Source organism: Chanodichthys erythropterus, chromosome 11, assembly GCF_024489055.1.
Source record: "Chanodichthys erythropterus isolate Z2021 chromosome 11, ASM2448905v1, whole genome shotgun sequence".
NCBI classification, from domain to species: domain Eukaryota; kingdom Metazoa; phylum Chordata; class Actinopteri; order Cypriniformes; family Xenocyprididae; genus Chanodichthys; species Chanodichthys erythropterus.
In genome coordinates, this window is record NC_090231.1 from 14,226,201 (window position 1) to 14,345,317 (window position 119,117).

At 37.4% G+C, this 119,117-nt stretch overlaps 4 protein-coding genes across 8 annotated transcripts in view; 3 read left to right on the forward strand and 1 right to left on the reverse strand.

Moving 5' to 3' along the window:
* fgf11a (fibroblast growth factor 11a) overlaps positions 1-38,021 on the forward strand; it is a 97,332-nt gene extending 59,311 nt beyond the window's left edge. For both annotated transcript variants that reach the window (XM_067401796.1, XM_067401797.1), the window contains 3 exons: positions 8,146-8,249; positions 26,102-26,300; positions 27,907-38,021. In XM_067401796.1, coding sequence (XP_067257897.1) covers positions 8,146-8,249; positions 26,102-26,300; positions 27,907-28,043 — 440 coding nt within the window. In that variant the 3' untranslated portion in view covers positions 28,044-38,021. The remainder of the gene's footprint in view (positions 1-8,145; positions 8,250-26,101; positions 26,301-27,906) is intronic.
* A 1,259-nt stretch (positions 38,022-39,280) lies between these two features.
* LOC137031130 (acetylcholine receptor subunit beta-like) lies at positions 39,281-91,436 on the forward strand. Of its 4 annotated transcripts, none has more exons than XM_067401798.1 (11): positions 39,281-39,457; positions 41,332-41,495; positions 45,862-45,906; positions 46,309-46,418; positions 48,686-48,794; positions 49,477-49,621; positions 50,300-50,485; positions 51,727-51,950; positions 55,389-55,564; positions 61,850-61,997; positions 62,180-65,113. In XM_067401798.1, the coding sequence occupies exons 1-11, from the start codon at positions 39,397-39,399 to the stop codon at positions 62,318-62,320; spliced, it is 1,509 nt and encodes a 502-aa protein (XP_067257899.1). In that variant the 5' UTR covers positions 39,281-39,396; the 3' UTR covers positions 62,321-65,113. The 4 variants fall into 4 exon arrangements, with proteins under 4 accessions (XP_067257899.1, XP_067257900.1, XP_067257902.1 ...); XM_067401799.1 differs by having other exon boundaries at positions 41,332-41,465; positions 62,180-65,112; XM_067401801.1 differs by lacking the exons at positions 39,281-39,457; positions 41,332-41,495; positions 45,862-45,906; ... (5 more) ...; positions 55,389-55,564; positions 62,180-65,113 and adding exons at positions 69,349-69,482; positions 69,896-69,940; positions 72,411-72,520; ... (5 more) ...; positions 89,016-89,157; positions 89,391-91,436 and having other exon boundaries at positions 61,866-61,997.
* Positions 91,437-97,001: 5,565 nt separating this feature from the next.
* Positions 97,002-102,896, forward strand: cldn7a (claudin 7a). The gene is made up of 4 exons (XM_067401803.1): positions 97,002-97,513; positions 100,319-100,483; positions 100,682-100,766; positions 101,988-102,896. The coding sequence occupies exons 1-4, from the start codon at positions 97,291-97,293 to the stop codon at positions 102,151-102,153; spliced, it is 639 nt and encodes a 212-aa protein (XP_067257904.1). The 5' UTR covers positions 97,002-97,290; the 3' UTR covers positions 102,154-102,896.
* Positions 102,897-103,051: 155 nt separating this feature from the next.
* si:dkey-112a7.4 (calcium/calmodulin-dependent protein kinase II inhibitor 2) lies at positions 103,052-106,244 on the reverse strand. The gene is made up of 3 exons (XM_067401804.1): positions 106,050-106,244; positions 105,487-105,795; positions 103,052-103,952 (listed from the first exon to the last, which is right to left on the reverse strand). The coding sequence occupies exons 2-3, from the start codon at positions 105,692-105,694 to the stop codon at positions 103,867-103,869; spliced, it is 294 nt and encodes a 97-aa protein (XP_067257905.1). The 5' UTR covers positions 105,695-105,795; positions 106,050-106,244; the 3' UTR covers positions 103,052-103,866.
* Positions 106,245-119,117: the final 12,873 nt, after the last annotated feature.

Sequence of the window (119,117 nt, forward strand, 5' to 3'; positions counted from 1 at the left end):
AATAAATAAATAAAACATATAATATGAGAATTACCAGTATGAATTCCATTGACTTCCATGGATTTAATTAAATTCCTTTGAATTTATAAATCATGACTGAATTTATGAAAACTACACATTTTATTTTTCTAACATATGAACTTTTGATCTACAAACAGACATTAATTTAGTTTGTCATATATTTTAATTTCAGAATTTGTGTGTGTGTGTGTGTGTGTGTGTGTGTGTGTGTGTGTGTGTGTGTGTGTGTGTGTGTGTGTGTGTGTGTGTGTGTGTGTGAATGCGCAGGCATGTTTATTGACAAAATATAATACCAGTGGGAAGGAAAAAATTAAATTTGAGACAAATCTAACTAATAGATGTAAAACAAACAAACAAACAAACATAATTTAAAGGAGCAATGTGTAAATTTTAGCGGCATTTAGTGGTGAGGTTGCGAACTGCGTACACCCCTTGCACCCCTCCCTTTCGGAGAAGCTACGGTAGCCGTCTGGCTGACACAAGACAAAGATGTCATCATCTGAGACAGCATAGTAGCCTGTGTGAAGCAATGAGGTTTCTTCTTACTTCTAACAAAGAACGGTCTCTGCTTCTAATAAACCAGACAACTACTACTACTACTACTACTTTGTATGTATTCAATGTAGTGAGTGACGATGCAAGCTGCCTCTGAAAACACAAACGATTTAATAGAACAACAACAACATAGTGATGAAACACGCACTGTAGAGTGTATTTCCGTTTAGGGCCGATGTAGAAACATGCCGGCGCATAATGTCGATTTGACATTGAGGGGGGACCTGCTGTGTATGTGATAGAAATGGCTCATTCTAAGGTAATAAAAACATAACAATATATAAGGTCTTTATGCACCACTGAAAACATAGTTATGTATATTATATCGCATTTCTGTCAATAGATCCTCCTAAATGTTACACGTTGCACCTTTAATGTGTAAAGCCACATGAGTGTAAAGTTTTTTTGTTGGGTCAAAATGGACCCAAATGCTTAGAGTGAAGGACATTTTAATCATCTAAAGAACCTTTTGTGCCATGGAAAGTTTCCATGGATGTTAACTCTTCTTTATGGAACAACAGATGCCCATAATGAACTTACTTTTAAGACTGAATATTTAATTGTGCATGCTCATTTCCTTATTTTGGTGTGGGTGTTCACATTTGCTGTGTTTCAGGGTCAAGAAAAAGCTGAGAACATTGACAGGCTCAGCTGACAGATCTCTGCTACACACATGCTACAAGCTCTCCTTCTCTCTCTCTCTCTGTTGGTCTCTTTGAGTGAGGTCAGATGTTAGAGGTGTGCCCTCTCATTAGCAGTGAGGGGGTCTCGGTAAAGCTGCTCTTTATGCACCACTCTGCGGTGTATGCTAATTAGTCCCAAAAACTGCCAAATCAGCTCAGAGAGAGAATAAATAATTAACATGCTCTGATTCATATCTGGAAGCCCTCTGTTGTAATGATATACAATTCCATTATTAAATAGACAAACAATTGACTTTTATGCTCGGGTAGGCTGTGGAAACTTCCATGGTTACAATGGCCAGGTTCCATTGGGAACCTTTATTTTTAAAGTGTAAATGAAGCATTTTATTAAATGGACATCCACTCAAATCAAAAATGATATAACAAACATGACAAATGTAACAATAAAAAAAAAAAAAAAACATGTTTTGTTATAGCTTTTGTAGCAAGGACGCTGCCATCTTGCAGTACTACAACCTGAGATGTCACGGGGTTGGTTGCCTGACTCTGAGTTCAGTACAACGGTGGAGAGACAAGAAGACAGACAGTAGAGGACAGATAGTGAAAGATAAAGACAGAGACAGTGAAAGATGGAAACTGGCATCAGAAGACAAAAGGGAGGTCACTATTGCATTGCTGCTGGATGTAAAAATGAGTTTTACAGTGTTAAAGCAAAGGACAAAAGAGTCCATTTTCATAAATTGCTGCTGAAATGGAGAACAGTACAGCTTTGCATCCCAATTCACATTAAGGCACAATTAAGTCCCACTGCCTCAAGATTTCCATAGTTATACTTGGCTATACAGCATTTGCCAAAATGACCATCAGAAATTAAAATGAACCAAAACCATTATAAACACTGTTTGTCATTCCATAACACAGAGAGATCAAAGTTGATGAAATAAATGTTTAATCTCTTACTGTGATTCCATGTTTACCTATCAGGACTCCATACATTGGATAATCTCCAAACGTTATACCTGATCCCATCATCGTCCTTTGCCGTCATCTTTTTTTTATCCTTTTGCATTGCATGACTTTTCCTTCACTGCTGGACTCGTGACTTATTTTTGTTAGCCTATTTTTCATCAGCCCGGAATTGCCTTGCAAATTGCACTCTATTGGTCAGCTACTTGGTGACAGATATTAGGAGTTTATCTATTGTTAGTAACGATTACAGCACCTAAGCAGAAAAATCAGAGGCCAGAATCGAAACTACAATAATTTTCCTTAATCCAACGGAGCCAGCCAACCCTGTGACGTCACATGATGTAGTACTACAAGATGGCGGCACCCTCGCTACAAAAGCTATAACAAAAGCTTTTTTTTTTTTACATGTATCATATTTGTTATATAATTTTTAATTAGAGTGGAAATCCATTTACTAAATAATGTTATCTTGATTCACTGCATCATTTCCACTTGTGCATAGCCTTCCTATCAGGTACCTCTCTGATCTGATATATTCACCTTAGAGCCAGACCTGACCTGGAAGCTTTTATAAAAACTCAGTTTGCACATACGCTCTTGCAAACTTTATTGCAACCCCTTGCAGGTCGCAAGGTGAGCAGCAAAGAATAAGATAAACAAGGTTAGTAAACTCTGTGATAGAATTATCCTTTCTCTCTTTGGGATGGTGGTAAACTACTAGTTAGAGTTCACGTTCTGCAATTCATCTACTTTAAGGTATAGCCTAAATAACGTTTGTTATTTAACCCTTGTTATTAGCGACACCGGTGGCCGATAAGTGAACTGCAGCAAGGTCTCGTTGTTTAAGTACTGTTACAAGCTGTTCACACATTGGCAATAAAAAGCAATTAATATGTAAAAAAGCAATTAATACAAATTTTAATACATAAAAATTCGTACATATAGCCCCTTTAAATTTACTCCAGCAAACTTTGGAGTTTTACACAGATTAGTACCAGGTCCCCAGGTGGCACAGTGCTTGTCCCGGCAGTTCCCACCAAAGCCAAAAGAACAGCTGGTATGGCAGTGATAGGTGTTCCATCACAGAGCGTGTGCCCCCTTGGAGTGAAGGGTATGCAGCCTGGTGGACTGGCAGTCCTCCTTTCATTTTAATCTTCACTTGAACTAAGTTGATTATGTAATGATTATGTAAAGAGTCTTGCTCTGTGTGTGTGTGTGTGTGTGTGTGTGTGTGTGTGTGTGTGTGTGTGTGTGTGTGTGTGTGTGTGTGTGTGTGTGTGTGTGTGTGTGTGTGTGTGCTCATTCAGCCAATGAACATCTTGAGCTGATCATGCATTTCACCCCTGCTCAAGTACTTACACTTGAAAAGATAAGAGAGAGAGAGTCAGGTGGAGTCGGTTTCTTTGCAACTAAATCTTTCCTTATTACAGCATTTTTCTACTTTCTACTCCTCCAATACTGAATATATATATATATATATATATATACACACACATATACATATATATATTTAAAAGTCTTCACATAGACACTGCAAAGTTTTGGGAGGCATAACAGCATTTAAATTCCTCAACATTATTGTTCTTCATGTGGATGGAATTCTGTTTCCATCTCAGTATGAAGAAAAATTAAAAGGGTAATTGTCACACTATATCTATTTTATATCTCACAATGTGACTTTACATCTTACAATAGTGTCTTGATTTCTCATAATTGCAACTTTATTTCTTGTAATTGTGACTTTATATCTCAGTACTGTGACCCAACTAGCATCTGCGTTCTCCAACTTTGATTCTTACAGTTTGTTTGGTGACTCAGACTATCCCCAGTGCGTGTGGGGCCATATAGACACACGTCTTCTTCCAGGTAGATTGTCATCATCTCCAGTTGACTTAAACTTCTCAAATATTGGCCAGACAGTGGAAATGAGTATTCAGCAATTAAACTATTATCTTATAGCCATTTCATGATTTGTGGAGCTCATCAACCTTTTGTCACACATCATTACTGTATTCTCAGGTCTTTCCCATAGTGATGGATGACTATAGGAAATTGGTTTGTGTGCCACTTCATATTTAGCTCATTTAAAGAGGAAGTTATGACTTATCACTTAAGTGTTCCTGATCAAAGATGGGCATAAATACATGAAAATGTTTTTAAAGGGTTAGTTCACCCTTCATACATTACTCACCCTCATTTCACTACAAACCCGTAAGACCTTCGTTCACCTTCGGAACACAAATTAATATATTTTTGATGAAATCTGTGAGCTTTTTGGCCTTCTATAGACTGCAATGTTATTACCACTTTCAACTCCCAGAAATGTAGTAAAGACATCGATAAAATAGTCAACATGACTACAGTGGTTCAACCTTAATGTTATAAATTGACAAGAATACTTTTTCTGCACAAAAAAAAAAAACATTCAACTACTTCTTCTCTTCCATGTCAGTCTCCTACGCTATTCACATAGTAAACACTGCAACCAATACTGAGCCGGCTTTCTGACGTAGAACCACTGCTACTACCTTTCTAGGCCTTGAAAGTGGCAATAACATTGCAGTCTATCAGAGACCAAAAAGCTCATGGATTTCATTAAAAATATCTTAATTTGTGTTCCGAAGATGAATGAAGGTCTACCTCTGGTCTGACCTACCTCTATCATCAAATTGTTTAAGGCGTCATCTGTATGCCACTTTTATACTTGCTCCTGACCAGGTTACACTGCAACGTACTTGTGGTGAAAACTACTAAGGCACTGTGCCAAATGGACCCCTTGCAATCCACACTTTCGTGATGTAATTGCGCTTTGGCCCTGTCCCAAATGGCACACTTCATGCGCACTTGTGGTCTTGTCGCCGCGAGCGCATGACCGTGAAGTCTATGAGACTGTAGGGTGTCATTTGTTATTTCAGGAGGGTGTTCGTTAGCGCCCCCTTCATAGTCGACATGCACCCTTAATGCACACTTTTGCCGAGCTCGGCAGCAGACCTCTTCTCGACAATCAAAGCAGCATTATGTCACGAAAGTGTGGACTCAGAGGAAGATCGCTAGTAGAAGAATATACAGTACATACATACATACATACATACATACAAATACCCATGCTACTGTACAAATATTTTGGTAATATATTTATACTAATACTACAGTATATCTTTAAGAAGAGAAGTGACAACTGTATTTATCTGCAGTGTGTTTATGGCCAGAGGGAGATAAAGAGAGGGATACTAAAAGAGCAAGATTCTGGCATCTTTTTTTTTTGGCACACAGAAAAGGTTAACCAAAGAGAACAAGACAGAAGTGAGAAAGGAAAGATGGTGTGAGGCCAGCGTCTAGACATAAAAAATAATCAAAAGAAAGGTTAAAAAAGGGAAAAGACAAACCCGAGGTAATGCAACTATGGAATTAGTTTACTTTTATCCTAATGTCCATCTGGTGACAGACATTTCATTTTGAAGCATCTGGCAAATATGGTCAACTAGAGATGAAACATACAGCAGATATAATTTCCTCAGCATTGCCCCCTTAAGAACACTTAAACACTCACAAAGTTTTACTAATGTCATTCCAACATTTAATGATTCCCTTCAACCCATCCAGGAGGAAGGGAGAAGAAAGAAGTAGAAGTAAAAAAAAAGAAAAGTGAGAGGCTTTCAAGGTCTTTAACAGACAGCAAGCCGTCAGAGCTGTTGACAGTGTACTAACACAATGTGCTGAGGCATATTGAAAAAAGAAAGAAAGGATTCTCTATAATAGAGAGAGAGAGAGAGAGGATGAAAGACGGGCAAGTTTTGTGCCCTGACCCATATCCCATAATGCCGAGCATCTTTGACAGAGGAAGACCTAAGGTTGTCATCCATTTCTTTGTGTCTTCAAAAGTCACAAAAGCAATAAATAAAGACTGACAGTCAGTCTTTGTAGTGATGCTTTGGGTGACAAGACACCACATGTAAACACAGAAACTCACTGAGACCAGTGTATAACTTGGTCAAATGTTTCTTCTAGCGGCAAATACAGCTGTATTAGTTTATGTGCATCCACTCTCATTTTCTCTATTCTTAGGTTATAAAATAGGTTATACTGTAGTATACACAAACCAGAAATTGTAACGCGTGCGCACGACATACTTTTCTCATGCACACGTGAAAGTTTCTCGTGAGCATGCGAAACTCTGTCATTTTTTTATTTTTGCAAAGGTCCCTAGGGGCTCTGTAGTTAATTGTCTAATGTCTTAGTGTGTTTAATTATCTTTGTATGATCATTCATTGATTCGTTGATTGTTAAAGTTAGTGCTGCTGTCATCATTACATTTGATGCTGATTTTAAGATCTTATGTAATCAGAACTTTTAGGAGATATATACATGTATAATTATAATTAAAAAGATTTCCCTCCTTTAGCTGTCTTCTTTCTTGTTAGCAGCATGCAGTGAATTTCAAAATAGCTTTCCCAACACAACTCTTAGAGTGATTATGGATCCTTCGTTTTAGAAGACTAGGAAAGTGTGTCCATATCCTATCTGTTTCTCAGTGTTGTCATCTCAGATATAATAAGTCTATTTTATTTCATTTCATTTATTTTATTTTATTTTATTTTTATATTTTTATTAATTTTTGTTTTGTATTTTATTTTATTTTGTTAAAAAATATAACTACTCCATTGTCTGCTTTGTTGGCACCTACAACACCTACTGAAGCTCCACAAAAGTCTTTTATTTTATTTTTATTTTATTTTATTTATTTTTTATTTTTTATCCACTGTCTTATCTGTTTTGCTTATCTGCTTATCTGCTTTTCCCTGTTCCTCAAAAGTATTTTATTATTTTATTTTATTTTATATTTTTATTATTTTTTGTTTTGTATTTTATTTTGTTAAAAAAATATAACTACTCCATTGTCTTGGCACCCACAACACCTACTGAAGCTCCACAAAAGTCTTTTATTTTATTTTGTTTTTATTTGATTTGATTTGATTTATTTTTTATAATTTTATTTATTTTGTATTATTTTATTTTATTTTATCCGCTGTCTTATCTGCTTTGCTTATCTGCTTTTCCCTGTTCCTCAAAAGTATTTTATTTTATTTTATTATTTTTTCTTTTTTATTTTATCCACTGTCTTATCTGCTTTGCTAGCACCCACAACACCTATTCCCTGTTCCTCAAAAGTATTATTTTATTTTATTTTATTTTATTTTATTTTATTTTATTTTATTTTTACCCAGTGTTCTGAGTTTGTCAATTATGATAGGTTTGATCTTTAGCTACTTATGCAGACATTCATCCACTCTCCAGTATTTTTTATTCCATAGATGCTTTCTTAAAGTCTGTAAGGTTTCAGTAAGGGTTCATATGAGGTCTGCATTGTCATGCCCACTGTTGTCACGACACTAGGAGGGGGCTCCTCAAATCTGCATCGCTCCATGGAGACACATTGCCATGGGCCATTTGTCAATACTGCTAAAGTCAACATGTCGCTCAAGACGTTTCTCACCAACGGTCCCGTCGGTCAACACTCGACACCAAAATAGACACGCTCTCATCCGCAGTGCAAAAGGCTCGTGCAACCGCCCCGGTGTCATACAGAATGCCTACGCCTCAAGCTAACATCCCAGTTTAGAAAACACTGGAAATCCTTTTGGCTACGGCTGGCAGTGTGATTGCAGAACAAAGGGCAAGGTGTAAGGAGATTTCTCCGTTTCTCTTTAATGTGCCTTACCAAATCTGAAAGCTCATTTCACTGGGGTCTGTAATTTCAGGAGTTTTTTTTGCTGAAACTCTCAGTTTTGAGGCTATGTGTCACCTCAGGTGCACTGAAGAGAAATTATCATCCTTCATAATGTGCTGAAAAAAGAGATATTGAAAATCGTTCATCATTTATTTCATATACAGCGAAATTTCAAACTGTCCACGCTGATGATTAAAATCTTTCTCTCTCTCTCTCTCTGAATTGCAGTGCTATTCAACTTGATTCCTGTGGGTCTGAGGATAGTTGCCATCCAGAGCACCAAGACAGGACTCTACATAGGCATGAACAGTGAGGGCTACCTCTACACATCAGTAAGCACATATCATATTCATCAGTAGGTTACAAACCTTTCTAGACCTGTCCTAACACATCTCATGATGTTAGAAATATCAGCGACATAAAGTGGAAGCCAAATGTCTGAGACCACAAATGAAAAAGCTTTTACTTTTCTAAATCAATACAGTTGCAAATTGTCAGCATAATAATTCCAGTGAAAAGTTGAATTGAAAAAATTAACATGAATTAGCATTTGGTTTGTCCCCCTTTTGTTTTAGTGACAACAGCATTGAATGTATTTTATGTGTTGTGAACTTATTGTATATATAGAAAATAAATATAAGGGGTTTTGTTTTGGTAATTTTAAATATCAACAGCGTTTCTCACAAATCGCTTACTGCATCTTTAAATATATAGTTAATAAAGCATAGTCGGCACTGCATGATCTTTTATTTTCAGTCTCTCTGAAAACCCTGCTATTTTGGACTATTTTGGGTTTTGAAACGTAGAGGATATTTTTATAGTACAATGACCTCTTGTATGTCAAAAGATCAAGGAAATTTTGATTTCTCAATTCATGACCCCTTTCAATATTTCTTATTCCTTTTATTTCATAAAGTCCCTTTGTATGGAAGTTTTCAAAATCCTAAAACTTAAGATTTTGAATCTCAGATTAAAGGGTTAGTTCACCCAAAAATGAAATTTCTGTAATTAATTACTCACCCTCATGCCGTTCCACCCCGTAAGACCTTCGTTCATCTTCAGAACACAAATTCAAATATTTTTGATGAAATCTGAGGGTATCTGATCTACACATAGGCAGCAACGTCATTGCACCTTTCGACGTCCAGAAAAGTTGTTGAAAACATGGTTAAAATAGTCAACGTGACTACAGTGGTTCAACCTTAATGTTATAAAGTGACGAGAATACTTTTGTGCTTAGCAAAAAAACTAAAATAACGACTTTATTTAACAGTTTGAACCATTGTCATAAGTAGTGAACTCCTTCCTTGTTTATGTCCAAATGCCAGCTCATTATTAAGGCTGATTTATACTTCTGCATCGCACCTATGCCATAGGTTCTGTGCTGTAGGCAATGCGTCTGTTTTCATTTATACTTCTACATCTTTGTCGACGTGCATGCAGAACACTAGTAGGCAGTGTCCACGGTCATGTTGAGTATCTAGGCAAAAGCCGTAGAAGAAGTAGTTTGTCATGTACGTTGTCAGAGAAGCTTACAGATAGAAGTGGCAAATAGGTATTGACTTTTGAGCATAAGTTGAAAACACTTGCTTTTCTCCAATTGCTCCGCGCCAGTTTTTTGACCTGTAAGAGGGGTTCTAGCAGACCAATCACAGCGTTTGCGGTCCGCGTAGAATTGACACGTTGTTACATTTTTGAAGAGGTGCATGTCAGGCTACGTCGTAGGCTACACGTGGTACACACAGCGTACACCATAGCTACGGCGTACACTCGACGCAGAAGTATAAATCAGCCTTTAGCCAGATCCTGTGTCAGCATCACATGCATGCGTTGTGCTGCTCACGTGTTCAGCTTCAGCCAATACTGAGTTGGCATTCGGACATAAACAAGCAAGCACCGAGTTCACTACGTATGACAATGGTTCAAATTGTTGAATAAATCGTTATTTTTGTTTGTTTGGTTTTTTTTTTTTGCACATAAAAAGTATTCACGTTGCTTCATACATATACTTAATGACAGAAATTTCATTGTTGGGTGAACAAACCCTTTAAAGACACTGTATTTTATATTCAAAGAAACTTTGTACATTTTTGATGCTCTTTGATTATGTATCAGGTGCTACTAATGAAGTTAACTGCTGTGCGTTTGTCTGTGTGACTGTGAGTGTGAATACTGTTGGCCTCAGTTCTCTGAGACACACTCCATTAGTCTGGCCTATTTCTCTCTACCAGATAAACTAGGGAACTGTGAGCAAGACATGCTTCTGCTAAGAGATGCATTGCTTTGCAGTATAGAGCAGCAATTCTTCTTTCTTCTCTCCCTATCCTTTATCCACTCACTCTCATATAGAGAAGAATAGAATATTATTTTCATCTTTGATGTAGATCATAAAACTCTTTAAAGTAAGGTGAGGAGTCTAAGAGATGCATAGGTCTATAATGTACTGTGGCTCCATAAAGTGCACTTAAAAGGGCTGTATGTAAGAATTTTTATGTATAAATCGCATTTGTATTGCCAATGTGTGACCAGCTTGTAATGAAACCTAAAAACTAGACCTTCCCTAACTATCTAGGTTGTCTATGAAAGCTTGTAACACTTGAATAATTAGTGATGCATTTTATGACTATATTCAGAGCAAAAAAGATATATGAATATGTCTCAGACACGCGATAATGTTGTGATTGGTAAAGTTGATGAGGCTAATCTCATTCAGTAATTATTGATTACCTAATAATGAACTATCTTAGTCTTAATCTTGTTTCTATATTAGTTAATAGTAGTAGCTGAAGTGTTTATGTAGTACAACACCAGTCCTGCATTACTTCCTGCATTGTTACTTATTAAATGATGGACTATTGTTCTAAAGTGTTACCTCTGATTGAGATAAACCATTTCAAAATGATTTATATCAATCATTACACAAATTACAACTGTTCTCTCAGTCGTGAACTCAGTAAATGATATCATTTCTTATACTTCCCTCACATGTATCCTTCTCTCACACACAGGAGCACAAATGCACTTTCTATCGCTTTTTCTCTATTCTTGCAAGGAGAACATCTGTAGAGAATGTCTTCCTCATGGGAAGAAACACGACCCATTTTCCACAGAGGGAAATGACCATAGCTGGAAAAAAGAGAGAAAATCCCTATCCTAGAAAACCTCATGCAAGGCGACCTCTTTTTCTTTCTCTCATCTCTGCCTTAGTCTGAAGCACTCAGATCGCTCTACCTGTGTCCTAACTTTTATCCTTTTTCGAGCATGATATTTTAAACCAAAGAGACTAGTGTGAAGCCAGTGAAGCATGCCACAAAAAGCAATGCAAACATGAAAGCAGGAGACAGCTTTCTCCTGAGCTTCAAAATATTCTAAAACTATAGAACCAAAACATATTGTTGACTCTTGAAATGTTATGTGAGGAATGACTAATTTTCTGCTGTATAGTGTGCCATGAGAAGAATACACAAAGCTAAACAAGTTATTTTTCCTAGATTGATTTAAGGTGCAGCCAAAATTGCATACTGTCTGAGTAGGCACTACATTTGATTCGAACTTCACAACCGTTAAAACAAGTGTGTTCTATATTGTATGAATGTGTGTATTATGAATGAAATCCATACTATATCCACCATGTTGGCTTTGTCATGTGACCTTTAACGTCCGTTGCGTCGTTTCACTGCTATTCACAACTCCTCTCCTGTGGCTTCATGGGATAGTATAGTATCCATGTCATGCACACTTCGAAATCCGGGTACTGTTTTATGAATACAACGAATTTGGAAATAGTTCTTATTTCAAATATATTTCACACACCTACTATATAGGGAAGTAAGTATATTCAGATGCAGGTTCATCTTTTTAATGGCAAATCTCAAACATTTTAACTTTAAGGGCCCTGTCATACAACCAACGCAAGTGTTTTTTGCTAGTTTCAGCTTGACACAGTTATCATTTTTATCTCCAGCGCCCACGTTGTTTAAATAGCAGATGCACTCGCTGCCATCTGTTCACCCATGGGCGTGCTAGTCTGAAAATGAGGTGTGTTCAGGTGCATTGTTGGCGTGTTGCTATTTTGAGGCAACTGAAAACAACTGCGCCATTGACCAATGAACCATTGAATGACTATTGATGAATGAAATTTGACAAATCGTGGCAATACACACATGTATTTAAATATATTCCCCCATGTAAATAGCAATCTGCCATGGTGCAAGCACAGCTGGCTTTTACATGGAATGGTAGTTGAGACTCTGATTGGTTTAATGCACATTATGCCCAAAACACACCCATGACTCATTATGAGATTCGGTGCAAGCCTTTTGGACCATCTACCTGGTGTGCCGACCATTTTTTTCCATTGTTAACTAGCAAAAATGGATTCAGACCTGTGCCATGCGCTTCAGGCCATGCATTTAGATTGTGAAAATAGGGCCCTTAGACTGCATTAACCAGATTTCTATGCAAAAATGTACCGCAGTACCAAATGTTGCACAAGTAATATTATATACCATTTATGTGGTTAAATCCTGCTGGCTGTTCATTTAAGAACCCTAGTCTTCGAAAGCAAAATATCAGCTCTGGTCTAAATGATGTCATTATTTTCTCCTGTTGTAACAAATCTGTATGACTTTCTGAAAAAGGCTGAGTTAATAGTAACAATTTTCTTTCGGGTGAACTAATGTTTTGAAAGTGAGAAGTTTTGGCATGCCCTGAAATTTGTGCTTTTTTCAGTTGTTCATAAACATGTTAATGGAAAAGGTGCCATTACACTGTATTCAGCACGAACTAGGCTACCATAATATGTGAGTAACATGTATGTACATGTTTGTATTTTTGAAGGAATAACATTTATGCATGGTTATTGAAAAAACAAAAAACTTAAGTCACTGAAATAAGGCCAAAAAACAAATATTAAATATGTATAAACAAGACTTCTGGATATTGGAGGTTGTAGACTAGAATTTTTGCTTCAAAATGTAAAAATGATCCTGCCTACTTATTCATATAAAACACACAGTATGCATGGAGGTGTGAATCTTCATGAATAATGCTGTGATTCACACCTGAGAAGACAAAGACCTGCATGATGACCTGCATAATGAACCCTTTCAGTCAGGTAGACTATGTGAAAAAAAACCTCTGATAACAGGATCATATCAGCTGTATTAACGTTAATATAATGTCCACTCTTGACAGAAAACATGATTTTTGTGATCTCATGCATGCACGTATTATTGCACATCCTGTTAAGAAAATTTTGTAAAGGCCTATTATAGTTTAAATTTCAGTACCAGTCAAAAGATTGGACGCATTACTATTATAATGTTTTTAAAAGAAGTCTCATGTTCATCATGCTGTATATCAAAAATACAGAAAAATAGTGATACTGTGAAATATTACAATTTAAAATAACGGTTTTCTATTTTAATATACTTTAAAATATAATGTATTTCTGTGATGCAAAGCGTCTGAACATTCATGTTACCTCTATGGCATTTCATATAGGCTTTTTGCTTAAAAGCATGCACATTTAGAGAAATATTGATGGATTCTCATATGTTTATGTCAATTTTCTATACAGAGGAGTAATATGTATTCAATATTTCTTGTCATCACTATAAACGCTGGATATGGTGTTTTCAATTCATACTTGCAGCCGGAGGGCGCTCTGTGCACATTTAGTCCACAAATGACACGTAATGAAGAACAGGCATACCATGTGACATTCCAGGAACTAACAGAGGCATCCATAGATCACTATAACCATGGCTATAACATGCAGATAGACACTTTTAAACATAATAAATACACGATTGAGACAATGTATACATGTATTGCCTCAGAATTTGCGTCTGAATAGTGCTTGCTCCATGGACGTGGCCGAATTAGTGGATAATGAGCTGATTCGTGGATGTCTGGCATGTCTCTCTTTTCATACAGATTACAAAAACAGAGAAATTTTGTTTTCGATTTGACTTACACGATTTAAAACCTTACATTTCAACGTTTCTTTAGACATAAGTCTCATTTTTGTGTCATTAGTATTCACTAAGTTACAGTTCATTTTCTGAGAACCATCAGATTGGACTTCGTTCAGAGGGAGATGACAGATCACGCATCATGTTAGTTTTCTTTATTTTGCAAAAAGCACAACATTTTGTTTTTACTCTGAGTGTATACAAATAAAAAAAGACATTCTATAGTTTCAATTGATATATTACTTCTGTCTCTATGACAAAAAATGTTGGAGTATTTTAAGTCTGTTTTGCTGCAATGTGAAAAAAATCCCGCAAAATGCGCCAACACGTTTCCAGACTCCAGAGGGTTAATGTCAGACTGTACAGCAGTCAAGACACGTTAAAAAGGGATGCACTCAAGAAGACTCTTCTGGAGTTTTACATCATCAATCCATGACACCTTCAGTGAAGTGAGCTGCATTTACATGTGGGATAGAAATGGTGGCTAGCAAACAAAAACTATTTCTAGTGTTAATTTTGATCATGGAAAAAAAACGAATGTGTGTGGACTAAGTGGTCGTTTGTTGTTGTCTCACTAATTGCATCATCAGATTAGGCTCTCCTATTGGTTTTTGATTTGAGGGTTGTCGTAGGAGAAGCCACATTACAGGATGGTGCGTTAAATCTTCTGACACTGCCAGAATTTCGTTGGAGGTAACATTTGATCGCAGTGGTCATTAATCGGTTGTCGGCGAACATGTCAAACTAACAATCAAAGACTTCAGATTTTGGCTTAGGAGAATCTTTTAGGATTTGGTCTTCGGTCAAATCGTGGCCAAAATCTTACAGTGTGAACCTAGAGCATTAGAGCTTTCCGAGCTGGAATAGAAGGAACAAGTTTGTGTGTGTTGCATAACAGGATTGGTTCACGCGCTGTCACAAACGCATGTCTGTGTGCGTGTGTTGTAGGATCAGATGGCCCTGAACACATGGCCTCTCTCTGTCACACATACCTGCCCTAAACTCTGAGCTTATCAATAATTCATGTTTTCCAGTGGCTGACACACTCAGACGCGGCACTCCTCAGGGACTAAATCACTCTCGCACACCTACAGCCTCTTCTCTCTCTCTTCTTCATGCTCGTTCAAGTTCTACTACCTGGAGTTCTCTCGTTCTCTTTTTACCACCCTTATTTACTGCCACACAACCAGGGTCAGCTGAATTTGTTTCCATAACATTACCATAGAATCATTTTTAGGGAAATTATTTTGTTCATGTTCAAGTGATGCCTGCTGTGAAAAGTCACCACCACAATGCTAGTTTTTGGATTTTGCATTTGTTGGATTGCACATGATACTATTAGCACAAGTGGCTCATGGCTCTTTTATTCCCCTAATAAAGACTGAGAATGAAATCTCCAACTTCACCTGTTTAAATGCGTCTAACTAATGTGCCCCTCAGAAGTCTTTCCCATGATCCTCTGCTCAGCTGTCTCATGAACGTGCTTTTCTGGCGAAGCATGATGATATACTGTAGTAATCTGGCTGTCATCCCTCTCATCTGACAGAACGGTGATGTTTGAGAGGAATATAGAGAAGTTGGTTCACGAGGAATAGAGGGATAGGGATAGAGGAGTACAGGCCAGCGGGGTGTCTCACAGCAGGAACAAAGGGCTCCATCATCCATATGAAGGAATAGAAAGAGAGATGGATTGACAAGGGAAGGCATGCAGAGCGCAGCCCATGGGGTTGCATTCATCACTTGACTTTATTATTTCTTTGTTATCATCTCTCTTGATCATTTATTCAATTCAATCCAATTTTCATTCTCTATTTTCTATTCTGTCATTGTCCAGTGTTTTGATTCATTGTTTACCTTCCTCTCATGCTGTCATCTTTCATTTCTCTCTGAGGTTAGATCAGCTGAGAGTTGTATGTAAAGGTTAAGGTGTTTGGAAAACTCAGTGTCATTGCTGTGTGCTGTGTTACCTGTAGGCGACCACTGGAAATTGCTTTCCGATAAAAATAGTGCTTTGTCTCTATAACCTGACCCATTTTTTAAACTCAACACACAGTGGAAGCCCTCCTGGGCCAGGAACACAAAAAGAGAGGGAGAAAGAAGGTGGGAATAAAACAACACACACACACACACACACACAAACACACACACACACACACACACACACACACACACAGAGATGCATATTTGCACTGATAGAGGTGACCTGACAGAATTGGGGCAGATTTTGTTGAACTGACCAGCTTTTTCATGACAAAGTTTTAAAAGTAACCTGAAATGAAGGTTTAAACCATTTAATATGGTGACTGTAATACATCACACACTCTGGAGTTAAAGCATACTTTCCTTTCCATTTCCCTCTCCCCTTCCTACCTCATTATATTCCTCTTTCCTTTCTTATTCTCCTTTCCCTTGCATTTGCCTACCTTTTTTGTTCCTTCCCTCTTCCCATTTCCATCATCCTTTTTTTCCTGCTCCTTTTCTTTTCGTATTGTTCTTTTCCATTTGTTTCCTTTCCTTTTTCTTCCCATAGCACTACAATCAAGACAGGGTCCAAGGTCACTTTGAGTCATATGAGAAGACCAGACAAGGGATGGTGAGAGGGGAGACAAAATCTAGAAAGATGGTGTAAGCTTTTCAAGTGCAGACAAAGTATTCTTCATCCAGCCCAGATAAAACATACACAGTAAAATCCCCAGAGTTAAATCAACTCTGATCAGAGTACATATGGTCCCTCTCTAAATAGTGTTAAACTAACACAGAAGCAGAAGTAAAGTTAATGAGATAATAAAGCAATTAATAAGGCTGTGACTGAAGTCAGTTGTAGTTCTTTTGTTTCCCTTTTCTTCAGTGATTCTGCTTGTTAACAGCAGGTGTTCATCACTAATGCACAATCATCACTTAATTGATTGCTTAATTATTTCATTAACTTTAACTCTGCTTTAGTGTTATTTTAACACTATTTAGAGAGGGACCATATGTAACTGAGTTGATTTAACTAGATTTTGCTGTGTGCTCTGGACTTTCTCAGTTATCCGATCTTTCCACCTTCTGTATGCCATACTAATGTTTATGCTCTTTTTTGTGTGTGTGTGTGTGTGTGTGTGTGTTGGTCTTTCTGTCTTCAGACCTTTTCTGCTTCTTCTGATGTATAGGCAGATTTTCCCGTTGTCTCCACTGGTAAAGGCCAATTCACACTGCACCGACAAACTGCAACAGACACTTCTTCAGGTTTTGTCAGATCAGTGTGTTACCTGTCCGTGTCTGTTGGCGTCTGTCAGAGCTTGTTTTCATCTATTTAACATGCTGAATCAGCGCTTGACGGTCATGGAATGTCTGAGAAGTGACATTCTGTAATTCGGCGATTGTCCGCGTTGGTCAGCATCTATTGGTGCAGTGTGAATTGGCCTTTAACATGATAATAAGTGTGTTCCATTGTCTATGTCCATTGTATTCCATTGTCAAGGCCAATTCTCACCTCACAGTGTCTGTGTGGTGTGAATTAGCCTTAATATTCATTCTTTGCATCATCAAACTACACTACGCTATGCTACTAACGTATCTACAGATGTGACAGTCAGTGAGTGTGAGGATCCTCTCCGATGTTTAGTGAAACTACATCACTACTAGAAGAAAGAAATGTCATTTCAACATTCAAATATATTCAAAGGGTGACCATTAACATGTGTCTTCATCTCATTTGAATGTACAAAAACAATTTTATAAAGGGATAGTTCACACAAAAAGTTAAATTCTGTTATCATTTACCTTGTCATTTCAAATCTGTATGACATTCTTCTGTGGAACACAAAATAAGTAATTCTAAACAATATTGGTAATCAAACGTTTCGGGTTACGTCTGTAACCCTGGTTCCCTGAATAGGGAACGAGACGCTGCGTCGAACGCATTGGGATCACCTCTGTGTGATTACGTCTTGAAGCACTTGTGAAATCGAACCAGTAGGGTGACGGGACGTCAGAGTGGGTGACGTCATGGACCAGGAAAGCACTCTGCTTTATACTTTATAGTTGCTTTGGCTGAAGCAAGACGCTCACAGGCGTGCAGGGAGTATGGCTAAGCGACGCAACGTCTCGTTCCCTATTCAGGGAACCAGGGTTACAGATGTAACCCGAGACATTCCCTTTCATGGGAACATTGACGCTGCAACGAACGCATTGGGAACTTTATCCCAACTGTGCCATAGTACCAAGTGCCTGTCTGTTATCTTCGAGACGAGAGCACCGAGGACCCCGGAGTAATCAAACCATTGATTTTTATTGTATGGACAAAAATATTTCTCAAAATATCTTCTTATATGTTCCACAGGGGGGAAAGAAGTCATACAGTTTTGGAACGACATGGGCAGAATTTTTATTTTTTGTTGAACTATCCCTTGTGTAAAACATTTTAAATCACCACCAAACTAGTGAATGCATCTTTAAATTTCTCAGGAATATCAGTGAAATTTGCTGAATGTCTGATGAGTTTCAAAGTCGTCAACTGATTAGTTGGATTCTGCAGGATTTCCAGGAGACGTGTGTTGTTCTTTAACTGTCTGCCTGTAAACAAAGCTGCTGTGATGCCAAACCCCCTCATGGAAAAAGAAAGCTGTCGTGTTTACAACTGTGACAATGAGCATATCAGAATCAACTAAACACTGGATTTTCAAAAGTATGTGAAGTTCACGGCTCCATTGTTGCAGTAAACTTGCACAACGTTCTTGAATGAATTGAATGCCGGTCTGTTATTGTGGGGACATTGACTTTATATTTTCATGCCTATAAACATGACGCTAAACAAAACAAACTATGATTGGTTGCTTAACAGTCAGACGGCCTCTGGGTGGTCCTTGGCCAATAACCCTCTACCGCATAGTGTTGCCATATGGCAACATACTCTTTATGTTCATTTCCTTGCCACCGTCTCTTTAAGAGAACATTCTAGTTTTTTTTTATTGGTAAGAGAAGACCTTAATTTAGCCAATGATGTGCTTTGGTTAAGTCACATGACATGCATTTATTTTCTGTGACGCGATATCTGACAGACTGCCATCTCTTGTCGGTAGTTGCTGAAAGCAAACTAAAACGTCAGTAACAAACAAGGACCTGCCCATGTCACATTCACAAAAAAAAAATGTTAACATCATCTCAGGTAAGGTATGATGACATATTCACCACTCAAAAATGCCATATGGCAACACTGCGCAATAATGGAATGACATTATTATAATAGGTTAGATAGCTAGCAAAGATCAGCTGCAGTATGTTAAGCTATACCAATAAAAACATTAATGCTAGTGATATAATGTTGATTATTCGTAAGTTAAGGACTGCCATGGCATTTGTATTATGGATGAAATCAACATCAGAGATCTGCCATCACGGCCATGTATACTGGCCCAGACCAACCACTGTCCTACCATGGTGTCTCAAAAAGGCAGGTGCAAGTGGCTGTAAGTGTATTGTAAGTGTGAAGAGCACCAAATGTGATGTCTACATGTGTCTCACCTTTGGAAAAAAAAAATGCTTTTTGAAGTTTCATACAGAAAAATGTTGAAATTTAAAGAATATAAAGCATTATTCAGCAAAAGAGAATGGAAAAACACAAGATGTTGGAAAATAAGTATAAGGTATTGTTTATAATTACTGCTAAAACTTATAATAGCACTAATTGATTCAATACAAACAACATTTCTGAGGAAAAATATGAACTATATACACTTAAACTTATTTTAAGATTTTCCACTATTGTACGTTGTTGCCATATGGCAACATATCATAAAGTACCTTAAAATAATATTTTTTTCCAAATTTTTTTTTACAGCACTTTAAGTTAAGCCATTCTAAGAAAAGAAAAAGAGTCAAATATTTTTTTTTATAGATTTATCATAATCGTGCGGTAGAGGGATAAAGGTGCTATAGAGTCCAGGCCTTCTGCCGTCAGTCTGAAGGCTACACGAGACTATGTACACGCTGATGTGACTGTATATTTTTAATAGTGATATCTCATAAAATTGTGTGGATCTTTGATGCATTGTCTGCTGTGTCACTTGCAGGTTTTGTTAAGCATGACTGGACACCAATAATAAGCCAAAGACTTGGAGTGGATGAGCCGCAAACTCAAGGGAACATTTGTTAGAATGTGTGTGTGTGTGTGTGTGAGTGTAATGTGTGTTTTGCTATGCCCTGTGGTTCTGGCAGGATTATTACTCATTTCAAGTAGAGGGTGTTTCTGCTCATGGCCCTCAGCACCCTGGCGCTGACACTCATACACCTGGATCCGAGCCTCAGGTCCCCACACACCCACACTGATGAAATAATTAGTCTAACTGCTGATCCCGAATGATTCTAGCTGACCTTAGACCACCTAGCCCACAAGAACATGTACACACACACTTCCTTTTTCTTTTTCCTTCTTGTACACACCTGCACTCTTTCCATCTCCTCACACACACGCACACTTGTGACCTTGCCTGCCCTGTTTAAAATGGACTTGATTGGTCCTCATTGAGTCAGCAGTCTATTCTCTTTTCTTCAAGTTAAAGAACTTAACGTCTGTGTGTGAGTGAGTGCGTGAGCGAGTGTGTAAGCAACCAACAATGATGTGCTGAAGGTAAAAAGATTGAGAGAGTCAGTCTTGAAACGACTTGTTTTGTTATTTTGTCTTGGAAATTCCCCAATTGCTCAGCTGGGTCTAGCCAAGGAGAGAAACCAAGGACAAGTGCGCCGCTACAGCTGTTGTGAGGTCAGCAGTGCAGGAACGAGCAGGTGTTCTGCCAAGGAAACCCACCTCTCGTGCTGACCTGGGGTCAGTCTGTTGTCAGTCTTGTAATAGCCTCCGTGAGAACAGCAGTGCGCGAGGCTGTTCTCAGACCTGTGTTTGAGGAAGTTTTGTAAAGTGTCTTAAGTCTGGTTAAAGGAAGAAAACACGGCTGCCTGTTTTATTTTTAGTGCTGTCAAATACAAGGTGTTTGTTGCTGGCCTCTGCAATTACAATCTCATTAGATCTCATTACAAAACAACAGCATGTTTTTCCTCTTTGAAAGGAATTGCAATTAATTTGACTAATCATTATTCAGTGAAATACTGCACATTTATTTACCCTCCATTTATTTGTTACTGAGTCATTCATTAAATTTTCTCCCAACTTGAAGTTCATCTGACGTCTTCCTCATGCCCCCATCATTCTGCAAACTGGTCATTGCTCACTGGCGTGTTAAACCCCTTCTTAGTAAGCAGGTTTTAGATCGCCTCATACCTGTGCACACATCTATCCAGCTAAATCTATAAAAGTCTTATATCTGCTTTTTTAGAGGAAATTTTGCTGCGGTCTTACATGAAATAAATTCACCCCTAGTTACAGATTTTACAGCCATAGCAGTAAAAAGTTAATGTGTGTGTGTGTGTGTGTGTGTGTGGTTCAGGTATATCTTACATCATGTGGACAAAATGTCCCCACAAAAATGGCAAATATCTGAAATCCTTGTCTTTGTGGGGCCATGTTTTTGGTCCCCATGAGAAAATCAGTTTATAAATCCTACTAAGTAATGTTTTTTGCAAATGTAAAAATGCAGAAAGTTTTCTTCCATGAGTACGTTTAGGGTTAGGGGATAAGATACAGTATACAGTTACAGTATAAAAATCATTATATCTATGGAAAATCCTCATAAAACATGGAAACCCAACGTGTGTGTGTGTGTGTGTGTGTGTGTGTGTGTGTGTGTGTGTGTGTGTGTGTGTGTGTGTGTGTGTGTGTGTGTGTGTGTGTGTGTGTGTGTGTGTGTGTGTGTGTGTGTGTGTGTGTGTGTGTGTGTGTGTGTGTGCTTTTGTTTATATTACATTGTGGGGACCAAATGTCCCCATGATGTAATATAAACCTGAGTTCACCTACATCGTGGGGACCAGCCAGCGGTCCCCACAATGTAAATGGGTTTATAAATCATATAGAATGAGTTTTTGTGAAAAAGTAAAAGTTTGCACAGTTTCCTGTGAGGGTTAGGTTTAGGGGTAGGGGCAGGGTAGGGGGATAGAATGTACAGTTTGTTCAGTGTAAAATGCATTGAAGTCTATGGAAAGTCCCCACAATTCACAAAAACAAACATGTGTGTGTGTGTGTGTGTGTGTGTGTGTGTGTCAGTTTTCCCTAATCTTTCTTCTCTTCTTACCTCTCTACTCTTTCTTTTCTCATCCATCTCTTAACTTTTTTTTAACAATCTTTCTTTACACTCAGGTTCCATGATTAACACTTGCTTAATGGCAAATGTGATTTAATATTGGCTTTAGAAAATAAATAAATCAGCTATCACCACTTATTAGAATATGTAACATACTGTAATACATGGTTTATTTTGTTTCAATTTAATTGTGAGAATAATAGTCTGATATAAGCTAAATAATAAGAACAAAAATACAGTTTTTGATTGAAATAAGGCAAAATACTGTAAGGGGTTATTTATAAATAACCCATTTGTTGTTTCAAACCCCTGCTATTATTATATATATGGAGACCTTTTTTATTTAACTATAGTTCATATCGTTCTTATCTGTCAAGCTTCAAAAGGTACAAAAAGAGTCGTTCATACAGTATGTGACTAATTCCTCCTTCCACCGAAAAGCAAAAGTGTGCAGGTTTAGAGTGATAAAGTAAATAAAGTAATTTCAGGGTGAACTATCCCTTTAAATGTTAGTGGAAATGTTGTGTCTGTCTAAGAGGCTGATGAGGCAGCTCTCCGGTCAAAATGCCAGTCCTCACTCCTGACTCCTGATAGGCGATTTTTGTGGATTCAGAGGATTCAGCAGATTCTCAAGCATCCAGCATCTTCATTAACTTTATGCAATATAACATGTCAAAACTCCTTTTGTAATAATCAGTTTTCTCTAAATCTCACAATCCTATATTAAAGGGGTAGAGGAGAGAGGGAAAAAAGAAGTGCGAGAGAGACCATGTTAGGATGTGTAAAACTTTAGTTTGTTTGTTTTTTAAGCCAGTGAAAGTGGCTGAGCAAAATGAAGACACCAATTTATAGTAATGCTAGATCAGTACACTCCCACTGAGCCTCATGTGCTGCTCTGACACCTGCTGGTGATTGAGAGCACTACAGGCTAGAAGAGAAAAACAGCAGAGGTAGAATAGATTGCTAGAGGTCAACCTAATCCCTTATCTGCTTTATGGAGAGCAGGGATCCCTTAAAGCTAGTGTAGGTAATGTTTTTCATAAACACTTTTTGTTATACTGGCTTAAACTCTCTTCACAGTCTGATGGCAATCAATAATAGAACTGGTCTAAATGTATATAAATGTGCATATATGTGTTCTATGGAAGTCCAGGACTAAAAAAAGATATTCGTCAGTCGGCGCCAATAGCCCAGTGGTTAGTGCGCTGACATGTGGCGCAAATGCGTTCACGGCGACCTGAGTTTGATTCCCGTCCCGCGGTCCTTTGCCGATCCTGCCCCCCTCTCTTTGCCCAATGCTTTCCTGTCTGTTCTCTACTGTCCTCTCCAAATAAAGGCACAAAAAGCCCATAAATATAACTTTAAAAAAAAAAATGTTCATCCAATCAATTCAAATGCAATGGTAGGATGCCCTACCTGCCTGTTATCATTTGTATTTTTCATACCTCCATGCACCCTGCTCACGCAGACATAACACGTCATCAGCACGTTTCGTAAGGCTGTAAAAAGTTGTAGACAGACGGCCACAGAGCGCCGCAAAAACAAACAGTGGCTGCCTCTTACAGTTCTTCCTAAACCAAAACAACAAGCTTATGCTGCATTCATGCCATAACTACGGTAATTAAGATATAACCTGTGACGCTCAGGTGATACATGTCAGTGCTCTTTTAAGTTGAGACATGAGGTAATTTAACGCCATCTCTCGTGACGCTTTGCAGACTCAGCTCTGGCTGTGCGCATTAATCTGTTTTGGAGGAGGCGTGGCTTGAGAAGGTGGGAACTTATGCTTTCAAAGCTAGCTTGCTATTGCTAGCCTTTCCGAAATTGCCTTACCTTTAGTGTTAAATAAGAATGAGCTATTTTTAAGGTTTAATGCCAAATGATTAGGCTATTCTGTATATGGCTTTAGTTTGACCCAAAATGGGCAAACTAAGGAAAACATTCCCAGTTGTCACATGCTGATGATGGCCCTGCCTATGCAAATGCTCCTAATTACTGTCAAATTGAGATTCCTTGCATCTAATTTTATCGCAGAGACACACAATCACACTCCATCATCTTCAGCAGGAAGTTCCAGTTCAGTTAAATTTGCTGATTAATTAATTAAAGTTGGCATAGACTTTTAGTCTGAATGGTGTTTAATGTGTAGTTCAAGCCTTGATGAATGTTAAAAAATACAAATATAAAATAGTTCCTGTCCTTTTAATTATATTAATACAGTAATAATAATGATAATAATTGTTATTATTATGTATTATATGCTTTTCTTTAATAGCACACTTTAAGACTGGAACAAGACTATCAAAAGCATCAGGAAAATCAAAAGCCAGAATGGCCACAATTTACAGATATACAATTAAGCCTGGTAAATTTTGTTTTATGCAGAAGGCTTCATTTTAATTTTAGCTCTTTATTATTATTATTATTTATGACATGCTTTTCTTTAATAGCACATTTTAAAATAGGAGCCAGATTATCAAAATCATCAGGAAGATCAAAAGCCTGAATGGCCATGATTTAATTGCAGATATGCAATTAAACCAGGTAAATTATGAATATGTTTTATGAAGAATGCTTGATTTTACTTTGGTGACAGAGGGGAGTGTTTCAAAACAAAAACATTAGAGCAAGAGAGAAAAAGAATAGTAAACCCCTTATTCAGCTGCTCTGCTCACCAGTCACACCAAGGATCCCAATCAATCCTGGAAATTGGTTTGTTCCCTGACAAGGTTACGAAATGACAGGGTGGTAGAGAGAGAGAGAGAGAGAGAGACAGATGGGATGGGAGGAGAGAGAGAGAGAATAAAAGAGAGATGGTCTTTGCTTACTGACAGGCTGCAATCTCCAGCAGGGATGAAGAGAGTCGAGGAATTTGGGATTATGGCAAATAATTACTCTGCAACACTTAATGTATGTTCACCTGAACAGAACGCATGTGGTTGATAAATATGTAATAAGAAAGTGTTTAGGGGGTTTCGCTTTCCTCATTTACTGTTTCTCAGTACAATAACGCTTTCACAATCCTGGCCCATTTTACTCCGGTCCCAGCTGAACTCAGTATATATAATCAGTCCCTCCAGAAAAACGCGGAATTTTTTTGTGATTGTTGCGGGCTAAAATGCTTGATTTTGCGGCACGTTTTCTTAAAAAAAAAAATAAATAAAAAAATTTATATATATATATAATATATTTAAGTTCTCATTTCTGTTTTATCAGACCTTAATTAACACATTGCTCAAACTTACAAAACATTGAGTCAAACAAGTTCTGTAGCTTTACAAAAGGAATATGAGTTTGTAGAAAGGCGCTATATAAAATAAACGTATTATTATTAATATCCAAGAACTTCTATGAAAATGAATAAATAAAATATTTTTAAAAAATGTGTTCTTCTTCCTGCCTGCTTCCGCTGCTGCTTTAACCATCCTTGGCGGTGGCAAAGTGAAAGTGGTTTTTCCAGCGTCAACACGCAGTTGCACGGAGTGCAAAATATTTTGCCCTCACTGTAACACACCGGGAAACTGCTTCGCGCGGTCTTTTGCGCTTATTTTTATTGGCAAATAAGAATGATTTGTGTGCTTCATCATGGTTTCAAACTGTCATGGCTTGCAGAATGCAGATGACGTTCACGTCGCGTAATTACGTCACTTCACAAGGTTCCTATGGCAATAGGGGGAAAATAATGGAGCTTTACTAGTGTCAAGTAAACGCAACATTTTTCAACTTTCTGCTAAGATATATGTGACCTTTTTGCAACGAAAATGCAGGGGTTATGGATGCTAGCCCCGCATATATTTTGCTTGCTGAAATCGGCAATTTAGGCAGCGAAAGTGCGGTGTATTTGAAAAAAATGCGACCCCCGCAAAATATGCGGACTTTGGCTGATTATGCATGAAATCAGGCGATCGCATAATCGCGTTTTTCTGGAAGGACTGTATAATATACAATATAAACATAAAAAAAAAAATAGTCAGAAGTTACAGTCTGTTATTCTGGTTAACTCACTATCTGTGTATGTGTGTATCTCTGTTACAGGAACATTTCACACCCGAGTGTAAGTTTAAGGAGTGTGTATTTGAGAACTATTATGTGACATACTCCTCGATCTTGTACCGCCAAACGCAGTCGGGTCGGGCCTGGTACATTGGCATTAACCGGGACGGACAGGTCATGAAAGGAAATCGTGTCAAAAAGACCAAAGGAGCAGCCCACTTCCTGCCCAAGCTCATAGAGGGTATGTCTTTGTTTCACTAAGATCATTTTATTTTCAACAAAGCTGCATTTATTTAATGAAAAATACATTCATATTGTAAAATACAGTAATACAATAATATTACAGTAATACAGTTATATTGTGCAAGAACCAATGAGATTCATTCTCGTGTGTTACGCAGCATGTTTGAGCTTCTGCAAGAACCAATGAGATTGATTCTTGTGTTACACAGCACATTTGAGCTTCCACAAGAAACAATGAGATTCATTCTCGTGTTACGCAGCATGTTTGAGCTTCAGCAAGAACCAATGAGATTCATTCTCGTGTGGTACGCAGCATGTTTGAGCTTTAGCAAGAACCAATGAGATTGATTCTTGTGTTACGCAGCACATTTGAGCTTCCACAAGAAACAATGAGGTTCATACTTGTGTTACACAGCATGTTTGAGCTTCAGCAAGAACCAATGAGATTCATTCTCGTGTGTTACGCAGCATGTTTGAGCTTTAGCAAGAACCAGTGAGATTCATTATCATGTGTTACGCAGAATGTTTGAGCTTCTGCAAGAACCAATGAGATTGATTCTTGTGTTACGCAGCACATTTGAGTTTCCGCAAGAACCAATGAGATTCATTCTTGTGTGTTACACAGCATGTTTGAGCTTCAGCAAGAACCAATGAGGTTCATTCTCGTGTTACGCAGCATGTTTGAGCTTCAGCAAGAACCAATGAGATTCATTCTCGTGTTACGCAGCATGTTTGAGCTTCTGCAAGAACCAATGAGATTCATTCTCGTGTTACGCAGCATGTTTGAGCTTCTGCAAGAACCAATGAGATTGATTCTTGTGTTACGCAGCACGTTTGAGCTTCTGCAAGAACCAATGAGGTTCATTCTCGTGTTACGCAGCATGTTTGAGCTTCTGCGAGAACCAATGAGGTTCATTCTCGTGTTACGCAGCATGTTTGAGCTTCTGCAAGAACCAATGAGATTCATTCTCATGTTACGCAGCACGTTTGAGCTTCTGCAAGAACCAATGAGGTTCATTCTCATGTTACGCAGCATGTTTGAGCTTCTGCAAGAACCAATGAGATTGATTCTTGTGTTACGCAGCACATTTGAGCTTCCACAAGAAACAATGAGGTTCATTCTCATGTTATGCAGCATGTTTGAGCTTCAGCAAGAACCAATGAGATTCATTCTCGTGTGTTATGCAGCATGTTTGAGCTTCCAAAAGAACCAATGAGATTGATTCTTGTTTTACGTGGCATGCTTGAGCTTCGGCAAGAACCAAAGAGATTCATTCTCGTGTGTTACGCAGCACGTTTGAGCTTCTGCAAGAACCAGTGAGGTTCATTCTCTTTTGTTCTTACGGATCAAGCATGTATAGTTGAGCTTCTGCTTGTGTGCACTGATCAATGTTTATATGTGAGTAAAAGCCTAAATTCAATCTGCTCATCATATAAAGTGATCAGAAGATTTGGACTTTGATAACCATTCATATGGATTAGTTTTATTATCTCTTTATGAACATTTTTGAAGCGTCAAAGTGGTAGTTATGTGAACTGTCAATGGAGGGCCATGAATCTTTAAGAAACCTTTAAGAGTCTCTCTTTTTCTCCTGTCTCTCCAGTTGCCATGTACAGAGAGCCATCGCTACATGATGTTGCTGAGCAAAGCCCGCCTAGGAAAACAGCCAAAACCTCAGACTCGCCCGTCCATAAAAACGGCAAGAAAGAACAACTGCTTACTGTCCCCACAGCATCCTAGCGGCAGGAGAAGAAACGCTTCATTTGCACGGACACGTCATGAACGCCAACAGTGGCACAGGAGGTTTGGTACAAAATGTTTTGTAGTCCCTTCAACGATCCTCAGAACTTTGACATTTCCAACAATTCATCAGGGCTCAAAAGACCCTTGCCGACAGGTCTAATGCCCACCGCACTTCCTTTTTGGTCTCTCCCACTTCCTTAATCAAGGGAATACTGAGCAATAATAACCATAATGGTCTGGGGTCAGAATGTGGCGGTGCCACTTTTGTGAGAACAGCAACACCTGAAAGAAAGGATCTTCGTCTTCCTCTCCTTTTTTAGTATTTCACGAAGAAACACTTCTTCTTTGTGAAGCGATTAGTGCTTGACATTTAAACCCTTCCTTTTCCTTTGTTCAAGCATTCATAGATCCCCCAAATGTTTTTTTTTTTTACAGAGATCCCCCGCCATTTCTAAGCCTTGTTTGTAATCTCCTCTCCCTTTTCTACCTCTTCTGCACTTTGATTAGCTTGAGACACAGAGGCCATTTTCCACTTCACAACACAGGAAAAGCCCCGCACACTCTCCCGGGGACCATTAAGGATGCCGCAACATTCACACACACACACACACTTACACAAACCAAATAACTAAATAAATAAAACTTCCCCTCCTCTTAGGATGATGATGTTTAGAGTCATCCGACCTTAGGCAGTGCAAACCTCTTTCTCTGTTCATCGGCTCCTGCGCTGATGGGTCTGTGGAGGGTGGACGTGTGAGTGTGTGTGTCTGTGCGCTGAACAGTAATACAATATCATTTGTAAGATGACTCATAACAGAGGGAGCAGGGTGGCATTATTGTTTCTTTTTGTTATGATAAGTCGTTGTTTTCCTCATTGCAATATGCCCAGAGAGCAATATTGGTACAGCTGCATTCATTCTCCTCCCTTTTTAGCGTGTGTGTTGCATTAGAACAGGCTTTTTAAAAGTAGATATGCTGACTACTGAGGCTGCAAGTTTCCCAAAGTTCATGTCCCTACATTCAGTTTTATTCTATTAAATTTGCCTGAGAGCAAAGGCACTTCACCCAGCCAAATGAAGCAACACAAGTGCTGAAAAGGTCCAATTCTGCTTCATTTTCTTCTGATAAAACTGGGGAATTGGACCTGGAGGAGCTCACAGGGAATCATTTTGGTAATCCTTGCACAGAGAATCCAAACAGAGCTTTAACGTCCGACCATTGGTAGGTAATAATATCAGTATGTAAATAAAAATGTGTTTTAAGCACTATAACCCTGGTGACACATTATGCTTCTGCCTTGGCAATAATATTCCTGATAATATTTCCATGCATATCACCTACATTATGGAAATATGATTTAATAATACACTACAGTTCAAGCTTTGGGGTTTGAGTTTGAGTCTCTTCTGCTCACCAAGGCTGCATTTATGTGATTAAAAATACAATAAAAGCAGTTATATTGTGAAAGGTTATGACAATTTAAAATAACTGTTTTCTATTTTAATATATATTAAAATGTAAATCATTCTGTGATCAAAGCTGAATTTTCAGCATCATTACTCCAGTTTTCAGTGTCACATGATCCTTCAGAAATCATTCTAATATGCTGATTTGCTGCTCAAGAAACATTTCTGATTATCAATTTTGGCCAACAGTTGTGCTGCTTCATATTTTTGAGGAAAATGTGATTTTCAGGATTCTTTGATGAATAGACAGTTCAAAAGAATAGTACTTATTTGAAATATATTATTTTATATTACTGAATAAAAGTATTAATTATTTTATTAAAAAAAAAAAATCTTACTGACCCCAAACCTTATAAACTGTAGTGTACATAATATATATAATATAATTTTGGAGGTAGAAAATGTTCCTCATTTAAATACATAATTATTATGGTCCATTATAGAGATAATTTGAGTATTTTAGCTGGCTTTTGTTTTTTTAGTCAAATGTTTTTTGGTTCTAGTATTAGTTACATTAGAACACATTCATTTGCTGGTTATATCATCACTGTGGTAATAACTGCAGAGCTTAAACAAAACTTTTCTTCTGCTGAGCTGAATAATTCCTCAAAGCGTGCACCTGGTGTTGAGGAAATTATGTCTGTGATAATTATAGGCTCATTCCCCTGCAGCAATGCATTATTGGGAGAAACAAAGTTATTAAGAGAAAAGTAGAAAAACTATAGAAACGTTTGACATTTGGAATGTTTGCAAAATTCTTCAACATTTAGATCAGGTTGTCAATATTTCCCAGATTACAGTTTCCTTACTGCAAATCATAGCACCCCCAGGTAATTCACAATCCCCCGTTATAAAAGTTGTGTTTGCGTTTAACGTCCCAAGCAGATTGTTTTTCAGAGGGACTGAATCACAATGCTCTGCATCTCATTGCTTCTAGGTACACATTAATAATTTATTTTGTTGTTTTGCAAGCAACAGTGCTCATCTCAGACTCTAGCTTTTCTTAAAGGGGAACCTTCAATAAAAAGGTTTTTTTTTTTAAGTAAATCTGTGCTACCTGACTACAGAAAACAGAGAAAATAGGCGTTTGCCAAATAGTTAGGAAAACTTCAACACCCATAATGCACTGGACATGTTGCCATCCAAAGCCACCACCACTGCTTACCAGAGTCAAATACCACCTTGCTTTAGTAGGAAATACTCCTTAGCAAACTTTTGCTGCGTTCAAGTCCTCCTGGGAAGTTCGTATTTACGAGTTGGGAAGTCGTGTTTATAACAACAGGTCAGAGCAAGATGGAGGTGTACCTACTCTTAATTAACTACACAGAAATCTACTTCTAGAAATGAAGGTGTGTTCAGGTGTGTTTTGCTTTTTTTATGTTTTTAATTAATTTAGGAAGCAACTTCATCGTATTGTTATATTACAATGCTATCATATTTTGTGCAGGCAATTATCTTATTTTGTTGTGAATAAAAAAGCCTGACAATGTCACTGCTAAATACCTATAATTACTGAGGTATTCTGCCATTTTTTTTGCTGAAACGCCCCCAACCAGTACAGATCGGGGCTCAAAGAAAATCCAGAGCTTCCCACTGGTATTTATGACTTTGTGGTGGCGTTCATATGTGTTCAACTCATAAATACGATCTTTCCGACATGACTTGAACGCACCATTTTAGGTGTTGACTTGTATTGTTCCTGGGTGCAAGAATTCAAATAGTAAACGTTTAGCAGTGAAGGATCAAGCATGTTGCTAAAGGCTGCAAAGAATTGTAAATATAGTAGCGCAACGGAAAATCTGAAAAACCTCAGTGTTTGTAGTCAGCATTTCAAATTGGATAAAGTGTTTTCACGAAAGCCCTGGATCTGTCAAAAAACTTGACAAATAAACACGAAATTTCACGGCCCTGGTAATATGGAGAATGGGTAAACATTGTTCATTTACATATCCTACCGACAGTCTACCTATTGTAACAATAGGCTACAAAGCGGGTTGAAAATTGGCGAAGTGACACCTCAGTCTTGCAATGTCCACAGCTCATTCAGTTGCCACAGTTTAGGGGTCTGTAATATCTGAAGGGCTATTTACGTAAGGTTTTGCAGGTCCATGTGGTGCTGTAATCACAGTCAATGAAAAGTTGACCGAGGCGCAGAATTAATTAACAACTGGATGCCACACTGAAACAAAATCCAGCAGGCCAGACTGCAAAGGTTGAATAAATGATAAAGACGATGTCGTATGAAGGCACAACTGTGCTTTGATTAGCATCCCATAGTTTATTCATTCAGTTTAATCACAATTAGAACATGAAATTGTTAGTTACTTTGAAATGTCTTTCTTCTCCAAGACCCACTCTCTTTCAAACTTTGAAATGTCATTGAGCTAATAACCTGACTGAATAATAATAATAATAATAATAAAGGCTCTTGTATTTGTAAGGGCTGTCTGATCCAATACTTGAGCACAAAAGAACATGAATGGAGATATGTCAAATATGTGTAAATGAAGTAATTTCCACTTAAATTACCATTATAATATCATAAGGGTTTGCTTTGGGTCACTTTGAGCTGACTGTGAATACAACATAATGTTATAGAAAAGAAAATTTATTTATTTATTTATTTATTTTTGCTTTGATATATTTTGCACATAAGGGCCAGATCGGGTGGTTTAACAATTATTTTAATGAAACCACTCTATGTGCACAACTAAGTGCTTCTCTCTCAATTTCACTGCTATTTTTCAGCCATAAACACAGAGGCCAGAAGATGAAAGCTAAGGGCTAATGCTTTTCAGAAGAGCCAAGCCATTAAAACACTGTACGTGTATACATAGATAGAGATGACCATGTAAACTTCAAATTTATAAATTTACTAAACTGACATTTTTGCAAAACATATTTCTGTCTTTTTATGTTTCTTTTTTCTTTGAATGTCTTGGTCATGTTGTCTGTGTGTGTGTGTGTTGGCCATCAGTGTTGTGTATATGTTTGAATTCAGTGCAATAGGTAAATTTAAAGGGGTGGTTCATTGCGATTTCACTTTTTTTTTTACTTAGTGTGTAATGTTGCTGCTTGAGTTACAGCACTGAAAGTTTAATGCAAACGGAGATATTTTCTTTTAAAGTTATGGCAGTTTAATGCCTACAAAAATGACCGGTTTGAACTATGAGCTTCTTCCCGGGTTTGTGACATCATAAACCCTGCAATTAACATAAACCCTGCCCACGGGAACACGCAACAAAGTGGGTGAGGCCATGTCGCGTGGCATTATGAAAGAGGAAGAGTTGTCTACACACCGGACAATCAATGCTGGATTTGCACAAAGGCTGTTACTGAATCAGTTCCCACTTTAAATGCAGAAGCTGCTGTTTATTGGCCCGAACCTGTAAGTAGGTTTTATTGTTTGTACAAGTCTTTTAAATGTATAGTTCTGTTGCTATTTTTTGGTTGCATCAAGGACGTAAACAAAGACCAATGCGTTTTTGCTTCACTAGCCAGTTAGCTAAATTCTATTGCATACTTCTCCAACAAACGCCAACAAACACCAACAAACTTCTATGTTCATAGACAAATAGTTCATGCTATAAATTAAACGATACCTTTACAAAAATGCTACAACTCAGTCATATATTCAGCTACAGTAAAGCTTTAATCAGGATAAAACCGTATAGTGAAAGCTATAAACAGCAGTAACATTTAGTGACAGCATATCTAAATACTTTGACACAAGTACAAAATGAAATACCATTCATAAACGTCCTTTAAAAACCGTGCTTGCAGAGGTTCTGCTTAACCCTCTTCATTACTGCTATCTAGGTCTGATTATTTACATTTCCACTGAAGCACATGTAACAAATAATGGTAAGGGGCATGGCGTTTCTGGACGCTTCAGCGAATCACAATACACTGAGCCAGCTAACCAATCTGAGCCCATTGCATATTTCGGAGGGAGTGGTATCATAGAATCAGGAAGTCAAACCAGCCATTCAAATGACAGTGAAGACAGCGGTGTAGACTAAAGGTAAAATATATGAAAAATACAGCATTTTTTTTGAAAAAAAAAAACTAAGCATTAAGACATGTTAAACTCAATCAAGCCTAGAAAAAAAACAGTAAAACCCCCTTTAAGGTAAATCTATCTGTTCATTGTAATTTGCATATGTGCCAGTCTTTCTAGAAAGATACAGGCACTTCAGCTGATGAGCATTTGGGCACAGGGTCATAAAGATATGAAATTATGTTGGGTTATTGGTTAGGGTTAGTCTGTATAATTATAATTAGCTTTCAACAGACAATTAACACACTGATCTTGTGATCACACCAACTCTACACTGATATATTGCCTAGCAACTTACAACGTTTATGTTACACTTATTACACATTAAATTTATTACCAAGCAATAATATTAACAATCTGCAATTACAAAGCTTTCTGCAAATGATTACATATTAAGTATGCATTGTTCATCAGTATTACTTAGTGCTTAGTTAAATAATTTATTGTAACATGAACACTGTGATCCCCCACACACAATTAAAAAAATCTATCTTCCTTTTCACTGATTGCCTTTTTCTCTGCTGCAGGATGATCCATGTTCCATGTTCACTCCCTTTTTATTGACTCATTGTCGATGCTTTAAAAACAGATGTTTTCTCTCCAGCTTATTTCAAATAGCTTAAGCAACACAGACCTGTTGGCAGCACAAATCTGTCTAATTTCTTCTTTCTTTCTTTTTTCCCTTTTTTCTTGCAAAATAGCATAAACCTAAACAAACCTAAAAACCAAACCACATCCATGTGGTTTGAAGTCAAACAGTTTTTTAATATTTTTGAGACATCTCTGGCTGAACAGTCAGGTCTGATTTCAAGTCTTTTTTTTATTTATTATTATTGTCAATCGGATTCAGTATGTGTGTAACGTCATACAAAAAGCTCAATATTATCTGGCACTGTGTATAGACTTATATAGCAAACAGTGTGACATTCACTATGTAGTGAGCAGTGTTGGGAGTAATGCTTTACAAGTAATGCGAGTTATGTAATCAGATTACAGTAACTAGTAAAGTAACAAATTATTTTACATTCACAACAAAATATCTAAGTTATTTTTCAAACAAGTAATGCTAGTTACTTTTTTCCCCATTTATTGACTGATATTTTTCCTGTCTCTATGTTGAGAGAAATCATCAGTAAATGCAGAGCTGATGTGCAAACATGAGGCTTATTGTAATTCTAGACTAAATGTGAACATTAACTCATGTCACTTGCACAAACAAATTCAGTTTTCCTGAAAATGTATAAAAACACTGAAATGCAAACTTTTTTTAACCAATGTCTTTGCTACTGACCTTTGATCCAATTCAACCATACTGATAAGCTAAAATGACTTTAGATAAACATCACATTTGTGCTTCATTTTTTTGTTTTTTATTGCTGAAGTAAGAGAGTTGAACTTTCTTCTTCTGCAATCCAGAATGGCAGCACAGCTGAAAGGTTTGTTTGAGATGCGCCCTCTACTGTACCGGTGGGAATATATTCATTTCACTTTTGGTGTGAAAAGGCCTTTACATTCAGCAAAAATAGAAATTTTGTTATTAAAAACAAACAAGCAAGCCCAGCCTAGGTGAGTAAAACAAGTAAACGATCATTTACTTTTTAGGGAGTAGCGCAATATTGTAAAACGTTACTTTTAAAAGTAACTTTCCCCAACACTGGTAGGGAATATAGAACGAGTCAGAATTTTTGACACACTATATGCATAAAATGCCATATCTCTCATGTGCCTTGTGAGCCGTAATGTCATGATAAACATGAGCTGAAGCTAAATTCCCCGTTTCCATCCTCCTTCCACAATGACAGCAACTCTGTTGTTGTGAAGTCTCTTGGCATCGTGCTGACACGAACATCATCACTATAGCAACCAATGTAAAAACACCAGATATTCACTACACTGTCTGAACAAACGGATCAGATTGCAGTGTGAACAAAACCACTATCATTTTTATGTAAGCTGCTAATATGTAGGACTATAATTTTTATATGTGTGTCTGTGTCCATTTGTAGATAGAATCTAGAAAACATCCAGGTTTGCATTGTTTGCTGTTAGTGGTGTGTTTTAAAATTCGGATTTTCCTCAGATAATGTGGGATTTTTTGGATTTTTTCCACATATTGTTTGCAAGGATCCTTTGTATTTTAAAATGCAGTACATTTTACTCTTTTTTTTTTTTGCTTTGTTTTTTCAGAGTGATGTGGTTTGCTGTGGTTTTTGTCATATATACACATTTTATGTTGTTTTATTGCAGTCTGGGCTCTTAATAGACAATCAGACATTAGTTTAACAGCATTACCACCAGCAGTGCAAGTAAACAACATCATTTTTCCAAACATGAGTAGTGCACACATATCTGTTTGGTGTGATTTTCTTCATGCATTAGGTGGGTTCTGAAGGGTCAATTAATGTAAATTGAGAGCAGACATATTTTCAAAATCAGTGGTGTGATAGATTATTTTACATTAGAGAATTGTTAAGCTTCAGAGACCCTGTATTTACTGATCGTCAGTGTCTGTAATTGCTTTCTGTGTGTGTGTGTTCATGTGTGCGTGACTTTGAGGAGTATCCCCAACCCAGTATCTGCAATGCAGCAGAAAAGACAAAAACTCAACCCTCCTCCCATGTTTCGACCAAAGTCTCGTCCCCCAGGATACATCTCTTAGCCTTCACAACAGCACTGTGCAAATGTACCACGCTTCCCCTCAGCTGAATGTCATTGCCTCTGTATGTGTGTGTGACCACGAGAGAGAGAAACTCTGCTGCATTTTAAACGCACAGACTGGCACCACATCTGCATTGCATACACAGCAGTGGGGTATTAGTCTCTCAGCAGATGTGTGTTGCGAGGGTGACCTTTAAAAATCTTTTAGAGTTCTTTAGCTTCATCCCAGCTTTAGGATAATCACAATGTTCTCACACGGTCCCTAGGAGGTAACCTTTAGTTTAGGGTTTAACTGCTATTTATGTGGCTGTATGGAGATGTTTGTTTGTGCAGGACGTGTCACCCCTGGGTCAATTTTATGTGAAATTATCTGAAATGCAGTCACAATGGGTTTTGTTTTGTTGTTTTTTATTTTTATTCATTTTTTTTTTTAAATAAAATTAGTATTACCACCTATTATTTTGAATGGAATATTAAATATTTTAATAAAATTATAATTAAAAAAATGTAATTATTATTATTATCAGTTGTTCTTTTGAATGGAAAGCTCCATCTCTTCAGATGTTTGTTGACACTGTTAAAATATGAAACCAATGTCACAGTTTTTACTGTCTAATCTATAAAACTCAGCAGAATCACGGAAACTTTGGTTTCACAATCTCACAGGATGAAAAGCCTAAATATAAAAATATTTTATTTTTTAATAAAATATGTATTATTACTTATTATTTTTAATTGAATATGAAATATTTTAATATATTTTAATATAATAATATTTTAATTGGTATTATTATTATTATCAGTTATTCTTTTTAATGGCCAGAGTTTCAATAGAACTGACTCCAGTCCCTCCTTGTTACATGTTTGTGGTCCTAATCATGTGACACTTTTAAACATATCACATCATGAACCAATATGTCACTGTTTTTACTGTCTGTTTGTTCCTTCAGTTGTGTCCCTGAAAACAAAAGGTCATTTTCTTGTCGTTGTCAGTTTTATTTGTGTTTACTTGGTATAAATCAGTGAAACTCTGTGGATATGAGTTGCCATTCGACCTTGTGATGCAAACAGTCGCATTTCAGCTCACTTTGGGAAGATCAAAAAGACAATTGGTGACCAATGGCGATGGGCCAGAACTCTTGGTCTGTGTGGTAAATATTGATCCCTGCTCTACAAGATGACAGAGGTCATGATCTTATACCCTCAATGGACACTGATTGGGATCTTCTGAAGCAAAACTGACTGCTGTTTTTTGACGTCACCATAAAACACAAAATGCACAAGTGTGTGCATACTAAAATGCCCAACTCAGTTCAAATGGGAGATGTGCTTATGGACAATGAGAGTCTGCTTTATATCGAAGGAATTCCTTAAGTTTTGTATGTTCTGCATGGATTATCCAAGTTATTGTAATGATGTCTTCCAAATGAAAGGAAAACAAACCATATTAGGTTTCTCTTGTCTTCCAAACCAAGACACAGCAAAGGTCTTCCAGTCAAAGCCACGATGACACTCTTTTTAATTTTTATAGCTTCAGAAACCAATAACCACCAGGACAGACTCAACGGAATCGCTCAAACTTTGGTTTCGTACAACTTGGACGGAAATGGCACATCTGTGGTATTTTGCAAAATTGGAAGGAATAACCCAATACAGTCTTGCATGAACCAATATTTACTGGACACATTAAAAATTAAAATTAAAAAAAAAAAAAATGATGAGGAGGATGATTCCTGTTTAGTATTTATTAACTCACTGTTACTCTTAATACTCTATTCTGCATACACTCTCAGCCCCGTATTTGCAATAGAATCTATATCTATTTCTATAAGTGGGAGACATATTATTAAACATTATTGAATAAAACTAATATATTTGTATGATTGTAAAACCAAAGTGTCATTTGTTTTATTTTCTGCTTGTGAGTCTGTAAATGCTCTGTGAGAACAGCCATTCAGATGTATCGTTCAGTGTCCTCAATTAAAGTAAAGCATTTTAATTGGCGCTCAGGTAAGTGCCAGCGTTCGCCATCTCAATAGAATTTTACAGGTGAGTCAGCATTAGTAATGGGTTGTTAAGCTGACTTCTATAATGATTAAATTGGCAGAGGATCAAACAGTGAATGTGGTGGGATGGCGGCATTACTTAAGTACAGCACGGCTCGACGGGAGTGCTCAAGTGAGGATGAACAGGAGACAGGTGGCATGTGTTCCAAGTGTCTTTCTCTTTGTTCCCACGCAAAAGCAAGCTTCGCTAAAGAGCCATTTTCATCTTTTATCCTGCTACTGTGGAGAAAAAACTTCAGCAATCCCTTGACCTCTGATTTTAAAAGGCCCATCAAAGTGTCAACACTCTAGAGCAGCAGAATAAATCTCATCCTTTAATCTAATTGGTGGGATAAAGCTGCATAATTCTCAGCTCTGATGAATTACATAAAAGTATAGCACATTAATGCTACTCCTCTTGAGCCAAAAGCACCCCAGAACTGTATAAATATGCTGGCGTGGATCAAAACGCACCAAAACACTTATTTAAAAAGCACATTTGGGGGAAGACTCTCAGTGACGACCTCAATGCTGGGCGACATTAGTGCTCTGCCTCTTTTGTATGCAGGAAATAGTTTGAAATGTTCATGATTTTTAATGTGTCCCTGTATGCTTACAGAAATTCAAATGTGCTCGTAGTCTGTGAATAAGGATTTGTATTTGAAAAACAGTCCCCTTTGTGAATTCAGACCATTTGTTATCTTATGTCATCTTTACATTGCACAGACACCACAGTAGATGCATTTTAAGTGACTAATATTACATAAAAAGGTAGACAGATTCTACATAATGATGAGGCAAAACTTTTACCGAAATTTCGATTGCATAAGTAATTCTATTAAGCTTAAGTTTCACATAAGAAAATAGAAATGTGAAATTTTTATTAAAAATATTAAGTTACAAAAAGAAGGTCTCTGAAATAGTTTACTATTTTGTTAGTTTGGTGTGGTGTGGGCGCGTGAACTCGTGTTCCCTGAGTGCGCGTGCACGTCCTGTAACCCGAGAGCAGTGACAGCGGTCTGACTTCACACCAACTGCGAGTGCTGGGGGGGGAAACACGGATGGACACTCAAGTTAACTTTCTATGAAGATATCACTGTGTTTTAATTTGGTGAATCGTCATGAAGGCCCAGGACTGGTTTATTGTCACCTGCTGCCTCTATGGCCTGAGCGCAATGGCAGGTAAGTTGAAGTTTCTAAACTATGTGTGCGTTGTGTTTTGCGCGCACGTGTAAATGCCCAGTAAACTTTAAAGTAACGTTATAGCATGTCATAGATTTGACGTCCTACAACACCAGAAGGGTTTGAAAAGGAATATTATAACGTAATTTACTTGTAGTCTTTATTTGTTCACATCAAAATTCGGTTTTTGACTGTCTTCAAACAAATCATCAAAAACGTTGTCATTTCAAACATTAACCTGCATGTTTTTAACGAATTATATTCACAAAATCGAAGTCTACGTTTCCAATACAGTTAGTAGTGTTATATCATCTATAAATGACATCCCTTTAAAGTAATTTTCTCATTTGTAATAAATAATTTATGGTCACATAATTTGATGTACATATATATACATAAATATACATATGTGTGTGTGTGTATATATATATATATATATATATATATATATATATATATATATATATAATAAACATTTCTCATATAATAAACACACACACACACATTGATATAACTCAGCCCAGTGTGAAAAGGTCAGCTGGAGTATCACATCAGTCATAACGTGAGAATATTTTGCCAGGAATTCGACATGTCTGCAGTCTATAGTGAGCCGCAATAGCATTATATTGTACAGTTATTACGCTTATTACACAGTTCTACTTTAAGAATTGACGCAAAACCTCATGGTGGTCTCATATGTTCATTGAACACTTTTTGATAACACTTAGAATATAGAAATTACATAAGTGTATTTCTAAAACAATGTCTGTAGCCTACAATATACTGTAGTTCTGTAGTATTTTTCATTCAGAAACCCTAAGGGTGATTTGAAACACTTATCTCGCATTGTTTACTATTGGGTTGACTGGTCATTAAGATACATAAGTTGACATTTTTGTACAATGGTTGTGTGAAAGAAAACATAAAACAGAAAGCATGATAGCAGGTTTTCAAATGAGTCAGTTATGAGAATTTACTGCATGTGAAAATGGTACCAAAGTAATTAAACTAAATAAGTAAATAAATAAATAAAGGGGATATTTTCTGAAGATTACCAATTTTATGAATACTCCTGGGAAAACTGTAAATTAACCTTGAGTCAGACTATCATCAGGAACTCTTTAATTTAAAGGTTGATTTAAAGGTGTTTCTGAGAGGTTAATTGTGGTAATTATTGTAGGGAAGCTTTCAGTGGGATTGCTGGGCAGCAGATGGCATATTCTCTGTAAGGCCTCATTTATTTCGCAATATAAACGCTCATACAGGAAAAATAAAGATTTCTCATTTCCATACAGTTTCAGAACAGCACTGGGGTTTCTTTTCTCAATAAAAGCCAATTGAAGTTATTTCTCACAGGAAAAGTCAGTCAAAAACACAGTAAAAATGCTCTTTGCATATGCTCAGAGCAGCAGCCGTTGGTAGTGGCGGTTGGTAATGAAGGTGACGCATGTCGTTTGTAACTGTCAGTTCGTATTCTGGAGGGCTGGAGCTGGCGAGACTTGATGAATGTGGCGCCCCTAGAAGACCCGCTTATAAATGCACCTAACCTTCGAAAGCTGAGGAAAAAAAACAGCAGACATGATGCATAAAAACATCAGCAATAGGTGAAGTAAACAGTCACCCTCAGGTGATGCAGGTCTAAGAACACCCAAGGCTATGCGCGTGCCTGAGTCTCTTATATGTTCGGCTTTATGTTCAGAGTTCAAATCTGGAGATCCATCCACTCACTCACTCATCCATCATTACACTGTGCTTTACTCAAAGATTAGTTTTCAATCTGCAAGACTTTAATACTCAAGACTCTTAAGATTAAAGACAAAGGGTAGAAAAGAGTTATACTGCTGTATTTTTCTGAAAGACATCATCTTTCCTAGGTGCATCAGAACCTGAACATCAGCTGATGAAGAAACTGTTTTCTTCATACAATGTTAAAGTTCGACCTGCAAGGAGCCCAGAGGAAAGGGTCGTCGTGAGGATAGGCATGACCCTTTCATCATTCGTCAGCCTGGTATGGAGATACAAAGACACAAGTTTATGGGTAACTTAATGGGCACGTATACTATTGTTTTATACACTGCCTGGCCAAAAAAAAAAAGATCGCTGTTTGGATTTTAATAGGCATATACTTAAGAGTCTATGGATTGATCATTATTACAGTGATTATTATTTTTCTAGCATGTTATATGTTTGGCAACGGTTAACCCTAAAAGATGGAGTGTGTAGCTTTTCTTAAGATATATCATGGCCATATTCCAGGATGACAATGTCAAGATTCATCAGGATCAAATTGTGAAAGAATTGTTGGGAGGGAGCATGAAGAATCATTTTCACACATGAATTGGCACTGACCTTTACCTCAGTGTAAGTTTTTGGGATGTGTTGGAGGAGACTTTACAGAGTGCTCATTTTTTACATTGTCAATACAAGATCTTGACCAAAAAAATGATGCACCTCTCGATGGAAATCATTATACAGGTGAAATGCTATTCCTGCTTTGGCTTTCCAGCCTGTCGCACCTCTGCCAGTGCCATTACAGTCAGCTGCAGGGTCGTCAGCTGGAGGCTGTTGATCACTTATGTTTCGCCCCCTATTCCAGTACATCTCCTGGCGGGGGGGCAGTGGAATATAGGGGAAGCCTCCACGCCACCCCATGCAGCTGCCTTTTAAGGGGTGTTGGCCCCCAACTGTTGTGCTTCCTCTGGTGCCACAGCCAGTAGCTCGCTTTCTCTGCCTCCTCTCCCAACTCCTTTATGGTTTTCCTCAGGTTTGACCCCACAACTCCTATGCCCTGGAGCAGTTGGACTGCTGTTCTGCCCACAAAGCCCCTACACCCAACCTCCACTGGGTAGACCCTGGCTCTCCAACCTGCCTCTTGGCACTCCGGCTGCTGTCATGCCGTCTTCCCAGGGGATGGTAAGTTCAATGAGGAGAACCCTTTTCTCCACCGTGGACCACAAGATGATATCTGGCCGTAGGGTAGTTGTCACGATCTCTCTTGGAAAGACCAGCTGCTTCCTGAGGTCTGCTGACATCTGCCACTCTTTGTCTGGTGTGAGCATGGTGTTCTTTTTCTGAGTATAAGGTTGGAACATGCTGCCAGACTTGACAAACAGTGCCTGGAAAGACATTACTGCTGCTGGTGTGCGATTTGCTGCTACCCTACATCTCTCTAGAACCTCCACCAGCTTAGCCAGGACTTGATCATGATGCCACCTGAAGCTTCCCTGGGTCAGCACCACTTTGCACCCTGACAAGATGTGCTGGATGCTTGCCTTGATGTTACCACACAAGGGACAGCCTACCTCATCTCCCAACCACTGGGTGAGGTTACGGGGGTATGGAAGGGTGTCATAGGTCGCCCTCAACAGGAAGCTGAGCATCCTCCAGATATCTGCCCAGGTTATGCGCCTGTGCACAATCATGTCCCATCGCGTCCAGGGTCCTTGACTGCCTTGGGATATCGCCTTTATGTGGAAGCGCTCGTGCTCCAGCCTGATAACTTCATCCACCTCTATGGTCTTCTGCTGTCTCTTGGTGGCTTTAGACCAGAGCTGCTGTGGTGCTCCCCAGCCTAGGCCAGCCCGACTGGTCTGGACTAACCCCATCACATCTCGATGTTGCAGACTGGAGATAGCATGCTCTACCTCAGCTTGTGCCTTCCATTTGCGGCCTGTTCAGATGGGGACTTTTGCACTCCTTATAAGCGGGTCCGCTGAGTCCTTTAGCTCCAGTACAAGCTGTGCCTTCTCTTGTTTGTACCCCAGGCTGATGGATTTGATAGGGAGCTCCAGCATGTTCCGGCCAAAGAGACCTGCATCTGAAAAGCAGCGGGGCAAGCCCAACCACTTTCGAATGTAGTTGTTGGCAAGGCTGTCCATCCTGCTAACCTCTGTTATAGGAATTTCACAAACCTTTAAAGGCCACAGCATGCGTTGGTATAGTGTTTGCTGGTAGCACCCCACTTAAATAAATGTTGTGATGTTATTTTCATCAAGAGGTGCATAAATTTTTGGTCAAGATCTTGTATTGACAAAGCAAGAGGAGAGCATTCTCTGTTTAATTCTCAGAGTATGGGAAGAAAAAAATATGACTGGTTACGACCCTCCTAAAAATAAAATCATATAATATGACCCACAAATTGCTATTAATGAGAGTTAAGATAAATTAGCAAAAGGAAAACCTCTCCCATTCTTTGTAGGCCCATAATAAAAGCTAGTTTGAAGCAGGTCTGACAGTTGATTCAGCTGTTCAGTGTGTGAATTTGGTATGTGAATCAGGTCATGGGATCCTTCGCTTCCTAACACAGGGATTTAATAACCCAGTCTCCGGTAACAATGTACACACAGATTTGCATTTTCGCAGATGTCTTGGAGTTTAACTTTTTTATCAAGGTCTTGTTTTCACTACCCAGAACACAAAGGAAAATTACCTTTTCTTCAGGCTTTATGAACAGTGATTTCACATGCATTTTGCTTGAGAAACTAAATGTGTGTCCAAAACAAGATGTCTATTGAGATAGTATTCATATATGACTCTTATTCAGCCTGGAAGCATTGCATGGATATTAATCATTTGAAATGTATATACAATGTCTATATGAGTTATTATGGTGTGTGTTGACCCATCCCCCCACTGTCTGTGCTCTGTACTGAGGCTGGGACAGCTGACATTCCTACACTAGTTTTAAATAGCATTCAGGACTGTGTACTGATCATTGAGTCCCAGGTCTTTCCCTTGTCTGCTAATCATACCCCATCACCAATCACCCCCTTCTCCTATTGCAGCTAGGTCTCCCATTATTTGTGTTGGCTTTAAATGCATCTCGGAAGCAGAGAATTTGGGGACCCTTCTTTATAGATATGCTCTTGTTTTTCTCCGACCACTTTATTAGTTACACTTTGCTAGTACTGGGTTGGACCCCATTTTTTCTTCAGAACTGCCTTAATTCTTCGTGTCATTGATTCAGCAAGTTGCTGAAACCATTCCTCAGCGATTTTGGTCCATATTGACACAATAGCATCACACAGTTGCTGCAGATTTGTTGGCTGCACATTCCTGATGCAAATCTCCTGTTCCATCACATCCCACATGTGCTCTATTGGATTGTGATCTGGTGACTGTGAGGCCACTTGAGTATAGTGAACTCATTGTCATGTTCAAGAAACCAGTTTGAGATGATTGAGATGGTTATAAAGAGATGGAAAATATCCCCACACCATTACACCACCAGCAGCAGCAGCAGCCTGAACCATTGATACAAGGCATCCTTGTATCTAAATGTTGCAGCAGAAATCAAGACCCGTCAGACCTGGCAATGTTTTTCCAATCTTTTTCCAATCAGTTTCATGTTGTTAGCTGACAGGAGTGGCCACTCTGTGTGGTCTTTTGCTGCTATAGCCCATCTGCTTCAGGGTTCGACGTGTTGTGCGTTCAGAGATGCTCTTCTGCATACATTCGATGTAACAAGTGGTTATTTGAGTTACTGTTGCCTTTCTATCAGCTCAAACCAGTCTGGCCATTCTCCTCAATCCTCCGACATCAACAAGGCATTTTCACCCACAGCTAACTGGATATTTTCTCTTTTTCGGACCATTATCCTTAAACCCTAGAGATTGGTTGTGCATGAAAATCCCAGTAGATCAGCAGTTTCTAAAATACTCAGGCCAGCTTGTCTGGCACTAACAACCATGACTCATTCAAAGCCACTTAAATCACCGTCCTTCCCCATTTTGATGCTCAGTTTGAACTTTAGCAGATCATCTTGACTATGTCTACATGCCTAAATGCATTGAGTTGCAAAGAGTAAATGCAAAGAATTGCTGCCATGTGATTGGCTGATTAGATATTTGTGTTAACAGGGAGTTGAACATGTGTACCTAATGAAGTGGCCGGTGAGTGTATAGTGCTTGGTGGTTATAGTGTTTTATTACATTCACTTCTGCTATGGAGGTTAAGCTAAAGAAATGTCATTTTTCAAGCAAAAATAACAGATGCCTTTACAATTTTTGAATATGATGTAACTTACCCAATATAGCATAGTGTTGAAATTGCTTTAAATTGGTATTCTAAAGTTCATTTTATAGATCTGCCAGTTCCAGTTCTCTTATTTGATTATGGAAGCAGTGTTCCAAGATTGCTGATATTTCTTTGATATTGTTTTCATTGGTAGAGTAAAAATAAACTAAATAACTGGCCATATTGTATCTAAAATGTGAGATGCTCAATATTACCTTCCTGTTTACTGAACTGTTGTATAAAAGCAACACCACACTGATATCTGTGGCCAAATCACAGCCAAGCACTCTTCATATTGCAAATTGTAATTATAAAATCACTGATTACTTTGTCAAAACACACATGAATTATTTTTAATTGTTCTGTTTTTGTTCTGTTTTATGTTCTAGAACATGAAAGATGAGGAGATGAATGTTATTGTTATTATGAACTTGGTAAGTCAGCACGATTTCTTTGGAATCCTGTGTGTCATTTTGAGAAGTAATGTCTTCAGTGCAATTCAAACTCATAAAGCTTTATTTGCATTGAAGAAACATTATCTGTCATCTGTTGTGATCATTTACTGGGCTGAAATTACCACGTTACCTCACAAGACAAACTCTGACAATAAGAACCAGGATCAATATATCATAACTTTGGATGCAAAATGAAAAATTATGCAAATGCCGTTGATAATATGAATGGACAAATGTGCAGAGATATTGCATTTGGTATAGTTAATGACACAAGCCAGATAATTTTATTAAATGAAGAACTGGGTGTACTTATAATTTCTACGATGACCCTCATTTATCTGTACATGAACATACACACAAACACCTTTTGTGCTCTTGCAGGAGTGGAACGATTATCGCCTCTCCTGGAACCCGAAAGATTACGGGGGAATGGATGTGTTGCGTATCCCGTCTGGAAAAGTGTGGCTTCCTGATATTGTTCTCATCAACAAGTGAGTTTTGTGTGCATGTGTGTTGCTTCGCATATTGTTTCAGAGAACCCAGTGTCAGGCGTGTTATCTTAGAGAGTCTTTGCTGAGTTTCTGCAAGAACAGCAGAAATAACAGAAATTATCAAAGCGTTTGTGAAGCTTGTTAAGAGATGCATGCACACACATTACTTTCTCTCTCTGTCTGTTCCTTTATCACGTACTCTCGCTGTAATGCCCAGGTAGACCCTCATCACTGCTGGGGTAAATATCCTCCCTCCTTCATTCATCTCTGCTTTATAGCCAATTAAGCAATACTGCTGTCTGCTAGCAGCCTCTGGTCCTGTGTTCACTCCCACACACACATACAAACTGGATCCCACACACTGTTCAATGAGGGACATCTTGGAATCCCACAGCACCATTACCGTAATAAATGGGAAGTTTTAAAGGCCTGTTTTTCAGTCCTATGAGGCCTATACACCAGTGCTGCATGGTTTAAGAGCTCAAATGGTCAATCTATCTTAATTGTAGGTATTACTCTTACCTATAGTGAAATAGTCATAGAAGATGTCATAAAATTACATAATTGAACAGTGCCATGTCAGTAAATCTAAGCTTTCAATGACCAGGGGCTGTCAACCTCCAAAAAGGACAAAAGAAGAAGTAGTACATACACTTTGTATCCTTAGTCATATGATAACTGACTGAAATGTAAGCCATTATTCATTGTAAATTTTACCTTATTTAATAGAGTTGTAATCTTATATACACATATGCATATTCAATATTGATGAACGATAGAGTTTTATTTCAAGTCACGTGACCTTTATATAGTACTTTATACAATAATGATTGTTTCAAAACAGCTTTAAAGTGATAAAGAGGATATCAATGGTGATCAATGGTGCGAACGAAATTCAGTTCTTCTGTATAGCAGCTCTAAAAAGACAAAAAAGAGCCGGTGCCATTTCCCAGCACCTGGCACAGTTTTTTTTTTTTTTTTTTTTTTTTTTTTTGTAAACTATCCCTGTAAGTTCTCAGGTCTACTCTGAAATGTTTTTTAAGATTGTTTATGACTGCAAGCCAGTATCTCAGAGAAACCTCCAATGCGTGTTTCACCTTACAGACTTCCTAAGAAGCACATGAGATGTATAATATATGTATTTTTATTATAGAAATATATGGAGAATGTCCTGTTGCAAAAAAAAGAGAAAAAAGAAAAAAAATGAGCTCAGATCCACGATGTGTAAGATGAGAATAAAATAGAGTAAAATAGTGCTTTATACCTTTCATATAATGCCTTTAGCAAGAGATTGCACCATTTCATGCTTTTCATCTTCAGAAAGATCTGTCTTCCTCCCCATATTGCATGAGAACTGTGACTTGCTCAATAATGTGGAACAACCTGTTTAAGTAGGTTTTCCATTTACCTAAGAAGACCTGGCAAACTATTTAATGCAGCTGTTTGAGATTGATACAGTTATCTAGAAAGATATGAGAAATAAAACAAACACTTTTTTTGAAAAACTAAAATCTGAATGTTTATTGTACTGAAATCCTATCGATTATATATTTATATTGTGTGAAATCTGTCACGCCCACTAGAGCCTCATCAATAATTCAGCATGTGCTGAATAACTCTGAAGGAAACTATCCCTGTAACATAACCTTCTCTGGAACAGGTTATGTTCAGAAAATTAGCTGCAATGGCTTCTTGCATACCCTGAAAGTTACCCCAGGTTTAGAACCGAAAGTTGAGGTTATCCGCTTGCTCTGAGTAAACGTACCCAGGTAAGCTGCATAACCCCCTGGTGTAAACAGACCCAAAGAAAGTTTCATTTTGAATCTGATATTGTCAATGTGGATTCAGACATCTGGACTTTCAGGGGAAAAAGTTAGTGTAACCATCCAAATTGCCTTAAAGGGTCAGTTCACCCCAAAATGAAATTCTGTCATTAATTACTCACCCTCATGTCACTCCACATCCGTAAGACCTCCGTTCAGCAGCGTAAGAGAATGACACAGAAGAGAGGATATTGTTGAATAAAGTCTTTATTTTTGTTAGTTTTTTTTGTGCACAAAAAGTATTCTCGTCACTTCATAAAATTAAAGTTGAACCACTGCAGTCATGTCAACTATTTTAACAATAGATGACATGAGTGTGAGTAATTAATGACAGAATTTTCATTTCTGGGTGAACTAACATTTTAATGTTGATGTTTAGGTTTTTAGCAGCTGAACAAGTTTATCTGCACTTAAACTCCTGTTTGTGTGTGTTTGTGTGCACAGTAATGATGGCGTGTTTGGTGTAGCTCTACAGGTCCACGTGCAGGCCTACAGTAATGGCCGTGTGACATGGACTCCACCAGCTCTTTACAGGAGTTCTTGCGGGGTGAAGGTAAATGCTGCAACACAACAGACATTCTTTACTGCTTTTGTAGGAAGTCTCATAATGGATTAATAAAAATCAAGTGCTCCATAAGGTTTTACTTGTTTAAATCAGTGCTGTGAAACGTTAACAACATGCCATAAAAATTCTAGATGTGTATTTACATTATAGGTGCCACTGTCATCATCAGTGCTTTAATGTTTTCTTTTTAGCACTCATTTTTTTGTTATTGTTCTTGTTGATTGAATGTTCAGCATCTTTCGGTAAATACTGTAGTAATAAGAATAAGTTATGGATGAGACCTTTAAATACTGTAATGATGTGTCAAATCATAAGATGTTTAATGATGCATTAAATCACAAGTGTTTATGCTCAGCACAGCTGCACTATGAATATTTTACAGTTGTATACTGCTGGGGTGAATTTCTTGTTTAAAAAAGTCTTATTTACCTCATATAAGTGACAATCTCTCTTTCTCTCTCTCTAATTCTTTTGTACTTGTTTTGTGAATTTCCCCCTCCTCATTTATATTGCTGCTTTTGTTTGGCCTCGCTCTAGTTTGGCTGCGTTTGATGTTCCGTCTGGTCTTTGCATGTGTGAAATCAGAAAGATAGATGATTAAAGAAAGATCTGAGAGAAAGGATGCTCATCAGCCAGGCACACAAATCACGTTCACATTCTCCATCTGCAGGTGACATACTTTCCTTTTGACTGGCAAAATTGCACCATGGTTTTCCAATCTTATACGTATGATTCCTCAGAAGTGGATCTGCAGCATGGCCTTGATAAGAAGGGAAATGAAATCCGAGAGATAGTCTTCGACACTGGCTTCAGTGGTAATGGCTCTCTAACACTGTCACAATGCACAGCAACTTTTAAACTTTTAGAAAAATCTTTGTCAAGCCAATGTGAATTTTTGTTCTGAACCCATCTAGTTTTATACTTTATTTCAGCCTTTGGAGTTTTTTTTCTTTTTTTAAATTAATGTAATACTTTTCAAGAGGACCTCTCCTTCTGAAAAGCACAATGTGCTCTGATTGGTCAGCTGGACTAGTGTGTTGTGATTGATCAACCGCTTCCAGCATGTTTGGGAAATGTCACGCCCCTTACCATAACTGTGAGTTTCAACACACTACTAACTCAACCAGACCCCATCCCTTTATCTTGCGTATGCCTTGGGCGGGAATTTTTTAAAATGAGGAATATTGTTCATTACTGAAAGAAAACTCAAGACTACAATGGAGGCGTTTCAGAAACACTGCTCACTGGAATAGAGAATAACTTCCTTTTAGAGTGACTTTGTGCTTTGTAACTTCCTAGGGCCATTTTCATGCTCAAAAGGCAACATTACACACTAAAGAAAGTTTAACATGTAAAAAAGCATAATAGGTCCTCTTTAATGGGATTTTAAAAAAAAAATACTTAATACTTGAAAAATGTATGATGGCAATGATGTATTGTTTGAACACTACCATGTTTCCACCTCCTCATCATCATGTCTTCTGCCATCCCAGAGAGTGGAGAATGGCACATTCGTCATAAGGTTTCTCGGAAGAATGTGCGAGATGACCTGTATGAGGACATCACCTTCTACCTGATCATCGAGAGGAAGCCCATGTATTACGTGTTTAACATTGTCCTGCCCTGTATCCTCATCACCATCATTGCCATCTTTAACTTCTACTTGCCACCTGATGCAGGTAAAGAGTCTTTGCTCTGTTTTTTTTTTTCTTTCTATTTCAAACTCATGCCAGGATTGGTTAAAAAATGGTTAAATGAATCAAATCCACGTTTAAATCCAGAACATGAAATAAGTAAAAATAGAAGAGGATTAACATGCACAGAATATGAATGCACATCAATACATTTACATTTTACATTTATGCATTTAGCAGATGCTTTTATGCAGAGCGACTTACAAGAAAGTAGCAAAGCAAATCTTCAAGCAGCCAACAATATTTGTAATATACAATGCCAGGTTGATTTGTTAATTTGTTGATTTGCATTGGTTTAAGGTTGTGGGATGGTTAAGTGTTTGTTAAAGAGGTGTGTATTCAGCTGCTTGTTGAAAGATGTGATGGTCGCAGCGGTTCAGGTGGAGGTTGGCAGCTCATTCCATCAGAGAGGAACAGAGAGGGTGAAAGTCTTGGAGAGTGAATTTTGCCTCTTTTTGAAGGAACAACGAGACTTCTCTTGTTCACTGACCTTAGCTGGCGGGAGGGAGTATAAACCTTTAAGAGAAAATTGAGATAGGGAGGGGCTATTCCAGTGGTAGTTCTGAAAGTCAGCATTAAAGCCATAAATTTGATTCTTTTCCAACTGGGAGCCAGTTGAGTGAGATCAGGAGGGGTGTGACATGGGTTCTCTTAGCCTGGTGAAGACTAAACGTGCTGCTACGTTCTGGATCATCTGCTGGGACTTAGTTGCGCTGACTGGAAGACCTGCAAGTAAAGCTCTGCAGTAGTCCAGTCTTGAGATGACAAGAGATTGGACAAAAAGTTGTCACATTCTCTGACAGGAAGGGTCTGATTTTCCTGATGTTGTAAAGAGCAAACTAGCACAACCAGGCTGTTGTTAAAATATGGGTGGAAAAACTTGTCAAACACAATCCTCAATAATACAAATGCCTCTTTATTAGATTGAGGGTTTTATTGACCTTGAACTAATAAATGTCCTATTTTGTCCATTATAAATAGCTGCTGTATACCTGCATGGATAAGCTCCTGCTACAACAGGATCAATCTTTCAGTTCTTCCAGTTAAGAGTTTAACAAATCATGAAGGGATCATTAGTACAAGCTTATCCCCTGCTTATACAGTCTGGTCTATTAATTTCATTATATAATACAAATAACCTAATCACAAAAAAGCACATTAAGATCTGTATAAGTATGGCTTGTGTATGCATGAGTAGATCAAGAGGAGCTCTCTTTTCTTTTCAGGGGAGAAGATGGGTCTTTCAATCAACGTACTACTGACTTTAACTGTCTTCCTGCTTCTGCTGGCCAACAAGGTTCCAGAAACATCTCTGGGTGTTCCCATTATCGTCAACTACCTGATGTTCACCATGGTCCTGGTCACCTTTTCTGTCATTCTCAGTGTTGTGGTGCTCAACCTTCATCATCGTTCCCCCAACACACACCAAATGCCTCACTGGGTGCGCAAGGTCAGTACAGGAGACCTCCAGTCAAAGTGTCAGAGAAGGTCTTACATGAACTCTGCTTCCAACAAACTTGAATTTTGATCAATGAAGTTATAGTGAAAGGTACACTATGTGACCTTTGGCCCTCTAGTAGTTAAAAAAACAAAACTGCATGCATTTTGTGAAAGAACATTGTTTTGGTTGTGCTGTGGCTCTGCATGTGCAGATGAATATGGTTATCCTACTGCTCATAAAACATGCACTACTAGGTTTAAGAGAAATAACCAGTTTTGATGGAAAGGATCTCAAGCTGACTAGCTGAAGACGTTACTGTAGCTTTACCCATTAATAGACACGGTACTTCCTTAAAAATAAATTCCAGCACAAGGCTACAACAACCATAATGAAATGACCCTTCACAATAGATAATACTTTACAAGGAACCCTTTTTAGAGAGCTACATATTTCAGTTAGTCTGATCAATAAAATACCTTACTCACCTGCTGAGTAATAAAAATACCATCATCTCCGCATCTTTTTTACAACATTTCAAATCCCTCAGTTCTCGTCATCTCCGAAAAGCCAAGCCAGTGTTGATTCTGGTTTTATTACGAGCTCTGTCACATTCTCTTTTTGTCAGCAGACTCTCCTCTGTTCGGCCTTTGTTTAAAACAGGTGATTCTCCAGAAGTTGGAGATTTAGCTGCTCCATGTCAACCTTTCTCGCTCGTTGTGACAACTAACCTCTGCCACTCCCACACCATACATGCATCAAAGTAGCCAGAGCAACTTTTCTCTATTTACTGATATGGCGAGACACCAGACAGGTCTAAAATATAAACACGTATAATAGGCTTACCATAGTGAATCAGGGTAAGACAAAAACACATTTTGGAAGAAGAATTGATGATGCATTATTTAAAGGTGCAGTATGTAATATTGACAGCTAGCAGTTGAAATGGGTACTGCAGTCCAAATTCAAAATATTGGAGAGAGTTGTTTCTCCCACTCCCTCCTCCTCAGACTCAATGCTCACACGGGTTATCAGATTGATGACATGCTACAGGAACTAGTTCACTTGACAATGGAAGGCATTTATTATATTTATCATCATTTTAAAGGTGCCATAGAATTGAAAATTGAATTTACCTTGGCATAGTTGAATAACAGGAGTTCAGTACATGGAAATGACATACAGAGAGTCTCAAACTCCATTGTTTCCTCCTTCTTATGTAAATCTCATTTGTTTAAAAGACCTCAGAAGAACAGGCGAATCTCAACATAACACCAACTGTTACGTAACAGTCGGGATCATTAATATGTACGCCCCCAATATTTGCATATGCCAGCCAATGTTCAAGGCATTAGACAAGGCAGTAATGTCTGGAGCTACACAGCCGAATCAACAGACTTTATGCAGGTAAGCAAGCAAGAACAATAGCGAAAAATGGCAGATGGAGCAATAACTGACATGATCCATGATAACATGATATTTTTAGTGATATTTGTAAATTGTCTTTCTAAATGTTTCATTAACATGTTGCTAATGTACTGTTAAATGTGGTTAAAGTTACCATCGTTTCTTACTGTATTCAGGGAGACAAGAGCCATCGTTATTTTTATTTTTAAACACTTGCAGTCTGTATAATTCATAAACACAACTTCATTCTTTATAAATCTCTCCAACAGTGTGTAATGTTAGCTTTAGCCCATTAGCCGCAGCATAGGCTACTATCAAACTCATTCAGAATCAAATGTAAACATTCAAATAAATACCATACTTACATAATCGGGTATGCTGCTTGACGAACACTTTGTAAAGATCCATTTTGAGGGTTATATTAGCTGTGTGAACTTTGTTTATGCAATGTATTATAGAGTCGTGAGCTTGGGGGCGGGGAGCGCGAGTATTTAAAGAGGAAGCACACTGAATCGGCGCATATTTAATGATGCCCCAAAATAGGCAGTTAAAAAAATTAATTAAAAAAATCTATGGGGTATTTTGAGCTGAAACTTCACAGACACATTCAGAGGACACCTTAGACTTATATTACATCTTGTGAAAAAGTGTTCTATGGCACCTTTAATATTTTAAGTCGGATAATATCTGCGATATCTGACCCAGTTTTTTTGCTGGCTTCCATGGCTAAAATATGCTGTTTTGTCCGTCAACTGGTAACCCGGGGTGTTGCAATACTATTGGGTAAATTAGCAGTGGGCGGGATCACACTGACCAAAACAAAAACAGACATTTTGGCACGTAATGCACATTTCAAAGTAAAATAGCAAGCTGTAGCATTGTTTTTCAGATAAACAAGTATGTGAACTTAGATATTTCCTAAATACCATATATATACGTATTATGGTGTTTTTATGCTTTAGTACATTCAAAAAATAACATAAAACACCTTAAATTTTGTTCATTTTGAACAAAAAAAAGTACATTTTTGTACCTTTTAAAGCATCTCTTGGACTAGAAATGTTTTTTATTTTTTGGTTGAGAATAAGTAACCATTAGCAAAACGCAAAATCAGCCTGCTTTTGTAATGAGATGCACATCCTTTTGTGAAAATTTTGTGGTGTCAGCTGCTTTCAACAAATTGACGGCTACATTGTTCAAATGACAGATGCAGAAAATGTTTCCATTTAGCATTTTCTTTTATTCCCAGACACTCCAAAACAACCCTATCTGCCAATTACAAATTTATGAAAAAAGAATAAAAATGATAAATAGACACAAATAAAGGTTAAAAATAGACAACAATTCAGTTTAGCAAACTGACTGTGCAGCAAAGTAAAAGCATCTTTCCAAAAATCAGCCTATTATGTTACACTGTTAACCTTTACTGATGGCTGTAAGCTCAACATTATTTAAACTTATTAGAGCCACGGCTCCTCCATCACACCACAGTGACCTGTTTACACCTTCTATTCACACCCATTTCAAGCAAACCAATCACAACACTACATGCATTTCTAAAGATTATATTATCACTAAAGATTATTTATTACAGCATTTCTTTATTCAGATTTGGTTCAGTTTTGCAGGACATTCACTCATAACAGCAAGGCCATGTGAAAATAGACATGTGTTGCAAGGCTGAAAGATTATGTGCTGGCCGAGTGCAATCTGTCTCTTTCTTTTAGAGCCTTTGTGAAGTCATGCAGAGGAAGCGAGGACTCAGCCATCTCTAGGCGACTGTTGTTCCACAACACTTGGTTTTAAGAAGCACTGTAGTGCTATTAATTAATTGCACTAGAAATCATTTTGCTTACATAGGTGTATGCAGAAGATGTATCTTGATTAGTGGTGCAATTAATGCTTCTATTTTGTAAAGTCTTTATATTTCTGAAATAGAAGAACTTGAGGTTTAATTTGCAAGTTTTTACTGCAGCTGTGAGTCTTGGGCTATGAATAGAGAATGGACAAACCAATAAGATTCTGAATGTGCATTTCTTTTAGATCTTCATCCACATGCTGCCTCCATACCTGGGGATGCTGCGACCTAAAGTGGAGACCCCTCTGTTTCTTGAGAAACCTGCCAAAAAGGAGAATATCCAAGCCATCAGCAGAGTGGCAGACGAGTACTTCATCCGCAAGCCCAATAACACCAACTTCCTCTTCCCCAAACCCCACAGGTAAGCCTCTGGAGTTATTAGAAGGTCACAGATCATTAGGATCTTGGGTCAAAGGGGTCAGTTAAAATTGAAGGGAAAATAGAGCTGGTTTTAAGTGGTGAATGAAAAGGCTGCTTTCTTGAGATAAGTGAAACCACTTAAGCACAGGTAGAAAATATTATGTATGCAGTAATGAATCTGTATAAGGATTCATTATGATTATTTTGGAGACACCTTTAAAGACCCCAGATATGTCAAGGGACAAAAGTGTGAGAACATCTGGGATTCAAAATCTAAACCAAACAAAAAAACTATTTTAGTTTCTGCACTATATCTAGGTCACTACCCAGTTAACATTCTCAGAACTTTGGATAACATTCTGGCAAAGTTCTCTCAAAGTTATGAGCAAACATTGGCTGTTTTTCAATTCCAAGAACGCAGAGAACGGACTTGCATTCTCGTGGAGACCGGTCTTGCCAGGCGACCTTGAAAGAACGAACTCGGAAGGACGCGAGGACACAGAACACATCATTTGAGAAATGAGATGTGCTGTGATCTTGTTGTTCAACTGACCGTCCCAGCATATTATAAGTGGCTAATGCACAATAAATACAAAATAAACAATTGTCATAACCTATTAAAAGTTTTTTTTTCACATTATTATAGACATTTAGACTTTGTTTTCATATCATTTTATATCTTTTTATTTCACCGCGTGTATTTATGAAAATGAGTAGTCTTTGTGTTACATGCTTTGTCAATGTTAAGATTATTTTTTTATATTCCAATAAAAATACTGCAGGCTTTCTTCAGGTTATCACTTTATTAAAATTAAGCAAAACAAACGAGCTTTTACTTTCACGAACCGTCACGTATTTGCGAGCTTGTAGCGGGAATCTCATAAATGAGAACGAGAATTTTAAAGCTTACAGGCTTCCGTATGTCGACCGCCCACAGTGTCTTCTGGGATTTTTAACGGTTCGATTCTCTCAAGTTTGCATTCGATGCATCCTCGATATCAAGAACACATCCAGATACTTTCATGCGTTCTCTGTTCTTGCGTTCTTGAGAATTGGAACTGTATTTCAACGGTTGATGATGACGTAGAGCAAGAACACAAGGACGCAAGATCGCTGAAGAACGCATATTGAGAAACAGACATTATCTTAGTAACTTTAATAGAATGTTTTTTCATTGGGTCTTTAATAATATTCTCAAAACATTAGCACAAAAACGTTATTCATACATCGTTCATGGAATGTTTTTTTTTCCCTGAGACATTTTAGTGGGACTTTTTTTTAAATGTTAATGTTAATTTTAAATGTTATATTTGTTACTTTTGAAATGTCTCTGAACTTTCTTAAATGTTCCATTAATCTTCACAAAATTATTTACTGGAATGTTCGCTTAACGTTCGCATAACCAAGAAAAAAAGGATGTTCAGAGAACATTCAAAAGTAATGTTTTTATAACTTAATGGGAATGTTAGCAAAACATTCTTAGAACAGCTGGGGAATCACATAACTAAATTTGTAACATCGATCATGTGACTTTTATATACAGATGATTAGATTTTCATGTTTCTTTCAGGTTTAACTTGTGGGGTTCATGTAGCTCGAGACCTGCGCCATTAAACAAAAGGGAGACAAATGCTAAGATATTCTGAAATTCATGTTAGTTTTTTAATTAAAATTTCAGCTGGAATTGTTTTGCTGCTAATGTATTTTGTAGTGAAAATATATAGCCTGTTTACTTATAAAAATGCAAAACAGAAGCATTTTTCTCTAGTGGTCTCAGACTTATGGACCCCACTTTGTGTGTGTGTGTGTGTGTGTGTGGTTCAGGTAATCAGCTTATAAACCATCCAGAATGATGTTTTTTGAAAATGTAAAAAATGCAGAAAGTTTTCTGTGATGGGTTAAGGGATAGAATGTACGGTTTGTACAGTAAAGAAATCACTACGTCTATGGAAAGTCTTCATAAAACATGGAAACCCAACAAGTGTGTGTGTGTGTGTGTGTGTGTGAGAGAGAGAGAGAGAGAGAGAGAGAGAGAGAGAGTGTCTGCGTGCATGGCTGAACGCCTTAGGGTTTGATTAATCCTTTACTCTCTCTCTTACACACTTTAAATCACCTCAACCAGGGAATTACACTCCGTGTATGTCTAGGGTATATGTGTATGTGTGGGGTGAGAAAAAAAGGAAGAAATCATCACTAAAATAATAATGATCAGCACAAATCGGGTGTGACACATTATATCTGGCCTGCATCAGGCTCAAGAGAGGCGGGAGGAGATATAGAGACAGGAGAGACTGCGAGAGAGAAAAGGAAGATGAGAAATAGAAATTCGATGAGGCAGCGGTATCTTGCTTTTTAATTGGTTTTATAGCATGTTTTGGCACCATTGCCACCATGGTTTAGTCAAATTAGTCTTTCCTGATTAGTCATCTGTATCTGTAGATGTACAAAGTGAGGAGAGAGGGGGAAGGAAAAAGAGGCAGGATGAAAGAAGAACAAATCTCCAAGACTGGCAGAGAATGCCGTTGACCTTTTGTTTCATTAATTTAATATACGGCTAGTCTTGTGCAGCCAATATCAAGACTTTGACTATTGCCATCTAACTTATTCTGGCCAAGACATGTAAAACGTATGCTGCGACTTGGAACCACAGTTTGCTTTTCAATGTGAAATGGTCTGTTGGATTTTTTAAATGTTTTTTAAATTCTTTTACGCTCACCAAGGCTGCATTTATTTGATGAAAAATACAGTAAAATTGTGAAAGCTGTTTTCAATCTTAATATATTTTAAAAAGTAATTTATTCCTGTGATATCAGCATCATTGCTGACTTGCTGATCAAAAACATTTCTGATTATCAGTGTTGAAAACAGTTGTGCTGCTTAATATTTTTGTGTTAAAAAGAATAGTAATAATAAACCTTTTAAATGGTAGTGTAAATCTGAACTCAATCGTTCCATAATATTGCAGTCAAAATAATGCTACTGTAGAGCTATCAGTTATACTGATGACATCAAAGAAATTCATGGGAAAATTAATTTAGACCTTGTTCAGAACTTCTGTCCTAAATTAATATGCACTAATTATTTCACTGAAAGATTCAGTGCCATAAACCTTGCAAATTTGCAAATCCAGTAATTTAGTTCTTCCTTGCTCATTTTAGCAGCCTGGTGATGTTTTACCCTGGATAACTGATGAAATATTGTGCTCACTGAGTTGTGCATAAACCAGTAAATCAGAATGAAGCTTGCCATTCTGGATATGCATCTGATGATAACTTATGCTTTTGAATTATAGAAAAAATTCCAATGAGTGCTTTTTTAACAATCTTAACAATTATGCTGTATATTTTTGTGGTTTATGATTTATCATCTGCTGTTCCAGGCCCTAAATGTAGGTAAATTCTTTAAAACTCACTCCTCTGCTAGGCTTAAGCTTTACTCTGCTCTCTTCTCCCAATCCGCTGATCTCTCAGCCTGGCATTAACGTATGTCTCAGTCTAATGGGGTTCCACTCGGGTCACAGAAGCTCACTGGGGAACCACCGACTACCTGCAATGAGCTCCTGTACCAGCACCTGAATACACAAGTAGAGATGAGAGCTGTGAGGAATGAAGAGTCACACTGACCCCTTATGGTGGGATGGGGTGGTTTAGTATCTGGAAAATGGATGAGAAGCAGTGGGAGAGAAAGTAAGAGAGGGGATTCATAATGAAACAGATGTTAGTGAACAGATTCTCAAAAGAGGAATGCAACACATCAGTGGTGATAAGCATTTCATCAGCACATTGGAAGGATTTCATGGGTGGGTGGTGACACCATCAGCATAAAGCAGGGATTTGAAGAAAAAATAGGAAGAGAAAATGACTCTGTGTGACTGACTGAATCGGATCCGACCCAATCAAAAGTGGACGACGCTAAATACATGCATAATCTGGGTCTAAATCACTTTGAGTTTGTCCACAATTTCTAAAGGTAGTTCAAAACGCATTCTCATAAAGATGAGATATATCTAACTGCAGAACCACACGTCACAGCAGTCTGAGGACAGCAGCGTCAGAACGGAAGTTAGGGTGGGGCTGACAGTCGCGTATCCCGCCCCTACCATTAACCCTTCACTATAACAATATACTCTACCTTAACGAATGCTTAATGACGTTAAAGACTCTACCGCAACACTGCTCTGAGACTACTGGCTGGCGCTGCTGTCCTCAGACTTATGGCTCTGTGATTCTGCAGTTGGATATTATTGCTAAAGACTGCCTACTCTTCGCCAACTGACCTAATACATAATTGACTTTGTTGATGGTACAATAGTAGCTGCAATTTATCGCACAGAACATTAAATGCATTTTGTCGCATACAAACACTGGTCCCAGCACAATGTTCTTCCACCAGCCCTGACTTCTAGCACGAACCCACAGCTTTCGGCAGGGTTTTGCAGCTATCATTGCAGAAACTAAAGCGCTTATTTCATCCATTGCTTCGAAATATCTGAAAAAGGCCATACATATACATGTATAAATCTTCGTATGCTAACAACACAAACAACAGAATTCTGATTTAATATAAAGGCCCCTATATACTTCAGTAAAATCAAAGAAAGAAATGATGTGACATAATTTTGAACCAAATCAGGTCAAAACAAAGTTTGTTTGGAGTTTGTTTCGGGATATTTTCAATACAGCTTGCCAAACAGAACTTTCCAGAAAAAGTTTGCTATGGCTGGTAAACACCTTTGAACTTTGAAGTGAGTGATTAAGTGAATGTGATCTGCGGTTCACATTGGAATGGGTCACCTTGACACAGGAGTTTTGAGAAACTGCCTCTTTTTCTGATTTGGGATTATGTTGGTGCACATGCACACACAGCAGGAAGGGGCGCACAGCCCAATGCATTCTAAGGCTTTAAATGCTTACACCCTTTTCTCAAGGACAAAGTAATGTGATCCACCACGGATTTAGACTTGCTGCCTGAGGTTTCAGTCTGTGTTCATAACTTCCTGATACAATCTGAGAAATTTACTGAGGTCAACTCTTTCAACTTCAAAAAAAAAATATTTAAAGGAATAGTCCTCCCAGAAATAAATCACTTGCTTGCCCTTATGTCATTTCAAACCTGTATAACTTTCTTTTTTCTGCGTAACACGAAATGTTGTTGGTAACCAAACAGTGTCAGTTCCTATTGAATTCCATTGTATTATTTTATCAATATAATAGAAGTATATTGGAACCAAAACTTTTTGGTAGTCATCATTGTTCCAATTCCTTTATGTTTCATAGAAGAAAGTAAGTCATACAGGTTTGGAAAAACATGAGCAAATGACAACATTTTCATTCTGGATTCAGGAACCATATACAGTGAAGGTTATATTACATTTATGCATTTGGCAGATGCTTTTATCCAAAGCAACTTTGCATTCAATTTATATATTTATCAGTTCTTGCATTTACTGGGACTCAAACCCATGACCTTAGTGTTGCTAGTGGCATATGAATATGGTTCATATGGAATAGAACATTTCTGGTTTGTTTGCACAAACATTTGAAGGTAACTATGACTACCCTGGAGTAGAAGTATGTAGTTACAGTAAATATGTTCAACAGGACCTTGTGCTGCCATGCATTGTTTCAGTATTCTCATCAGTGTTTATATGCAGTTTATGGGCTGTTCACACATAAAATAATGCCAAGCATGCCCAAAATTCAATAAACCAGTGTTGTAGTCAGTGTTGGGTAAAGTTACTTTTAAAAGTGATGTGTTACAATATTCCGTCACACCCTAAAACTAATTACGTTACTTAGTTACTTTTAATGGAAAGTAATGTACTGCATTACTTTTGCGTTACATTTTCTCACCTGGGCTGGGCTTTCTAAAAGTTCAATTTTTGGCAAATGTAAAGGCCTTTTCACCCCAAAAGTAAATAAATTAATAAATTCACGACTGTACAGTAGAGGGCGCATCTCAAACAAACCTTTCAGCTGTGCTGCTATTCTGGATTGCAGAATAACAGGATGCAGGAGAAGAAAGTTCAGCACTCTTACTGCAGCAATAATAATAATAAAAAATAAATAAACACAAAAGTGATGATTTAACATATTTAGTTATTGCAGGTTTGCTTGATATTCTGAGTTTGCATTTACTTATTTGAAAAAGTAACTCAGATATTTTGTTGTAAATAAAAAAATGAATGCGTTACTTTACTAGTTACTTGAAAAAATAATCTGATCACTTAATTCATGTTACTTGTAACTTCTACAGTGATATTCCTCCTCCATTCCCTGTGATGCAGGTACCAGCCTGATGGTCAATGCACTGACTTGAGAAAGTTCATTGATGGCCCCAGTCATTTCCTCACCCTTCCTCCAGAACTCAAGGCAGCTGTTGAGGCCATCACTTACATCGCAGAGCAGCTGCAGGCGGAGAAAGATTACGAGGCTGTAAGTGATTTATAATGATAACTTTTTCCAATTGTGGCAGAATTATAGGTTACTTTTCCTGCTTCTGTCTGTATTTCAGAGCTCTTTAAATCTTTGTTCCCTTCGTTCTCACTGTTTTTGTCTCCTTTTTTCCCCCCTTCTCTACTTTCTCTCTTCTTTTCCTCCTCCTATCTGCTTCTCAGTTAAAGGAGGACTGGCAGTATGTTGCCATGGTGGTTGATCGACTCTTTCTCTGGATCTTTGTGATTTTTACCACCGTTGGGACACTGGGCATTTTTGCTGATGCCAGCTTCAATGCGACACCCACTGACCCCTTCCCCTAAATCTGACAGTTGTTCTCTCCAGCCTTGAACCTCAAAAAACATTGGCATATGATGTGTTAGATACTGTTCTGTGCACATTTATGACCTTTTACTGTTAAAAAAATTGTTCAAAATATTTTGAACTTTCTACTAATCAAAGAATCATGAAAAAATATTTCACGGTTTCCACAAAAATATTAAGCAGCACAACCTTTCTCAACATTGAGAATAATAAGAAATGTAACTTGAGCAACAAATCAACATATTAGAATGATTTCTGAAGGATCATGTGACAAAGAAGACAATGTGGCAAAAAAAAATTCAGCTTTGCATCACAGTAATAAATTACATTTTAAAATATATTCAAATATTTTTGATCAAATAAATGCAGCCATGGTAAACATAAGAGAGTTCTTAAAAAAACAAAAACAAAAAAAACATTAAAAATTCTTACTGACCCCGATCTTTTGGAGGGTACACCCTCAGAAAAAAGGTACAAAAGCTGTCACTGGGGCAGCACCCTTTCAAAAGGATAAATATGCACAATTTAGGTACTAATATGCAACCTTTAGGGGTAAATAAGGTACAAAGGTGTACCTTTTAAAAGGGTGCCACCCCAGTGACAGCTTTTTTTCTGAGAATGTAGTGTATATGCATTTATGCATGATGTGTAAGGATTTGTTTTGATACCCAGTGTGATTTGTGCTCTTAAATGTGTGATTATGTTTTTAAAGAAAGTGTGGTGAATGAAGAGCAAAGGTGGTGGTCAAGAAAATCTGTCTGTCCCTCTGTCCATCCGTTCCAACATTTTGATTGCAAATAATATGATCAGCATAATAAACTGTATGAAAAGGTACCTGTTTGGGCTTTCGTGTTCTTGAATGAGCTGCCCTGTCCTTTACAAAAACTAGTCTGTATAAACTATTCTATAACTGTCCCTTAAACAAACGAGATCTCAGAAGATTCAGAATTGACTTGTATGAGGCTGAAAAGATTTACAAAAGTAACTCTAAAAGCCTTGATGTTCATCAACCCACATTAAGACTAATTATGTATAAATTACACAATGAACGAGCTGAATAAACTTAGCTAGCCAGCTCTATCACTCCCCACTAACTCTTTAGTGCTTAGTGTTTAAGGGTGTTTTGAGTGGGAAATTTTCCAGAGGAGATTGTTTGTGGGCCTTGTGTTGTACTTGTCTGAGTTTAATTTACAGCCTGATCATGCTTCCTGTCAGCATCTTGGGTTATAGTCGTCTAAAGCATGTTGACTGGGGTCTAAATCAATAAACAGCAGTTACTGCAATCTTCGATATTCCTAAAATTACATTACCCAGTATGGTAACTTGTGACAAGAACCTTTGCATGCTTTTGAGGAATTTTTTAAGCTGAAAAAATATTTTTTAGTTTGAAATATGCAGTTTTCATTGCTGCTAATTTCTGAGCAATACAGTGAGAGGCTGAGAATGAGTTTTTGTGTGTTTTTTGTTAAATGCCTTTAAAGGTGGCCTAGAACCAGTTTTTACAAGATGTAATATAAGTCTAAGGTGTCCCCTGAATGTGTCTGTGAAGTTTCAGCTCAAAATACGCCATAGATTTTTTTTTATTAATTTTTTTAACTGCCTATTTTGGGGCATCATTAACTATGCACCGATTCAGGCTGCGGCCCCTTTAAATCACGCGCTCCCTGCTCCCCTGAGCTCTCAACTATAATACAGTGCATTTACAAAGTTCACACAGCTAATATAACCCTCAAATGGATATTTACAAGATGTTCATCATGCATACTGCATGCATGCGTCGGATCATGTGAGTATAGTATTTATTTGGATGTTTACATTTGATTCTGAATGAGTTTAAGTCTGTGCTTCGTGGCTAAAGCTAACATTACACACTGTTGGAGAGATTTATAAAGAATGAAGTTGTGTTTGTGCATTATACAGACTGCAAGTGTTTAAAAATGAAAATAGCGATGGTAAGAAACGAAGGTAACTTTAACCACATTTAACAGTACATTAGCAACATGCTAACAAAACATTTAGAAAGACAATTTACAAATATCACTAAAAATATCATGTAATCATGGATCATGTCAGTTATTATCGCTCCATCTGCCATTTTTCGTTATTGTTCTTGCTTGCTTACCTACTTACTCTGATTCAGCTCTGCACAGATCCAGACGTTAATACTGGCTGCCCTTGTGTAATGCCTTGAACATGGGCTGGCATATGCAAATATTGGGGGCGTACATATTAATGATCCCGACTGTTACGTAACAGGCGGTGTTATTTTGAGATTTGCCTGTTCTTCGGAGGTCTTTTAAACAAATTAGATTTACATAAGAAGGAGGAAGCAATGGAGTTTGAAACTCAATGTATGTCTTTTCCATGTACTGAACTCTTGTTATTCAACTATGCCAAGGTAAATTCAATTTTTGATTCTAGGGCACCTTTAACACAAGACTGGTGGAGAGATGGGTTAAAAACTTCATGCCTTCTTGTTGACCACTGTGTATGTGTTTCAGGTTCTGATATCTGTATTGGGACACAATTTCTGACAGAATGCATCCAATGCAGTGGTTGATTACTGACCCTATACCCTTCAAAATTAACCCCATTCACTTCCATTGTAAATGCATTACTAACCTGTATTCTTGCATTGTATCACACATCCATATGTATAAATTATTTTAAATTTTTCTTTTCTTTTCTTTTCTTTTCTTTTCTTTTCTTTTCTTTTCTTTTTTTGGTGGTGAAACCAGCAAATAAATATTCCTAATTCTGCTTTGCTGAAAATACAGTATTGTGTTCAAGACAGATTCTTGTACAATATCAATTATTACATAGATTACAATTACAAAAGATTTCTATTTCAAATAAATGATCTATCTATCTATCTATCTATCTATCTATCTATCTATCTATCTATCTATCTATCTATCTATCTATCTATCGTTCTATCTATCTATCGTTCTATCTATCGGTCTATCATCTGTCTGTCTCAACATTTTGATTGCAAAAAATATGATCATCATAATAATTTGAGTGAAAGGGTACCTTTTGGTTGGCAGTTATGTTTTTTCGGTACTTTCAGTGATTGCATTCATTTAAAATACAAAAAAAAAATGCATATCCAGTAATGGTGAAATCAGGCATTATGAGAGCTAGCTAATATTTGCTCTGTTACATTACTGAACATACATTACGTTCAGCATTACATACAGTGGTTTAATAGTAACATCATTAAAATTGCAGGCTTAACACGAAAATATAAACGAGGCATTCACACAGCTGCGTCTCTCTCACACAGTTTGGAAGTAATTGAAATGACAATAGACTATTGTACGTGGTGAACAAATAATTTGCAGAAGTCTGCCAGCAGAAGCAGAATAGCCATTTTCTTTCTGGAACAAATCAGAGCGCTACTGACAGACTTGGAAAAGAGGTGCTGCAATAATGTAAAATATGGGAAAATGTTTTGAAAACCTATTCTTGTAGAGCCCAAACACAAAATCAAGACTTTTTAAAAGGGCATAGTAAAGCATCTTTTACACTTTAATTCATTTTGAAAAATGGCAAAAGGTTATTTTTAGAGTTAGAATATTATTATATATTAGGCTATATTGAGAACAAGTGTGAAAGGGAAGTCCCTACAAAAGTATGCGAGCAGTGTGTATGCGAGTATGTTCACTGATGTCCTATCTCACCCTCCAGAAAAGAACAGTCATGCCCACCTCTTCCCTTTGTTCTCCCACAAAAATATCCCCACTGCCACACACACACACACACACACTCTCACACACCATCAACAGGTGCCTTCCAGGGCTGCCATAGAGCCCAAACACATTCCTTTCTCCCTCCCATAATTCTTTGGCCTCCCAACCAATCAAAGACCTGCATTTCATAAGTCAGGTTGCAGGGAGGAGAAAAATGATGAGGTGACCATGTCAGGGGTTGGTAGGAAAGGTTCGGCCCTGTCACTGCTATTGAAATTAACAGAATCACATCAGGCTGTCAGTTAGTGAGAGTACTAGACACTGTGGCCCGGGATATGCTAGTTTGTGCGAGCTTGTTAAGGTGTGTTTGTACGTGGTGCCAGTGGTGACAGCTGGTGCTAGCTGAAGGGACCAAACTGTGGATATACAGATTGTACTTAAAATGAAGACTCTCCTTTGGTTCCTGTTGTATTGCTGGCTTCTAACTCTCACAGGTAATACAGATCTGGTAGCTGTGTGTCCTTTTGATTTGGGAAGAGAGCATTTTTGTTGACAAATTTACACTACCGTTCAAAGTTTTGGGGTTGGTGAGATTATTTAATGTTTTTGAAAGAAGTCTCTTTTGCTCACCAAGGCTGGATTTATTTGATTAAATACAGTAAAACAGTAATATTGTAAAATATTTAAAATAACTGTTTCCTAATGTAATATATTTTTAAATGTAATTCATCCCTGTGATTCAAAGCTGAATTTTCAGCATTATTACTCCAGTCTTCAGACACATGATCCTTCAGAAATCATTCTATTCTGATGATTTACTGCTTAAGAAACATTTATTATTATTATTATGCATTTTTCAGGATTCTTTGATGAATAAAAAGTTTAAAAGAACATAATTTATTTGAAATTGAAACGTAAAAGGCAATGTAAAAGTATTTGCTTTCTCTTTTGATCAATTGAACACATTGTTGCTGAATAAAAGGTTTTTTTTTTTTTATAAAAACATTTACTGACCTTTACTTTGAAATATATATAGTTTGAATATATATAGACATATATAAGTGTGTTGTGTGTGTTTATAACAGTTTATGCATTCTTATTAATTGTTATTACAAATTCCAAAAAAGTTGGGACACTGTACAAATTGTGTATAAAAACAGAATGCAATGATGTGGAAGTTTCAAATTTCAATATTTTATTCAGAATATAACATAGATGACATATCAAATGTTTAAACTGAGTAAATGTATCATTTTAAGGGAAAAATAAGTTGATTTTAAATTTCATGGCATCAACACATCTCAAAAAAGTTGGAACAAGGCCATGTTTACCACTGTGTGGCATCCCCTCTTCTTTTTATAACAGTCTGCAAAAGTCTGGGGACTGAGGAGACAAGTTGCTCAAGTTTAAAAATAGGAATGTTGTCCCATTCTTGTCTAATAGAGGCTTCTAGTTCCTCAACTGTCTTAGGTCTTCTTTGTCGCATCTTACTTTTTATGATGCACCAAATGTTTTCTGTGGGTGAAAGATCTGGACTGCAGGCTGGCCATTTCAGTAACCGGATCCTCCTTCTACGCAGCCATGATGTTGTAATTGATGCAGTATGTGGTCTGGCATTGTCATGTTGGAAAATACAAGGTCTTCCCTGAAAGAGACGATGTCTGGATGGGAGCATATGTTGTTCTAGAACTTGAATATACCTTTCAGCATTGATGGTGCCTTTCCAGATGTGTAAGCTGCCCATGCCACACGCACTCATGCAACCCCACACCATCAGAGATGCAGGCTTCTGAACTGAGCGCTGATAACAACTTGGGTTGTCCTTGTCCTCTTTAGCTTGGCATCCCAGTTTTCCAAAAAGAACTTCAAATTTTGATTCGTCTGATCACAGAACAGTTTTCCACTTTGCCACAGTCCATTTTAAATGAGCCTTGGCCCAGAGAAAACGCCTGCGCTTCTGGATTATTTTTGATAAGGCTTCTTTTTTGACCTTTAGAATTTTTACCTATAAAGTCCAAAATGAGCCAATATTTGGCATGATATTTCAAAATGTCTCACTTTCAACATTTGATATGTTATCTATATTCTATTGTGAATAAAATATAAGTTTATGAGATTTGTAAATTATTGCATTCCCTTTTTATTCACAACTTGTACAGTGTCCCAACTTTTTTGGAATCGGGTTTGTAAATTAAATATGTACAGTAATACATTTTGTATATGGGTCAATGATGTCCGTTTTTTCCAAAGGCCTTAATAATAATAAAAAACAAAAGATATGACAGGTATTACAACTAGATCTGTTTTAATGAATTTAAAAGGTTTTAATTATATTTTGCTACATATAAGGGTATTTTAAAGATTTTGAAGTGTCAAAAGTCGTTCGGTTTAACTGTCCAAAGGCCTATACAGCCATTTCATTGGTGATTAAAATATCATAAAATGTAATAAATGTATCTATTTTTTATTTTGGCATGATTTTTTAACATAATTTATTAACATAGTGCAAAATGTAGAATGTACATGGTCGTGAAGCAAAGTAACTAACTCTCTTAACTATTTGAAAAATGAATGTTTTAACTTGCTCATACGCATGTCCCGAAACATCAGGTCATTCTGTACAACCGCTATAAAACATGGAAAATGTTGTAATATTTTAAAAACTTGTACTAAACATAAAATGTAACTTATCTAGCTAGCTAGATATCAGCCTGTTAGCATTGTTTGAAAATATCGTCATTCGGTAAAACCAAAAGCGTCATTCGGTAAATCCGAAATTTTGGTTAAACCAAATGTTAAATCAAATTTTGTCCATCTTATAAAAACCACAATCTCATTGCTAGCACTTAATAAAACTTCAAAATTAATTATATCTCCATTATGTTTTTTTTTACATTTATTCATCCATATCCGTCAGAGACCAATATACATTACATATGTGTATATAATAAATTATTTATTTTATAGTTTTTTCATTGCAGTATGTGGACGTTTATTTGAATGTCATCATGGATAGTAACAGGTGTATATTTCACAATCGTGTGTCAGTTAAATGCTTTCATCAACTGTAAAGAAGTGCATCACTCTGACATACAATCCATATAATGTTTAGAATGCTACAGCATATTTGGCCTTGTAATAAGGAGACAAAAAAAGCAGCACTGAGGCCAGTCACTCCTCCGTGTGTTGAAATGGGTCGGCCCATTCTTAGAAAACCCTTTTTATGACTGCAAGTCAGAAAAAGAGTTCTGTCCTGGGGTTATTTTGTTTAAGAATAAAGGAGAGCAAAGGATTATATGCTAGAGTAAAACAAGCATATGTTTGTGTGTGTCAAGGGGCATCTGAAGCTGAACGGAGGCTTCTGGAGGATTTGTTTCAGGATTACAACCTGAAGGTGCGACCAGCACGTACCTGGAATGAGCGAGTGATGGTCCGAGTGGGAATGACTTTAGTACAGCTCATCAGCTTGGTATGATACACATAACTCTCACACATAACCACGTCCAAACACACACTTGCCAATGTGGAATTACTTACTGATCCTCTCTTTATTCATTCTTTTTTTCCAAAGCATTTCTCATTCTCTCTGTCATCACTCACACAGTTTGTGTTCGGTGACATTCACAGCAGGCTGTTGGAGATCAGCGGCCCAGCTGCCTCTATCGTACCCACTGGGCCGTGCAGCCAACGCTTCAGCAACATTTCCTTAACATTACAGAAACATTAGCACTCGGTCCCCTATCGACGAGCGCTTTCCAGTCATGAGGCATCATGAGGCCTCATGGAGCATTAGCTTTCATATGGAAGGACTGACTGTGACAGCATGCCACACTCTACACACGTTAGCGCCATGCTAATGTCACTATCTCTCCTCTCTCGCAGAATGAGAAGAATGAAGAGATGACAACAAACGTGTTTATGAATATGGTGAGAGGCAAACCATTTATCTCGTCCCTTCTTACCACTGTTTATTTTCTGCCTAAATTGACTTGTCACTTTTTATAACCGCAAATAATTTCTGTCTTTTCTTTTCTTTTTTAAAACTGTCTCATGTGCTTTCATCTGATGTAGAGCAAATAAGTGTGCCCGAGATGCTCAGTAGAATGATGCTGTGTGTGTGTGTGTGTGTGTGTGTGTGTGTACTTGTTTAACCTACATTAGAATAAACAGATTGTACATGGAAAACCAATGTGTGTGTGTGTGTGTGTGTGAGAGAGAGAGACAGACAGACAGACAGACAGAGAATGTTTACTTAGCTAAGAGGATAAGGTTTGGGGATAAATTTGTTTCCAAAATATCTGTCAAAATTTAAAGGTGATAGAGAGGATTTTTTTGTCGACTGAGAATCCAAAGACTGTTACTGAGTTTTTGAAATGAGCGCAAAGGAACGCCTCCCAAAACTCATGCACGAGTATTAGAACACGAGTGTTTACCACCGGCATTCGCTGTGTCGTGTTTGTGGATTCATTATGTCGGACTCACCGCAGGTAACTCATAATCTGCAGTTGTTACTCCTGACAAAAACATTGTATGCGGCGCCTGTGGAGTGTGGAAAGTTACTGGAGCGCGCAGCCGCGCTCGTCTCTCACAAGGAACGTCACGGCAGTGATTGACAAGCCAGAGGGCCAATCGTTTACGTGATGATCGCGTAAACGATTGGCTGATGTTTTTAAGGCCCTACCTCATGCACAGATGATGTATATTTATATTATTACTTTCAGTGCACCTAATAAATAGTCTTTTATCAGTTAGTAAAGACAGTTTCAAGTAATATTGCAAAAATTTATAAAACAAAACATCCTCTTTAGCACCTTTAAGGGACAAGGAAACAAAGATATCCTCATTTGGACAGACCATTAAACTTAATGGTAACACTTTACAATAAGGTTTGTTTGTTAACACTGGTTAATGTATTAACTAACGTGAACTAACATTGAACAATACATTTGATACCGTATTTGTTAAACTTTGTTAACTTTAGTTAATAAAAATCCAGCTGTTCATTGTTTGTTCACAGTGCATTAACTATTAGTAAATGTTGAAATTAATATGAACAAAGATTAATAAATGATTTAGTGCAGTTCATTATTAGTTCACGTAAACTAATGTAGTTAACTAATGTTAACTAATGAACCTTATTGTAAAGTGGTCTAATAAAAGTGTTTAGCACTGTATATATTTCAAATAAGTGCTGTTCTTTTGAACTATCTATGTACATGGTTGTATCATGGTTTTCCCAAAAATATTAAGCAACTATTTTCAACATTCATAATAATCAGAAATGTTTCTTAAAGGGTTAGTTCACCCAAAAATAAAAATTCTGTCATTTATTACTCACCCTCATGCTGTTCCACACCCATAAGACCTTTGTTCGTCTTCGGAACACAAATTAAGATATTTTAGTTGAAATCCGATATCTCTGTGAGGCCTCCATAGGGAGCAATGACACCTCCTCTCTCAGGATCCATTAATGTACTAAAAACATATTTAAATCAGTTCATGTGAGTACAGTGGTTCAATATTAATATTAGAAAGCGACAAGAATATTTTTGAAGCGCAAAAACAAAATAACGACTTATTTAGTGATGGCCGATTTCAAAACAATGCTTCATGAAGCTTCGGAGCACAAATGAATCAGTGTGTCGAATCTGCTGTTCGGAGCGCCAAAGTCACGTGATTTCAGCAGTTGGCAGTTTGACGCGATCTGAATCATGATTCGACACACTGATTCATTTGTGCTCCAAATCTTCCTGAAGCAGTGTTTTGAAATCTGTCATCACTAAATAAGTCGTTATTTTGTTTTTTTGGCGCACCAAAAATATTCTCGTCGGTTTATAATATTAATATTGAACCCCTGTACTCACATGAACTGATTTAAATATGTTTTTAGTACATTAATGGATCTTGAGAGAGGAGGTGTCATTGCTCTCTATGGAGGCCTCACGGAGCCATCGGATTTCAACTAAAATATCTTAATTTGTGTTCTGAAGATGAACGAAGGTCTTACGGGTGTGAAATGGCATGAGGGTAAGTAATAAATGACAGAATTTTCATTTTTGGGTGAACTAACCCTTTAAGCATATCAGCATATTAGAATGAGTTCTGAAGGATCATGTGTCTGAAGACTGGAGCAATGATGCTGGAAATTCAGCTTTGATCACAGGAATAAATTACATTTTAAAATATATTATAGTAGAAAACAGTTATTTTACAATGTAATAATATTTCACAATATTACTGTTTTTACTGTATTTTTGCTCAAATATATGCATCCTTGGTGAGCAGAAGAGACTTCTTAAAAATAAATAAATAATAAAAAAATTTGTACTGACCCCAAACATTTGAATGATAGTGTGTATATATAAACAGTATGCATCTTTGTATCTCTCTTTTCAAGGAATGGACTGACTACAGGTTATCTTGGAATCCTGTGGACTATGACAGCATTGATGTTGTGCGAATTCCTCCCCTAAAAGTTTGGCGTCCAGACATCTACCTAATAAACAAGTGAGAACATCCTCATATAATGCCACACTGACAAACAAGAAGAGCATGATCTGCAGCATTTATAAAAGGACACCTGCCACAGTTTCTTTCTTTAACTGAATGTTGGTGAAAGGCGTTTGTCATTTGTTAAAGGGATAGTTCACCCAAAAATGAAAATTGAAAAAATAATTTACTCACCCTCAAGTTGTTCCAAATCTGTATAAATTTCTTTGTTTGGTTGAACACAAAGGAAGATTTTTTGAAGAAAGTTTGTAACCAGGCCGCTTTGGGGCACAATTAACTTCCATAGTAGGAAAAAAAAATACTATGCAAGTCAGTGGTGCTCCAGAACTGTTCAGTTTTCCACAGTCTTCAAAATATCTTTCTTTGTGTTCAACAGAATAAAGACATTTCTGCAGGTTTGGAACAACTTGAGGATGAGTAAATGATGACAGAATTTTTATTTTTGGGTGAACTATCCCTTTAATATGAATGGAAAACAAATCTACCAATGGAACAAAACATATATTCAAGATAAACTGTCTGAAATTCTTTTAATCTTATGTAAATGTAACATGTTTTGAGGTTGTTTGTACTTAAGACAAGACTACATTTTTGCAGTGCAATCTAATAATTGTTTTAATTAGTTTGTAGGAACTTGCTGAATATTAAGAAGGCAGAATCAAATAGCTGTTTGGTTTAAATGATACTAAAACATCTAAACTGCAAATAACACATGGACTATGCAATGTTCTCTTTGTGTTTAATAGTAATGATGGTCAGTTTGACGTTGCCCTGTATGTGAACGTGCTTGTGAGGAGTGATGGAACCGTCTCCTGGTATCCACCAGCCATCTACCGCAGCTCCTGTTCCATAGAGGTACATGTAAACTTGTTAGTATTCACACATTAAAGGAATGTTCTGGGATCAGTTGAACTAGACTTCCATTGCAAATGCATTGAATGTACGAATGTCCTTTTTTATAAATGTCAGAATCACAGAAACTATTGTTAGTTTAATTTGTATTGAACCTTAAACATTCCCTTAACACTGTTGGCATATTACTGATTTAAATGCTTAAAGCTAGGGTGTGAGACTAGAGGCTAGCAATGGCAAGCTACCTTTGAAAGCATGAGATCCCGCCCTCCATTCATACCGCTCTCCAAAGCCATGCCTCCTCCAAAACACATGAATGCGCACAGCCAGATCAAAGTCTGCAAAGAGTCTCTGCATTAAATTGTCTCATGTCTCAAAACATTACATTAATAATGAATGTAAACAACTTGCAGACTTGTACCACCTGACTGCTGTAGATTAATTTCGGCACTCATAGTGTTGCCAATGAAACGCATAAATCCAAGTCTGAGGATGTGAACAGCTCTAAGTAGAGCATCACAGGTTGCCATCTCTTAATTACTGTAACTATGACATGACGTGAACGCAGCATAAGCTTGTTATTTTGGTTTAGGCCACTGCTGTTTGTTTGTGCCGCTTGGTGACTATCTGTCTACAACTGTGCATAGCCTTACAGAACATGCTGATGACATGTGATTTCTAGTGAGCAGGTTGCAAACCGAATACAATGATTGGACAGACATTTTTTGATAATAACATCGTCGTCTCCTTTGTCTTATGTGAAGAACTGAAGACAAATGCAAAAAATAGCTGTCGCCCAAGCAACAGAGATCACTACAGCTATCGATGGCATCTTAGAAGTGTGTGATAAACATCGGCGCATCTATGACGTAGGAGCTAGCGACGACTTATGATGACGTGTGACGGTCTAGTAGTGGTGTCCCATTTCTTAGGGGAATATTTTCAGCCCTAGGCAAGGGGAAGGGGAAGGGGTAGGCATAGGGGGAAGGGGAAGGGGAAGGGGTATAAAATAGAATTGGGATTGGGCCTAAGACTTCCACATAATATATATATATATATATCCACACTCACCTAAAGGATTATTAGGAACACCTATTCAATTTCTCATTAATGCAATTATCTAATCAACCAATCACATGGCAGTTACTTCAACTTCAGTTGCTTGCCATTTAGGGGTGTGGTCCTGGTCAAGACAATCTCCTGAACTCCAAACTGAATGTCAGAATGGGAAAGAAAGATGATTTAAGCCATTTTGAGCATGGCATGGTTGTTGGTGCCAGACAGGCCGGTCTGAGTATTTCACAATCTGCTCAGTTACTGGGATTTTCAAGCACAACCATTTCTAGTGTTTACAAAGAATGGTGTGAAAAGGGAAAAACATCCAGTATGCGGCAGTCCTGTGGGTGAAAATGCTTTGTTGATGCTAGAGGTCAGAGGAGAATGGGCCGACTGATTCAAGCCGATAGAAGAGCAACTTTGACTGAAATAATCACTCGTTACAATCGAGGTATGCAGCAAAGCATTTGTGAAGCCACAACACGCACAACCTTGAGGCAGATGGGCTACAACAGCAGAAGACCCCACCGGGTACCACTCATCTCCACTACAAATAGGAAAAAGAGGCTACAATTTGCACAAGCTCACCAAAATTGGACAGTTAAAGACTGGAAAAATGTTGCCTGGTCTGATGAGTTTTGATTTCTGTTGAGACATTCAGATGGTAGAGTCAGAATTTGGCATAAACAGAATGAAAACATGGATCCATCATGCCTTGTTACCACTGTGCAGGCTGGTGGTGGTGGTGGTGTAATGGTGTGGGCGATGTTTTCTTGGCACACTTTAGGCCCCTTAGTGCCAATTGGGCATCGTTTAAATGCCACAGTCTACCTGAGCATTGTTTCTGACCATGTCCATCCCTTTATGACCACCATGTACCCACCTCTGATGGCTACTTCCAGCAGGATAACGCACCATGTCACAAAGCTCGATTCATTTCAAATTGGTTTCTTGAACATGACATTGAGTTCACTGTACTAAAATGGCCCTCACAGTCACCAGATCTCAACCCAATAGAGCATCTTTGGGATGTGGTGGAACGGGAGCTTCGTGCCCTGGATGTGCATCCCACAGATCTCCAACTGCAAGATGCTATCGTATCAATATGGGCCAACATTTCTAAACAATGCTTTCAGCACCTTGTTGAATCAATGCCACGTAGAATTAAGGCAGTTTCTGAAGGCGAAAGGAGGTCAAATACAGTATTAGTATGGTGTTCCTAATAATCCTTTAGGTGAGTGTGTGTATATATATATATATATATATATATATATATATATATATATATATATATATATATATATACTTTTTTCTCTCCACTTTGGGTAGCTTCTATCTCATTCATCCACACCATTTCAATCAAGCACAATACATGCATTCTCATATTTGAAATTTAGTGTAGACAGGTTTGTTGCACAATGACTTAATAGAAGAAAACAACCTATATTTACATGCATGCAAAGTGGATTGTACAAGACAAACTTTGCAATGTTAAATGAAGAAAAAAAAGGTTATGCAACAACCATGAGGCACTGGTACACTAGTGTTGCATTTGTTAAAAAGAAAGTATCAATCTTAGCCTAAAGTTTCGCCTCAAATAAAACAATGAAGACATCTGAGGTTGGTTGCAAAAACTTCTTAGAGTAGTCTTAAAAATGAATCTTTTTTTTTTTTCTTTTTTTTTTTTTTTACTTCAAGCCTGGTAATAGCTTTTTAAAGTCAGTTGCATGAAAAGGTATATCGGTTTAATTTGAATCGGAAAAGTAAGTGCCCTTTGGTTAACTGCTACTTAGTCAAACTAGTTGTTAAGTTAAAATGCAACTATGCTAAGTTTATGCAGCTGGCACCAAAAGACAAAGCTGATACCTAAATGAGACATATAAGAGAATAATCAGCCCTTAGTATCCTGAGCTTAGAGAAAGCCATAGCCTTGTGAACAGCACATCAACATTGAGACACAGCAGCTCCTCAGACAGCATGAGTTCAAATCCCAGCTAAATGTACTGTCCTGCTTCTCTTCCCTTCTCACATCTCCCATTGTTTCCTGTCTCTCATCCTACTGTCCTGTTCATTAAAGGTTAAAAACCCAATGTCATCAAAAAAAAAAGGCAACCTCTGAAAATATTTTTACAATAAAGAGATTTCTTGTTTCTCATTTTGGACTCCTTTCTCTCAGAACTTTGTCATGTCTCAGTTGTGTCTACTTTTATTTCTCTTAAGGCATTTTAGGAGAAACATCTGAGACAGTGTTGATACTACAATGAGAGATATATGAGAATCACAACTAAGTCTCATGAGCTTAGAAAGAGCAAGCTCTGAGAAATAAAATATTCCTATAATGGAGTCTTGAAAGAGACTGCAGCAAGACAATAAAGAGATGTTCTATGTTTCTTCCACCACATTCTCAGTTTAAATCCTTTTCTCTCAGATATTTCTCATGTCTCAGTTGTGTCTACTCTTATTTATCCTAAGGAATTTTAGGAGACACATGTGAAACACTGCTGATCCTAAAATGATAGATATGTGAAAATCACAACTAAGTCTCACAAGCTTAGAAAGAGCAACCTCTGAGCAATAAAATGGAGCCTTGAAAGAGACTGCAGCAAGACAATAAAGAGATGTTCTAAGTTTCTTCCACCACTATCTCAGTTTTGACTCTTTTTCTCTCAGATATTTCTCATGTCTCATTTCTGTCTACTCTTATTTCTCCTAAGGAATTTTAGGAGAAACATCTGAAACTCTCTTGATACTAAAATGAGGGATATATGAGAATCACAACTAAGTCTCATAAGCTTAAGAAAAGCAACCACTGAGCAATACATTTTTTTTCTGTGGGCCTCCAAGTTGACCCTGGCAAGCTTGTTTGCTAAAAAAGGAGCGTTTCTGTCAGAGCGCTATTTTGGAAAAAATATTAGACCATTCACAGCATTTGATAGCAGTCATAAATGTTAGCCTGGTGTTTATGGCTCTGTTTGGCAAACAGGTATGTATAGTGGTATCCATACGGGTTTTGCACAAAACATGCTAGTTGATGAGTACACCAAAACAGGGGCAAATTTGACAAAGCTATATAATAAATTATCTTTACAGCCACATTCTGGGGACACCAGAGACTTATATTACATCTTGTGAAAAGGGACATAATAGATCCCCTTTAGTATTTAGACCGCTTCTATTATTGACTGCTAACAGGATGTGAAGAGAGTTTCACAAAGTATAAAAGTATAACAAAAAGTGTTTATGAAAAACATTGCCTAGCTTTAACTTTGTTATTATTTTTGTGTTGTACTTGCTAGTTAATTTCACTGTAGTTCACAGTTGTGTTCTCCATCCTTATAGGTTGCATACTTTCCATTTGACTGGCAGAACTGCACAATGGTGTTTCGTTCCTACACGTATGATTCCTCAGAAGTGGACCTTCAGTACGGTCTAGATGAAGATGGCAATGAGCTCCATGAGATAGTTATTGATGAGAATGCGTTCACTGGTTAGTGTACTTCCTTTTAAAAGTGACAACTTCCTGTTCAATGTCATAAATTGTACGAGATTGTCAGTGTTCAGTAAATATGTATATTTATTAATAATAATAAAAAAATGATTCTTCAGTCTGTTTACGGTTGCCAAGCAATGTAGCAACTTGGCACATGGCACACTCTCTCCTTCCTTCTATCTCTTTTTCTCTCACTAGTCCTCTCTCTTCCCTAAGAGAACGGTGAGTGGCAGATTTGTCACAAGCCCAGCAGAAAGAACGTCCAGGATGACTTGTATGAGGACATCACCTTCTACCTGATCATTGAGAGGAAGCCTCTTTTCTACATCATTAACATCATCGTGCCCTGCATCCTCACCAGCGTGCTGGCCATATTTGTCTTCTATCTGCCACCTGGTGCAGGTGGCCATCTTTAATTAGAAAATCAATACGATGACCGTAAACCATGCGGTTTTGTGCTCAACTTTGCTGTTTTATGAAAGTCTCTTATGTTCTCCAAGGCTGCATTTATTTGATCAAAAATACAAGAAACACAGTAATATTGTGAAATATTATTGCAATTCAAAATGTTTTCTATTTGAATAGATTTAAAAATGTAATTTATTCCTGTGATACAAAGCTGAATTTTCTCCAGTCTTCAGTGACACATCTACAATTTTTTTGCTACTCAGGAAATATTTATTATTGTTATTTTAGTTTTTTTTTATTATTATTATTATTATAGTTTTATTAATATTTTGAATTTGCTTTTATTTTCATATTTTTAGTTTCCATGTGATTTTTAGTTTAATTTTTTAGCTATTTAATTTATTATTTCAGTTTTAGGTTTATTTGTAGTTTTTATTTATTTCCAGTTAATAATTGTAGTGTTTCAACTTAGTTCATTTCCAACGGTTCTCATTTTCGTTTAGTTTTTCAAATAATATTTAGATTTTATTTCACCTTTATTTCAGTTAATAGAAATGTTTTTAATAGTTTTAGTTAATGGAAATAACCCTGATCTTTTGTCTTCATCTTTTTTTTAAGTAGCCCCCATGCGTTAAATAATTGTTTGTACGTTTACTTACAAAAGGTTTAGTGCCATAATATGTGTCCGTATATAAGATGTGTTTTCTGACCTCTCCCTCAGGTGAGAAGATGACTCTGTCCATCTCAGTCCTCATTGCCCTTACTGTTTTCATGCTGTTGTTGGCTGACAAAGTCCCAGAAACATCACTTGGCATTCCTATCATCGTTAAGTATGTAATGTTCACCATGATCCTGGTGACGTTCTCAGTCATCCTTAGCGTGGTGGTTCTGAACCTCCACCACAGGACTCCCAGCACACACCACATGCCCAAATGGGTGCGAAAGGTGACAGATCTTGATTTAAAGAGCATCTTATTCACATTACTTCATCAAATGACTTGAAACTGAAAGTTTTTCCTGGCATCTAACATTCTGCAGGTTTTCATCAACTTACTGCCTCGTTACTTGGGTGTGCTGAGGCCCCAACCTGAGGAACCGGTAGAGGACGAGACAAAAGAAAGCATCCCACTGGGTTATTTGGACCAAGGCCTCAGACCTGGAGGTGAATATTTCATCCGAAAGATCAACCCAGAGCTGGTAATGCCGTGGAGAGGAAGGTAAGTGTTCTGTGCAACAAAACATTTTAGTTAAAATCAAGCTGGTTTTTCAGACACAAAATAAACCAGCATCTGTATGTAACGGTTTGTGTGTCTTCTAAAACTTTTAAGATTATATGTGATATAAAAAAACATATGAAATAAAATGTGCTATGATGTATAGAGTTGTGTAGGGTGTTGTGCTTAAAGTAGGTTAATCGATTGCTAATCTATATATTACTAATCTATTATATAGTTGTGGCTAATCTATTGTGTGGACGGGACTTGATTGTCCATGGCAAATTGGCAAAGTGTTACTGTTTCACAGTTACTTGAAAGCTGTGTTTGATTCACTAAAAATAGCTGACACGTAAGAGTCATTCATTCTGTGATCAAACTACACTGGTTGAGCAGTATATTTTTGATTCACTAAATAGAAACAACTCATAAGCGTCATTTGTTCAGGAATCAGACTATACTAGCCGCTCTCCATATTTGGTAACACTTTAGAATAACTTACGCTATGAAGCATTAGTTAAGCATTAGTAAAAAGTTAATTCATCATTTATAAAACATTAATAGACATTAGTAAGCCATTTATGAATACAGCTATAAATGCTTTGTTCTTGATTTATAAGCATATCTATAATGAGTTTAATAATTGTATTTTCATACTTTATTAATGATCAATTTATCATTTTTAAATTATGTATTACATGATTCACAAACCAGTAATTTAGGAGTTGTCAGTGGTTCATAAGATCATTTAGGAAGTGTAAGTAAATGATTAATAAAATATTTAAATGTACATTTATGCATCTTATTATTTATACATATAGTATTAGTTACTCAGTGTGTTAATAAATGCTTTATTAACATATTCCTAGTGTCAAAACTACCTCAGTACTAACTTTAAAAATTAGAGAACAGCAGTGCAGAAGATCACTGAACCTTTAAATCTCATTTATAAAAGCTTTACAGAGCATAAATAGTCCTCACTTTAGATGAGTTCACAAAAACAGTTAACTGACCACTTCTAAATGTTTTATAATTACCTGAATTAATCATGAATTGCAGTAGGAATATGTGTTAATAAAACATTTACTAACACACTAAGTAACTATTACTATGTGTCTAAATAATAAGATGTATAAATGAATGTTTAAATAATTTATTAATCATTTATTTACACTTACTAAATGAACTACTGACAACTACTAAATAACTGGTTTGTAAATAATGTAATACTTAATTTAGAAATAATAAATTGATTATTAGTAAAGTATGAAAATACAATTATTAAACACATTATAGATATGCTTATAAATCAAGAATAAAGCAATTATAGCTGTATTTATAAACTACTTACTAATGTATATTAATGCTTTATAAGTGATTAATTAACTATTAACTAATGCTTAACTAATGCTTCATAGTGTGCAGTTATTATAAAGTGTTACCCCATATTTTTGATTCACTAAAAAGAACCGAATCATAAGAGACACTGGTTTGGGAAGCAGACTGCACTGGTTGTACTGCATGTTTTTGTTTCACTAAAAGATCCCGTTCATAAGAGACATTGGTTTGGGAATCGGACTATTAGATTTAGAACAATATTCCATCAGCACAAGCAGAAGAATGAACATGCAAGAACCATTGATGGAAGCAAATGTCATTTGGGTGGTTTTAATTTTATTTATTTATTTATTTATTTATTTATTTATTGCTAAAAATGGAATAGTTCTTAGTTCTGGAAATGGTATTTCTGGATTACTGTATAAAAGACATAGTAGTTTGCCTATTTTTTAAAATATCTTGTCAAAACTGACTGACTGCAAATGCTCAAAACAACTCCTGTTAGATACAGTTCATGTTCACAATTAATGAACACTCACTCAAACAAAAACACACTTGGGTGCCAAATCAATATGCATCAGTTTAATGTGCTTGTACCATAATCTGCTGGTGTTGGCAATATTTCTCACTTTTAAACAACTCTCATAAACGCGGATCAGGGTGGACGGATGATGAAAGTCTCTGTGCTGGCTGTTCCTCTTCTCAATCCAAGGGCATTTGATCTCAGCCCAGTTAAGCCCAGTCACCCCTCCAAAGTCGCCAGAACCTAAGCTCTTGTTGAGCTGAGGCATTAGAGCGTAATGCACACAAGAACAGCAGGGGAGGGCCGAGGGTTGAGGATGCACATAAATGGATGAATGGGAAGATGGACAGATGGATGGGTTTTCTTTGAAAACGTGCACATGACTCTGCTTCAGTGTAGAGTGTGCATGTGTATAGAAGAGACGGTCTCTATCTGTCTGTAATAGAAGCACCAAACTGTTTTGCGGACACACTGGGGTGCATATTCTCCTCCTCATCTGTTTCAGAATGGCTCATGACCCATGCCCAAACACTCTCCCTCTTATAATGTGGTGCCACAGCGTGTGCCCGCTCTTTAGCCAGTCTAACAGGTGGTCTTAAGATGGCTGCATGCTGCTAGAGCTTTATTATAGTGCTAAGCTCACAAGTCCTTCAAGAAATGCCGCCAGTCTGGAGGGCTACAGGATAACAGAAGTGATTTCAGGGAAAGTTAGTTATGTTGTATTTTTATTTTGGCATAAATGACAATCCAATGTTATAAGCAGGTGGTACTTGCTATCCAAAATTTGGAACAACCCAAAGGCCTAAATAACCTAAATTTCTTGCTAAATCTAATGATGTTTTGTCAGTAGGACTTGAGGTGTGGTCCCAAGTCTGTCTGATGTCAGAGTTTGCTTGGTGTGAAGAAATGTGTTATGAACTCAGGGCTTCCTAAAAACAGGTGTTTTTAGGCAGCAACTGGTATGAAAGCAATACAGCCTAATTTAAGGAGGTAACTGCTTTTGAAAACAATGATTTGTATTGTGATATTTTGCAAGCTGAGTGGCAAATGCACTTCTTTGCTTCTTGTCAAAAACATGAGTAAAAAATGTGTGTGTGTGTGTGTGTGTACTTGTTTTTGTGAAATATCAGGACATAAATGTGTATAATGACATGGGTATGACATGGGTATTACAAAAAAAGGTGAAATATGAGGACATTCAGCATGTCCCCACTTTTCAAAAGGCTTATAAATCACACAGAATGAGTTTTTGTGAGAAAGTAAAAGTGTGCACAGTTTCCTGTGATGGTTAGGTTTAGGGTTAGGGGTAGTGTAGGGGGATAGTAAATACGGTTTGTACAGTATAAAAACCATTATGTCTATGGAATGTCCCCACATTTCACAAAAACAAACATGTGTGTGTGTGTGTGTGTGTGTGTGTGTGTGTGTGTGTGTGTGTGTGTGTGTGTGTGTGTGTGTGTGTGTGTGTGTGTGTGTGTGTGTGTGTGTGTGTGTGTGTAAACAAATATATTCATTTTTTTTTTAGTTTAAGTTGTAGTAATTTTATGTTATTTAATTTTGTCTTTTTATTATTTTTTTCCCCCTTTTAGCTTTATTTTATTTTTAATTAGGGGCCAAGTACCAAAAGTCTTCTTCTTCTTCTTCTTTTTCTACTTCTTTTTCTTCTTCTCCTCCTAACGGGGGTTTGGAGTGTAGAAAGAATGTTGTGCTGGATTGAAAATGACACATTGCACTTTGTTGAAGAATTTGAGTAATTCTATTTGAATTTTGTAAATGTTGAGTTTTTGTATTTGATGGTGTTTATACCTGATGTTGTGTAGTTTATAAAGGTGTGTTAAATATTCAAAATCACTTTTAACACTCCCCAAGTCTATGTCAGCCTATAAAACTCTATGGTAAAAAGTTGTGAAATTTTGGAGTCTCTAACTCAATCCCGCTAGCACCCCCAACTGTTCAAGTTTGCAATCACTTTTATTCTAATAACTTTTGAACCAAGGGCTAGAAACAAATTTCTTTTTCCTCTGACTCCTTGGCTCAGGAATATTCAAATTTTCTGGAAAAAAAGCTACTTTTTCAAACTCCGCCTAGACCAAAAACAATCAAACCAGATCATCTCCAGACAAAAGTAATAAGCATTATATACAAGAGAGTGTATTTATGGGCTTTCAACCATTTTGCTTAAAATCATCTTTTTTGCAGTTGGTCTGATACTCATTGCCTTCATTTTTAGCTCCTCGTTCTGCCTCTGTGGTGCTTGGCACCTTAGCTTCTGCTTGCAGCTATATTTTAGTTTTAGTAAGTTTAGTACTTCAACTTCAACTGAATTATTTCAGTTAGAATCCAAGGCAACATTTCCACAAGTTTTCCACATTTTCCAATTTTTGTCTAATATTTATATTTGATTAGAAAGTGATCTGAAAGTGAAAAAGTGAAAAAAGTGAGTGCCAATTATGGTAATGGTAACCCATTCTTGGAATTTGTCCTCTGCGTTTAACCCATCCAAGTTAGTACACACACATTAGGAGTAGTGATTAGTGAACACACTCACTGCAAACCGTGGACACACACACACCCGGAGCAGTGGGCAGCCATTTTGCTATGGCTCCCGGGGAACGATTGGAGGTTAGGGGCCTTGCTCAAGGGCACCTCAGTCATTCCTGCCAGTATTGAGAATCAATCCTGCAACCTTCGGGATACCAGTATGACTCTCTAACCATTAGGCCATGTCTGCCCCAGATTATTCTGGCAGAACAAGCTGATTTCTTTTTTCATTCAAAGAATGAATCTTATTTCAGCTTTATTTCAATTAATGAAAATATTGCCATAAAGTGACAAACAGCTGCCCCAGGTAATCAAAGTGGTACTTGTGTCCATGATGCAGATATACTGCATAAAAAAGACCTGCAACTGTCATGGCAAATTCTATGTCCCATCAGTTCTGGTCTCAAAGAAAACTCTGAGCCAAACTTCCAGGTCACAGGAGTTTTAACTTTATTGACAAGCAACAAAGTGAGATGTCAGCTGTTCATCTGGTCATCTCACGAGTCACGACAGTTTTAACCAATGATCTCATTTGCAGATGCTCTTCTCCCTTTCTCTTCCTGGAATCTCCCAAGTGCTCCCAAGTTACTTCATTAATCTTGTTCTCTTTGTAAGGGTGACCGACTGCCAACTAATCTACATCTTTTGCCTTTCTCCCTAATTGTAAAATTCTGCCAATTGATGGCCAACCCTTTCTCATAGGCAAAATAAAACACTCCCCAGAGGCAAGAAGCCTCCAAGCGACATATTTATTTCACACCTCTTAATAATGGTCTTATTCATTTCACAGCCACCTGTTGTCTACTGGAAAAAATCCCAGACTAAGCAATATATGCTTAGTGGCCAAGCTAACTTCTCAGATACATTTGACCCTTGTAATCACAGTCACGTAGGCCATGAGGCCTCAAAATATTTCATCATAACATGGGTCGGGTCAGAGTGGTCAAGGTTGCCATGAATTTGCCATCTTCTGTTGATCCAGGAACAACATTCTTGTCGAAACATAGTCCTGACCCTATCCCTACCCCTAGCCCTAAACCTAATCCTACCCATAACTTATCCCTAAAATCAGAGGGAAATGATGGGTGAATAACACTGATGAAGAAGCCCCTGACCCTTGTGTTAAGCCTAGACTTGACATTTAACTGTAAACCTATCCCTCAACTCTGATTGGTTGATTGGAATTTTGTTCCAGAATCAATAAGAATGTTGATTCAGGAACATGTTCTACTTGGTGAAATCATGTTCACCAGTGGTCAACTAGTTGTAGTAGTTATTTGAGAAATATTTAATCATATTCTGTTCCATTCCTGGTTGTTTTTGAATGCAAAAACATGCTTCATAAATAATGCATGTCTCACCAGAGTCAAATGAATTTGTAAACTGCCTAAAATGCTTGGTAAAAGGTGTAGTTAGCTTGTTGCTCTGATGTATTCATTGATATGTATATTCAACTGTCTGGAAAACAGGTGGAAGAGTACTTGATGGAACAGTGTGGAATTTTAATCTGTGTTGAATTTATGTGGATTATGTTGCCTGAAGGTCTGTGTATATGAGTGAGTCTATGTAGATAATCATGTTAGGATGTGTCTTTATATATTAGGGGGGGGGTGTGTGCATACGGCATAGGAAGCTGAGCACGTACACCACATATATAGACAGTATAGTATGTGGAAACAAATGCTTGTATGAATTGTGTGTTTGAGTTCCTGTCTATACCCGTATGCATCTCATTGACCATGCATGTCATGTGCCGGACGTGTGGTGCTCTCTATATAATCCCTGTTGGAAAAAACTCACCCTTGAAAGAATGGGAATGTGAGGGAGGAGAGGTCAGTCCCAGACACAGCACAGCTCTCATTCATTCTGCACTGTATGACAGACTCATTCCCACTATAGCACAGAGCAACAAAATACTGACCTCTACAATGCATTCATGCTACTGTACAACACGCCATATGCAGAACTACATTACTGCATAATGCTATAAATTATTAGTGACACATACTAATTACTATTTCTCATACTTAGTAATTTATTACCATTAAATATTACATTTGGTGTCCTGCGTGGTTTATACTGCAGATAATACCTTAAAGTAACAGCAAGCTTCTCTGCAACAAGCGCACAGTGATCAGGTGATTTTTTCATAGAAGTATGATGGCAAGTTTTGAATGTCATTCCTGTTCTGAAAATGTAACAATTCAACAGCTGCAGTAAATCATTCTAAATGAGAACTGCTCTCTAAGGCTCTGTTTACAACTGGTTCACCTAAAAATGGAATTTCTGTCATTAATTACTCACCCTCATGTCGTTCCTTCGTTCATCTTCGGAACACAAATTAAGATATTTTTGAAGAAATCCGAAAGGTTTTTTATCTCCCACAGACAGCAACGTAATTACCACATTCAAGGTCCAGAAAAGTAGTGAAGACATTGTTAAAGCAGACTACAGTGGTTCAACCTTAATGAACAAAAATAACAACTTGATTCAACAAATTTGTCTCTCCCCTATCATTCTCCTACGCTGTTTACGTTCAGCACTTCCAGGTTCTATGTCAGAACGCCGGCTCATTATTGACTGGCTCCTGCATCAGCATCACACGCATGCATCGTGCTGCTCACATGAACATCTTCGGCCAATACTGAGCTGGTGTTCGGAAGTAAAACCTGGAAGCGCTGAACGTAAACAATGTAGGAGAATGACACTGAAGAGAAGATATTGTTAAATAAAGTAATTATTTTTGTTTTGTTTTTGTGCACAGGTTGAACTACTGTCGTCACGTTGACTATTTTAACAATGTCTTTACTACCTCTCTGGACCTTGAATGACTGTAATTACATTGCTTTCTATAAAAAACCTCTCATATTTCATTAAAAATATCTTAATTTGTGTTCTGAAGATGAACGAAGGTCTTACGGGTGTGGAAAGACATCAAGGTGAGTAATTAATGGCAGAAATTTCATTTTTGGGTGAACTAACTAAAAGAAGCGTTTAAGTGGATGCCGCTAAACAGGGTCAACAGATGTAAACAGGGTCTAAAATGTTTTGAGCTTGTCCACTTTCGACCACTTCCAGAGGTAGTTGAAAACGCATTTGACCAGATTGATTTTGTAGTGTAGACACTCGTGTGATCGAATATGTTCAAAGAGCCAAAAAAGATTGCCTACTCTTTGCTTTCTGACCTAACACCTAAACATTATGGGAAGCGCACTAGCCAGATGGGATTATGGGCCCTATTTTAACAATCTAAACGCAAAGTGTAAAGCGCACGGCGCAGGTGCACTCAGGGCGTGTCCAAATCCACTTTTGCTATTTTAACGACGGAAAAACGGTCGGTGTGCCGGGGCGCATTTTTGAAATGGGTTGTCACTATTCTCTTAATGAGTAATGGGCGTAACGTTCAATAAACCAATCAGAGTGTCATCTCCCATTCCCTTTAAGAGCGAGATGCACTCGCGCCATGGCGGATTGCTATTTACATGGCGGAATTTGTTGGCGGAAAAGCTGAACGCTTTTCAAGCGAAGAAACCGATCTGCTCGTGCACGAAGTTAAAGCGGGCTTGCAAATGCAGGCTTTCAAATAGTAGTAATAGGCTCAATTGAAAATAGGTAGCCTAATTCTAATACACGCAATGACTATTCATCATTACATTTTTATATTTATGTAGCCTACACAATAATATTCTTTTACACTGTAATCCTTTTGTTTTTAATATTTGGCATGTTTGTGTGATGCGCATCCCTGTGTGTAATAAGCAAAGTCAACGTGCACGTGGTCTATGGCGCAGTCTATTTTCAGCTCCTTAAAATAGCAATGCGCCGGCAATGCGCCTGAACACACCTCTTTTTTAGACCAGCATGCTCATGGGCGCACTAACTGGCGCAAATGCATTTACTAATTTAAGGACATGGCGCTGAACGGGAAAACGCGAACGGCACCGGGCGCAAACTAGCAAACATACTTGCGCTGTGCCTTGCGGGTGTATTATAGGGCCCTTAATCTTTTTCGGCTGAAGACTTAAGTTTGGTTTGAAGATGAAAAATGTGCCAAGCACAATGTTCTCTCACCAGGTGTAAACAGATCGGATCAGATCGACCAAAACCTCGGGATCTTAATACCAGGAAATAATAGGGCCTAATTCACGAGTACACATAAACATATAATTAGATTTTGCACGTATTTGGCGTGCTGTCCAGGGGGAAGGCTCCGAGCTCGGAATTTTGGCCCGAACCCAGAGTACTCCCCCCGGATGTGGTTATGAGAGATAGAATTTAGAAGTGAGGAGATGGGGTGGTGGAGGGATGCTGATAAACTGTCAATCGAACGGAGGTAAGTCTGCAGTATATATACCTCCATTGGTTGATTAGCTGAATGCTTTCCACTTGTGATGAATAGTCTAATTATCTGCACCTGCTCCTCTCGAATTTTGTTAATAAAACATCATATGTTGCCCTGGTTTTTTAGAGTGTGTCGCTGTCACTTACAGACTAGTCGGGCCATGGAACAGGTCTTATTTTTCAGGATAAAAGAGAGAGACAGGGACATATAGCACATTAAACCTATATGCAGTTCCAGTGGTTCTCAAACTTTTTAGGCCAAGGTGTCCTGTGTGAAACCATCTAGTGCGTCTAGTCACCAATATTTCTTTTTTTCTTTCAGCATTGAGTAAATTGAAATCTGAGTGAAAGTTAAGGAATTATAAGCACTTTTTAGTGATAATTGTTACAATATAAATTGTAAAGAGGACCTATTGTACTTTTTTACATGTTCAACTATATTCAGTGATCTGCAGAGTTGACACTCGCGGTAATGGTTTTTTGAGCATTATAAACCATGAAAACCTAACTAGTAGAGCCCAAAAACAAAATCAAGACTTTGTAAAAGGGCATAATAGGTCTTCTTTAAGAATTGTGAGCAATGTAACACAATTTATAAGCATCTTTTGCTGATAATTGTGATACATTTTAATAATCCATATGGAAACACTATATGACTATTTGTGTTTTGTTAATACATTTGTGAACCTTTGTTTAGGGTTAATCCTTCTTTTATTTCTGTGTTTTTAGTCATAATGAGAGCACTGTGAAGTTGCAGAGGTTTTCAAACAGTGACAACTATTGTCTGATTCTGCCCCCGAATCTCAAATCTGCAATCGCTGCTATCACTTACATGGCTGATCAGTTGAAGAAACAGGATGTGGACGATACTGTGAGTCTATGAACACTCACACTCCATGCAGAAACAAACCACACATTTTCTCACTCACCTTCCGTCTCTCTTTTTCCACACATACAGAAACACAAAGAAACCTTTATCTAAGGCTCTTCCTCTTTGTCTGTCCCTGATCCTCATGATTATTCATAAGTTGACAATACACATCCTCCTGTGTCAGTGAGATAAACATATCCCATTGTTTCTGTGTTTGATGTGTGTGCATGTAGATGACAGATGACTGGCAGTACATTGCTGTGGTTTTGGATCGTCTCTTCCTTTGGCTCTTTGTCATCATTACTACTCTGGGCACACTGGCCATGTTTCTGGATGCCAGTTTCAACTACACTCCTGACCAACCTTTTCCATGAGTACATCCCTTAAACAACAAGCACACTCCTGAACACAAAACAAGAAGCACACTGCTACTGCACAGCTTCTGATCACACAACACAGCAAGACTGAAGTTTGTGTGGACTGACTCAAGGGGGCACCAGAGAATCATTTCTTTCTTTCTTCCTTCCTTTCTATCCTTCCTTTTTTCTTTCTTACTTCAGCCCTTCCTTCCTTTGTTTCGTCCTTCCTTCCATCTGTCCATCCTTTCCTTCCTTCCTTCCTTCCTTCCTTCCTTCCTTCTTTTTGTCCTTCCTTCTGCCTGTCCTTTTCTTTTTCTTTCTTTCTTTCTTTCTTTCTTTCTTTCTTTCTTTCTTTCTTTCTTTCTTTCTTTCTTTCTTTCTTCCTTTTTTCCTTCCTTCCTTCCTAAATTAATGTTTCCATGATTATATTTTGTTGATGATATACATGTTTCAATATATTTATTTTCAAATTCTAGCTTATAATCATTAATTTTGTGCTCTTTACTTGTCAATTATTACATACTGTATTAAGTCATTATATTTAATATACCCTTAAGAATATCTGTTTTGTTTTGTTTTTTATTATTATTCTTGGCATAGTCTGAATAGTCTGTTTTCTATTTTTTTTTCATTAATCCCGTGTTCATAAAACAGAGAAAGCGTGTAAATTGCTGCCTTTTTTATTTAATTGTTTTTTTGTTTTTGTTTTTTGTCATTTATTTGTTGTTCATTTTGAAAACATATCATTTGAAATTAAATCTTAAAAATGATATCACATGCATTGAGCATAATCTGAAAGACAATATTTCTCTCATTGTGTGCAGCTCTTTTCTGTCTGCCAGCAGTGGTTTGTTAAATCCGTCCTGTCTCTGATTTGTCATTGAGCCATTAGGAAATGAAATCTGTTAACAGCCTCTCTAGCCACGGTAAAGTTAATGAACTGATGCCCAGTTGATTCTAAACAACATTACCTGATAGTTGGCTGGCCCACCTCTTTCTTTCATCCAGCACACACACACACACACAAAATTTATTTAATATATTAAATAACATTGTTTTCCATTTCTGAAAACATGAACTACTTACTCTTGGATAATTCTGAGTTAAGGTGAGATTTAAAACTCTAGCATCATGTTTAGTACAAATAAAAAAAAAAAAAAATAGAAACAGTGGTTTACAGTAGCTTTCATTAGGTTAACATTACATAACGTGTATGTTGCTAGCTAATTTTAATAGTCCAAATAAAATATTTTGCAAGTCCAAATGAAGTCCTGGATCATTTACTGTAGCATGAAATTAAAGTCATTATATTTCTTTTACTGAGTCATGGAATTTAAAGTTAACAAAGTGAAAATTAACGTTTTTTTTCTTGGTGCAAGTGTCTGGTCTTGATGCACTGTAGACATTTCTGACATTTATTATGTACAATTATGTACAATTTTTAAAAGAAATTAAAGCTGCAGTCCGTGATTTTTCCTCTTTGTCGCCATCTCTTGTTTCAAACCTGCAATTGCAGTCATATGCGGAGCAGTTGTCTGTACGTGTGTTGTGCTTCGTCAAAATATCATCTGAACAAGTAACATGTCTGCCACTTTTGTTCTGACCAACTGAGGAAAAAGGATTTAGGCCTACAATAAATCGCGCTGCCAATGATGATTAAATCTAACGATCGCTTAGCTCGGATCACGCCAAAACGTGCAAATTATTATTACTGTTATATTGTTCTCAAATTGTTAATGTTAACAACATCAGCATTATGTGACTATGTGTATATTAGCGTTATCTGTAGATTTCAATTTCTGTAGCCACTCAACAGTCCGAAGTCTTTTGCTTTTGACCACAGGTGAATCTCCAGTTGTCACTGATGATTGTCACTTGGACCTTTCTGGATTACAATCTGCCTTCAAATTGATACGTTTAATTATTTCAGCTGCTGTGAGAAAAGGCTATAAATGATCCACTATCAGCAGCATCCTCACGTGATAAAACCGATTAGCCTGGACTCCTTTTTTTCTGTTTACGGACATGATGTATTCCTGCAGAAATCCACCATGTCGCTCTTATTATAAAACATTATTACAAGCTTACCGTTGTGAATCAAGCTAAGTTTTGAACACTGGCTGGTTATGTACTTGTTAAAAAATTTATTTTGAATAATTTTTAGCCAAAAAAAGTTACGGACTGCAGCTTTAATACTTTTTAGCAAGGATGCATTAAAATTGATCAAAAGTGACAAATTATTTAAAATACTATTTCAAATAAATGCTGTTCTTTTGAACTTATTCATCAAATAATCCTAAAAAATTCATCACACGAAGCAGCACGACTGTTTTCAATATTGATAATAATCAGAAATGTTTCTTGAGCAGCAAATCAGCACATTAAATGATTTCTGAAGGATCATATGACACTGAAAATTGTATAGCGCTTTTTACAGTACAGATTTTCAAAGCAGGAAAATTATGCAACAAAGTTTGTTAGGGCTGTACAGCAGCTCTAGAAGAAAATGGTGTTATTGTTTAGCTTGAGTCAGTTCAGTGTTGATTTAGTTCCGTTGTTAAAATCAGATTGGGATCGGAGCCAATCTTGGAGCATTCAAAATAATTAATCCAATTGCATCTGGTTGAAGATCGTGTTCGTCATGCCGGTATGGAGACAGGTTTTGCTGAGGATCTGTGCCGATGGCTGTTGTGTCGATGAGGCCTTCACAGAGGATTGTCTAGTAGACAATTCAGGGCTGCGTTGTGGTCGTATCTAGGTGCAGGTCCTCCATCTGATCTGGATACGGCCCAGATCCGGTTGACTGCGGTAACCTCGGGATTAACAGAGAGACTAATATTAGCGTAGATGCCATTCTTCTTATGATGTAACAAGTACATCAGATATTATGGTAAGTGTTCCTGGTTCCGTTTTATCATATTTATAAAATATACATACGCTGTACCAAGTCTTTTCGAAACCAGCCGAGCGCCAGGAGGCATGTTGTGTGAGCGGAGCATTTTTAGAAAGCCATGTCATGTGCGAGACACTGCAGAGGATGCAAGCGGGACGGATTTGCACGTCAGACTAGTGCGTGTTTACATTGAAAAACAATGGAAAAGTAGCGCATTAGAATTAGTTCTGTGTGAGCGGCCCTTAGGTTTACTATTAAATAATTTATTTCAGCATATTTTTGTCTTTGGTTCCAACTCATGACAACGAACCTTTATTGCTGGGACTGCGCCATCTTTCAGCTTTAGACGATCTGCAAAACCGGCGTCGAACTGGGCCATGTTTATAAAACAATCATCGCCGAAATGCAGGGAACAAACAAAGACACTTGCGCAACTCCGTTGCTGCCCCGGAAAAACGGAAAAACAAACTCCATCCACTGTTCCCTTAATGCTGGGTTCTTTGGGAAGCTGAACAGGTTTGTCTTGCCCTGACAACCAAAAACAGACTTGTTTGGTGACTTTGTAAAGTCCTGTGGCCTGCGCAATGCTGCCGATGAGTTCAGTAAAGCCGAATGGCCCTTTCACACAGGACGCAGAATGCGCTGCGCTATAAAACCCATTTATTTCAATGGATTGCACCACACCAAAGCGCACATGCAGTCAAAGTTCAAAATAGTTCAACTCTGTGACGATTACCCACGCAGCCAATAGAAACGGAGCTCCTTCGCAAACATGAATTTTCTAAATTGTTCTCTGGACCTGAGAGTTTCATGAACCCACAGCTTCTTCTTCCTTGCTGTTCTGTTTCTTCTTCTTACTAGCAGGGCTAGTCCTAACGCTCACTTCTTAGCATGGGACATATACGTATTTTGCTGCTGACCGAAAGGTGGAACAAAAATCAAATGGCTAGAACTACCACTAAAAGTTTTGAAAACTCCGCCTACTTTGATCTAGCCAGCGTAGCACAAATGGCTTCTGAAGGGCTGCGCTGGACCCAGCGGCGAGCGCAGCGCATTCTGCGTCCTGTGTGAAAGCCGCAGAACAAGCGTTGATGGGCGTGCTCTTGCTCTCTCGCTCTGGTCGACGTGTGAAGTGCTCTTACAAGGAGTTCCGACCATAATGGCGTCACACAAGCACATACTCGAAAAACAGAGTCAGATGTTTATGGGGATTTAGAAGAGTATTTTTGGCACAGGAAATCTCTGTTATACGTCCAACTCGTGTTTTGAAACTTTGGCTACGTTTAGCATGAGAATCCAACTCTTTAACAGTGTAAATAAGTCAGAATACATGATTTAAACTGATTTAAAAAAAGAAATCTATAATGTGTTATGTGTATGCCAGGTTAAAGAGATGTGTTTTTAGTCTGGAATTTAAACTGACAAGAGTGTGTCTGCTTCCCAAACAATGCTAGGAATAAATTATATTTTAAATTATGTATATTACAATAGAAAACATATTTTACATTTTAATAATATTTCACAGTTTTACTGTATTTTTGATCAAATAGATGTAGCCTTGGTTAAGAGATTTATTTCAAAAACATTCAAAATGAACATTATACTTGTTTTGAAGCGAAAATAAACATGATTTAATAATCCATGCATCAAGGGTTAATCAGCCTTTGTGTAAATTGTTCGTTATTTTCAGTTGCATTTATATTATCAGTTTAAAAAAAATCCATTCAATTCCTAGATTACATCAGTTTGGCATGTACCTACATTTCTGTGAAGACACCTAGTTGCATAAGAAGTAAAAGAAAAGAGGTAAGAAAATAATAATGAAATAAGAAAAGCTTGTTAGCCGAGTCACTGCTTTTGAGGGGAAACCAGAAGCCTGTGTGTTTTATTGCTAACGGTTCAGTGGGCTTCTAAGGAAGCTTACACCAGTTTAATCACTGTTTTTTTCACTGTGATCTTCAAAAAAAAAAAAAAAAAAGCCCTGGAGCCAGCCAGAAGAGAAGCTATGAAGGGGGTTTCTGTTCTTCTTCGGGCTGATTTAGCACTGTCTGTTCCCCCCTTTACTGAATGTTGTCTGTTTGCTGGAACTAGGTGGGGACACAAGCTTCGAAAAAACATGTGTGTGTCAAGGCTACTGGGCGTAGTGCTCAAGAACTGGCCAATAGGGTGACAGATAAATCACGTTTCCATGGGTGACTGGGGTAGTGTGTGCTAATTTCAAGATGTTACTGAAGCAAACAAGAGCCTCCTATCTTCCAACTGTTGTTCCCCCTCTCCTACACATAATCTGCTCTGAGAATTATGATAACAAAACTCTATCTCAAATCTTATAGTTACTTTTAAAAACCTTCACACAACCATCAAAAACTCCATATCTATGGTGTCAGGGTGTCACACAGACATTTTCTGTAGTGAAAACCATTTCCTCAATAGCATTATTGCTTCTTCCCTGTTTTCTCTCAGGTTATAGATATTTCTTCTTTACCTTGGTGAGATAATTGTAACATTGGCGACAACTCTGCACTGCAGACAATAGTTGACAGCGTTCCAGGCCTTGTTTTCCCCTTTCACTGGAAGTGCAGAGGTCACCTGATGGAGTGGTCAGACGTGTCAAACGTGCCTCATGAAAGGGACAAAAGATCTAAGTTGGGGGTTCAGAGACTGATTAGGCAATAGCAACTGTTTTAAATATTAAGCCTACATGTGAAGCTTTTTAGGCAACAATAAGTTTAAAAAAATCACAATGAAAGGTATCTGGAATTTATCAATGCAGGCTTATTTAAGGCTATTAATGTTTATTCGACCTAAAATATCTTAAAATTACTATTATAAAATTGGTGTTATTTTAAGCCCTTTTCCACCATATAAGAAAAAAAAAAAACCTTTGATGAATCACAATTGTCATAATTTCGCGATTTTGATGCAGTTTCTCACAATTTTAGCTTTTTGTATAGCGCTTTATAGCCTACAATACAGATTATTTCAAAGCAGCTTTACAGTTTGGCTACTGTAGAAACATGCCGGCGCAAAATGGCGACTTAACATGTAAGGGGACCCACGGTTGTGTCTAGAAGGAATACAGCAACGGCCGGAAGAGAGGCAAAATTTCATAATAAAATAACAGTAAATCAATTTGCTACTTATCAGATTGTATTTTATTAAGGACTACACCTACCCCCAACCCTAAACCTACCCTTACAATACTGCAAATACAGTTATTAAATAAAATAAATAAATATTAAAATGTCCAGTGGCCGTAGCTGTATCCCGTCTTTACTGGGACCCACGGTGTATGTGATAGAAATGGCTCATTCTAAGGTAATAAAACATAATATGTAAGGTCTTATACACCACTGAAAACAGTGTACAGTTGGTACACTTTTTGCTTTTTCCATTACCACACCAAAATTGGGACTGAAAAGAAGTGATTTTTCATATGACATTTCCTTTACTTGTCTACTAAAATATTAATAATTATTAACATCCATAAGTAGGTCATATTTGCCACAATTATCTCATAAACACAAGAAGCTTTTTTGTTCCAGCACCCAGTCAGGGTCGGGTACAGTTGAGACACCCATCCATAATGCTGGAAAGCTGCCTAACCGATTCATTGCAAATGTAAAATACCTTTAAAAATGAGAATTCAACAGTTTTTATTTCCATTCAGTATTTTATTTGATTATTTGTTTAGTTAAAAGTAGATCATTTGTAAAACATTGTAAAGTAATGGCAAACAGCCTATTTAATTTCAGATAATCATTTTAATAGTAACAGTTGAAAAGCTGAGTAACATTAAAAAACACTGAACAACTGCAAATCTATTAACTTGTGATTTTACATCTGCAACTAAATTCCATGTGACGCAACAGGATTTTAGTGCGGGTACATTTGATGCATTGTGTCTCAACTGCACCCCGCTGACCACCTCGAACATTTCTCTAGATTTTACGATGATCTTTTGCATGACCCAAAGTCTTGCAATAGACTATGTCAGTTTTTAGAGCACAGATTAAGGTTTACGAAAATGTAAGTTAACTTTAACAGTCATGTAAGGATGAGAAGCTATTCAATGTGGAAGGGACGTGCGAAGTGAAAAACTTACCTTAAAAAAAAAATAAAATAAAAAATAAATACTTTCGCCGATATCTTTTGTCTGGAGAAGCTCATGTACTTAAATTTCCCACGATCGAAGAGGCGCTAATACGCATGTGCGAAGCAAATATCACAGATCAGTCTTGATGCGCACGCCAGTTATTTAAGGTGTTTAAAAGGTACCCCTGTACCAACTGTACCTGGTCTATATTATATTGCATTTCTGTCAAGGATCCTCCTAAAAATTAACACATTGCGCCTTTAATAAATTAGTTCATTTCATATAGCCTATAACAGTTCTGCAGAAAACAGTGATTTTGTTGTTTTCATATTTCATATTTCAGCAGGCTTTCATATTAAAGGCACTTCATCTAGTTTGCTAGCCCAAATTTTTGTGTAACAACGTTTTAAAACTTAAGTGAAGATGATGCGAGTGATTCTATGTGGTGTGACGTCACGACACCACAGGCATGGCACACCGGGCATCGCGCGCCAGCCAGCCGTTACCCCCTCATTAGGCTCATCCCTCGAGACTATACACTTCGGCAACTGCATTGTACGCAACACTTCGACTGTAGTTGACATCTGTGTCGAGGTATATACAAACACCGCTAGCTGAATGAGTGACTGACTGACTGCTAGTTTTTGTCTTGGAGAGTTGAGCAGCCTGCATTTTCTCAAATTCATTAGTTTGAGTTAAGGTTCTTCAGAGAGTAACAGGTGCGGCAACGGTCACCGAGTCAGTCAAGTTTATTGCCAAGTCAGCTTGCCATTAAGTAGAAAAAAATGGCAAACTCGGGTGTTCAGTTGCTTGGATTTGGTCTCTCTCTGGTCGGCATCATTGGACTGATCGTGGGCACCATCCTCCCGCAGTGGAAGATGTCCGCGTACGTGGGGGACAGTATTATCACGGCAGTGGCTACTTACCAGGGACTGTGGATGTCCTGTGCGTTTCAGAGCACCGGACAGCTTCAGTGCAAAATCTACGACTCCATTCTACACTTAGACAGTGAGTTAAACCACGTTATCCTACAATTTTACATCTGTCTGTTTGTCCGTCCACCCGTCTCTCTGTTTATCTGGCTGTCTGTCGCATGTCACACACACGTTTGTTTGTCTTAGTGAGGACATTGCATAGACTTCCATTGATTTTATATCAGGTAAATGATATATCACCTAACCCATCACAGAAACGTGCACTATAGACTTAAATAACACTATAGATTTCAATAAAAACATATTTTGGCTGATTTGTAAGCCTTTATAACTAGTGAGGACCAGTCAGATGTCCTCACTAGTGGGTTGTGAAAGTATTTCACAATATAAGTGAGGACATTTGGTCCTCACAAGTATAGTTAAAACACAGATCAAATTTTTAAAGTTTAGGCTACTCAATTTGTCTGTACAAATCATTTGTATTTAAACTATATTAAACTAACTTTTAAAAATCAAGTTGAATCTCGTATCGTATAACATAAAAAAATTGAAACTGCTTACATTATTTTGACAAGCAAAAGTAATGTTTCCATGACTTTTATACGCACACATTAATTTTCCCTTAATTATTACTGTATTAATGTTCCCTATATTTAGTATATTTTTAATCTGTTTTGTATGTTACTTACAATCAGCTGAGGATCCAAGTGTAAATCAGCCAGGTGATTGGAAATTAATAAACATCAATTTAAGTGTAGAAATTTTCAGTGGTCAAAACATATATTGATTTCCTAACAGATCAAGGGGCCTCTGCCCTATAGTGTAAATCTATACTGTAGGTGTTTATTGGAATTCTTTGGCATATCAAGCCATAGTTTCCAACTCTTCACACACACACTCAAATAAACACTGGTGCCATTCCCAGCCAGTGCTTGATTAATGGATGCTGGCCTCGTCAGTGGGAGTTTGAATCTACTGTATGCCTGTAATGTAACCAGGCAGGACAGGTAGCCATGGTGAAAACAGCCTGTGCTTCTCCTGGAAGAACGTAACCCATTGTTCCTATAGCCGCCAAAGTGTTTTTATTAACACACCCAACTACCAGTAATGAATTATGAGTTTATTCATTCAGTTTAGGGCTGTTACAGAAACATTCTCCATTCGCTGCATGGATTCCCCAAGGACTGGGAGGGGAAACCACAACCTCACGTCCCAGTTTGCAGAAACACTCTACAGATTAACACAGACTGTCCAAAAATGTGATTTAGCTCTTGCGGTTCACTCCTTGAATTGATGGATTTACTGAGGGGCTCTGTGCAGAACCTCAGGGGTCATTTCTGAGAAAACTGCGGGACACTTCCAGTTGAAACCAGCTGGAACTGCACCTGACAGCAGGTTGAATTAGGATGGAGGGAGGAGCAAAAGGCAAAAAACTAGAGAGAAAACAGGAGGATTAAGGGTGACCCTCTAAATTCCACAGCTGACTGTTTTCTGTGCCTGGCAAGAGATGCCTTATTGTGTTTTAATGACTAAAGGAGAGGAATAATTCTTCCACTTCACTACAGTTTGCACCCCTGCCCCTCACACTTTCTTTTCTCCCCTCTTCGCTTGGTGGGTTTTTTGTGCATGTGTACAGGAATGCACTGGCACAGACTGGTTCTTGTTGGAATGGCTTCTTGCTCACTCCTTCAGCTGCATTGCATAAGTGATAGATTTTATACTGGCATTTTTCATTGGCATCCTTTTTAACCATATATGGACAGTGGATAATTAGATATTGGATGTGCAAGCATCATTGCCAATGCTCATACTTTCATACAAACGACTGAACACTTTAGCAAGTGCATAGCAATAATTTTAATTTAGTTATTATTTCATACTATAAATAATCATAACCTAATATTAATTATATATAATTATATTTGTATATAATATTAAAATATAGAAATTATTTTATTTTATTCTATTTCCTGGTGGTTTGTTATATTTGATATTATAAATAATAATAATTTAATATATTAAATTAGTATTTTTTATAATTTTTTGTATAATATTAAGTTATCAATGTCATTATTATTATTTATAATATTACATTGATTTATTTAACAGATATTTTCTAGTGGTGTGGCCATTTTTGTTATATTTAATATTATAAATAATAATTTAATATGAAGTATATTTATAATGTGTTGTATAATATTAAGTTATTATTGTCATTATTATTATTATATTAACAAGTAATAATTTACTGAAGAAAAAGTTTTGTTAATTTTCATTATTATTGTTATTATAATATGAAATATTAATATATTAAATATTATTTAACAGCTATTTCCTGATGGTTTGGCCATTTTTTGTTATATTTGATATTAATAATAATCATAATCATAATAATAATAATAATAATTTAATATTATTTTTTTGAATATAATTAATGTATAATATTACATTTTTATTATTGTCATTAGTATTGTTATTTATAATGTTTACTAAGTAATCATAAAATAAAATGTATTACAGTTATTATTGTCATTATTTTTATTATTTATAATATTAAACTGGTTTATTTAACAGCTATTTCCTTTGTTGTGAAGATCTCAGCATCCAGTTTTGGAGTAGAATCTTACAATTTGTGTACAGTTTAATTGAATTTTTGTTATGTATTTAATATTATAAATAATAATAATAATACCTATAACCTATAATATTACGTTTTTATTATTATCATTATTATTTACAATATTGAACTGATTTATTTGACAGGTATTTCCTGACATTTGCATGACTGACATTTAATCTCAACATCCGGTTATAGTGTATAAACTCACAGTAGTATAGTATGTTTGATATTCTGTCCTTCTCTACCTGTCTCCTCCAGGTGATCTTCAAGCGACCCGCGCTTTGATGATAGTGGGTATTATTGTGTCCATTGCCGGTCTTGGTGTAGCCTGCATGGGCATGAAATGCACCACTTGCGGAGCCGATGATAAAGTTCGCAAGTCTCGCACGGCTGTGACAGGAGGCATCATACTGCTAGTGGGAGGTGAGTGTACATGTGAGCGAGAATACTGAGACAGACTGTTCACACTAACTGTTTACAGCAAAACATCTTTGAACTTCTCTTATATAACATCAGTCTCGGCTCAGTCTGGGGGTCAGTGAACATCACAGAAAACAGGGTAGCTAATGCTTTGAAGATCTGGCTTTTCTTTGAAACAATTTCTGTTATTTGTTCCTACAGCCCTCTGCGCAGTTGTTGCCTGCTCGTGGTTTGCTCACAATGTGATCCGAGCCTTCTACAACCCCTTCACTCCAGTGAACACCAAGTGAGCACAAGGAATTTTACTTTGCACAATTTCTGGAGCAGAGTGTCCCAACTCTGTTCCTGGATGTCACCCAAAAAGACACATTTTGGATGTCTCTCTTCTCTGACACACCCAGTTCTTGGAGCTCTTCTGCTAGTGTTGATTAGATGAATTAGATGTATTTCAATTTTGGAAACATCCAAAATCTGCAGTGTTGGGGAGAATCCAGGAACAGGGATAAGAAACACCCTAGAATGCAATTGCATAGTAAATATGCAAAAAAAATGAGTCAACTGCTTGTGCTTTGTACTTGTTCAGATAAATTAGTACATGTTGATGTGTATGTTCTCTGTTTGTCTCTGTTGTCCTTACTGTTGTCTAGTTCTGTTGTCTTTCTCTGTTGTCCTTGTAGTCTTGTTATTTATTCCTCAGTACAATGCCTAAAAAAGTATAGTTTTAAGCTCAATGATACTTTGTTCACATGGGTAACCTGGGAAACCACTATTTTTCTGCTGTTCCATAAGCGCCACCTACTCACCTGTCAAAGCGTGAACTCGTTTTTGTTCAGACAAATGTGAAAATCGGTCTAAAGGTTAATGTGTTCTAAAAATCTACACAATTCGGATGAATAATGTGTGTGTGTGTGTGTGTGTATATATATATATATATATATATATATATATATACACACATACTCTGTTGCTGCAACAAAGTATGATGACTGATCTAGTAATTTTTAAAAGATGATTTACTACATTATATATATATATGTGTAGTAAATCATCTTTTAAAAATTACTAGATCAGTCATCATTACACCAGTAGGTGGCAACAGGTAACTGTTAAAAAATGTTTTTGTAATTTAACCATTCATTCAAGAGATTTGTTCAGAAATGCTGATTCATCCAGTAATGAAACAAGTGAAGTATTTATGAGTCATTGAATCATTCATTCAAATTTCTTAAAAAAAAAAAAATCTAATTAATTAAATATTTTTATAATTAAACTGCAGCACTTAACATTTTGTCATAACCTCTAGCATATATTACATGTTGTTTTTATTCGTCATCTGTTCAGAATTGAGATCACTATTTTAATCAAAAAAAGAAAAAGTGATTCTGTTCATCCAGAATCGTGCAGCTCTACTTCAAATTCATGTACAATAATCTAGATCAGTTTACCACATTCAAATAATTTATCATTGTCATAATGTCTCCCTTTTCTCTTTATTCTTTAACATTAGGTTTGAGTTTGGAGCAGCTATTTTCATTGCTTGGGCTGGGTCATTTCTTGATGTTCTCGGTGGAGCCATGTTGGCTGCCTCCTGCACTCGAAGTAAACAAGTGTCAAAATATCCTAAAAGTAACTCTGCACGCTCTGCCAGCAGCAGCAACAAAGAGTATGTGTGACCAAGACTGCCTCTCACTGGACAGACACTGCACTGCAGCAACTTCATAAGGTGAAGAATTTCTTCAACAGAATAATGAACTTGAAGGAAATGAGGTTAAACTGCTGAAACTGAGGAAAAGAAAGCAGTTTTCTGACTGTCTAATGTCCCATAATAAAAAGGGCAACCAGTTGTCCTAAAGTTAAAGTAAAAACAAAATAGATAATACATTCACAAGCTCTGGGAGTTTTTGACATGGAGGATTGTAGAAATCTAGTGCCAGTAAAAATACTCACAACCTGCTTTGAAGACCTCGGTGTTTCAATGAAGTAAACAACTAGGTTGTTTTCTCTATGCGAAAAAAAGAGAAACTTAGTGGCTCAAATATGTTGGTGTTTCCAACATGTCCACTAGGGAGCACTACAACCAACACAGTGAGCAGGTGTCGCCCAAAATGGAGGAAGATTTTTAAGATTTGCTTTTGTTTTTTCCAGTATTTATCCTAACAGCAGCTGAAATGCTAACATGTTTAATACTCATTTAAGTCACTCATATGTAATTTCATGTAATTGCAATATTTTACATAGAGAAAAAAAATAAAAATGTTCAAGATGTACCCTATTTGCTTAACACATTAACTCATTGCTTGTGTTTTACCATCCATGAGTCCTTCTGAATATCTTTTACTTAATAATGTCAGTGTTAGATATCATTTATGTATTTGTTTTACATGCTTATTTTCAATAAAGTGTGCTTGGTTGAAAAGGACACTGACATTCCCAATGTGAATCTGCATTACACACAAATCTATATTGAAATCTGGGATTTTTAAATATAACATAAACCTGGAAATAAACTATTTCAATCTAATAGAAAAGATCATGCCAGCCTGCAATGTCCTGAAATTTAAATGATTATTTTTTAATTAAAAATACAAACTTAGTCCCTACCCAGACATTAACAATGGCAATAAAGTTACTCATGCATACTTTATTTATTACTCCCATTCCACCGCACTTCCCCAAAACAGTTTACAAAAATCCATTAATTTCCATGCAAACATCTAAAAGTCAAAGCCATTTTAAAGAGCAATGTACTTTGACCAACATGTGAGATCAATTTAGAAGATTTGATTGTTCATCTCAATCAGTATGCATTTAAGACCATACTTGATTCAATTCAAACTAAAATCAACAGGCACATAAAAACAGTGAACAAACAAAAAACTCCAAACAATGAACTGATGTCATTCAGAAAAATGTCAAGGTAGACCCCGATTACTGAGATAACCACAGGTCTCACCAAATGGCGCATTACACGTTAACAGTTTCACAGGAAAATGTCCTCTTTGGGAGATGAGTAATCCAACCTGCAGAGGTTAGCTTTCTTATTCTGGAGTAAAGTGCAAATTTAATAAATATAGCCCTGTTGCATTAGAGATCATCAAGATCTTCACCTCAAAAATGAAACATCCAACACAGAGGACACCAGACAGGATCATTCAGTGCTACAGAAGCACAACATCAGTTAAGTGATGAGCAAGCATAAAGTGAACAGGAAGAAAAGTCCACAGTTCTCTTGTTTGATCCTGAAGTGGCGAAAGCCTTAAAAGCTGTACGGTGAAAGGTGACGACAAGTGAGAACATGTGAGAGGGAGATTTTAGTTCGATTAAATTGTGTAGGCCTGCTGTTGGTGTGCTGGCCTCCTAACAGCTTTGGCACAGTCCGTCACGCATCAGGCAACAGGTGATACTCTCTGAGATGCCGGGAAGCTTCTGTTATTGTTTATGATATCATCCAAGTCCTCATCATCAATAACCACTGTAAAGGCAAGAGAAGAAATGTATCATTTGACAACTGAGTGGAAACAAGTGAATATCACAAGTTACAGTGGGTTCAAGTGCTCCTGGGAAGTTTGTATTTACAAGTTTGGAAGTCGTAAGGTGCACTTTGGTAGCGACGTACACATAAAATTCACAGAAGTGATGAATAAAGAATGCATCGGATGTGTGTTTTGCTTTGTGTATTTGTATTCAATTTTATTCTGAATCATCATATATTGCATCGTAATCGTACAATACTATTGTATTTTGTACGTACAACAAAAAGTTTAATTTTATTAATTTGAACAATTTTACAGATGCTGCATTCATTGCGCCTGACGTGTTTTCTCACTGACACGGACCCAACTCCGAAACTCTGGGATTAAAGAAAAAACTGAGTTTTTTTCCCTCTCATAATTACGTCTTTGTGGTGTCTATCATGTGCATTTGACTCATAAATAAGATTTTTCCGACATGACTTGAATTTACCATTAGTCACAATTATTACTTCCCTACAAAGTTATTTTTAATTACTAGAAATGGGAACATGTTACTTATGAAGGATCTAAGGATTCTCAATAACAACCTGTGTTACTTCAAGAAAGCATACACTTCTGTTGTATTTTGTTACTATTATTATTTGACTGACATCATTTATCATTTTGTTGTTATTCATTCATGTCACTGTCAGATTGTGTGGTTTCAAGGGATGTTTATCTTCATGAGTAAGAGATAGAGAATGTCTCCATTTCAAGGTTTTTAACGTCACAGGATGATGTTGTGAAGCAGTATTTTCCATTGCTTTTGCTATATCATAACACTTGTTAGATTTGTACTGGTCAGACGAAGTCTGTGCATTGAAACATCTGCAGCTAAGATTATTCAATAAACTCTGCTCTTTTTTATCATCATTACTTCATCTCCTACTGCTCTTCCCTGGCTTTCTCACTCAACTTCTTGGGTACCAGAAAAACACTGGTTTTGGGAACCAGACAAATCTTGCTGTTAACAGGTTTTGGATACAAGACAAATTGATCTTCTGGCATCAGATCTGAAATTTCTGACTTGGAAGCATGATCTCACATCTTGGCGTAGTTGGCAAGATCTAACATTTGTTTGGAATTTTAAAATAGATTTAAAAAGTTTGAATTTTTATAAGCAGCTCATTGAGTGAAGTTTGTGTAGTTGCAAGGGTGTTGCTGTGTTAGTTTAGGGGATGTAGCTGGAAAGCTTTAGGAAATGTAACATTTAGAACAGGGACTTTCAAACTTTTCCTGGAGACTCCCAAGCACTGTTTATTTTGGATGTTTTCCCTTATTTGACACACCCAGTTGAGGGAATTCATTCAGCTCAATTAAAGAAGAACAACAGCATAAATGTGCAGTGCTGAGGAGGCTCTGAGGACCATTTTAAAAACAAAACTTGATTTAGAAATTTTGGTCTTGGGTCAAGGATTTAAAAAAAAAATAAAATAAAATCTAAATAACTACATGTCAAGCTAACATAAAAACACTGCCTAATATCACACCCACCTCTCGTAGACCGCCCGATCTGTCCGAGTTTGGGGGCTCGCTGCATTCTTCGTGGGGCGGACAGGTCTGGTCTGTTTCGCCCTGCCTGTCCGTGGTCGTACGGGAGTACTGGACTGGGTTGTAAAGCACCTGTCGGTGGTATGAGATCGGGCATCTCTGCCATGCCGTACATGACCTCCTGCTGTTGTACTTCGGTCGGTGTATTCATAAAAAAACGACCGCAAGTCGTTGGTTGGCTGTGCACTTCCGCGACGGCGACGAATGTTTCTCAATCCACCTAAAGTGATTCCAAAGCTGTGTTTACCACACCTGGGGAGTGTAAAAAAACATGAAGCGATCAACATAGTAGCCCCTAAATAATGAAATCTAGCCATAAATATTAGTAATAAACACAAACAGTCGGATTACATATACACCTTGTATACACACAAGTGACGAAGAAACTGTTCGCATGCACCGGATGAGCTTGAGTATGTTAACGCCTGTCAACAACAAAGCTTACTCTTACATTACACTATGTTGTAGATGAAACATGTATTTAAAACAACGAAACGATCCCATACCTTGTATTTGTCCGGAGCGTGGACACAGTTTACACGTATTTGGTTTCTATGTCGATTTGTACGCCGTGTTCAACGCGAGTCGGAAGTTGCCTACTATCTACGACGGTGAGAGTCTGTCGTAACTCTCACTTGGGGATTTCCTTGGTCGTTTCTGTATGCGTCACTGCGAGGGAGGACCCGATCGCTGCAACTCACGTTGTGAACCGCGGGTAGGTGGTTATTGACGGTTCGCCCACCGTGTGTAGGCTCACCAACTGTAACCTACATACGCGAGAGCCCACACTGGACGTTAGCTCTAATGTTTCACCCCTACTTTACCATTGACACTGTCTTGAAAGAATTTAAATTACTTTATTAGAATGACCTGCTTGTAAACCACTTATTGCCAACGCATTACAGGAAGGGGAGTGAAAGAAACAAAAGACAGGTTATGAGAAATTCCTTAGCGCTTGGCAAGCTGGTTAAAATGTGGTTAGCTAAGCTTTGTGAAGTATTTTAAACAGGCAGCTTTAATTGTGATATAGATTTGATATAATAAAGTCCAAAATAAAACAGAAAAAAACTATATTGCAAGTTGCTTTGTGTATCTTCACATGACTGCTAGTAATTGGGATGTCTGTTGTGTGGCGATACCATATTATGTTATCAGATGATAATACCATTATTTATACAACACAATAGCCCACAATAATCCTTGGATTTGATTCCAAGAATGTCTAACATAAGTAGAACTTTTCACTGTTTTTATTAGCCTATTACAGTCTTTTCTGTTTTTTCCAGACTAACTAGCTGTCGCTGACGTCCCCTGTTGAAAAAAACAGCATATGTGTTTTGAAGCATGGTCAAGTTCTGGTCCTAAGCTGGTCCTGAGCATAAACCGGCTCAAACCAGCTGAGGACCAGCTCAAACCAGCTTCCATGCTTCAAAACATACCTAACCAGCATATGCTGTTTTTTTTCAACAGGGACGGGTATTTTTCAAGTGAATCTTTTCGCTGGTTACATCTTACGCCTGTAGGTGGCGACAAGGGGCCGTTCTTTATGACTGTGTTGTTAAATCATTCATTCAACAGATTCCTTCACAACATTGATTTATTTAACAATGAAACAAATGAACGAAACTGATACTGCATCCCAATTCGCATACCCTTTCATATTTACTATTTCTGGTGATAATTCAAAATGCAGATCCAAGCACACTCTAATGGATAATATTGCCCACAACAAACTGCACATTGTCCATGGATTCGATTAGAATTACAAACACAAATAAAAAGTAAAAACATGGCGGATACGCAAGTTTAGAGGTAGAGAGGTTTTGACAAAGGGGTTTGTGTGATTAATAAACAATATCTAACCTGCTAAAAAAATAATATTTACTTAAAAGTGCCCTAGAACCAGTTTTTACAAGATGTAATATAAGTCTAAGGTATCCCCTGAATGTGTCTGTGAAGTTTCAGCTCAAAATACCCCATACATTTTTTTAAATTATTTTTTTTAACTGCCTATTTTGGGGGCATCATTAATTATGCACTGATTCAGGCTGCGGCCCCTTTAAATCGTGCACTCCCAGTTACTCTGCAGTGGGTCCTACCAGTCCGGTCTGAAATAGTCAGAATATGAACACTTATTATAAGTGTACCATAATGTTTAATGGTAAGACAAAAACACGGTTTGGAAAATGGATTCATGTTGTACATTGTTATTATAAAATTTTTGTACATTTTTAACACAAAAAAAGTTGCGAACAGCAGCTTTAACTATTGTATATAAGCAATTTCACACAATTGTGCTACCTCCTTGTTACTCCAATAACTTCTTAGAAACGGCCCAAAAGCCGTCTAGTTCTAACATGACGTTCTCAAATTAGTAACAAAATTTTGAAAACATCTTTTGAGCTCACTCTCACACAGCAACTTCACTTAAGGTCTACTGTACATGTGCCATGATGTTTACACCATGCTTTAATCAGAGAATACCATGTAGTACTATGTCCAGAAAACATGTAAATGCAGTGTTTTTCGTCAACTGGTCTTAAGCATTTGGAAATGCGCTACCTTGCAGTACAGGCTGTTCACAAGCTGTGCAAAAAAAAACTTTCTTTATAGCTGGCAAACAGGTTTTCAAGTTATTGTAAGTAAATATGTACTTATCACTGTTTTATGAAATACCTAATATAATATGGGTTTTTTTTAGTTAGAAACACAGTTGATGGCAAATTTGGCAACTTAAAACAAAATTTTAAAAAAGATATGCTGTATGTGACGTAAGAACAACAGTAAATCTTCGTCCAGGTTTTACTTGGCTACACATTAACGTCTGAGCAACAAAATTTCAATGGGTTTCAGTGGTTTTCTGTTACATTAAGACATGGTCTGCACGGTTTGCCACACATATACAAGGGAGAAACTGTAAAATATTAACAATATCTTGGTTGGTCATTCCCCCAGTTGTGGCCAATAATAATAATAATTAAAGCTGCAAGCAGCGATGAAAGGGCCCTCGTACCCGGGCTAATCGCCACCCGTTGGCCTCAGGAAAACAGCGAACAGTGGGCAACATGCATTTAAGCGAGTAAATACAGGAGAATTATGGCAAAATCATGTAAAAGTGCCACACTTCCTGCTGCCCCCAGGTGGCGCTATGACTGCAACTGAATATTGTCATATAGATGTCTTCAGGTCAGGACTCTAATGAAACATGTAAAGTTTGGGGCAGATCAGACATTGTATGCCCGAGTTACAACAACTTCCTGTTTCATGGCGAAACATCGAACTTTGCCAGGCCGCCACAGACACGCCCTTCAGCGAAAACTCTAGATCTTCGTAATTTAACGTCTCAAAGGCCTTTAGATTAGACTGACCAAATATGATGTTGATCTGATTAAAGCTCTAGGAGGAGTTCGTTAAAGTACAACATGTTGAAATGGCAAAAACTGCCAAAATTTTGTAGAGAAAATTCTAAATATCTCACTTCCTGTTGGGTTTACAAACTTTGCCCCCCAGTGGCTTTTTTGTAGGTATTGGGCTGTTACATCTGTCTACCGAATTGCATAACTGTACGTGAAACGTAGCACGAAGGGCGCTTAATTGAAATTTTGTAGGTGGCGCTATCGAGCCCTTTTGCCACACCTAATTCTGAAACCCATATCAGATGTAAATTTTCACCACTTCTGACGCGTGTGCAAAGTTTCATGAGTTTTTGAGAACGTTTAGGCCCTCAAAAATGCGATTCATTTTGGAGAAGAAGAAGAATTGGCTGAGCAATTCCAATAGGGTCCTCACACCATTGGTGCTCGGGCCCTAATAATTTTGAATCCTAGATAGTCTTAATGTGAATCCTAGTCTTAATGTGACAGTCTTTGCCATATAGACCAAATAAACTGTACTTCTAGTGTACTCCATTTTAAGAGAACAAACTTCTGATTCACACCAGATGCTCTGACCTCTTAAGCAACTCCTGTGCTGAGATATTAGATATTCAATCCCACCAGACAGGATCAACTTTATCAGATTTAACATGTTTTCTCTTGAGTAATGTTGTTTAGATTACAAGTAAACAAGCAATATCTCCTTTCTCATTCAGGTAAAATTATGGTATGTACAGCGAACATGTTGAGACTTATTTTATACCGTTAAACTTAAAACCCTCATGAATAGCTCAGAGTATAAAAGGGGATGAAGTGAGAAGTGGACAAAGGAGATAATCATTACACAGGGGATAAAAGGAGAGCAGAAATCATACCCCCTCAGTAAGCCGGAGCAGCGCAAGCGTGAAGATGTCCAAGCCAATTTGCCTGCTGTTTGCCTTGGTGATTCTGACCACAATTCTGTGCAACAACTCAGGTAATTTCTGGAAAAGTACATTTCTTACACCACTAGTTTACACATTAATATTAATCCTAAGAGAGTATTTTAACATTACCTTTTGAGTGAATGAGTTACATCTCTAATATTCTATTAATATGGTTTTTGATACCAATGTTTATCCTTTTGATGTGAGACTAACGTCACCTCATGTCTCCACACAGTCTGTTCACACAGGGGATCCTGGAAACAATCTGCTGTTTGTGGCTGCAGAAGTAAGAAATAAGTCTTTTTGCCAAAGTATTGTGTATTAAAAGTATTAATATGGACCACAAAAGTATTTCGCTCTTTTAATATTATATTTAAATCTCTCTTCTTAGTTCATCATAATAATAGTCTACAGTGTATAAAGAATCAGAGACCTAAAACCGCTGATGAGTACAACAAAATTCTCAAGTGCATTTGCCAGAACCCCCAAAAATGTAAGTTAAACAATTTTGTATGAAAACATATAATTGCAGTTATGGAAAATATAACAACTAATCATTATACAAAATTTCTCTTTTACACAGACTTAAAAGGAGTCTCCAAGAAACAGTTTCTGAAGATGTGCTCCACTTCTAATTCTCCTAATTTTCCTTTGTGATCTGATGGAAGTGGGCAGCTTTATAAAGTGCCTCTGAATGATTTGTCACATAGACACGTTTAAAGTCTCTATGATGAAATTACTTTAGTATAATCACGAACAATGTTATAAGTGTGATCTCTTTTACTGAATCTGAAAACAACACAATAAAAGTATGTAAACTGTTGAAACATGTTTTTCTGTTATCACTACATGCTTATTGTTTGTTATGATAACAATGAATGAGATATTGTGTCCTCTATCTCCACTGGTCATCATTGTTTACAGCAGCCTTTATACCAAGACAGTTTTCTTTGGCCAGATTTAGACTTTATTTGAAGAATTATGCATGTTCTAACAAGTCACTTGACCCACTTAGGTTCAACTACTATGTTTGGACCCAAAAGTACATTTTTTACTATTGTATCAGTAAAGCAAATCTCTTGAGGTCTAAGATCTTTCTAAAGATCACCTATGTGAGGTTTAAATCTGCTGCTCAGTATTTTCACTCTCAGCATTGCAGAATCTGATAATATATCAGTTTTCATGAAGATTTCTTGGAATTACTTGATTTCATGAAACCTAAAATGCATGTGTTACACAAATATTACTCGTCTATGACAGTGTGCAGTTTTTTTATTTAACACTTAAGTTCAACAGTCTTCTTACTTATAATTTATATTAATAATACATTTCTGTTTTCAAACGTGTATTTTGCAAGGAAATACTATTATTTATGCATTATCATTATAATTTCTTAACCTGCTGCCAGTTAGAGCAATAATCATTAAATTAGACACATTTGATTATCAAATTGCATTTAATACTCATTATTGTCTGTGCTTTTGTATTTATGAGCACCTAAAATAAACTGATATATTATATTGATGAATGATAACACTATCTAAATAAAGTCTAACCGGAATGGATGTTGTTTATACTATTTTCAGTGTCACAGCTGCTGATTTAATAAAGCATTTTGTGTGCTCCTTTTGTTATGGGATTAAAAATGATTTATGATTAATAATGTTGTTGAATAATTATTATTAATTTTTCTACATTTATTAAAAAAAAGAAAAGAAAAAAAAAGATTCTGCTTAATCAGATCTGTAAATGCATTGGAGAACATTTATCCACAATTCACAGGTTCCCCTGGAATTCAAGATTCCAGAGTGTATTTTGTGAGTTTCAGTTTGTTAAATGCTGAAGAATACAATAAAGGTTTTAAATAGTAATGCATATTATCAATAAAATGGCACAGGTATTACTGTGCCATGGAGAGTCAGCATCCCCCTGCACCTGAGAGTGGTACAGTCTCAACCTGGCCCAGTAAAACGGGACGGCAAGTGGAGCACTGAACTTTGGGAATGCTGGGGAGAAATGGATGATTGTGAGTGTCTATTCACTGTATTAATGGCCATGCAAATACAAATAAATCACTTCACACTAACTGCAATATGCTTAAACATTGCTTCAGTGGTTGTTTGTGTATGTGTTTCCAGGTTGCTGTGCATGTCTTCCCTTGATGGACTGTGTCGGATGTCGCTGGCCATGCATGCAGCTGTAAGAGAAAGTTATCATTACGGCATTGAGGTGAAATCAAATCACTCGTGTGATGACGTTAAATGAGGTTAAACTACATCTTGGATGTTCAAATACTGTGAAGAAACAAAAACAGCATTCAGTTATGCTGTCGTATTATAGTGGCACTATTATATTGCACCAAATTTCTGTTTGGAAGCCTCTATCAAACTGCAAGCATTATTAGAATTATTAACATATTTACAATGGTTATGCAAGCATGAAAACACTTACACAAACAGGCACCCACACATGCACACACACAAACATCCACACACATGACCCGATGCCCACACATACACTTACATTCCACCCTTATGACCCTCTTTCTGAATTGGCTGTGATAAGCATCTTTTCTCAACACCAAACTAACTGAATGTTCTTCTGGAAACAAACACCCACAACACAAACCAGTGCGCCGTGACTTGTACATTACAGAGTGCGTGACATGAGATATCTGTTTGTTGCAGAAAGAAGTCATTATCTGATTTCTTTCTTTTTATTATTATTTTTATGACAAACTGCAAGTACTGAATGATTTTTGAAATTTAAATTGTATTAATTGTTGAAATCACCTGGATGGAATGAGATCATCTCAGATAATCAGACAAAAGTGTCTAAATACAATAAAAAATCATACCATGCACTTGTGCACATAATGTACAAGAGATTGAACGTGAATCAGTGCCCTGATATACCCACTGCAAAATTCCTTGCTTAGAAGTAAAAAGAAGTTTGAAAATACCTTTGCAGTTATATACTGTTAACAAACATCCCAACGCCGTCCACACTGCTTAGAATATGTGCTGCACACTTTCGTCTCAATAACAAAATAAACACACAACAAAAATCACAGAGATGAGAAAACAGCAGTTAAGAAGGTGTCTGATCATAGCGATGTGGATACGTTTGCACCAAATGACAACGACATGGTGCAATTAACTGGCATCATGTCGACATATGAGGTAATTAAAATTACACTGTTATAATAGTATGATTATAAAGTTTACTTGAGACTATAGACTATTTAGATCTGAGACTATAGTTTGAATTAATCCTTTTGACATTACTGTATAGCTCTTTTGGCATTATCCAGAACACTAGCTGTTTAACTTGCGCACAAAATTCAAAAATCACATAAAACATTTGCGAATAAAGAAGCGTTTCCAACCCATTTGACTTTGGCTCAGGTATTTCAGAATGATCAAACCAACATTTGAGATGCTGTGCGATGAAATTGGACTTTAAATTTCTTTAAAAAAAGAAGATATTTTCAGACAATGTTTTTTCAAAATAATATGGTGGAAGACTTACATGTGTGATGTATAAGATTATGTTACACAAAAATGTTCTAAACAATAGTTTATTTGACCTGAAAGGGATGTATGCCAAAACAGTATTTACTTTCAGGAAGTTAAGGTGACTCTGGCATCATTTCAGATCTCTCTCTCTCTTTTCTAAGGTGATGTGTGCAGTGACTGTTTTTATGGCTGCTGTTGCTATTCGCTGTCCTGGTGTCAGATCTCGTGTGAGATTAAGGGACGGGCAGCTGTGCTTGCCAATGCCAACCCATTACACTAACCCATTGCACACCACTAGCGTGTATCTATGATGTGCATCGCATCTTATTCCCCGAGACGTGTGATTACTACATGCTTCCGATCACAACGGATTGATCTCGGTTCAAAGCATAATGAAAATAGTTACTAAACTTCTTAAGAATTCAACTAAGACATCACATCATGAAGATGAGTGTCATGATCCCTGCCTGTGTTCTCTGGGTCTGTCTTAGACTATTATTTTGAATTTCTGTCTTTTTTTTTTTTTTTTGCTCTGTTCACTTCATGTTTCCCTGCTGCTTTTCCCTCGTTAGCTACCATAGCTACCCTCGTGTTTTGCTATGACAATTAACCACACCCTCTCTTTACCTTGTTAAGCTTGTCTTGTCCTGTGTATATTTAGCCCTTGTGTTTCACTTGTTCTCTGTCAGTTGTTGAATGCAGATTCTCTGGGGCCCGTTCTTTGTACGTTGCTAACTCAGTTAGCTGGATTTGATTGATGACCATTTGGAATTATCTTGGATTATTCGGTTCTTCGAGGCTCATCCTGGACTTGCTGTCATATCAAATCAAAACAGGATTAGATTGCATCTTTTTAAGCAGAGGTGATGCTCAAAGTTTGTCCCAGCCACTGCTACTTTCCCACAAGAGTACCCTAATATAAACCAGGGACAATAATAATGATTTAAAAATAAATTTGCAAATAATATTATAATGTCATGTAGTATATTATAATATAGACACAGATAGTTTTACTCATTGAGAGATTAATTCGTGAGGGAATACCTAATCATTTTATTGGAGTCTTACACACATGATGTACATATAGTCTGTGCAATGCGTGCATTAATTTGAACCAATAAATCACCAAGGAGGACTCAGGTCTTTCCTGTTAAACAAGCAGTAGCGCTCCTTCTGTGGGCACAGCGCTATCATAATCACAGAATAATCTCCGCTCAATGAGAGCGGTGCACGTGCCGGGCTCTATGAATACAGGAGCAGATATGCTGTCCTGGAACGGACCGTCCCCAGAGGAGTGGGGACTCCACCCCAGACGGTTTGCATGACCTGGAGCATCTTCAGGCAAGCAGTGGTGGACCTCTTTGCATCGAAAGAACTCCCACTGCCCAATGTTTTTCTTAAAGGAAAAAGACGCATTAGACCACAGGTGGCCCCTCTGTGCCTTTATGCCTTCCCTCTGGTAGCTCTGCTCCCTCAGTCCATCAGCCACTCAGGGAGGACAGATGCTCGATTTTACTTGTGGCACCACTCAGACAGAACCAGCAGTGGATCCCCGGGATGGTTCAACTGCTATCAGCAGCCCCATGGCCAATTCCGTTGAGGAGGAACTTCCTATCCTAAGCGAGAGGGACAATTTTACAGCCCCAATTTGTGGAGCCTCCATCTATGGCCGCTTGACGGGAGCCTTTCTGTCTTTCCCAAGAGGTCATGAACACAATCTCTGAGGCAAGGGCACCTTCTAATAAGTGCCTATACATCAAAAATTGTGTAATTTTTCTGGCTGGTGTTCAGCCAGAATTTAGACCCTCTATCTTGCAAGATTGCCTTGATACTCTCATTCCTGCAGGAGCTGCTGGATGGCGGAAACATACCGTCCATGCTCAAGGTATACATGGCAGCTATTGCAGCATACCACGCTCCTATAGCTGCATGGCCAATCAATTGGGAAGAATCATCAAGTTTTTCAGAGGGGCCAGGATGCTGAATCCGCATTGCCACCACAAGGTCTCCTCCTGGGACCTGTGTACAGTTCTGAGGGCACTCTGAAGCCCTCCGTTTAGGCCCTTGCAAAGGCTGACCTTCAACCTCTTTCACTAAAGACCAACTTTCTGCTAGCCCTGGCATTGTTCAAGCGAGTTGGTGATTTGTGCATTCTGCCTTGAGTTTGGGCCTAATGACAGTAAGGCTGTCCTTGGACAAAGAAGGGGCTATATAATAAGTGCCTGTGGTGCTTTCCACACCCTTCAGAGCACAAGTCATAATGCTCTCTGCTCTCCCTCCCGCTGAGTATGAGCAGGCCCCACACCCACTCTGCCTGGTCCGGGCCTTTAGGGTGTACACTGAACACTCTATCCAGTTCCGGCAGCCAGATCAGCTATTTGTGTGCTTCAGAGGCCGCTCAAAGGGGCTGACAGTTATGAAGCAGACTCTCTCATTAGATAGTGGATACAATAGCACTGGCTTACAAGTTTTTGGACTTGCAGTGCCCTATAGGTGTGAGGGCCTACTCCACCAGGGGAATGGCCTCCTTTTGGGCTTGGTCTAGTGGAGGGTCCATCACTGACATTTGTGCATTGGCCAGCTGGTCCTCATCAGCTACCTTGCCAGGTTTTACAACTTAGACCTCACCGCTCTTCAGGCACGGATACTGTCCACTTATCAGTCCCCCAACCTCTGGGGTTTTCTAACGGCACCATGCCCCACAGGCTTTGGCTCCTGACCCAAGCCCATCTTGCTGGACATACCTTTTAAGTGCATATTTCGCATGTAGCCTGCTGTGGGGGCCTTGTCACCAAGTACCCTGGGCTACGGGACAGCATTTCATTCTGCACTAGTAGCACGCCGCTATTGAATTGCGTTCCCCAAAAGCATCAGTTAGTGATGCAATGCTCATACCTGTTATCTCAGGGAAACAAGGTTATGTTAGTAACCGAAATGTTATTTGGGTTACTGTTGCCTTTCTATCAGCTCGAACCAATTGGGCCATTCTCCTCTGACCTCTATCATCAACAAGGCATTTTTACCCACAGAACTGCCACTCACTGGATATTTTCTCTTTTTCGGACCAACAATTTCTGAAATACACAGACCAGCTAATTTTGCACCAACAACTATGCCATGTCCACATGTCTGAAACAATAGTCATTCCCCCAGTTTTACTTCAAATTAAAGGTCAACTACAGATTACAGATTAAAGACAAAGTAGTTTGGCTATAGCAATAATTAATTATTATAATTATTTAATATGACTTATATATTATTTATATAATTATTATACCTCTAGTCCATTACACATGAACAATTTCAGTTAAACAATTATTATTACGCAGTTTAATTGAATATACATATATACAGATAATAATATAAATAAGATTTGGAATCAGTAAAAGCTTTAAAAATGAGCTTACATGTCTCTATATGTGTGTTGTAAACTATATAAACTAACTTCACAACTTTCACTTGCACTGATATAGCAAGATATTTTCCTTCTTGCTGTGTAAATGCATTTATGTACATATTCAGTCTCTTAATCTTTGGCAGAAGAGAGAAATGAATCTTGCTGATTCTCTTGTGAGAAGTGAACTGTAGTTTCTCTCTGTTTTAAGGCATGCAATTAGCTTTTAAGGCATCCACTACTGATGTCACACTTTAATGTGCACACAAATTCAGGATCAAAGCCTGAGTTGACAGAGAAAGTTGATGATCAGCATCATGGTACAAAGCCTGACTGAATTGGTTTAATTTTGAGACTTGAAACTAATCCCGTAACCCTGAGTTGGGACGAGGGTGAGTAATTAATGACAGAATTTAAATTTTTTTGTGAACTAACTCCTTAGGGCTCCTTAATTTGAGTGCTGGCAAGCTATCCTAATCTAGTTATGAGTAACAAGATAGCAGTAGAGAGGGACCAAAAGTGATGTCCGGATGGGATATTTATTTTTAATGATCCTACATGTTCGCTTAAACCCTCAAAATATGAGGGATATATTATGTATATTTTTAAATTTGTTAAATATGAGGTAAGAACAAAATACTAAATTCATATTTAAGATATATCTGACAAAATTATTTGGCAAAAACAAACTACTAACTACAGGTTCAGGTTTTATTATTACAAAAAAAAAAAAAAAAAAAAGCACAGGAAAAGCATACACTACTACATAATCAAGGCAAGGCAAGGCAATTTTATTTGTATAGCACATTTCATACACAATGGTAATTCAAAGTGCTTTACATAAAAAAGAATAATAAAAATAGAACATAAGGAATAGAAATAACAGTAAAAACAGAGAATTTTGCTATCTGGATGGAAGAGCTAGGAAGTCTCAGGGAGTTTGTTGTTGTTGTTGTCGTCCATCAGAGTTGGATCTAAACTACTCCACACCAAAGGGGTATTTTTATAATTCTTTAATTATAATTATTCAGCCAGTTTTATTAATTTATCAACCGGAATATTCCCATCAACACTTTATTTTCCGTCAGAGCGGATCTAAACGGATCTTCCTCGCACCGGAGGGATTTCCAAAATATTTGCCAGGTAGCTGTGCGTTTAAACAGTACCCTTCCAGACAAATCTTCCTGGACTAACTCTTAGAGCTGCATCCAAGGATAACATGGGATGAGTTCAATCAATCCTACCACCACAGGAAATTATTAAAAAACAACTTACCTGTGATGAAGGATGACCACTTAATTTGATTTTTTATTTGCTTTTGACCCATCCTTCACTTAATTTGATTTTTAATTTGCCACACCACACCAAAGGGGTCTTTTTATAATTCTTTTATTATAATTATTCAGCCAATTTTATTAATTTATCAACCGGAATATTCCCATCAACACTTTATTTTCCGTCAGAGCGGATCTAAACGGATCTTCCTCGCACCGGAGGGATTACCAAAATATTTGCCAGGTAGCTGTGCGTTTAAACAGTACCTTTCCAGACAAATCTTCCTGGACTAACTCTTAGAGCTGCATCCAAGGATAACATGGGATGAGTTCAATCAATCCTACCACCACAGGAAATTATTAAAAAACAACTTACCTGTGATGAAGGATGACCTCAGTTATTATGATGTTGGTTCTCTCTTGTTTTTGTGTTCATAATTTCTTTGTATGACAGCCTGGCACAATTGGCAAGTTTCATTGCATTATCACAAATAAAACAATTGACCCCAAGCACAATCTATGCAACATGTTCACAAAATCCTTAATTTTTTATTAATATTTGGATAAAGGGTGAACATGTCCATTTTCCTAGGCCCAACATCATTTTTGGCCAATATTGTATAGCATTTCATTGACTTCATCCAACTGCTCTTCAAACCCTGTGGCAAAAGCAAACCGCTTTTATGAGGATTGCAAGCTTCGCTGGAGTTTTTGGAGCCAAAGATGGGACTCATGTTCGCATTATTGCTGTAAATGAGACATACCAATAGAATAGGAATCCATATCATCCACACTTAATTTATGGTAATTTTGCACAATGCAAAATATTAAAAAAAATATATATATTAAAATACATTTTTTATTGTCGCAATTAAATTATTTTATTATAATTACACTATATGATAGGTGTTAAGCTGCCTCGACTACCCTTCCAGGCTCACTATTGGCTGATTCAGAGGGTGAAGGTGGTCATTTTGGGTTGACATCATTGTAGTCCTTAGCTTGCAACACTCAAGTGCCACCTCAGTTAGCACCTAAGGTTAGAATTTGCTAAAAGTTTTTTAACTTCTTTATAAATGGCTCACTCT

Bases quoted from the DNA above. Each gene is read 5' to 3' on its own strand.
- LOC137031130 (XM_067401798.1), top strand. From the start codon at position 39,397: ATGAAGGCCCAGGACTGGTTTATTGTCACCTGCTGCCTCTATGGCCTG. The intron at 41,496-45,861 runs GTAACTTAATGG...TTTATGTTCTAG, and splicing joins ACAAAGACACAAGTTTATGG to AACATGAAAGATGAGGAGAT. The intron at 49,622-50,299 runs GTAATGGCTCTC...CTGCCATCCCAG, and splicing joins CTTCGACACTGGCTTCAGTG to AGAGTGGAGAATGGCACATT.
- cldn7a (XM_067401803.1), top strand. From the start codon at position 97,291: ATGGCAAACTCGGGTGTTCAGTTGCTTGGATTTGGTCTCTCTCTGGTC. The intron at 97,514-100,318 runs GTGAGTTAAACC...TGTCTCCTCCAG, and splicing joins CTCCATTCTACACTTAGACA to GTGATCTTCAAGCGACCCGC. The intron at 100,767-101,987 runs GTGAGCACAAGG...CTTTAACATTAG, and splicing joins TTCACTCCAGTGAACACCAA to GTTTGAGTTTGGAGCAGCTA.
- si:dkey-112a7.4 (XM_067401804.1), bottom strand. From the start codon at position 105,694: ATGAATACACCGACCGAAGTACAACAGCAGGAGGTCATGTACGGCATG. The intron at 103,953-105,486 runs GTGGGTGTGATA...TTGCCTTTACAG, and splicing joins GATCGGGCGGTCTACGAGAG to TGGTTATTGATGATGAGGAC.